Source organism: Moschus berezovskii, chromosome 14, assembly GCF_049115385.1.
Source record: "Moschus berezovskii isolate FMDL1 chromosome 14, NW_MosBer_1.0, whole genome shotgun sequence".
In the NCBI taxonomy this organism is placed as follows: Eukaryota; Metazoa; Chordata; class Mammalia; order Artiodactyla; family Moschidae; genus Moschus; species Moschus berezovskii.
The window spans coordinates 57,307,474-57,451,652 of NC_142473.1; the positions used below are offsets into that span (position 1 = coordinate 57,307,474).

The 144,179-nt window shown below is 40.9% G+C and overlaps 3 protein-coding genes, 1 non-coding gene and 1 pseudogene across 8 annotated transcripts; all 5 read right to left on the bottom strand.

Moving 5' to 3' along the window:
• Nucleotides 1-637: 637 nt before the first annotated feature.
• On the bottom strand, nucleotides 638-61,559 carry PGM2L1 (phosphoglucomutase 2 like 1). Of its 2 annotated transcripts, none has more exons than XM_055423663.2 (14): nucleotides 60,817-61,559; nucleotides 30,706-30,873; nucleotides 28,007-28,113; nucleotides 27,195-27,279; nucleotides 24,042-24,125; nucleotides 18,345-18,538; nucleotides 17,069-17,258; nucleotides 16,413-16,510; nucleotides 15,522-15,702; nucleotides 13,509-13,602; nucleotides 13,059-13,188; nucleotides 12,646-12,835; nucleotides 7,954-8,087; nucleotides 638-6,104 (listed from the first exon to the last, which is right to left on the bottom strand). In XM_055423663.2, exons 1-14 carry the CDS (start codon nucleotides 60,925-60,927, stop codon nucleotides 6,002-6,004), a joined length of 1,869 nt encoding a protein of 622 aa, XP_055279638.1. In that variant the 5' UTR covers nucleotides 60,928-61,559; the 3' UTR covers nucleotides 638-6,001. The 2 variants fall into 2 exon arrangements, with proteins under 2 accessions (XP_055279638.1, XP_088699312.1); XM_088843186.1 differs by lacking the exon at nucleotides 60,817-61,559 and adding an exon at nucleotides 43,725-44,167.
• A 10,380-nt stretch (nucleotides 61,560-71,939) lies between these two features.
• LOC129554952 (U6 spliceosomal RNA) lies at nucleotides 71,940-72,046 on the bottom strand. Its single transcript, XR_008685676.2, has one exon. It is a non-coding gene; the product is annotated as a U6 spliceosomal RNA (small nuclear RNA).
• Nucleotides 72,047-108,897: 36,851 nt separating this feature from the next.
• Nucleotides 108,898-121,856, bottom strand: KCNE3 (potassium voltage-gated channel subfamily E regulatory subunit 3). 3 transcript variants are annotated; one of them, XM_055423666.2, is made up of 3 exons: nucleotides 121,773-121,856; nucleotides 120,059-120,150; nucleotides 108,898-111,540 (listed from the first exon to the last, which is right to left on the bottom strand). In XM_055423666.2, the coding sequence occupies exon 3, from the start codon at nucleotides 111,491-111,493 to the stop codon at nucleotides 111,194-111,196; it is 300 nt and encodes a 99-aa protein (XP_055279641.1). In that variant the 5' UTR covers nucleotides 111,494-111,540; nucleotides 120,059-120,150; nucleotides 121,773-121,856; the 3' UTR covers nucleotides 108,898-111,193. The 3 variants fall into 3 exon arrangements, with proteins under 3 accessions (XP_055279641.1, XP_055279640.1, XP_055279642.1); XM_055423665.2 differs by having other exon boundaries at nucleotides 120,059-120,153; XM_055423667.2 differs by lacking the exon at nucleotides 120,059-120,150 and having other exon boundaries at nucleotides 121,773-121,850.
• A 263-nt stretch (nucleotides 121,857-122,119) lies between these two features.
• Nucleotides 122,120-125,727, bottom strand: LOC129553657 (RWD domain-containing protein 4 pseudogene; annotated as a pseudogene).
• Nucleotides 125,728-132,830: 7,103 nt separating this feature from the next.
• Nucleotides 132,831-140,421, bottom strand: LIPT2 (lipoyl(octanoyl) transferase 2). Of its 2 annotated transcripts, none has more exons than XM_055423668.2 (2): nucleotides 139,964-140,421; nucleotides 132,831-139,432 (listed from the first exon to the last, which is right to left on the bottom strand). In XM_055423668.2, the coding sequence occupies exons 1-2, from the start codon at nucleotides 140,409-140,411 to the stop codon at nucleotides 139,203-139,205; spliced, it is 678 nt and encodes a 225-aa protein (XP_055279643.1). In that variant the 5' UTR covers nucleotides 140,412-140,421; the 3' UTR covers nucleotides 132,831-139,202. The 2 variants fall into 2 exon arrangements, with proteins under 2 accessions (XP_055279643.1, XP_088699313.1); XM_088843187.1 differs by having other exon boundaries at nucleotides 139,247-139,432; nucleotides 139,977-140,421.
• Between the last annotated feature and the right edge of the window lie 3,758 nt (nucleotides 140,422-144,179).

Genomic DNA, 144,179 nt, shown 5'->3' on the forward strand with positions numbered 1-144,179 from the left:
TGCACTGTTCCAGGCAATAGTAATGTAGTGAAAAGGCTATGCTTGTGGAGACTACAGAGACAGGTAATAATATTACTTAAATTTGCTGTATTGTTTATGTGCTTAAACAACAATAAAATAGAGGAAAAGGTAAGGCTGGGGTTAGCATGGTTTTCAGAATATACAAAGGTGATAAAATGATCTTGTAGAATGTTACTCTCACTCATCTTACCTTTGAACCTGATCAGAGGAAGCAGGCAGTGGAGACCAGGATCACAGAGTCCTAACAACCCTGGAAACTAACTGCATGACCACCACTCTATCACAGATACACGGTTACTTCTTTGAGGGATTTCCAAACCTTTAACTTTTTATTATGTTAGTTGATGCTAACACGGGCAGACAAATTAGGCCAATTAAACGAGAGAAGGAGAAAAATAAGGTGGAAAAAGATTTAGTATTCTTTCTCTTTCTTCTGGGACTTTTGGCTAACCAGTCAAGAAATATTTACTGAGTAATGAGCTACACTACTTATTTAGGGTCAAAGTAGTTTCTAGAGTATATCATGTATACATTTCAAGAACATGTTCAGTTTGGATAGCAAACTTTATAAACTACATAATATCTAAGATAATAAAAGTTACACAGAAACTTATGCCTATGAAGAGACCTGTTTATTACTGATAACACTTCATTTGGCTAAAACCACACACACAAATACTTAAAGTGCAAATTCTCATAGGGAGTATTTATGATACACCCTGGTAGTCTGTAAGGAAAAATGAGAAGATGGTGATAGAAACTATTAAAACAAGGGTACAATTTTGAACTACTGGTATACAGAAAAATAATTAACTCTTAACTGCACATATTTTATCTGGCATATTCAATGACATATTCAAAGAGTTTGTTTCAGCCTAGAACACAAGGCCTTATCACATACAGATGCAAATCTTGTTTGGGTGGCTTCTTCAGATATATGATGAATCATACACTGGACAAAAATTTATCAAACAGTATCCAATCACTTGGAAGGCAGCATTAGTAGGCTTAAAACAGCACGAATACTAGTGACACTAAGTCTACACAGACACTTTCTTAACCTTCTTGGCCAACATCTTGCTTTGAGTGTAAAATAGTAGGCATTACACACAATTTCAAAATAGGAATATGCTCTGTTCTTTCTAAAGAAACAGAGTATTTAAGAGTGTGTATGCTTAATAAACATTACTTAGTGTACATATCAGTATTGAGAGCTGTTTTAAAAGCTGAACCAGAAAAGTAATGTTTTCGATTGCCTAAACTATTTGTTTCTTTAGAATAAAATTCCGTAACTCCTATTTTTACCAACTAAGTACTCTATAACAGGTGGTGGGTGGTGTGGATATGAAAAATAATAAACCACGATCCCCGCTCTCAGGGAGCTGAGAGTCAGGTGCTCCTTCCTAGTCAAGGGATGCTAAAAATTAATGAGAACAAACTGGTAAATGTCTTGGATTATATTATAAGGTTCAGTGGTACTAAAACTATTTCAGGTCACTTCAACTTGGCATTAATACCTTCAAAGGTCACCTTCTAAAGGGAATATCTTATGTATGTTCTATGTATATTTGTCACACTAGAGTCAGTGTGTGTCCCCTCAGGGGTATACAGCAATTGAGGCAGGGGATGGGGGAGAAAACTGAGAGCCCACATGATAAACACGGTGCCTCTTTCTGGTGGCATTATTTTCCACGAAGACTGAAGGCATCATTTTTCACTAAAACAGTTTTATTACAGAGAATGCGAAAATCACATTTTCAAGACAGAACACGAAATTTCGAGTGCAGGCTGCTTCTGATTTTGCTCTCAGGCCCCTTCCCCCAAAACATTCATGCTCCTCTGCTTTAGGATTATGCTGGTGGAAAAACTGGAGAAGCAAACTTTAAAGATATGCCACTTTGCCCTTATCTTGGTCACTTTAGTCATGCTTCTATGTTCTCTTTTTTAAGTATGCGGTCTTGAATTAACAAAGAGAAGATGTGTCTTAATGAGTATAATGGTATGGTGAATATTTTAAAGTCACCAACAGAAAACACTAACTTTGTTTCCAACCAGGAGTAAACTTAGGCTGTGTAGAGTCCAAATGAGATATTCCCTCCTTTCCACTTAGACTCCCCATGGTTTATGGTAAGATGGTTCGAGGGATAAATGTAAAATAAAATTATTCCCTCAGATCTTGTGCTTTGGATGCCCTAAGTACAAGGAAACCTGAAATAAAGTGCCAGATCAATTGACCATTCATTTTGGTTAGTATGAGTCTGTCTTCATCAGTTTCTAGAGCAATCTCAGAAAACAAGTGAATTGTAAAAGGCCATAATAAATTAATATACAGTAGTATCCAAGCAGACCAAAAAAGATTATGCAATAGATTTAAAATTACTTCTTACAATGTCTTAAATATTCTCACAGTAATAACAAAATAACCAAAAGTCCATAAACAAAAACAGCTGAGGAATAAGTTTAAAGCAATCTGAATGAATACAGTTAAGATTTCTTATAAGTGAGGTAACAGGGCACAGTTTTCACAGTAACAGCATGTGGAAGGGCATCTGGGAAGGAGGGAGGTGGAGAGAAAAAGGCATAAAACAAATCTTTCCAAGCAGAATTTGGAATTCTCAAGCATCACAAACATCAACGGAAAACATCTGAGAGAAACACCAATAGCAGCAGTTTGTAGGACAACTTCTCCATTAAACTTCAGCCAGTATCTTTGTTGCATCAATTCCAGAAGCAACTTGCTTAAGAAATAGGAGGTCTATTCCTTATATAGATATTCCAAAACATCCACTCTCTTAGAACCTGTCTGCTGAAGTTACAACATCCAAGTAATAATAATTTGTATTTAAAACAAACTCCTCAAATATCCTATACATTCTTCAAGATGAACGGAATTATGTTCAAATCACACTTAATTTACAGGTTTAATTAAGCAGGTCTTTATACAGTGAATAAAGACTCCACTCATGCATCTACTACTCAACATATACAAAAACTATATTGCGAGCTAAATTCTTCCATATATGGAGTGAAATTCAAATGTTACTTTCAATGCTCTTTATGATATCATCTTTGTTCCAACCTGAGATTTCAATGAAGGAACTTTAAAAAATTGCTAAACAGCTTTTTAGCATATGCCATAATACTAAAATGTTTAATTGTATTAAAAAAATCCTTATTCCCTCTTATACTGTCCCTGCTGGAGATGGAGAACAATCTGTCATATTACTTGTTATTTTGAGTTCTTCAATAAAAGATTTAAATAATAACTCAAGAGTTACTAAACTATCTCAACAACTTCCTCCCCTCCGGAGTTAAATAATCTTAATCTTTTGTGCTTTTTCTTATAGGTCTTATTTTTCAATCTATATTTCATTCCTTTTTATTTCTGCTATATTCTCCCCTCTCCAGTTCTCATATGATCTGAAAACACAACATCCTAACAGGAACTGAATCCTCTGAGGGGTACTTTTTCTCACCTCCTCAAAGGCCTCACTGGCTGCTTCTTAGCAGTCACTAATAAAAGGAGACAAAAGCATCACTATCTGCTCATCATAACAACAAGTAAACAACTTGCCCTCAGCCAGTTCATTTCCCACTTTTCAGGTGGTAAGTTTGCTCTTCACATGAAGCATTTTCTTTGCCACTTTACTGACTTTTCTATTGTTTATTTCCAGTGCTTTAAGCCTGCCTGATTAATTCTTTTCCTTTCCCCAAAGCAGTAGAAAATATCACTTTTGATCTACACACACTTAATGAGAAGGCATTCATTTCCATGATACTGTTCATAAAGAAAAAGATAATGTAGATCCTAAGCTGAGCTCTACTGGCCAGTACTTCTATTTTTCTTGGTTGTTTTGGGCTACTGGATTTATTTTATTAGACAAGTGTACACCCACTATGTCAAGCTCTTGTTAAATATCATGCTCAAGAGCTTGGCTGGAATCAAATAATTTCCTTAATCTATACTCTTTGAGAACATTTGTAAAATTTTACTTTTAACTTTTGATATTTAAATTTTTGACATAAGAATCCAAGCCTTAATGACTTTTCACCTTGATGAAAATGACTCCTGTTGCATTATATTGTTGCATTCAAAACTGTTCTCTTTATAACACAATGACAAGCATGGCTTTAGTGATTATGAATGAGCTGTTATATCATTTTAGCTCCACTTTGTTCTTCAGTCACTGAAACACAGATACTAAAACAGAATATACATTATTTTTCATATATATATATAGCATTGTTCATACCACTTTGTAGAATATAGGTCATTTCCTAAATGACAATCTACATTCCTAAAAGCAAATAAAGCCAAACATTCTACACATTTCTTCTTTAGTGCAAAGCCTTTGGGAACAAACTCATTCAGGAATAGTACTATTATCTACAGTCACACAGATTCAGCTATAAGAAAGAAAGGAAGGAACAAATGAACAATAGTGGCAATACAATAATTTGAAAATCACATTTGGATTATGTGGAGTCAGCCAAATGTTAGCTGATAACTGCAATAAATCAAACCATGATTTAATAAATATTCTAGTCTGTTTAATTTTATATTATTATTTTTCAAGGAAATAAATTCTCTCATACCAGTTATCTCCCACAGGCAATTTGTTTAGTATAATTATGTACATCCAAGGCTTCATGATTGTTAACTCTCATACCACGTGTGCTAAGTACTCTGTGAGCAATACAGGACAGAATACATTTTAAGAAGATTAAACAACACTTCTCTATTAACTCTTTTTCAGAGATGCAGAATCAACCAAAAGTGACATTCCCCTCCCAAAAAATTTTCCCCCACTAAAAGAGATAAATAGTACTCATGATAAAAATCTCTACAGAAGTCAGCAAGATATTAGGATAAACTGGACTTTAATTTTAAAACATGTAGCTTGTTTTGTAAGATCTAAAATCTGGATGTTTTATTTCTTAGTAAAATGAGCACTACTTCATGTGATAAAGAAACAAATATTCTTGTAAAAATGTAACTTAAATGTCAGACATTTAAATTAAAAATTCACAGCTCCTTTCTTAGTTACAGTATTTTTCTTTACTTAGAGGCTGTGCTAACCGACACAATTCTAACATGAAGATCCTTAGCTAGTTATACTAAGCCTGTTTTTATTAAGATTTTTACTTACATTCATAAGATTTTTAAATCAAAAATCTATTTTAAATAGAGGAGAAGTTCCTATATAGTTTGGAAGACTTTCTTTAACTGTCTGAAAATTAACTGATTAAATTATACTCAACGGAAGAACACTATTTCAATTCAAACCATGCCTCGAAAAGGCACTGAGAAAGAACCAAGCTGCTAGGAGTGTTGCCACTATTGTTTTATGTTCGATACATGTTAGAATTTTAAATAAATACAATAAATTTACACTGCACCAAGAGCACCTGAAACAGAGGTGCTGAAACCACAAATTGTAACACCTGTTCTAACCTAGAAATGCTAAATATCCTATTTCAAATACTCTAATTTGTAAGCTAATACCTGCGATGTAACAATGACACTTTTCCACAGTATTCTGGGAGGAGTGCCACTTTCTTGCCTATCTGATGGATTCATTTCCTTAACTAACTCTACAATTATACATTTATCTTCCTTTAAGAAAAACTGTGCTATACACAATCACAAGAATATATAACTAAGCTTAATCACACTTTAATAAGAAAACACACATTTGTATTTTGTTTCTGTTGAAGGAAGAATGACGTGTTACCATAATCCTTTTAATGTAATGACTTTTGTTCAGGATTATGAAAAAATCTGAACTATTTCTTTCCAGTCATTTCATTTCATATTTATACAGTTTGTTTAGCTAGCCAACCAAAAAGAAAGAAAAAAAAGGAAAAAGATACTTGGCCAGATGACACACAGAGAGAATGCTAACATGAGTTCAATGCATGGAGTTCTTGGTTGCTCTGTTCCATGGACCGGGGCAAAGCAACGATGTTCTGGTAAAAGCTAAACAGAACGCCAGGTCAGTCCATTTTTACTGGGCTCAAGAAAATTCTCAATCAAAGCATCAATCAATTTCTTCAATTCCTCTTCTAGTAAGGCAGTGTCACTGAGGAAAAAGGTTAACAGTTTTGAAATTCTTTATTTCCATAGCCTTAAAATGTGGTTAAATTTTTGTAACTTATTAAGAGTGCATATACTTTATGGGATGATTAAATAACTGTAAACAAGACAGAAATTCACTCGGGTAAAACAAGACAAGACTAAAAGTGGGAAGAGGGGAATCACACTCGCAGAAAACACCATTCTCACAAACTGAAATTGAACTGCATTAAAAGGAGGTCCTTGGTACATGAAACATGGATGAGTTAGAGTATATCTAAAGACTGCTCCTAAAGCAGGCAATTTAAATGGCTCAGAACACCAATACCAGGTATTAAGATAAACTGGCTTCCTGAAAAACTTCGAGGCATGCCTCTTATAGATTATTATGGGATGATACAGCATATCTTTTAGGAAGTAAAGAAAGAAGTGTGACTAAAAATATAAGATGTTTAAAAAAATACCAAGTATTCCCTTCAAAGTCATCACCTGAAGAGCTGCCATTACCCCTCAAAATCTCTCTTTTCGGAAGCCTCTCTAAAACTGCCTTCACAGTCATTTTACAAACTATGCAACACATTTAATTGTTATTATGTTAATAATTGCCCTTCATTTTAAACCGAAGATAGCAGTGTTTAATTTGCTTTAAACTCTGCTCTGAATGACTTCAGGAGGTTATTTTCTCCCCCCAAAGGAAATAAAATCTACTCTTAAACACAAAGGTTTAGAGAAATACTAAATAATTAATGTACATTGTTCTGAAGGCAATTCCAAAAAAAAAAATCTCCTTCCCAAACAGGTATTGACCAATGACAACATTATAGGAGATACTACTCATAAAAATTTAAATACCCTCTGCTGCTGCTGCTAAGTCACTTCAGTCGTGTCCAACTCTGTGTGACCCCATAGACGGAAGCCCACCAGGCTCCCCCGTCCCTGGTAAGTTAATCACAATTTATACTCTTAAAAGGATATTAATTCAGCATATTAAGTCAAATCATATTAAATGTAGAAAATGAATATTTGGCAATGAACAAATTATTTGTCGATCATTTCTTTATGCTTTGCCTAAATAGTTCAAGCTTTAAAGAGTCTTCCCAGGAATATAAATTCACTAAAAAATTAAGATTCAGTTCCCAAATAATGCAGTTCCTCAAAAAGTTAACCATATGACCCAGCAGTTCTCCTTATACCCAAGTTAAAGGAAAACATATGTCCACATAGAAACTTGAACACAAACATTCAGACCACCATTATTCATAACAGCCAAAATATAGAAATAACCTAAATGTCCCTCCTCTGGTAAATAGATTAAAAATATGGTGTATCTATACAGTGGAATATCACTGGGCCATGAAAACAAAATTTCAAAAAAAGGAATAAGGTACTGATTCATGCTAACATGGATGAACCTTGAAAACATGCTAAATAAAAGATGCCAGTCACAAAGGACCACATATTGTATGATTCCATTTATATGAAATGTCCAGAATAAGAAAATCTATAATGACAAGTAGTAGACTGGTGGTTGCCTAGGGCTGGGGAGGAGGAGAATAGGGAGTGACGGCTAATTGGGAGGGGCTTTCTTTCTGAGGTGATGAAAATGTTCTAAAATCGATTACAGTGATGTTTCCACAACTCTGAATATACTAAAAACCACTGCATTGTGCACTTTAAATGGGTGAGCTATAGGGTATGTGAATTACATCTCTTAATAAAGCATTTTTTAGTTAATGTTTACTGGAGTACATTGCTATACAATGTTGTGTTAGCTTCTGTGGTACAGCAAAGTGAAATCAGTTCTGAAATCAATAAAGCTTTTATATATACATAATATTTTAAAAGTTGATTCCTACCTCTGGTCAGGTGATGCGCACATCTCTGCATAATACTTTATCTTTGGTTCTGTTCCACTAGTCCGAAGAGTAGCAACACAGCCATTTTGAAAAGTAAATGTAATCATTTGGCTGCTTTTACTTACAGGCAGCACCTAGGCACAATTGCAACAACGGCTCAGTTACACTTGGTACCTTTCTCATTTTCAAAAGTTGTAAAATACATTTCACATATAAGGTGTGTAAAGCAGTAAAACTCATAGAAAGAGAAAGTAGCAAGGCAGTTGCCAAGGGCTAGGGGGAGGGGGAAATGAAGACTTATTTAATGGGTACAGAGTTTGAGTTTAGCAAGATGAAGAAGTTCTGGAGATCTGTTACACAACAATATGATTATTAACATTACTGAGCTCTTGAAAATGGTTAACATGATAAATTTTATGGGTTTTTTTTTTTGCGTGCTCATTCAGTAGTGTCCAGCTCTTGGCGACCCTATGGACTGTAGCCTGCTAGGCTCCTCTGTCCATGACATTATCCAGGCAAGAACACTGGCATGGGTTGCCATTTCCTCCTCCAGGGGATCTTCCTGACTCAGGGATCCAATCTGTGTCTCCTGTGGCTCCTTCACTGGCAGCAGATTCTTTACTACTGAGCTACCTGGGAAGCCCCTGCATTTTTTTTTTTTTTACTGCAATTAAAATATTTTAAATATTTTAAAGAACTTTAAAATACAAAAGATTACATTCATAATAATTCATAACTGTACGATTTACTGACTATTTATAATTTTAGAAGCATTGGATTATATACCTTATACACATGATCTCCAGGCCTCAACAATAATCCTGCAAAGTAAATATTACTGACAATTTACAGACAAGGTTCAAAGAGGGTAAACGACCTATTCAAGGTAATCAGTTAAGTGCCGGAGCAAGAAGCTGGAACCTGGCCTATCTGTCCCAAAGTCCAAACTACCTCTACTTTTGCAAAGTGCTTTACAATTTCAAGACACTTTCACAGATAGTTTTTCAACAATCTCCAAAGCAGAGTGCACACATCCTAGAGGGCAGGCAAAATAATCCACTGGGGTGCAAATATATATAATTATCTAAAAATTAAACAAGAATGAAGTTTACTGACAAAAACATTTAGATTAACACAGGTACTCTTCCTGCACCTGTGAAGGTATCTTATCTGGAGGGAACCATGGGGGTTGTACTAGGGCGGAGGGGTTGACAGGGGAGCCTTTCCTCAGGTCTCCTGAGCCTGGTCCTCTCAGTGAGTGGTACTCCTAGTTGCTCAAGACAGAGACCTTCCTTCCCTCTGTTCCACTCACAGACCATCAACTAGCAAGTCCTGGTTATTCTATCCTTTACTTAACTCAACTTTGTCAGGCTCTCTCCTTCACTACTGCTACCGTATTACCTTCAGCCTCCTGTCGTCTCTCATCTCTGTTACCGAAACGGCGTACTAATTGATCTTCCTCTCACCCCTCTCTAACCCACTCCCCATACATGCCATCCTTCCTCGCACTCCATACTACTGCTGCAGAGAACTACTTGGGGTTCCATGAAAGAAAACATGACTTCTCACCTCCAGACATAGTGCTTACTGTTCCCTTTGCCTCAAACATACTCTGTTCCTCCCATATCTGGATAACTCCTGCCCAAACTCTAGAACTCAGCTCACAAAAGTCCTCTGCAAAGCCCTGCATGAGCCCCTCATACCTGAGTAAAGGCCTTTCCTACGCTCTTTCATGGCGCTCTTGCTGCTGCTGCTAAGTCACTTCAGTCATGTCCGACTCTGTGTGACCCCATAGACGGAAGCCCACCAGGCTCCCCCTTCCCTGGGATTCTCCAGGCAAGAACACTGGAGTGGGTTGCCATTTCCTTCTCCAATGTGTGAAAGTGAAAAGTGAAAGTGAAGTCGCTCAGCCGTGTCCGACCCTTAGCGACCCCACGGACTGAAGCCCACCAGGCTCCTCCATCCATGGGATTTTCTAGGCAAGAGTACTGGAGTGGCTTGCCATTGACTTCTATATGCACCCCCTAATCATTTTGTAATCAGTTTACTTGACTGTTTCCCTACTAGACTCCTACAGTGTCTTTGTCATTACTATCTTCTCAGTGCAGCACAGAAGGGTTTGGATAAATGCCTGTTGAACACACAGATGAATGTCAATCTGAAGCTGGAGAAGAAAGAACTCAGGAAGTCTTTGACAGTCACTATGTGACCCCAGGGGATTAACAAATATCCATACTACAAGACTTACAAAATTTGTTGTAAGCATCAGTGGAGAATAGATAGGAAAGCACTTGGAATAACAAATATCATAAACTTTAAAGGGAGTCAAGGGGGGAAAAGCATCATACCCAGAACTATTTTAACCATAGCAACACTAGAGAAATAAAAAGAAGCAAAACAGTGTGGAGATTCCTCAGAAAACTGGAAATAGAACTGCCATATGATCCAGCTATCGCACTCCTGGGCATACACACCGAGGAAACCAGAATTGAAAGAGACACATGTACTCCAATGTTCATTGCAGCACTGTTTATAATAGCCAGGACATGGAAGCAACCTAGATGTCCATCTGCAGATGAATGGATAAGAAAGCTTTGGTACATATTCACAATGGAGTATTTCTCAGCCATCAAAAAGAATGCATTTGAATCAGTTTTAATGAGGTGGATGAAATTGGAGCCAATTATACAGAGTGAAGTAAGCCAGAAAGAAGAACATCAATACCGTATATTAACGCATATATATGGAATTTAGAAAAATGGTAACCTGAACCCTGTATAAGAGACTGCAAAAGAGACATAGGCATTTAGAACAGTCTTTGGGACTCTGTGGGAGAGGGTGAAGGTGGAATGATTGGAGAGAATGGAATTGTAGCATGTATATTATCATAAGTGGCCAGTCCAGGTTCGACGCATAAATTTTCCTCTGTTCATTTCTTTGCATTTGTGCTTTTTTAATAAAATTCTTTTTAAAAAAAAAATAAATAAATCCAGAAAAAAAAAAAAAACAAATTACAGAGCAAAAAAAAAAAAAAAAAATTTGGTTCTTCTTTTCAAGAAGTTTATAAACACAGAAAAACATACATGCATACAGACAGAATAACAACGAAGAACCAATTTTGGTTGACTGGATGAAAATACACAAAGGGAATATGGGTAGTATTCTACATAAGAGGCTCCAGATTTTCCAAAATATACTGTGCTCCTAGACTCTTGAGACAATATCAGACCATTATACATGGAAATTTATGTTAATAATAATAAAATAAATATAATCAGCAATCTATGGCATTTAAATGTTAGTTGAGCACCTATTGTTGTAGGCAAGAGCTTTGAGAGGCATAAAGGTATATTAGAAATGAATCTGCCACGCACAAGACAATGGTAACATGACATACAAAGTGATAAGTGAGCAGAGCACAATATATAAAGAAACCTCAGGAGGAAGATATCTGATTATGAGACCTGGAGGGTGTATGGAGGAGGTGACATCTGCATGAAGTCTTAAACAGTGAAGTCTAAAGTGGGATCTGCAGCAGTAGGAAGAAAAGGTGGACTAAGGAAAAAGCTTGAGCAAAAATAGAAAAATAATTTTTTAATGTATATATGTAAGAAGTATATGTAAGTTATTCCATTTGGCTGGAGATATAGGAAATAAGGTTGAAAAGGGATACTACTGAGCCACCTAGGAAGCCACGCATTCATAGGGAATAAGGTTGAAAGGGAAGTTAAAACTGGAAAGACACATAGCTTTGAAATTATAGGCATTTATTTATTTATTTATTTATTTTTTAGGTGCTAAGATTATTAGTAAAACATTCATCTTTTATAAATTTATATTCTATTTATAAATTTTTAATTGAAATATAGTTGATTTATAATGTGTTAGTTTCAGGTATACAGCAATATATATATATATTCTTTTTTAGATTCTTTTCCATTATAGGTTATTAAAAGATATTGAGTATAGTTCATACTGTGAAGTAGGTGCATGTTGGTTATTTATTTAACGTGTGTATATTTTAACTCCAAAGAAAGTTAGTGATTTAGTCATGTCTGACTCTTTGTAATCCCATGGACTGTAGCCCACCAGGCTCTTCTGTCCATGGAATTCTCCAGGAAAGAATACTGGAGTGGGTAGCCATTTCCTCTCCAGGGGATCTTCCTGACCCAGGGATCGAATCCAGGCCTCCCGCATTGTAGGTGGACTCTTAACTGACTGAGCCACCTTTAACTCCAAACTCCTGCTTAATCCCCCGTTCCTTTTCTCCTTTTGTAAGCAAAAGTTTTGTTTTCTATGTCTATGAGTCTGTTTCCGTTTTGTAAATAAGTTCATTTGTATCATTTTTTAGATTCCACATAAAAGCAATATCATATGATGAAATTATAGGCTTTTAGACTTAAAACATTTTCAACATTATTTAGCATTATCACACTTTTTCCCTCCCTCCCACCCTCCCTTCCTTATTCTGTCTCTCATCCTCCTTCCCATTCCCCACCCTCAGGGCGTACTATACCCTTGGGGAGTGACGAGGACAGGATGGGGGAGAGTCAAAGCCAGTTAGTGAACTTACAACTGCTCTGGAGAAAACAAAGGATCCTAAGTTTTAAGAAACTCATAGGCTTGACCTTCCATTTTACTGTAGTATGAATTATGATAAATTGTTAAAAACTTAAAAATATAGGTACTTACTGATTTCTTATTAGGCTGGCTGCTGTCATATCCAGTGGTAATATCTCGTACATGCAATATAGCAAATGTCCCACAAAACTTTGGGTATTCTTTTGGAGAATCAAAATTGCGAAGCCTTTCAAATATACTTTTGATAGTAGTTGGATCATAACATAAGAAATATGAAGTTTTTGAAATATGATAACCATATCTGTACAAAGATTTAAAGTGTTAAAATCAGATTTCAAGTCACTCTTTAGAAAAGTACAAATTAAAGATAAGCCTATTATTGTGTTAAGCAGATAGTGGCAGTTCTTAATGCAGACAATATTAGTACTTTTTAAAAAAGAATGACTATTCCTCAAAACAAGTTTATAAAGTTAAAAGTAGCACCAAAAAAATTAGAACACGAAATTCCAAATAGTAGAACTTACTTTTCATAAACGTTAATCAGTTGCTGTTTCAATGTTATATTCATGGTTTCCAGATAAGATGCCATCTCAGCAACAACAACGGCTGCACTCACACCATCTTTATCCAAAACTGAAGTTCCACACAGAAAACCTAAGAATTAAAAAACACCTTTAAAAAGGATGAACCCATAAGCCTACATATAATTTCAGTAGTTTCATATGTCTTCAGAAGGATCAACGCATTTCAGAGCCTGGAAATAAAGGAAACCCACTGATATGGAACATATGTAGGGGACCTGTAAGGGTATTTTTTTTTCTGATGAAGGACGTATCTACACATTTCTGAGTTCTTGATAGTTTTTATAACTCAAAATGTAAAGCCAGATGACAAAAATTCCTCTCTACAGAATTACTATATTTGAAAAAAGTGCTCTCATTCATATTTCAAATATTTTAATATTTACTACATACCTATAGACTCTTCAAATGAAAAAAGGACTTCTTTCCCATTTTCCAGGAGGTCTTTTATCCTACTTCCAATCCATTTAAAACCTGGTAATGTTTCCTGAAATGCAGAAGAGGCCACTCTAGTTAAGGGACTCTCTCAAAAAAATATATATTAGAGAAAAGCCCATCACTAAATGCACATAACACTTTGATAATGATCTTCTGTTATGGTCTTCAGTCCACAAAGATTTATATAGTGGTAAACATATAGTCATAAAGTGCATGGATACATACACTGCCATGACTGATGACCTGCTATTTATCGAGCATAGTAATAGTAATATAATTCACCAAATATAATCCAGTAAGTGGTGATGTATATAGTCACAAAGTACCATAAATCCACACATATATTATGATCATACACTATCTATCAAGCACTATAATAGTTGCTTTACATCACTATCTTTTTCAATGCTCACAAAAACTCTGTTACTGAAACAGAAACTCATAGGTTCAGTAAATTTGCCCAAGAGTACCCTGCATATGAGACAGCCAGGATTCAGTATCACTTCTCAGAACCCGCTCTTTAAGTTGCATTATAAGCACTAATGTAAAAGTGCCTATGAAGGTTGTAATTTGTCCCTCTGAGTAACCAAAGGCCATAAAGCTTTTTAACAATGCACTTTCAACGTTATCACAACATATACTTGAACCAAGTATACTTTTACCATAACACCATGACCCAAATAAAACTATCAAGAAAGTTACTGGGTTCTTCTTTGGTAATTAGATTTGAGGACTTTTCATCTGATGAGCTTAAAGACATGAACTGCTTTAGAGTCAGAAAGAGCATGTGATACACAGTGACTCTAGAGCTCTCTTACTAATTTAAGATTTCTCATTCACCTCTCCACCTCCTCACTGGGGGGGGGAAAAAAGCCCAAAATCTCTGCAGCACCATCTCCTGGAATAAAAACAAGAAAGCACATACATAATACTGGTCTTTAGAATGTTTTTTCTCTTTTGTCCTCATTATGCATTTTCTTGCTACAAGGAAAAGACCCTGATGCTGGGAAAGATTGACAAAAGGAGAAAAATGGGGCAACAGAGGATGAGACGGTTGGATAGCATCACTGACTCAATGAACAAGAGTTTGAGCAAACTCGGGAGATAGTAAAGGACAGAGAAGCCTGGCATGCTGCAAGTACATGGAGTCCCAAAGAGCTGGATACGACTGACTGACTGAACAACAATGGTAAATCAGAATTTTAGGTTTGAATGAATTTTCACTTTCCTCTATTTTGCTATTTGTAGTTTAGAAAGCCAGAGACTGAAAGTTCTATTTCATTAAGAAAGGTACCATTTTCTTTTAGTTAGCCTATTAGTGTTAAGACCTATAGCTTGACTGTGGCTCAAGAAAAACGCCCAGAGGTGACTTTTTCACTGATACTTGGCAAAGTGGACAGAGGAAAAGCAACTTAATTGGCATTAGTCCCAGTAGCTATAAAAGGGGTCAGTTTAACTGCCCAAGGTTCACAAAGGTTAATGATCTGTGCTTGGAGAGAATCATTATGTTTTTTGAATGTAGATCACTGGGTCTTAATTTGTAATTTAGGAGACTACTTAAAGTTTCTTTTCTTTTTTATTTAAAAGTTTCTTAAGATTGAACCTGAAGAGGCGAAACAAGCGGTCATGACACCTACAGTTTTTTGGAGTGGAGTTTATGTTATTTATGAGGTCCTGGGAGCCAGATTTTCTTGGTAAGAAAGCCAGATACTGTTGTATGGAAAAATAAGCATTAATGCAATTTGAAAGAATGTTTATCTTAGTTTCAGAAACTCACATGTAGGATGAATTTGGCTCAAGGTTTCCAAACTATCAAAAAGACTTAATCTTTTAGTTAAGTGTTAATAGAATTTGAAAAAAAGAGGGAATCAGAAATGAAATCTATAAAAGGCAACTTTGGTGGGGAGATGGCTTTAGCTTACAGAAATAAGTTTAGAAAAGGAGCACATAGATATTACCTATTCTTACCTCAAAGTGAAATCCTTCTTTTAGTGCAATTGCCTTCAAAATTTTGGAAGAGACTGTGGTGGCTAACATATAAATGTTCTTCACATCAGCATTTCTTGATTTACTTTTCTTCCAGCAATCAAACATCCACCACCCAAACAAGGCTGCCAACTCATTCCCTGTGAAAACTTTCCAAACACCACTGTAGACAGAATGAAAATTCAAGTCAAGATCTTTGTAACTTCTCATTAAAACTTCTTGACCCCAGGGCCTACAAATTACCATCCTTCACAAAGGAAAATCTAAAAACTACTGTATGGGATTTTTGAGAAAACATTTACTATTACTTTTCTAACTGATCAGGGTGAGCGTAGGGTAGGAATGGCAGCAATGTACTTTGAAAAGCTATGACACTGTTACTTGTATTTTCTTACTTAAAGAGAAAAAGGTTATAATATGGTGTCTGTTTTATGTAAGGACATTCGTCATGACATTATAATGCCCAAATACACAACAACCCAAAGAACCATGATTAGGAAATGATTACATTCATAAAGCAATCTGTTGAGATACTACACTAGTTTAAAAATTAATATTTTAAACAATATTTAAAGATAGAGAAAAATGCTCATAGTACAATATTATGTGGAAAATAATCAAGACACAAAAGTATTTATATATATATATATAGGATGATCACAATGTTATAAAAAACAAATATATCTTGAACATTTGAATGAAGAAAACATAGGAAGGAAATGTCAAAATATCAACCTAGGTGGTTATCTCTGGATAGTGGGCTTACAAGAGATTTCTTTTCTTTTTAATTATTTCCAATGAGCCTATAAGATTTAAAATAAAAAACTGTTTTTCAAAGTTTAAGATTTTAATCAAATAACAGTTTCTACTAACTTCTCCTGTAGTTCTGCCACTGCCAGTCGGTCTGCATCAGGATCTGTAGCCAGCACTATCCGGGCATTTTCTTTCTCTGCCAGTCTCAAAGAAAGTTCCTGAAAGAGTGACCCAAAAAGCTGAACTACATTGAAAATGTTAAATTCAATGTTCATATTCCTAAATGTAGGCACTATGTTAGTGATAATGAATTTTAGAAGGAATATAGTTTAGCTAATTTTTTTAACTTTATTTCATAGAAATATAGTTGATTTACAAGGTTGTGTTGATATCTGCTGTACAACAAAGTGGTTCAGGTACACATATAAATATATATATATATTCATTCTTTGTCATATTCTTTTCCACTATGGTTTATCATAGGATATTGAATATAGTTCCCTGTGCTATATAGTAGGACCTTGTTGTTTATCCATTCCATACATAATAGTTTGCATCTGCTAATCTAGTTTGGCTAAATTTAAAATAAGAGTATGAAGTAGGGAAATCCACCATAGGGATATCAAACAAAACAGAATATATGACTCTAATATAATTTAAAAGATGTAAGCTAAAGTAGTTTTTGCTTCTGTAAGTAATCTTTGAATTGTCAGAGTCCTATCCACATGATAAACTTTAATATACTAAATCATAATTTAAATACAGAAAAAATATACCAGCACAGATTCCCCTTCTTCAGGATTTGGGCATTTAACAGTAGAAAAGTCTGGATCAGGATCTTTTTGTTCTGGTACTGGAATTGGAGGCTTAAAACCAAATACTTGAAAAGCCAATTGTACATAGTCATGTCCGACTCCATGAAAAGACGTATGTACAAATTTCAAGGTGGTCTTTGAGTTTAATTCCCTGTAAAGGAAAATATTCAATCACTGTCATAAAACTCATTACTTGTGGTATAATTAAAATAATCTCAAGAAAAGGCTAAAATCTATTTTGTCAGGATAGGAAAACTACACTCAACAAACCACAATGTTTTCTGAAAACAGTGTTAGCTATTTATGGAATAGTTATAGAAACATGGAAATTGGTAAGGAAAACTCAAATTTTAGAGGAAATTTCCTTATCTTATATACAGTGAATACATACATTGAGTTATAATTTTTAACAACTTTATTAAGAGGTAATTAGTAGTAGTTAAAAAGTAGTTTAAAAGTGTAAGTGGCTAAGTCGTGTCTGACTCTTTGTGACCCCCTTTGTGGACTGTAGGCTATCAGGCTCCCCTGTCCACAGAATTCTCCAGGCAAGAATACAAGAGTGGGTAGCCATTCCCTTCTCCAGGGAATCTTCCTGATGCAGAGATTGATCCCAGGTCTCTTGCATTACAGGTGAATTCTTTACCAACTGAGCTACCAGGGAAACCCATCAATATACTATAAATTCATCCTTCTAAAGTATACAATTCAATGGTTTTCACTATATTCACAGAGTTGTTCAACCATTACCATAAACAATTTTAGAAAATTCTAATTACCCCCCAAAAAACTCCATACCCCATAGCCACCACACCCTAACCCTCGCATTTTTCCCAGTCAGAGGCAACCACTAATATACTTTCTGTTTCTATCTCTATAGATTTGTCTACACTAGACATTTCATATCAATATAACCATGCAATATGTGGTCCTTTGTGACTGGCTTCCTTCACTTAGCCTATTTTTAAAATTTATCCATGCTGTAGTATGCAACAGTACTTCTTTTTTACTGCTGAATAATATTTCAGTGTGTGGATATACTATGAATATATTTCTAGCCATTCATCTATTGATGAATATTTGAATATTTGGGTTATTTCTACTTTTTGACTACTATGAACTGTATTATTTACCTATAATTTTAATATAATGAATAGCCAACACATTTTTATCCTTATATTTTCTGTTATTTGTTACTCTTATGTTAAGGTAATATTATCCGACATTCCCCCTTGGATACCTGTAAAAACAGATCTTTTTCAGATCATCCATGTATCTCCTACAAATGTCCTGCAAAGGATCTCTCTTTAGTGGGCTGGTATCCACTAAATTATCATTCCAAGAACCATTCCAGGGTTCCACACATTCTTCTATACATTTCAGAATTTCTTTATCATGAGGAGATGTGATCTGAGCACCATTTTCCCAATAAACCTAAAAGATAGGTAAACACAGCTATAAGCACTTGAAATGTTGACCATATGTTTTCTAAGCTACAGTAGGGATATTTGACTTTACAAAGAAGCATACCAAATTAGTCAAGTAGACAATGTCAACGCTGGACTAACTTAATAAATACCTAAGGATATTGATGGTAATGATTCCAAAGGGACTTTTCAACAAAATGATTCTGTATTATTTTCTCATTTAGAAGTACATTTTAATAACAATACAAGTAAAATATAATCAGGGCACCATTATGACTGTTAAAATATGCATATATCATAGCATCCAATCATAATCTTAGATCTATAACTATATACTAAAGAAGATCTAAGAAACCATGGAAAAAACTTGATACTATGAAATTTTAGCATTATAAAGTGGTTCTGTTATATTATAAAGAAGAATATATTTTTTGGCTATAAATTAAACTAGAATTTATGTCACACCAAATAAAGTCTATTCCAGGGAAGACAATAAACATATTAATTATTCCATACACATTTCGGTATATGTATTTTCAGTATTTAATGATACAGTATTTAATTTCATTAGACTGTCAGTTTATCAAGTAGTCAAATCAACAAGACATTAGGAACAGTTAACAAAAAAAGCAGAAAATGTATTTCTATAATTCACAGGATCTCAAAGTTAGAAGGAACTCATTTATACCAACTTCTCCCATGTATTTGACATGAATCCCTTCTACCACATCCTGAATGAAGAAAAGAAGAATACTTTTGAATATACACTATGTACTAAACTCTGTGCCAAGCAATATGGTAGACTAGATGACTCAAAAGGCTAAAGTAGAAGAAGTATTGTCTAAAACGCATAGCTTAGTTCACAAAAAGGAAAGAGAAAACTCCAGGCAGTGGGAAAAAATGAAAGAATGACAAACTTGAATGATAAAGCTGTGCACTGATGCTGTGGCCAACTGGCCTTTGAGAAGGCCAACTGGCCATTTATCTGGCTCTTGACTGTAATGCCCAGGTGGAAAGCAGGAAAATGGAACTGAGATGCCCTACTTAGTGGAAATATCAAATAGAAAAAGTTCTGCCCACTATTACTGAAAGATGATAAGGTAGCATGTCTCTCTTCTTAAGTTCTGGGTGATTAAAAAATTTCAAATCTGAGGTCTACATTAACATAAAAATTGCTCCCAGTTGGTGAAACTCCTGAGGTTCCTGCAGAAATTTAAAAAACAAAACCAAAAATCCAGTTGAAGGGATGCGCCCACATTCCAAGCAACCAACAAGATCCTGTTCATGAGTCCTGAAAGCTCTCCATGAAAATTTATTTAACATGAGAAAAATAACCGTGGCCTTTCTCCCTGCCTTTCTCCCTGCCTTGTATGTGATTGTGATGCCTAGAGGTACAGCACCCCTTATACAATGAACACTTGAAGAAAAGGCCAAAACAAAACTGCAGGGATGCAAGGTCTAACAACATTGAGCTATAGAACCATACCAGCTGCCACATACTTCTGGATTTTTTGTTATGTGAGAAAAATTAACTCCTATCAACTTTAGCCACTTTTGTGGGTTTTCTGAACCTGTAGCAGAAAGCATCCCTCCCTGATACAGTAACACAGAAATCTGTGCAAAAAAATGTACCTAGGAATAAACTTAAAAAGAAACGTGAAAGATTAAAAAATCTTTAAAATGTTACTAAAGGGTCTAAAAGAAGTCTTATAAGAATAGAAAGACACATTCTGTTCTTGAATAAAGAGACTCAAAAATTACAAAAATACTGAAGCTCTCTAAAGTAATGTACAAGTGAAATATGATACCAATAAAAATGCCAAAATAATTTTTCCAGATGGAGAAAAATACCATAATAACATGCATGGAAAAATAGTCAAAAGGTAAACAATAATATGGGGAGAAATACCTGAAAGACAGATGACAAAGAGCTACTTTGGAGTTTTCACAGATCTACAAGGAAAAGAGCAACGAGCAACTACTGAAGACAAAAATGAGTAAAGCCTTTAATAGACTTTTCAGGAAAGGGAACACAAATATCTTATAAATGTATGAAAAGACGCTCAACCTCATTCACAAGACAAGTACAGATTCAAGATAACATTTCCACGTATCTGATGGGCAAAGATGAAAAGATTTGACAAACAATAATGGACGGTGTGGGATAAACTCTCCTATGTTGCTGGTGAGAGTAGCAGTTGGAACAACCACTTTGAATAGAGAATGACAAACTTTATTTCACAGTTCCTTTGACTCTGAAGTTTCACGTCTAGAAACATATTCTATAGCTCAGCAGGACCACAGAAATATAATGTGAGCCACAATGCAAGCCACATATTTCACATGCCTTTTTTGCATTGAGTCTTCGAAATCTGGTGTGTATTTTACATTTACAGCACATCTCAGACTAGTCATATTTTAAGTGTTAGGTAGTCACAGGTGGCTGTTGGCTATCAGATTGGACAGTGCAGCTACAGAGAATAAGAATAAAAACAACAGGTAACATTTATTGAGTATTTATCAGAGCCAGATACTATACAAAGCATTTTTCATGCACTGTCTCCCTTAATCCTAACTCTCTACCTAAAATACTGGTTCTATTATTACTCTCAGTTTACAGATGGGGAAACCAAAGCATAGAGAAAGTAAGTAATTTATCTTAGGTTACAAAGCTTCTGAGTGGTGGAGGTAAGTTTCAAATCCAGTCCATAACACTCTTAACCACTATTCTATAACGACTCTATAAATCTACTTGTGTATATGAACAAAGATGTGTATAGAATATTCACTGTAACACTGTTGGTAAGCAGTAGCTGATTAGAAACAAAATAAAATGTTTATCAACAGGGATTGGTTAAATAAATTAGGATTCATCCATATAGGTTTTTAAAGATGAATGAGGCAAACCTATTTATAGATCAACTGATGTAGAGAATGATCTCTAAGACTGTTTCGCACTGTTGTGTGAAAAAAAAAAGGTGCAGAACACTATATATAATACCCTGACATTTATGAAGGGAAAAGAGGGACTGAACAATACTACTCATATGATTACACAGGCAGAGATTACCTCTGGAAGGAAACTAAAACCAGCAACAGTATTTGCTTCTGAAAAGGGATGCTCGGGGAAAATACTCTTTATTGTTTAACATTGTTTAACATTTATACTTTTTACCTTGTGCTTATACTTTAAGAAAAAAAAATCTTTGAGGGTCAACTCTATGACAAGTATGTTCAATAACAATAAATACCGAAACAAAGTCCCACCACCCATGAGCTTTGGGGAATTGGGGGGGAGGAGGAGGATCGAACAAACAAGTCAATAAACAAACATGATAATTCATTATAAAAAAAGCAGGTAATTATAGACAGTGATAAGTTCTGTGAAGAAAATAAATGAAGAGAAGATCATTGAGGGAAGCCACTTCAGATAAGGCGGCCAAGGAAGGTCTCTTCAAGGAAGCAACCTCTGGGCAGGAAACTTAAGGATGAAAATAAGCAAGTCTGCAAGATTTGTGGAAGAGCAGTCCAGGCAGAGGAACAAACAAAAGGCTTAGTGTGGGAAAGGGTTTGGTACACTGGAGGAACTGGGAGAATGGAAAGAAGCTGCAGAGTGACCAGGACACAGTGAGCACAGAAGAGGACTGAATGGAATGCGGTGGAAGAGGCAGGCAGGAGACAGAGTCCTGTAAGCCCCAAGGTAAGGAGATTGGATTTAGCAGGAAAGCTAACGTGACCAGTTTCTATTTTAAAAGACCCTCTGGCTACTTGGTGGAGAATGGACTGCAGGGAAGAACAATGGAAGCAGGGAAGAGACCAGCTAGGATGATGTTTGTTGTTCAGGCAAAGACAATGGTTTAGAACCGTGGAGGTAGAAGACATGGGCAGAAGTAAACATATTCTACATAGATTTTGGATGCAGAATTTGTAGAACCTGTTAGTAAATTAAATGTCTGGAGTGAAGGAAAGGGAGTAAAGAATGAATTTTGGTTTTTGCTTGGGTGGGTGGTAGTTTGAATTTATAGAGATGGGTAAGACTTGGGGAGAAACACACTTGAGTGTATACATGGCAGGTTGTGGAAGAATCAAGGCCTCTGTTCTAGAGATACTAATTTTGAGACATGTTAGGCATCCCAATGGATATCAGGTTGGCAGCTGGATGTAGGAGTCTGATGATCAGAGAACAGATCTGGGTTCTTTACTCTCTTTGACAGTTGACCTCTCCCTCCTTGCCTCTTAACCCTTTGGTTTTTGTAACATCAGTCTCTTTCTGTCTTTGTCCTGTTTCCAGATCCTCTTCTTTCTCCCTTCATTTGAAGTTGATATTCCCTAGGGATCCATTCTTGACCTCTTTTTCTAACCTACACTGTCTCTGGGCTGCCCATTCAAATAAAGAACTTCCAAATATTTTTAAACGCTCTAACATAATATATACAGTGATCCCAAATTTCTCCCCTGAACAACAGATCTGCATATTCAACTGCCTACAGGTTGCTGCTGCTTGATTGACCCACAAATCCCTCAAACTTAATTATGTCCCAAACTAATGAATTAGGCTTCTTCACTGCTTCTGTAAATGGTAATACTTCCCACTTAGCTGGCAAGGGTCAAAATCTTAGATTAGTATAAAATATTCTTTTCCCCAGTAAACCAGAGCTCAGTGTGCCTGGAGTCCCCCCCTACACAAGAAGAAAAAGAAATATTAGATTATAGACTCATGAGCCAGGAGCCCCAAATGCTGGTTCAACACTGCTGTATCTTGTCTGCCCCTTCTGAGCACTCTTCACCGTTCCCCACCCCGCTTTCTGCCATGAAGCCTGACATATCAAACAGATCCTGTGGCCAATAGGGAGTCCCAGCAGAAGACTGGAGGGAAAGGAGGAGAATGAGGTCAAAGTATCATTCCTCCAGCTCTCTTCCTTCAAACTCCTACTCATTCTTCAAGTTCTTGGTACAAAATGATTTTGTCTCTGAAATGGTAGATAGGATGATTTGGGACGGGCTGGGGAAATCCAGGGCAGTAAGATATCAGAAGTAAAAAGACCACTGAAAAGACTTTTGTAATAGTACATAAGTATATAAAGTAGAATAATACATATTGAGATGTAATAAGGGCCAGTAAGGATACACATTCTTTGAGTGGTGGTGGTACTCAGTAGCTTCAATTGTGTCCGATTCTTTGTGACCCTATGGACTGTGGCCCACCACGTTTCTCTGTCCATGGGATTTTCCAGGGAAGAATACTGGAGTGGGTTGCCCTGCCCTTCTCCAGGTGATCTTCCTGACCCAGGAATCGAATCCACATCTCCTGTGTTTCCTGCATTGCAGGCAGATTCTTTACCCACTGAGCCACCTGGGAAGCCATTCTCTGAGGGGCAGCCTCAGTGTCTTTATATTATCTGTTTCCAAAGTCTAACCCTGCTTCCCACTGCAGAAAATATACTCAGCACGTATTATTTAAATAAAATAAGAACTATGAAATAATCAAAGATGAAGAGTCCAAGTTTTACCTTGTATCCATTGTCTTCTTTGCGGTTGTGAGATGCCGTAATCATCACTCCTGCAACTGCTTTGAGTTCCTGGACTGCATATGGCTAAAAAAGCAATAACACTGTAATTCTGTTTCCTGGAAACTCATGCATTTGACACAAGAATAAATAAACAAATATTTGATTAAATAACTGGAAAAGACATTAAGATATAAATAGCCTAAGACCTTAATAATCAACTCCAGGTTCACTAGGTGGGATATAACTAAAGCCATCTAACTATTAGGTCATCAGTAACCACCTGGTGGCTCAGAGGTTAAAACGTCTGCCTCCAATGCGGGAGACCCGGGTTCAATCCCTGGGTCGGGAAGATCCCCTGGAGAAGGAAACGGTAACCCACTCCAGTATTCTTGCCTGGAGAATCCCATGGACGGAGAAGCCTGGTAGGCTACAGTCCACGGGGTCGCATAGAGTCGGACACGACTGAGTGACAGAACGGAACAGAACGGAACGGAACCACCTGTTAGACTGAATGCTTTTTCCCCCTAGTCTCATTTAATTTAGTCTTATAATGATTTTGTTCCTTTAACAAATATTTAACAAACACCTACTATATGCCAGATATTCCACCAGACTCTGGAGATATGAGAGGGGAATCTAATCATAAAATATTAGACCTGGAATTAAATTTAGAAATCATCTAATCTATCATATTTTACACACTGTATACTGTTTATTCAATATTATGTAATCATAAGAGAGAATTATACAAGTGTGGAACATAGGTCTCTTGCCTTTTGATTTGAAGATTTTTACATACACTCTGTGGCCTCTATAGCATATAAAAATCAATTTACCATTTCTCCCAAAGTTAATTCCCAGGTTGAATTTCCCTTTTTCATCACAGTTATTATTTATTTTCCTAAGATGCTCCGCCATTCTACCATCACATCCAACTTCTCTCCTCCTGGCCATGGGGGAATGGGCACATGACACTGATCTGACTACAGTAACCTATTCCTTTGATGATTTATCTCAGAGACTGGCTCATAAGACCCAATTCTTCTCCAAGATATTTTTGCTATAAGTAGATTTCCTCTGACTCAAAGACATGGTGATAAAGAGTGCCAAAAACAACTTCCCTAGCAAATAGAGCAGATCCACTTGCAATAAGAGAGGAAGGCCAACACATAGTTACAGATGGTAATGGTAACCCAGAGGCAAGACTCCTACAAAAAAGTTCAACATTTCTGGGCCTTCCTTGGTTTCTGTCATTCATTAGAGCTAATTGTTTAAAAATTCCTTCAATTTTTTGATCCACTCTGTATATGTCCAATAAATCACTAGTAACAGATAATGGAGACATCATCTAATCATATAACAATTGGTAAAACTTGCCAACAAAATCATGTAGACCTGACATTTTTATTTTGAGAAGATTAATAAAAATCAGTTCATTTTCTTGAGTGACTACAGGTCTGTTCAGGCTTTCTATTTCTTACCAGTTTTGATGTATTAATTATTCAAGAAAATTGGCCAGTTCTCCTAAGTTTCACATTTATTTGCATCACGTTCAGAATATTGTGGTTTTCTTAATCTGTTCTTAGTCACTCAGTCATGTCCAACTCTTTGCGACCCCATGGACTGTAGCCCACTAGGCTCCTCTGTCCATGGGGATTCTCCAGGCAAGAATATTCAAGTGGGTTGCCATGCCTTCCTCCAGGGGATCTTCCCAACTCAGGGATCGAACCCAGGTCTCCTGCATTGCAGGAGGATTCTTTACCATCTGAACCACCAGGGATAGTCTTTTCTCTTTTTTTCTTCAGTACCCTTGCCAAAAGGTCTATTTTACTATTTGTCTCTTCAGAAAGCCAACTCCTGCTTTTGGTGATACCCTCCTTTTATTTTCCATTTAGCTGATTTTTCCTTTATCATTATTATTTTTAAAATTTTATTTGGATTTATTCTGTTTTTATCCTAACATACTAAAGTCTTAGTTCATTACTTAAAAATTTTTTCCTAATATATTCATCAAGACTATAAATTTCTCTTTAAGTAGAGCTTTAGTTAAATCTCATAGTTTTTTTGCTACTTAGTGTTTTCATTGCTGCTCATTTTAAAATCCAGACAGTCCTTGCTTTGCAAAGTTCCAATACACATGAATTTCCAATACCATGTTTAAGTAAATAATACCAGTCTTCCAAAAACATGCTCAAATTTCAGTTGCCTATGCTGTAACTATATCAAGTAAAAACTCAGCTCCTAGCTCTTCAGTCTGAAACAACTATGTATATATGAGATCCATCATGATTAGTAACTGGTCACTGTTGGTCACTGTGCATCTGTGAGCTATTGCACAGACAGCAAAACATGTAGCTGTGTTGTCGCTTTACCTCCCAGAGATAACTCATGTGACAGTTTTGCAAAGCTGTATGACTGACATTAGGAAAGGGCCAACAAAGATGAAAGTGCAGCAAAGAAGCAAAAAGTGATAATGGTGGAGGTGACATTTGAATCAATCATAAATGAAGTTATAGAAAAATAACTGGGAACATTGACACTGCTGTCATCCTAGAGACTCCAGATAGGCAATCAGACCAGCTTAGTGAAAGTGAATGTATGGATATAAGTTAAGGATGTGGTTGTGATGAAAACGATGAGGTTATCCTAGAGTAAATGATACTGTAAAAAAGGAATTCTCAAAAACAATTTATGACATTGAATGTGCAAAAGATAAAATGTGGAAAGTTAACCCAGACTTAGAAGGGAATTTGATAATTCACCAAGGCATAGAAAAGATGCACACTCATTCCTAAGTTATATGACAAGAAGCAAGCACTGTTCACACTCTTGAATTTTTAAAGAAGAAATAAAACACTCAAGTGAGTGTTTTATAGTAATTTTAGCCTGCTTGATAAATCAGTTTCTGAAAGAAGAATATTAAAATATCCCGCCATGACTGTAGACGTATCAACTTGTTATAGATCAAATTCTTAGGTGTTTCAACACATGTGTGTTGAATGAAAATAAGTCAGAGCAATATTTGTTTCCTTTAGGTCCTTCATATCATTTAATATAGAAATTTATGCATGACAAAGATTTGAACCCTGTTTGATTTAAGAAATACGTTTTCAAGAGCAGCAATCTGTATGATCAATGATATAACACACTTACTACAAAAGGTGTAGGAACATATCTTGAAAAAAGATACACAGGAACATCTTTGGCCAGTAAGACTGCAGCAGTGAGCTTAGCAAGCCTGAAAAAGGGACAGAGATTTCACTTGGTCCTTAGCTTACCACACTAAAAAAACCAACCTCCCACAAAATCAATGCATTACAATTGTTCTGAATATACAGCAGTCTAATCCAACCAATTCTTATAATCACTAGTTATTTAAGCTTCATGCTCCAACTTCAAAAATGTTAATAAACAAGATTTTTTAAAAGGAACTTTAACAAGGAACAGAATTGACATTTTAATTTCCTCCTTTTTCCTGATTCAGCTTTTGGTGGCTATTTTATTATGAAATAAAATTTTCCTTTTGCAAAAGGCAAAAAACATGGAAGAAAGTGAAACCAGAGACTTTGATAAACACAATATACCTATTTACCCCCTAAAAAAAGTATCACTAGATCATGATTATCTATGTGTGAAAATATGCTAAATCTAATAAAATGGGACTATAGTGAGAGAATACAACTTACATAATATTGCTACCCAGTGCCTTTGCCAAAATAATAAAATCATAAGATAATCTATGATGTCATTCTAAATGCTAACTTTAAATATTTACAAATTTACTCTTTTCTGTAAAAACCAAAGGTTATCTTTGAAATGCTTATGTTTCAGCTCTAAATAAACACCAGAATGTGATCACATTTTTTGGACAGTTTCCTGTTTCAGAACTCCTATTACTGGGCATAACATTTTTTTTCAGATTTTATTCCAATCCAGCTTTATCTCTGAAACAATTCATACTGTACCTCTGGCTGCTGCAGCTGCTAGTTACTTGACCCCGGGTGTCATACCCAACTACAAAGCCTCTTTGCTTGAAGTCTGAGAAACATCTCTCAAGGTATTTGTACATCCCCTGAAGCAGATAAACAGAAAAGATTAATTCCTGAGTAATGCCAGCATTTTCAGTGACATATTTTGGCCAACTCATGCGAAGAGTTGACTCACTGGAAAAGACTCTGATGCTGGGAGGGGTTGGGGGCAGGAGGAGACGGGGACGACAGAGAATGGGATGGCTGGATGGCATCACCGACTCAATGGACATGAGTTTGAGTGAACTCCGGGAGTTGGTGATGGACAGGGAGGCCTGGCGTGCTGTGATTCATGGGGTTGCAAAGAGTCGGACACGACTGAGCAACTGAACTGAACTGAACTGAAAGCCTATGCTTTTTATGTGTGGTGTGCAGCTAATTGGCTCCCAGGGAACTGGCCTCCTCATTTTGCCCGTGTTCACCAACATGTGAGCAACAATCTTCAATCCTCAAATGTGAGATGACAAACACCCGTCTCCTGAAGTTTTGGACACATTTGATACACAGAAATATCAAGTAACTGTTAAATACAATACAATGCATAAAACATTAGGGAACAAATGATGGGACATGAAAGTCAGTATGCTAAAAATGAAAAACTGTTAGAAAAAACAAAAGAAATTGCTGTTTGCATTAAGGCTCTAGAGAATGAAAGTTTGACCATTTTCCGTCCGTTCCGTTCTGTCACTCAGTCGTGTCCGACTCTATGCGACCCCGTGGACTGTAGCCTACCAGGCTTCTCCGTCCATGGGATTCTCCAGGCAAGAATACTGGAGTGGGTTACCGTTTCCTTCTCCAGGGGATCTTCCCGACCCAGGGATTGAACCCGGGTCTCCCGCATTGGAGGCAGACGTTTTAACCTCTGAGCCACCAGGGAAGCCCATTTTAGGTCTTACTAAATCACAAGATTGAAGCTAACCCTAAGAGTTGATCTATTTATGACATAAACATTTTAAATCAGCAATATAAACCTTCATTAGAATATTTCTTAAGATGGCTGATCCCATTCTTTAGTTTTAAAATCACAAAGAAAATCTTATAAACAAGGAAATTTTGCACCAAAGGAGACAAAAAGTGGAATAAAGTATTTAATACCGAAAATACTACAATAAGCCAAAGCCATTTAACTATTTTATGAACGATTTGCTAACTTTACTAAACACTTTCAACTATACAAAACTAACACTTTTAAAACTACTTTCTCGAATGTTGCCACATTTAATCCTCACAATAACCCCGAAAAGAAAGAAATGCAGATACCAGTTTTATTTTTGTCTCTGTTGTTCAACATCTCTTCCAAAAAAGAGGAGACGCGGTTGATGCTCCATTTAATGACTTGCCCAAGGCCATTCATTCACAATGTTATACTAATTTAATGAAGACCTACGATATGGCAGGCACCGCCGAGTAACTATGGTGCCAGTACCAAATGAGGTCCCAGTGACTTCTGGACCCTTCTTTCACAGTTCTTTCAAGTATAATTATTCTTCCCAACCTACTCCTTATGAGTGAGTGTGTCTGTGTGTGTACGTGCACTCACACATGCAATATAGCCCAAACTGACCAACTTATTTATTTCTAGTGATGATGCTATCCTAAATCCTCACAGAATCTCCTACTTTGGTGTAAAAATCCATCTTATCTTATCCCACTATACCTAGGTTCTGAAAAAAAAGCTAGAGTTTAAGAATCAGATTCAATCTGGCTTTTCTACTTCACATATTGGAATCTCAGCTCCTGTAAAAATTTGCACTTCTATAGAAATTGATTTTCAAATACCTCCTCCACTCCTTTTTTGTAAAGTCGAGGAATCTTCAGTCAAAATGAAATCTTATGAGGAAGCCCAACATATAAAAAATATCTAACTGAAGTATTTCTGAACCAGGAAAAGAAAGGGGATGGGGACAGCAGCTAGCCAGTATCCTACTATTCAGTCATCTTGTCATTGTTTGTTTCCAAACCCCTGCATTAGCCATTGAATTCAAAGAATTTCCTCAGAATAAGATTTATTGTTTGCCAGTATTGATTAGAATTATATCTACTGAGCAATTCTGTAGTTTAGGACTATTTTTAGTATATGTTGAATTTATTTTGGTCTCCAAAGTGGAGTTCCCTGAAACAGTTAAAGATGATTCACTGGAAAGAGAATTGTTTCTAGAATAAATTGCATTAAAATGGGGAGAAATAAAATTGAATCATATCAACACTGTCTTAACTCTAAAGTTATATGAAAAGCCATGTTAAAGGGAAATATTTTCAACTAAAATTTCCAAATACTCTGGTTAACCTTTATCAGTGGCCACATGCCAAAATAGATCACGTTCTATCTAAGTTTGCTTCTTTGTATTAAATGAAAATGTCAATAACCATTTCCTGGTTTACAATGCGAAGTAATATTGTCAGGAAGTTGACGATGGCAACCAAAATAACCAGAACGTCAATCTGTGACCCTAAAGATACATACATAACCTCTAAAATGAGTCTTGTGTAAGACCAAAGGTCAGAATTTATATTACATTTTTCATTTGTAAGAAAATATCTTGCTGGATATAAAACTTTTTTACTATTTTTTTAAAAAACCTAATTTATAAAGCAAAAAACAGTGATAAAAATACACATATAATAATAATACTTACCTGTGTTGATTGTATTACTGTAAGATCATTAATATAGCAAAATCCTGCCCCCATAGCAGAACGAAGTCCTGCAGTTCCAAAAGTCATTCGGCAACAAAGCCTATCTCGCAGCTCCTTGTTCATCCCATTCCTTAACAGATTTTCAATTTGTTCTTTTGTTTTTGGGTTCTATTAAAAAAAAGATGCATTAAAACTTAATCAGAATCACAAGTAGAGTCCTAATAGGAAGCCCTTCTGAGGAGCTAATAAGTTTTATTCCTATATTACAAGGTTCTATATTCACTATAAATTCCACAATGCTGCTTAATAATATTAGTATATAGGGAAGCCTGGTATGTTGCAGTCCATGGGGTCGCAAAGAGTTGGACATGACTGAGCAACTGAACAACAACAGTAATAAAAAAAACACCTGCTATTTACTGAGTCCCCAAAGTGGCCAGACCCTATTAAGGGTGGTTTATATATCTCTAATCATATTTTTCAGTTCAGTTCAGTTCAGTCACTCAGTTGTGTCCGACTCTCCGCGACCCCATGAATCACAGCACGCCAGGCCTCCCTGTCCATCACCAACTCCCGGAGTTCACTCAAACTCATGTCCACAAGAGTCGGTGATGCCATCCAGCCATCTCATTCTCTGTCGTCCCCTTCTCCTCCCGCCCCCAACCTTTCCTAGCATCAGAGTCTTTTCCAGTGAGTCAACTCGTCGCATGAGGTGGCCAAAGCATTGCAGTTTCAGTTTTAGCATCAGTCTTTCCAGTGAGCACCCAGGATTGATCTCCTTTAGAATGGACTGGTTGGATCTCCTTGCAGTATAAGGGACTCTCAAGAGTCTTCTCCAGCACCACAGTTCAAAAGCATCAATTCTTTGGCGATCAGCTTTCTTCACAGTCCAACTCTCACATCCATACATGACCACGGGAAAAACCATAGCCTTGACTAGACGGACCTTTGTTGGCAAAGTAATGTCTCTGCTTTTTAATATACTATCAAGGTTGGCCATAACTTTGCTTCCAAGGAGTAAGCGTCTTTTAATTTCATGGCTGCAATCAGCATCTGCAGTGATTTTGGAGCCCCCCAAAATAAAGTCTGACACTGTTTCCACTGTTTTCCCATCTATTTCCCATGACGTGATGGGACCAGATGCCATGATCTTTGTTTTCTGAATGTTGAGCTTCAAGCCAACCTTTTCACTCTCCTCTTTCACTTTCATCAAGAGGCTTTTGAGTTCCTCTTCACTTTCTGCCATAAGGGTGATGTCATCTGCATATCTGAGGTTATTGATATTTCTCCCGGCAATCTTGATTCCAGCTTGTGCTTCTTCCAGCCCAGCGTTCCTCATGATGTACTCTGTATATAAGTTAAATAAGCAAGGTGACAATATACAGCCTTGACGTACTCCTTTTCCTATTTGGAACCAGTCTGTTGTTCCATGTACAGTTCTGACTGTTGCTTCCTGACCTGCATACAGGTTTCTCAAGAGGCAGGTCAGGTGGTCTGGGATTCCCATCTCTTTTAGAATGTTCCACAGTTTATTGTGATCCACACAGTCAAAGGCTTTGGCATAGTCAATGAAGCAGAAATAGATGTTTTCCTGAAACTATCTTGCTTTCTCCATGATCCAGCAGATGTTGGCAATTTGATCTCTGGTGCCTCTGCCTTTTCTAAAACCTGCTTGAACATCTGGGAGTTCACGGTTCACATATTGCTGAAGCCTGGCTTGGAGAATTTTGAGCATGACTTTACTAGCGTGTGAGATGAGTGCAATGGTGCGGTAGTTTGAGCATTCTTTGGCATTGCCTTTCTTTGGGATTGGAACGAAGACTGACCTCTTCCAGTCCTGTGGCCACTGCTGAGTTTTCCAAATCTGCTGGCATATTGAGTGCAGCACTTTCAAAGCATCATCTTTCAAGACTTGAAATAGCTCAACTGGAATTCTATCACCTCCACTAGCTTTGTTCATAGTGATGCTTTCTTTTTTTTTTATTTTAAATGAGGCTTTTAATTAATGTTTGACAGAGCTGATTCAGGTTGAATAGACTAAATTTCTTTAAACAAACTTACTTATACTCCAGAGTCCTTTAAAAACTTAATAGCATTTATACATTGAAGGTATTTGATTTTCTTGTAACTAGCACTTCAAATGCAACAAGCATTTGAAGCAACAAGCATTTGACCCAACAAGTAAAACTTTCTACAGTTCATAACTTTTATAAATGAAATAAATTAAATGTACAGTGAATAAGTTCTCTGAAATATTTCAATATTTCTGCAGGTTCAGTAACATCATAAAATACATATCAACTAAAATTCACAAATCTAAAAACCTGTTAGGCATTTTTAGGCGTTTTAAGTTGGAAATGAAGACCAATGTTACATCGTAATATGCCAATTACAAATAGTACTTCAAATAGCAAATACTACAGTTTGTCCCAAACTTTAAAAACTATTCATGAACTCAACACTGAACTATTGATGGCTATGAGAATTGTTTCTTAGCCTTTTTGAAAATTTCAACCCATTTAAGTTTAAGGTAATTATTGATAAGTATGATCCCATAGCCATTTTCTTTATTGCTTTGGGTTCAAGTTTATACACTCTTTCTGTGTTTCCTGTCTATAGAAGATCCTTTAGCATTTGTTGGAGAGCTGGTTTGGTGATGCTGAATTCCCTCCGCTTTTGCTTGTCTGGAAAGCTTTTGATTTCTCCTTCATATTTGAATGAGATCCTTGCTGGGTATAGTAATCTGGGCTGTAGGGTATTTTCTTTCATCACTTTAAGTATGTCTTGCCACTCCCTTCTGGCCTGAAGAGTTTCTGTTGAAAGATCAGCTGTTATCCTTATGGGAATCCCCTTATGTGTTATTTGCTGCTTTTTCCTTGCTGCTTTTAATATTTGTTCTTTGTGTTTGATCTTTGTTAATTTGATTAATATGTGTCTTGGAGTATTTCTCCTTGAGTTTATCCTGTTGGGGACTCTCTGGGTTTCTTGGACTTGGGTGATTATTTCTTTCCCTATTTTAGGGAAGTTTTCAACTATTATCTCTTCAAGTATTCTCTCATGGTCTTTCTTTTTGTCTTCTTCTTCTGGGACTCCTATGATTTGAATGTTGGAGCGTTTAACATTGTCCCAGAGGGCTCTAATATTGTCCTCATTTCTTTTAATTCGTTTTTCTTTTTTCCTCTCTTTCATTTATTTCTACAATTCTATCTTCTAGTTCGCTAATCCTGTCTTCTGCCTCTGTTATTCTATTGTTTGTTCCCTCCAGAGTGTTTCTGATCTCATCTATTGCATTATTCATTGTATACTGACTCTTTTTTATTTCTTCTAAGTCCTTATTAAATCTTTCTTCCATCTTCTCAATCCTTTTCTCCAGCTTATTTATCTGTAACTCCATTTTGCTTTCAAGATTTTGAATCATTTTCACCATCAAAATTTGAAATTCTTTATCAGGTAAATTCCCTATATCTTCTTTTGTTTGTGTTGGTGGGCAATTATCTTGTTCCTTTACTTGCTGGGTATTTCTCTGCCTCTTCATCTTGCTTATATTGCTTTGCTTGGGGTGGCCTTTCCCTCTTCTTGCAGTTTGTGGAGTTCTCTTTATTATGTAGTTTCTTCGCTGTGTGTGGGGTTGGACGGGTGACTTGTCCGGGTTCCCTGGTTAGGGAAGCATGTGTCGGTGTTCTGGTGGGTGGAGCTGGATTTCTTCTCTCTCCTTTAGAAGACAATGGGCCGCTTTTCTGGGAGCCTGATGACCTCTGCCAGTATTCAGAAGTTGTTTTGTGGCCTTTACTCCGCGTTCAAATGTTCTTTTGATGAATCTGTGAGGGAGAAAGTGGTCTCGCCGTCTTATCCCTCCGCCATCTTGTTCCTTCCTCCCCAGAACACTGGATTCTTAATATTCCACTTGGTCATGGAGTATCTCTTCCCAGCTGCTCCAGCAAGGTGCAGCCGCTGTACCTTACCTTGGACGAGGGGTATCTCCTCAAGGCTGTCCCTCCTGCTTTGAATGTGGATCAGCTCCTCTCGGCCCACCGGTGCCCAAGCAGCCACCGCCTCCTGGACATGGTACAGCTCCTCTCGGCCACCGCCCTAACCCTGGGCGCGGGGCAGCTCCTCTCAGCCACGATTCTGCACGTGGTCGGTTGCGCCGGAGCCGGGCGTCTCTCGCGTCTGTGTCTGCGCCGCCGGAGCCGGGCGTCTCTCGCGTCTCAAGATAATACCTATCCATAGTGATGCTTTCTAAGGCCCACTTGACTTCACATTCCAAGATGTCTGGCTCTAGGTCAGTGACCACGTTATCGTAACTATCTTGGTCGTGAAGATCTTTTTTGTACAGTTCTTCTGTGTATTCTTGCCACCTCTTAATATCTTCTGCTTCTGTTAGGTCCATACCATTTCTGTCCTTTATCGAGCCCATCTTTGCATGAAATCTTCCCTTGGAATCTCTAACTTTCTTGAAGAGGTCTCTTGTTTTTCCTATTCTGTTGTTTTCCTCTATTTCTTTGCTATTTGAGAAATTTTTAATAAACTGACAACCTTAAGAGCTATGAAAAATGACATCAATTATTACCATGTTCAGTTTTAAAAGAAATGTGGGAGCTATTAAATAAATGTTATCACAACAAGCCTATTAAATACTTCCTGAAACTCCAATACTTTGGCCACCTCATGCGATGAGTTGACTCACTGGAAAAGACTCTGATGCTAGGAAGGATTGGGGCTGGGAGGAGACGGGGACGACAGAGAATGAGATGGCTGGATGGCAACACCAACTCAATGGACATGAGTTTGAGTGAACTCCAGGAGTTGGTGATGGACAGGGGGAGGCCTGGCGTGCTGTGATTCATGGGGTCGCGGAGAGTCGGACACAACTGAGCGACTGAACTGAACTGAAACATCTATAACTCAAAATGATCAGATAAGCCTTTTGTGTGTGCGTGTGTGTGTACTCCGTCATGTCCAACTCTTTGACACCCCATAGACTATACCCTGCCAGGCTCCTCTGTCCATGGGGTTTTCCAGGCAAGAATACTGGAGTGGGTTGCCATTTATTCCTCCAGGGGATCTTCTCCACCCAGAGACTGAACCTGTGTCTCTTGCATTTCCTGCATTGGCAAGTGGATTCTTTATCACTGCACCAACTGGCAAGTTGCAGATAAGCCTTACTGCTCTTTAAAATCACAGAAAACTGTTCAATTTATCTATAGCAAAAACTGACCATAAAAAGGTCTTAAGTTTAAATGTGGACTTGATTAAGAATGAGAATGAAAATTCAGTTCAAACTTGGCTTGTGAAGCAAGACATGCCAACATCTTCATTTTAGGATTCCTATTTCATTAGCACATACTTCAAGTTATCTTCAAAAAAGCTCAGGAAGCCTATAACTGAAAATAGTGCTTCACAAGTGAGTAGCAAGTTTTGAATTGAAATGTAATTATAAATAAGAATAAAACTTAAATGGAATTTTCCAGTATTTTATTTTTAGGAGAAAGAGTCAAAAATAAGAAAATAAGGTAAACCATAATTTCTCTCTTCCATTACCATACATAATATGGATTGAATCCTTACTAACTTCTTAGACTGTCTATATCTACAGTCTATACAATGATAATGAATATTCAGAATGATAAGCCAAGACATATGGAAGATACTAAATATTAGAGTATGTTTGCACTTACAGAAAAATATAATCATGTTAATATATAATTTAAACAAAAAAGTATTCTAGAAATAGTGAAAATTAAAGTTATTGAGATACATGCCAAAAACTAATGAGAAGATATGGAAATTTTGATTAACTGAAATTGTAATCTGCTTAAACTAGATGGATGATAAAAATGTATGTATATATACATATACATATATATATAGAGAGAGTGTGAGCACACCTTGACTTAAGGAGTCTCTATTTCATAAATGGCACAAACTAACAAATACAGAGTCACTATTAAAATATGAATAGCTACGAAGAGAAAAATCTAAACAATAAAATTATCTGGGCTACTATATATTATTCCAATGTCTGTATTATACCACCGAATTTGATACAGAGATCAAAGAGATTTGAAGAGGATTAACACCAGTCCATTCTAAAGGAGATCAATCCTGGATGTTCATTGGAGGGACTGATGCTGAAGCTGAAACTGCAATACTTTGGCCACCTCATGCGACGAGTTGACTCACTGGAAAAGACTCTGATGCTGGGAAAGGTTGGGGGCGGGAGGAGAAGGGGACGACGGAGAATGAGATGGCTGGATGGCATCACCGACTCTGTGGACATGAGTTTGAGTGAACTCCGGGAGTTGGTGATGGACAGGGAGGCCTGGCGTGCTGTGGTTCATGGGGTCGCGGAGAGTCGGACACAACTGAGTGACTGAACTGAACTGAACATTTTAAAATAGGCATAAGAAAAACAAAAATGAAAAGACTGAAAAACTCCAGTACTATATACAGGGTACAAGGCAGTATCATACAGTTAGTTACACTGAAATTAGGATAAGTCTTTTTAGAAAGAATTTTGCAGCAATTATCAATATCAAACTGCATATGCCTTTTGGCCCGTAGATTTCTCTGTCCACAGTAATATGTTCAAATGAACAAGATTCATTCATATAAGAATATTCATTGCAGTATCTTACTGCTAGTAGTATTACTACCATCATATTGATGAAGAGATTAAGATTTAGAGAGGGAATCTGGTAACACTGAGCTAATTTTTCCAGTCTAGACAGGATCTGAATCCAGGCTGATCCGGCTCTAAAGCCTGTTCAGTTCAGTTGAGTTGCTAAGTCGTGTCTGACTTTGTGACCCCTGAAGGATGCATGGCCGCCCTGTTCATCACCAACTCCTGGAGCCTACTCAAACTCATATCCATTGAATCAATGATGTCATCCAACCATCTCATCCTCTGTCATCCCCTTTTCCTCCCGCCTTCAATCTTTCCCAGAATCAAGGTCTTTTCTGAGTTGGTTCTTCCCATTAGGTGGCTGAAGTATTGGAGTTTCAGCTTCAGCATCAGTCCTTCCAATGAATATTCAGGACTGATTTCCTTTAGGATGGACTGGTTGGATCTCCTTGCAGTCCAAGGGACTCTCCAGAGTCTTCTCCAACACCACAGTTCAAAAGCATCAATTCTTTGGTGCTCAGCTTTCTTTATAGTCCAACTCTCACATCCATACATGACTACTGGAAAAACCATAGCTTTGAGTAGACAGACCTTTGTCAGTAATGTCTCTGCTTTTTCATATGCTGTCTAGGTTGGTCATAGCTTTTCTTCCAAGGAATGAGTGTCTTTTTATTTCATGGCTGCAGTCACCATCTGCAGTGATTTTGGAGCCCCCAAAATAAAGTCTGTCACTGTTTCCATTGTTTCCCCATCTATTTGCCATGAAGTGATGGGACTGGATGCCATGATCTTAGTTTTCTGAATGTTGAATTTTAAGCCAACTTTTTCACTCTTTCACTTTCATCAAGAGGCTCTTTAGTTCTTCGCTTTCTGCCACTAGGGTGGTGTCATCTGCATATCTGAGGTTATTGATATTTCTCCCGGCAATCTTGATTCCAGCTTGTGTTTCATCCAGCCCAGCATTTCTCATGATGTACTCTGCATCCGGTCCCATCACTTCATGGCAAACAGACGGGGAAACAGTGCAAACAGCGGCTTATTTTTCTGGGCTCCAAAATCACTGCGGATGGTGATTGCAGCCATGATATTAAAAGACGCTTGCTCCTTGGAAGGAAAGTTATGACCAACCTAGACAGCATATTAAAAAGCAGAGACATTACTTTGCCAACAAAAGTCTGTCTAGTCAAGGCTATGGTTTTTCCAGTAGTCATGTACAGTTGTGAGAGTTGGACTATAAAGAAAGCTGAGTGCCAAAGAATTGATGCTTTTGAACTGTGGTATTGGAGAAGACTCTTGAGAGTCCCTTGGACTGCAAGGAGATCCAACCAGTCCATCCTAAAGGAGATCAGTCCTGGGTGTTCATTGGAGGGACTGATGTTGAAGCTGAAACTCCAATACTTTGGCCACCTGATGCAGAGAGCTGACTCATCTGAAAAGACTCTGATGCTGGGAAAGATTGAGGGCAGGAGAAGAAGGGGATGACAGAGGATGAGATGGTTAGATGGCATCACCGACACAATGGACATAGGTTTGGGTGGACTCTGGGATTTGGTGATGGACAGGGAGGCCTGGTGTACTGCGGTCCATGGGGTCGCAAAGAGTTGGACACGACTGAGTGACTGAACTGAACTGAGCTCTGCACAGAAGTTAAATAAGCAGGGTGACAATATACAGCCTTGATGTACTCCTTTTCCTATGTGGAACCAGTCTGTTGTTCCATGTCCCGTTCTAACTGTTGCTTCCTGACTTACATACAGATATCTCAAGAGGCAGGTCAGGTGGTATGGTATTGCCATCTCTTAAGAATTTTCCAGTTTGTTGTGATCCCCACAGTCAAAGGCTTTGGCATAGTCAATAAAGCAGATGTTTTTCTGGAACTCTTGCTTTTTTGATGATCCAGCAGATGTTGGCCGTTTGATCTCTGGTTCCTCTGCCTTTTCTAAATCCAGCTTGAACATCTGGAAGTTCACAGTTCACATATTGCTGAAGCCTGGCTTGGAGAATTTTGAGCATTACTTTGCTACCGTGTGAGATGAGTGCAACTGTGCGGTAGTTTGAGTATTCTTTGACATTGCCTTTCTTTGGGATGAGGTGACCTTTTCCAGTCCTGTGGCCACTGCTGAGTTTTCCAAATTTGCTGGCACATTGAGTGCAACAGTCTCACAACATCATCTTTTAGGATTTGAAATAACTCAACTGGAATTCCATCACCTCTACTATCTTTGTTCATAGTGAAGTTTCCTAAAGCCCACTTGATTTCACATTCCAGGATGTCTGACTCTAGGTGAGTGATCACACCATTGTGGTTATCTAGGTCATGAAGATCTTTTTTATATAGTTCTTCTGTGTATTCTTGCCGCCTGTTCTTAGTATCTTCTGCTTCTGTTAGGTCCATACCATTTCTGTCCTTTATTGAGCCCATCTTTGCATGAAATGTTCCCTTGGTATCTCTAATTTTCTTGAAGAGATTGCTAGTCTTTCCCATTCTATTGTTTTCCTCTATTTCTAAAGCCTGTACCATCTCACTATAAACAAAATAATTATGTAGGGCAGGTTAATAATACTTCTAACAATAATTAACTCCAGCTACAAAGCAAACAATATTCCTTTCTTTATAGCTATATAAATATAAAAATGATCACCAGACATTAATGCTATTAGGTTACTGAGTACACTTCCTAATATTTAATTGTACAACTACTAGAATAAAGCCTAAAAGCATTTTCTGTTATACATCACAACCAGTTCTAACCTAATTCTTGGTTCTTAGGAAGCCTGTAATTTGAAGAAACAATAGATATATTAACAATTCCAAATCTTAATATTGTTAAGCATCTAAACAGGAGACAATATATAAAATTGATTTTTTAGTAACTCAAATATATCTAAAATTACAAAACTGTAAATAACACTTTTAAATGTTTCTGATAGAGATGAGAGTCTAAACAGTAAACATCAGTTTTATATTAACTACAGAGAAAAAAATTTATTTTTTTTCTAGTTTATTTCTAGACAAGTTAAAATAGGAAACTGCAATCTGAAAATCTGAAGGGTGAATGCAACTGACATTTACTTCTGAGGGTCAGCCAGCTTGGAGATCCAAGTGTAGAGTCCTGAAGCAGAACATGTTTTCCAAACCAGATGCTTCCTGACTGAGTCCAAAATATACTGTTAAAGCAATAATTTTTTTTTCTTTTAGTCTTGGTGTAATTCTAAACTTAATTTCTCCATCTTTAAAAATAATGGAAATAAAAGGAAACTAAATTGGTTTAGGGAAAAAACTTGAATGACTACACTTGTCATAAAAAATATTTACTTAATCAGCCATTAAAAAGAATACATATAAATCAGTTCTAATGAGGTGGATAAAACTGGAGCCTATTATCCAAAGCGAAGTAAGCCATAAAGAAAAACACCAACACAGTATAGTAATGCATATATATGGAATTTAGAAAGAAGGTAACAATAACCCTGTATGCGAGCCAGCAAAAGAGACACAGATGTATTGAACAGTCTTTTGGACTCTGTGGGAGAGGGCAAGGGCAGCATGATATGGGAGAATGGCATTGAAATGTGTAAAATATCACATGTGAAACAAATCACCAGTCCAGGTTAGATGCATGATACAGGGTGTTTGGGGCTGGTGCACTGGGATGACCCAGAGGGATGGGATGGGAAGGGAGATGGGAGAGGGGTTCAGGATGGGGAACACATGTACACTCATGGCGGATTCAAGTCAATGTACGGCAAAACCAATACAATATTGTAAAGTAAAATAAATAATTAATTTAAAAAAAGATATTTACTTAATAACAACTGGCTTAATAAAATCTGAATAATAATCACTAAATGAACATAAAAATCATATCCAGGAAATAAAGATGCTAATTACTCCAGAAGTAGAAAATAAATTTAAAAAATACATTGTTACCATTTAAGTATAACATTGATTATGCCAAGATTAGTGTGAAATATAAAAACAATCAGTTTATTTCAAAATTTAAGACTACATAAACAGTCTTATTTTTAACTCTTGGGTTTTTTTTTAATTACAAAGCACATATGCTGAGGTGAAGTTGACCATTCAATGACACAATAATATATATCTCTATGAAGGTTTAAATAAAAATATTTCTCATATAAGGTAATCAAAATAAAACATTTCAAATAGTCGCTTTTTTATTTATTATGATACATCTCACCTTTTTTGACAAATGAAGAACCCAACTGTTGGTCAACTAGTTCAGGAGGTTACTGCAGGGTAATGAAGAGACCACAGACTCTTCATGAAGAGTGACTCTGATCTTGAGTCTGCAACTGGTTAGCTAGACAATCTGGAACAAATCACTTGACCTCCTCCTAGACCTTATATTCTCAGTAGAGTGTGATAACTTTTTAGATTATCTTTTCTACAGTAAGAGATCATGTGAGGGACTATATTAAATCTCTAGTCAGTAGCATCTATTACTAGTACTTTGAACAGATAATTTTACTCTAGTATCCTCCCTTGTAAGAAATAGAAATGATGTTCTGTTCTTCTTCTGGGCACACAGCCAGAATATATTTTTCAGCCTCCCTTAGAGTTACATGAGATCATGTGACAGAGTTTTGGTCAACAGATCTGAGTAAAAGAGATGTGTGTCAATCCAGGCCATTAAACACTCCCTTACCACCAGTCACCTCCGCCCCCTCCCCATCCTCTCTTTCCTCAACCCACAAAAGAGAGAGGGCTCCAAGGACTTACAGGAGTATGTAGCATTAAGGTGGAATAAATGATTCACAGAGCAAAATTCCCCTCTACCTCCTACCTCACAAATATGCCAACAAATTTTGGAGTATTTGCTACTACAGTTAACCTGCTCTAGTTTAATATTCACAGAGAAATATCACATACTACTCAAAACTTTTTTTGGTGGTAGACTGAAAGAAATTACTTCACTCTGTATCTTCAGGGCTTATGCAGTATCCTGGCTGAGATTATTCTTTCCATATTGCTGTCAGTTTCTTTAACAGACTAAAACTTAGAAGCCTTGAGTTCTTTACTCAGTCTCTCTTATCGAATAAACTATGAGCCTTTGGACAGGTCACTTCTCTCTGAAGCTCATCAGTACAATTTAGGGGTTGAAATTTAATCTTAAAAGGGGTTGGAATTTAATCTGAAAAGACCTCATTCTGGTATATAGCTTCTATATATGCATTTTTTTAAAAAAAAGAAGAAAGAAAAGAGCCCTTCAAACTCTAACATTTTGATTGTTAGATTCACTTTGGAAACTAGTCAATAGTTTAACTTCTTCATTGCTCTCTATTTAATTATTTCTCCAATGAAGTTCATACTTGGAAATATTTTTGTCCAACAAAATACATCAGTTTATTTAAAAAATTTAAATCAAGGATAATTGCCAATTGCTAAAAATTAAACGTATCTTAAGTACTACCATGTGCTTAGTTGCTCAGTCGTGTCTGACTCTTTGCGACCACATGGACTATAGCCCGCCAGCCTCTTCTCTCCATGGGGATTCTCCAGGCAAGAATACTGGAGTGGGATGCCATGCCCTCCTCAAGTACTACCATATATACTCCTAATTTCAATCAAAAAGAACTTGGTATTTCAAATGGATGATAAACAGACACATATATAAATTTCCCAAGGTGTTTTAAAAGGTTGACAGTCAGGAATCTGAGGATCACAGATTGGTAATAGCACCCAATTGCTAGATGCCTCCCAATATTTCTCTCTTCTTTAATCATACAGTTGGGTACTTACATGGCAGCCTGGCTAAGGGCTATCCTTCAGTCTACCTTACAGATAAGTGTGACCATGTGACTAAACTCTGGCCAATGACATGAAAGTGGGAATGATATGTTCCATTTTCAGGTCTTTCCCTGAAAAGGATTAAGTGTACACTCTCCTAAATCTTATTCTTCTTCCCATAGGTTGAAGCCATTTTGGATCAGTGTGGCAGTCACATTTTGAGGATGGCACAGGTCCCCTCCACCAGCCCTGGTCAGCCACTGACCTCTGAAGGTTATGAGAGAAATTATCTTCTCTCTGCTTTGAGCCATTACATTTCATAGTCTTTGCTACACAGCTTTGACTGTAGGTGATGGTTGTGTCCTGATGTGAAATAAGGTTGAGGCTTCTTGACTCCCAATAAAATAGTTTTTCAATACACTGAATTCCATCCCCTATCATTTCTCCTTCTCCTACCTATCTAAGCATTCTTCTTGCCATTAATATATTAACTCAACATTCATCAAAGTCTTTATTTTGCAAACATTATGGGGGAAATAACTATGCTTATATTTTTGCTACAATCCCAAGTGCAATGTCACTCAAAGTATTAAAAGTTAACAGATGATAGTAGAAATTTCCTTAAAAAGAGTAATCACTTACATAATGGTGGAGTGTGCTCAGTTGCTAAGCCGTGTCCGACTTTTTGCCAACCCATGGACTGTAGCCTGCCAGACTCCTCTGTCCATGGGATTTCCCAGGCAGGAATACTGGAGTGGGTTGCCATTTCTTTCTCCAGGGGAGTCTCCCCAACACAGAGATGAACACAGGTCTCCTGCATTGGCAGGTGGATTCTTAACCACCAGGGGAGCCCAGCTACATAATGGTGGTACCTTCATAGTTGATAGCAGTGACCATATTTTCAACAACCTTGTATCTCCCACAGTAGCTAACTTGTACCTTGTACAAAGAAGATGTGTTGACTCAGAATCATAAATAGTGACAAAATAGCTATGTTCTTTCAGGGAACATAACTATGAGAGAAAGAGAATATTAGAACAGGTTTAAGTAACCATGCAATCAAACAGAATTCCCAATTGAAATGAATTTTCTAATTAAGTGGATATAGTTTTTAAGATAAAGCCCTTTGGAAAACTAATTTCATGTTATCTTTGAGGATAAATTAAATCACAAATATATACTACTTGTGATCAATCAAAATATTACTTTAATTATTAATGTATTTTCACTATCAAGAACAGAACCTGGTACCCAGTAGACACTCAAATGTTTGTTGAATTAATATCTCCTTTTTAAGCACACACTATATGCTAGACACAGCAAATGCTATAGGGAACAAGAAGATAGTGTCTCTGCTCCTGTAAAGCTCAAGATCTACTGAAGCATAACAATAAGTAAAAGGGCAATTACCACATCAAATATAAAAAGTATTAAAATAGGAGTTAGTAACAGGGTTTTATAGGAGCACATAAGATAAGCCTCTAACCCAGAATGGGCTGAAAGATAGACAGCAGAGCCAGGGAAAGCTAACTGGAAGAAGTAATATCTGAACTGAAATATGAGTAGAAACTGGAGGGAAAAGGGTGAGGATCAAGTTGAGGGTAGAGAGAGAATGACTTCAGCACCAGACTATTTATTAAGTTTGAAATGATATCTATAGCTGGCATGCCAACTATTACTTCCCTACCCAATAGCTTCTTACCTACCCAATAGCTTCTTCCCAGTAATCAAGGAAATAAAAATTGAAGTAAGATATCATTTTTCACTTAGAAATTATATTAAGAGTTTTCAAAATTGTAAGCCCAGTGCTGGGAAGGGAGGGTATATTAATTACAACGGCAGGGGTAACAAACCACTCCAAACTTAGTGGCTTAATCAACAGTCATTTATTTCTCACAGTTTCCATGGCTCATGAATTCAGAAAGGGCAGAGCCAGGATGGGGCTACTGGGGCTGTCAACTGCATATTTAGAGTGGTCACTATATGTGACATTTCTTTGCAATGATCACTGAGGAAGGCGTTCTTATATCTCCTTGCTGTTCTTTGGAACTCTGCATTCAAATGGGTATATCTTTCCTTTTCTCCTTTGCTTTTTGCTTCTCTGCTTTTCACAGCTATTTGTAAGGCCTCCTCAGACAGCCATTTTGCTTTTTTGCATTTCTTTTCCATGGGGATGGTCTTGGTCCCTGTCTCCTGTACACTGTCACGAACCTCCATCCATAGTTCATCAGGCACTCTGTCTATCAGATCTAGTCCCTTAAATCCATTTCTCACCTCCACTGTATAATCATAAGGGATATGATTTAGGTCATATCTGAATGGTCTAGCGGTTTTCCCTACTTTCTTCAATTTCAGTCTGAATTTGGCAATAAGGAGTTCATGATCTGAGCCATAGTCAGCTCTGGTCATGTTTTTGCTGACTGTACAGAGCTTCTCCATCTTTGGCTGCAAAGAATATAATCAATCTGATTTCAATGTTGACCATCTGGTGATGTTCATGTGTAGAGTCTTCTCTTGTGTTGTTGAAAGAGGGTGTTTGCTATGACCAGTGCGTTCTCTTGGCAAAACTCTATGAGACTTTGCCCCGCTACATTCTGTACTCCAAGGACAAATTTGCCTGTTTTTCCAGGTGTTTCTTGACTTGCTACTTTTGCATTCCAGTCCCCTATAATGAAAAGGACATCTTTTTTGGGTGTACATTCTAAAAGGTCTTGTAGGTTTTCATAGAACCGTTCAACTTCAGCTTCTTCAGCGTTACTGGTTGGGGCATAGGCTTGGATTACCGTGATATTGAAAGGTTTGCCTTGGACACGAACAGATATCATTCTGTCGTTTTTGAGATTGCATCCAGAATGGGAAAGACTAGAGATCTCTTCAAGAAAATTAGAGATAATAAGGGAACATTTCATGCAAAGATGGGTTCAATAAAGGACAGAAATGGTAGGGACCTAACAGAAGCAGAAGATAGTAAGAAGAGGTGGCAAGAATACACAGAAAATCTATACAAAAACGATCTTCACGACCCAGATAATCACGATGGTGTGACCACTCACCTAAAGTCAGACATCCTGGAATGTGAAGTCAAGTGGGCCTTAGACAGCATCACTATGAACAAAGCTGGTAGAGGTGATGGAATTCCAGTTGAGCTATTTCAAATCCTAAAAGATGATGTGAAAATGCTGCACTCAATATGCCAGCAAATTTGGAAAACTCAGCAGTGGCCACAGGGCTGGAAAAGGTCAGTTTTCATTCCAAACCCAAAGAAAGGCAATGCCAAAGAATGCTCAAAGTACTGCACAATTGTACTCATCTCACATACTAGTAAAGTAATGCGCAAAATTCTCTAAGCCAGGCTTCAGCAATATGTGAACTGTGAACTTCCAGATGTTCAAGCAGGTTTTAGAAAAGGGAGAGGAACCAGAGATCAAATTGCCAGCATCCACTGGATCATCAAAAAAGCAAGAGTTCCAGAAAAACCTCTATTTCTGCTTTATTGACTATGCCAAAGCCTTTAACTGTGTGGATCACAATAAACTGTGGAAAATTCTGAAAGAGATGGGGATACCAGACTACCTGATCTGCCTCTTGAGAAACCTGTATGCAGGTCAGGAAGCAACAGTTAGAACTGGACATGGAACAACAGAGTGGTACCAAATAGGAAAAGGTGTACGTCAAGGCTGTATATTGTCACCCTGCTTATTTAACTTATATGCAGAGTACATCATGAGAAATGCTGGGCTGGAAGAAGCACAAGCTGGAATCAAGATTGCTGGGAGAAATATAAATAACGCAGATATGCAGATGATACCACCCTTATGGCAGAAAGTGAAGAGAAACTCAAAAGCCTCTTGATGAAAGTGAAAGAGGAGAGTGAAAAGGTTGGCTTGAAGCTCAACATTCAGAAAACTAAGATCATGTCATCTGATCCCATCACTTCATGGGAAATAGATGGGGAAACAATGGAAACAGTGTCAGACTTTATTTTTCTGGGCTCTAAAATCATTGCAGATGGTGACTGCAACCATGAAATGAAAAGACGCTTACTCCTTGGAAGGAAAGTTATGACCAACCTAGATAGCATACTGAAAAGCAGAGATATTACTTTGCCAACAAAGGTCCATCTAGTCAAGGCTATGGTTTTTTCCAGTGGTCATGTATGGATGTGCAAGTTGGACTGTGAAGAAAGCTGAGCGCTGAAGAATTGATGCTTTTGAACTGTGGTGTTGGAGAAGACTCTTGAGAGTACCCTGGACTGCAAGGAAATCCAGCCAGTCCATCCTAAAGGAGATCAGTCCTGGGTCTTCATTGGAAGGACTGATGCTGAAGCTGAAACTCCAAAACTTTGGCCACCTCATGCAAAGGGCTGACTCATTGGAAAAGATCCTGATGCTGGGAGGGACTGGGGGCAGGAGAAGGGGATGACAGAGGATGAGATGGCTGGATGGCATCATCAACTCGATGGACATGAGTTTGGGTAAACTCCGGGAGTTGGTGATGGATAGGGAGGCCTGGCATGCTGCGATTCATGGGGTCACAAAGAGTCGGACATGATTCAGCGACTGAACTGAACTGATATATGACATGGCTCCAAGGGCAAGTATCTCAAAAACAAGCAAGCCAGGGGGAAGTTACATTACCTTTTATGATCTAGCCTTGGAAGTCAGGAAGCTTCAAGGACTTCCCTGGTGCTCCAGTGGCCAAGACTCCACACTTCCAATGCAGGGGCCCTGGGTTCAATCCCTGGTTGGGGAACTAGATCCCACAAGCTGCAACTAAGAGTTCTCATGATGTAACCAAAGATCCCTCATGCTACAGCTAAAAATCAGGTGAAGCCAAATAAATAAATGTGCTGTGCTCAGTCACTCAGTCATGTCTGACTCTTTGCGACCCCATGGACTCTAACCCACCAGGCGCCTCTGTCCATGGGATTTTCCAGGCAAGAATACTGGAGTGGGTTGGCACTTCCTTCTCCAGGGGATCTTCCTGACCCAGGGATTGAACCCTTGTCTCTTGTGTCAGCAGGTGAGTTTTTTACCACTGGTGCCACCTGGGAAGGCCAAATAAATAAACAAATAATAAATATTAAAAAAAACAGCAACAAAAAAAGAAAGTCAGGAAGCTTCACCTCCACTGTTCTGAATTTCTGAGACAGTTACAAAAGTCTCCCCATGTGTCAGGGGAGGAACTAAAGATCCTACCTTTCAAATAAGGTGCACTGAAGGTATAGCATGTTAGATGGGATATGTATGTATGATACAAAAAATAGAAATGCATAGGATACCAAAAAATGATACAAAGCAACATAACATTTCATATACATGGATGGAAAATACATATAGGAAAAATACAATCTTTCATACAGGGAATATACTTAGTGCAGTTGCTCAGTCTTATCTGACTCTTTGCAACTCCCATGGACTGCAGGATGCCACACTTCCCTGTCCATACCAACTCCCGGAGCCTACTCAAACTCATGTCCATTGAGTCAGTGATGCCATCCAACCATCTCATTCTCTGTCATCCCCTTCTCCTCCCGCCTTCAATCTTTCCCAGCATCAGGGTATTTTCCAGTGAGTCGGTTCTTCCCATCAAGTGGCCAAAGTATTGGAGTTTCAGCTTCAGCATCAGTCCTTCCAACAATTATTCAGGACTCATTTCCTTTAGGATGGGCTAGTTGGATCTCCTTGCAGTCCAAGGGACTCTCAAGAGTCTTCTCCAACACCACAGTTCAAAAGCATCAATTCTTCGGCACTCAGCTTTCTTTATAGTCCAACTCTCACATCCAAACATGACTACTGGAAAAACTATAGCTTTGACTAGATGGACCTTTGTTGGTAAAGTAATGTCTCTGCTTTTTAATATGCTGTCTAGGTTGGTCATAGCTTTTCTACCAAAGAGCAAGCATCTTTTAATTTCATGGCTGAAATCACCATTTGCAGTGATTTTAGAGCCCCCCCAAATAAAGTCTGTTACTGTTTCCATTGTTTTCCCATCTATTTGCCATGAAGTGATGGGACCGGATGCCATGATCTTAGTTTTCTGAATGCTGAGTTTTAAGGCAACTTTTTCACTCTCCTCTTTCACCTTCATCAAAAGGCTCTTTAGTTCTTCGCTTTCTGCCATAAGGGTGGCGTCATCTGCATATCTGAGGTTATTGATATTTCTCCCAGCAATCTTGATTCCAGCTTGCACTTCATCCAGCCCAGCATTTCTCATGATGTACTCCGCATATAAGTTAAATAAGCAGGGTGACAACATACAGCCTTGATGTGCTCCTTTCCCGATGTGGAACCAGTCTGTTGTTCCATGTCCAGTTCTAAATGTTGCTTACATTTAGAACTACATACAGGTTTCTGTATGTAGTCAGGTGGTCAGGTCAGGTGGTCTGGTATTGCCACCTTTTAAGAATTTTCCACAGTTTGTTGTTATCCACACAGTCGAAGGCTTTGGTGTTGTCAATAAAGCAGAAGTAGATGTTTTTCTGGAACTCTCACTTTTTCGACGATCCAACGGATGTTGGCAATTTCATATCTGGTTCCTCTGCCTTCTCTAGATCCAGCTTGAACATCTGGAAGTTCATGGTTCATGTACTGTTGAAGCCTGGCTTGGAGAATTTTGAGCTTTACTTTACTACTGTGTGAGATGAGTGCAACTGTGCGGTAGTTTGAACATTCTTTGGCATTGCCTTTCTTTGGGATTGGAATGAAAACTGACCTTTTCCAGTCCTGTGGCCACTGCCGAGTTTCCAGATTTGCTGGCATATTGAGTGCGGCACTTTCACAACACCATCTTTTAGGATCTGAAATAGCTCAACTGGAATTCCATCACTTCCAGTAGCTTTGTTCGTAGTGATGCTTCCTAAGGCCCACTTGACTTCGCATTCCAGTACGTCTGGCTCTAGGTGAGTGATCATACCATTGTGATTATCTGGGTCGTGAAGATCTTTTTTGTACAGTTTTTCTCTGTATTCTTACTATCTTCTGCTTCTGTTAGGTCCCTACCATTTCTGTCCTTTATTGTGCTCCTCTTTGCATGAAATGTTCCCTTGGTATCTCTAATTTTCTTGAAGAGATCTCGTCTTTCTCATTCTATTCCTATAAGTTGATATAATATCTCAGATGACAATTTACCAATGTTATAAATAACATATATTAAATAGCCTTTGATCCAGTAATTCTATTTTTAGAAATTTATCCCAAGGGGGGAAAAATCATAGATGCACGTTAAAATTTAGTCATGAAGATATAAAACTTGTTATTATGTCAATAATAAAAATAATTATAAGCAAACTATATATCCAATAGAAAACTGGTTAAATAAAAAGTATGATGTAAAAATTAGAATAGTACACTAAAATTCCCTTTAGAATTCTAGGATATGGGGAAAAATTTATGATATATTAAGGGGGAAAGTATATACACCATATGTGCAATATGATTCCAGATTTATAAAATAGATACATACAAATACACAGAAAAATAAAACTATGAAGAAACAGACTATTCTTTTTTAGTGGCGATTAACCTTTATATTTCTTTATTTCCTTTTACAGAAGGATCATATAATCAGAGGGAAAAGTTTAGACAACACAAATTAACCCCAATCTCTTTTATCTGTGGATTTGTGTCATTCACTAGTTTAGGGAACTTCACAGTTATTATCTTTTCAAATATCGATTCTAGTTCATTTTCTTTCCTCTTCTTAAGAGATTTCAATTTTATGTATGTTAGAACTTTTTCACACAAGGTTTTGTTTGAGCCCTCTGAACATCTCTCTGGAGGGTATGCGGTTTGATTCTAAATGTCTAGTTAAAGCTACAGTTTTTCCAGTAGTCATGTATAGATGTGAGAGTTGGTCTATAAAGAAAGCTGAGCCCCGAAGAATTGATGCTTTTGAACTGTGGTGCTGGATAATATTCTTGACAGTCCCTTGGATGGCAAGGAGATCCAACCAGTCCATCCTAAAGGAAATCAGTCCTGGGTGTTCATTGGAAGGACTGATGTTGAAGCTGAAACTCCAATACATTGGCCACCTGACACAAAGAACTGCTTCATTGGAGAAGGCCCTGATGCTGGGAAAGATTGAAGACAGGGGAGAAGGGGACAACAGAAGATGAGATGGTTGGATGGCTTCACCGACTTGATGGACATAAGTTTAGTAGGCTCCAGCAGTTGGTGATAGACATGGAGGCCTGGCATACTGCGATTCCTGGGGTCACAAAGAGTCAGACACGACTGAGCGACTGAACTGAACTGATGCTGTACACGTGACATATATTGTATATATATATATGTATATATATACATATATATATACATTGTATATCAACTATACCTCAATTTTAAAAATCTATTCATTGTTATTGCATGTCCCCTGTTCAGTTTAATTTCCTTGATAGGTTTTCAACTGCTGCAGTGTTCTAGATTATATATCTTTTGTGGGCATTTAGGTTTTTAATAGTTTTTACCTGCAATAAATAATGAAATATTTCAGAGGGAAAATTACATGAGAAAATTCTGAAGCAGAAACCACAAAACTACCACTTACACTGAAAAGATTTTCTAACAGTCTGGTGAACTGAAAGCTAAGATGACTTTGCATCTAAGAAGCACAGTATTTTTCATTTACATTATAATTTTCATACTCTTTTGAGCATTCAATAAGACTATTTTCATAGTTTTGTTTGGTAAGATATAGTGCTCATTAAATTACTTGGTGTAAGAGATCCTATGCAAGACTGGATACACTATCTGTATCCTTTCCACCAGCATTAATCATTTTCTTCATTAACTCCCAACACCAGAGGGCAGCAGCTTCAGTACTAATTATCAATAATGCAGAGAGTAACTAATGGAAAAAAATACTCCTTCAGCAAAATCTACACTAAATTACTACCCAACCTTTTATTTGGGGGGAAAAGTATTTCTAAAATGTAGAACAGACATATGAAATAAATAAAAACAACTAAATAAGCGAAACACACTGTCTTCCCACAAGGATTGATAAATCAAATTTAGATTGTCCAGGGAGAGACGATGAAAATCGAGTTATGGAATTTAATAGTATTTACATTCTTTGGTTAATTTAATGTATCTTATAAGCATAGGCTTCTCTTATTGTGGTAGTCCCAGGCATGGCTCAAACACTAAACAATTTGCCTGCAATGTGGGAGAGCTGGGTTCAATCCCTCACTCAGGAAGATTTCCTAGAGAAGGGAATGGTTACCCACTCCAGTATTCTTGCCTGGAGAAGTCCAAGGACAGAGGAGCCTGGTGGGCTACAGTCCGTCCATGGGGTCACAGAGTCAAACATGACTAAGAGACTACTACTTTCCCATGACTTCCCTAGTGGCTCAGAGAGCAAAGAATCTGCCTGAAATGTGGGAGATCTGGGTTCAATCCCTGGGGCAGGAAGATCCTCTGGAGGAGGAAATGGCAACCCACTCCAGTATTCTTACCTGGGAAACCCCACGGACAGAGGAGTCTGGTGGGCTGTAGTCCATGGGGTCGTAAAGAGTCAGACACTACAGAGCAACTAACACTTTCACTTTCACTTTTGTAAGTATAATTTGGAAGAGCCAAATAAAGACAAATTCCCTTTCGTTAGCTTCTCTTGGCTCTCTGATTTTTCTTTTTTTTTTTTTAATTTATTTATTTTAAATGGAGGCTAATTACTTTACATTATTGTATCGGTTTTGCCATACATTGACATGAATCTGCCCCGGGTATACATGTGTTCCCCATCTTGAACCCCCTCCCACCTCCCTCCCCATCCCATCCCTCTGGTTCATCCCAGTGCACCAGCCCTGAGCATCCTATTCAAATAGGAGGAAAGGAAGAGATGGGCAAAAATAATTCTAGATTAAAGATATAACCAAATAGACTTCTAATGGCCTTGTAGAAAACTTAAAGGAACTAAACAAAACTCCTTTTTGAAAGAAAAAAACAGGGCAAAGAAGACCCTAAATAAAAGGAAGAAGTAGTCGGTCTACCTATTTTGATATTTTCAGATGGGAAAGAAGAGGGTGCTTTCAAATAAGAATGCTTTCCCTTTCAAGTATTTTTTTTTAATCAAAGACTTGAATTTTTAGAAAAATTTTGGGTTTAAAGAAAACTGAACAGGTAGTACAGGGAGTTTCCTTAAACTCTCCTACCCAACCTGTTTCCCCTGTCGTTAACACTGTGTTTTGGAGCTAGAGGGAATGGAGGTAAGGGGACTTCTTTAATGAGTATAGAATTTCAGATTCACAAGACAAAAACGTTCTGGAGATCTGTTTCATAAAAATGAGAATCTGATTAATGCTATTATTGAAAAAGTGAAGTCGCTCAGTCGTGTCTGACTCTTTGCAACCCCATGGACTGTACTCTACCAGGCTCCTCCGTCCATGGGATTTTCCAGGTAAGAATACTGGAGTGGGTTGTCATTTCCTTCTCCAGGAGATCTTCCCGACCCAGGGATTGAACCCGGGTCTCCCACACTGCAGGCAGACGCTTTACCGTCTGAGCCACCAGGGAAGTCCCACACTTAACAACAGTGAAGATGGTAAATTTTATGTGTTTTTAACCACAATAAAAATTTAAATTTTCTGTTTTGTCTTCAGGTTAATCCTCAAAACTGAAAATACTGCAAGTATTAGGTTGTGAAGTGAAATTGCTCAGTGGTGTCCGACTCTTTGCAATCCCATGGGCTGTAGCCTACCAGGCTCCTCAGTCCATGGAATTTTCCAGGTAAGAGTACTGGAGTGGGTTGCCATTTCCTTCTCCAGGGGATCTTCCCAACCCAGGGATCAAACCCAGGTCTCCCGCATTGCAGGCAGACACTTTACCGTCTGAGCCATCAGGGAAGTCTATTAAGTTAAGATTATCTAAATATTGTTCACTAAAGACCCCGGGTTTGGAAAAATTTCATCTTTCCAGGCTCACCTTGAGTCGCCTGAAGGTGCTGAGATCAAGTGGATTTTTTCCCCTTCAGTTCAGTCACTCAGTCGTGTCTGACTCTTTGCGACCCCATGAATCATCAATTAATTCTTCAAAAATCACACCCTATTTTAGTTTGCTTCACTTTTGAACCATAACTTGCTTATTCAAGTCTGTCTTCCTTCCTTCCTCCCTGCCCTCCCTCCTCCCCTTCCTCCCTTTCTTCCATCTGTGGTTAACTGCTTTTCTTTTTTTGATGTTGCTGTTGCCAGAAATAACATGCCATCTTCATCATTATCATTAACATCTTCCAGCTCTCTTTTATGGCACAGACATTACATTCTTTTTTAAGATACATTTCTTTAAAGCCTAGTGTCGAACTAGTACACAGTTGTCATCTGTGATTTCTTTACAATGAACTCCTGGGGTGGTTCCTTCATGTCAGCTTCTCTCATATTTTCTATTTCCTTTTGCTATAGGTTTCTTCAACTTAAACTTTTATATTTTCTATTGCATTTGGCAGGGGGTGAAGGGATAGTTTTTTGCCCCCCTAACTTCCAAGAGCTCATTCTTCTTTCTTGTTCCTTTCACATAGCATCTTTCTTTATTTGATAGAATAATTGCTGCTGCTAAGTCACTTCAGTCGTGTCCGACTCTGTGTGACCCCATAGACGGAAGCCCACCAGGCTCCCCCGTCCCTGGGATTCTCCCGGCAAGAACACTGGAGTGGGTTGCCATTTCCTTCTCCAATGTGTGAAAGTGGAAAGTGAAAAGTGAAAGTGAAGTCGCTCAGTCGTGTCCGACCCTTAGCGACCCCATGGACTGCAGCCTACCAGGCTCCTCCATCCATGGGATTTTCTAGGCAATAGTACTGGAGTGGCTTGTCACTGCCTTCTCCAGATAGAATAATTACCTTTTAAAATTGATTTTAAGTTGTTATGTTCCTTTACCTTGGTTCTTTTCTGGGTCCACTGCTTTGTGTTTACTCTTCATACTACTTGCTTTCTTTACATAACTTGATTCTTGGTAAGTCACTAATATCCACCAATTTTTCTGGGAAGCTGGTATGGGTTTTCTCTGGTTTTTAATACATGGGCATGTTTTCTTCTAATCTCTTCTCAAACAGAATGGCTAATTGGGAGCTCTGTGTTTGTGAATTGGGCTTATGGTCCTAGAGACTTTGTTAGCACTAATTAAATTATTTAAGTTTTTCAAAAGAATAACTAAAACTAATGGCATAATGTAATTTAGTCAGGACAGAGAACAGGGTAAGTGAGCTCTCATTTTTCACAGCATGGATCTGACAGATAATATGTAAAATAAATCAAGGAATAGTGGTACCAGCTTTTATGGTCATGACAATAACTAAGAAGTCAAAAATGGGTTCTAAGGAGCAAACTGAGGATGCGAAGAGGTAAGTAGGAACACTGCTTTCCATTATAATCTTTTTATTATTTAAAAAAAAAATAAGCATGTATTTCTTTGAAATAAATAAAAATAAATTTAAAAATAAAATTGCAGAAACTAAAGAGCAAATGTAAAAAATTTGGAAATACACAAAAGGAAAAAAAATGTGTGTATGTATGTGTGTGTGTGTATATATACACACACACACATACATACATACACATATATTACATATATATATATATATGTGTATATATATATCTCCAAACCCTTATTTCTACATACTAAATGTCTTGGACAGAGGGAGAATGTTGTTGCCAAGGAAACCAAAGCAACTGTTAAGCAGCAAATTCAGCTCTTAAAAAAAAATTCCATGGCAATTTATTCTGTAGAATATTATAGTCTACTTCAGCTTTTACAAAAACCAATAAAATGGTTTTAATGAGGTCCCTGAAACTTGGTTTATGATGTCACTAACATCTATTAAACATTCCAGTTACAGAGTCTAGTACAGTGATAAGAAAGCTAGAGTAAAGATCAGATATCCTAGGTTTAGTTCCAAGTCTACCACTTAAAAGCCGTATGTCCTTGAGCAGGTCATTTCCCTTGTCTGAAACTAAGTTTCTTTAGTATTAAAAGTGGGGATAACTACACCTAACCTGCCTACCATACAGGGTTGTTGTGAATATCAAGTTATTTAGATCATCAAGGTTTGAAACACTACACAAATAAATTCAAGTAATAACCACTAATATTTTTCAAAATTAACAAGGTGATAAGTATTCTTCATTGATCAAATGCCAAATTATGTAAAGTATTAGAAAAAGGTTAACAAAAAATGTAATATAGACTAGTATAATTTTTTTTTTTAAAAAATGGAGATTCTCGGAAATAGCAACCCACTCCAGTATTCTTGCCTAGAGAATCCCATGGACAAAGGTACCTGGCAGGCTACAGTCCATGGGGGTCACAAGAGTCAGACACCACTTAGAGACTAAACCATTACAAAAATTGTATTGAACTACGTGGCAGACTCAAGTTCTGATTCAGGTTCTATCCACCACCATTGATAATTTCCACTTCTTTGGATCTCTGCACTATGAAACTGGACTAGACAACCTCTGTAGAGGTGCTTCATGGGTGTGTTTTCCATCACATGATGATGATTTAAAAAGAAATCAATTCACCACTTTTAAAAAAATGTGGGCTGTATTTTGCTTGAAAACATTCATTGCTAGATGTTTGAAAATCACTGACTTTAGGATGAAGTCTTTTATTTCTATTTTCAGGCATTTCATAACCGTAACCTAATTAATCTATCTTTACATTCTACTCTTTCTCAATGTAAACCTACCTTCAGAGACCACAGCACCATACTTGTTATTTCTCAAAATGCCATGGCCAATTCCTGCCTCCACACTGTTGTCAACATGTATATAGTTGTTGCCACTACAGCTGGCTGAGCAGCTCTGCCCTGGGTCCCATCCCACCCCCTACCCACATTTATACACCCGAACTTGGACAGGGTTTAATGTCTTTGATAAGACTGTTTTCAAAAATGGTAAAATTTACAGTATATCAAAAACAGGATAGAGTTGTCATGTTTATAGAGAACCTAGCTTCTAGCCAGCAAGACTTGTCTGCAATTTGATAGACTGTATGAAAGCATTAGGAAGGAAGTGGGGGCCTTAGCTCTAAGAGAGAGAAGGGGAGAGCACTGTAGCAGTGTCATCTGTGCATTGGCTGGAGGAGGAACACTTTGATCCACAGACTTGTTGGATTCCAGTGGTAGGACAGTCCCATCAGAGAGATGGCTGCATTTACTTATTACAAGCTAATGCTGTTAAACATTTATGCCATATATCTGACTCCTTGTGATTTGATTTCATAATCACTACAAAGCTTCAGATTCTTTCACTTCCCTAATGGTGCATCTAGAAAATGCCTGACTGAGACAAATTCATCTATATCACACCTGTACCATAAATTAATAAAACAGCTTTCTGAATTCTGACATCAGTTACTGTGACCTTGAGCAGCATGAGTCCATCCTGAGACAAGACAGACTACTAACAAATTAGTCTGAAGGCATAAGAACCGAGGGTCAGCTCCTGGACTATAATAAACAGAACAAAAGAATGTCACTCCATAGCAACAGCAAGGGATACCTGGGACCCCAATAAACACCCTGTCTTATTGCACTGTTTTTGTTTTAACACTTTCATATACCTTTATTCAAGGCCACCAACCACATACTAACGCCTTTCTATGATCTGGTCTACATGCCTTTCCAATAGTTTCTATGTACCCTAAGCTACTGCAGAAACAAATTTTCTAAGTACACACATTAATGTTTTTATCTCTACTTGGAATATTCTTCCTCTCAATGTTGACAAGTCTAAATTTTCACTAATTCTGAAGGGTTTAGCACAGATAGCACCTGCTGTATGAAGAAATTTCAAAGACCACCACCCACCATGACTAAAACTAGCAATATTGGTGACCTGGGCAAGTAAAAAATTGCTTTTAGATCAACTTATGACTTGGTACTATGTATCTTACCAGAGTCATCAAAGATCAGGGCATTTGGTAGGTTCTTTTTTTCACTATAAAAAATAAATATGTATTAATCAGGTATTACCTCACTTTCTCTATGCTGAAAGACCACACATGTTATCACCAACATGTAAAGCAATAAATACTGTAAATCCAAACGACTGTTTCACATTTCTGGACTCCACATTTCAGTGCCCTGGGACACCAAAGCCTAGCTTACCTACACTATCAATCTACAATAGATGTATCTTTCTTTACTAATTAAAAGCATTTTTCCCATTGAGAGAGGGATTGGTTAAGTAAATATTATTTTTATTAAATAATTATTAAACTTATTTAAATCTGTTAAAAGCACTGGTTACTTGCTACATGTATTGTATTTGTAAGCTTTGGTCTTACATTCCCTTCTATGTTCTTTGATGATACAATCCATACCTAATTAACCCTCGTGTCTCCCACAGGTTTTCAGTCAGTACCTTCTATATAGAAGGCCCTTTAAATATAAATTAATTTCTCTTCCACTTTCAGTGAGGGCTCTCCCCATTCTTTTTATATGTATCCCATCTTCTTATTGTCTTCCTTGACTATCCCAGTCCACAGGTCACTTACTTTTAAACTCCTATAAAAACCAACTGCCTATAAACTATTAAATTGCCACCAATACCATCCCAGCATTATCTTTTTACATGTATATGTATTTCATAGTCTTGTCACATTTCAGTATACCCAACAATATCTAGGTACAGCATGAACAATTAATATTAATTCACTCAGCCAATATTTTTAAAAATAATCAAATCAAAAGACCCATTAGGAAAACTATAGTCAAAACTGGCACCTAAATAGAACAAAAGATTTCAACCACGGCAATGAAACAAACTCCTATTGTTGAAGGGCCAAAGGCTTTGACACACATAATAGTTACTAGTAAATTAAATTGTGTTGGAATTCTACAAGTGTCTTCGAATATCATACATCTTCGTTTCACTTCACAGAGACACAAGCACAATCACATTTCTTTACTGACAGCAGATGGCTTTAAACAACAGCAATTAACTATATTAAACCTATAAAGATAACATTCATTTGTAATTTAGATTTCTCTGCTGAAGAGATATATATGGTCAGTTTACAGTATACATCATTTACAGTATGCTAAGCCTTAGCTCTTTTTTCCTACTAGGCTTCCTCCTCCCTAATGAACCAAAAGCAGAAGAGTAATCTGTAAATCTTCACTTCTTTTGTATCCTTCCACAACAAGGAACTATATTCACAGCAGGCAATAATAAAAACAGGCACATGGATTTAAAGTTATTCGCATTTTTCACATCTTTGTAATCAATGGGATACCACAGATTTTGCACATGACTGAAAAAAGTGTGTGTACATATGTATTTTTTGTATAAATGGTCAAATCCTACAAAAAGGGTGTTAGCTCTCTAGTAGCTCATTCAGAACATTCTGGAGCCTTGCTACTCAAAGTGTGGTCCACAGACCAGCAGCACTGGTATCACTTGGGAGTTCATTATGAAGCAGAATCTCACACCCCACCCCAGGCCTCCTAAATCACAATCTGCATTTAAAGATCTCCAGGTGATCTGCATGCACTTCAAGAGTTTGAAACGCACTGGTTTAGACTCCAGAGGAAGAATTAGAAGGTCCAGGATACATACGACCACATAATACTAAACAAGTAATTGCTTATTTGTTGGTTTTCCTTATTTGCTGACTGAAGGCTTTTTGAGGGTAGGAACCCTTTCTAGCCTCCTCACCACTAGCATACCACAGACCCAACAGGCCCTGAAACATTACCCAATGCTCAATGGATATTTTTTGCTGAACGCATGAAGGACTGAACAAAGTGAAAATAAAACTTTTTCAGAAGGTTACTAATCCTTTAGGAAGCTGAATAGCATGATTTCCCATATGACCACATTAATTCTTTAATTCAGTATTATTAATTCCATTTTAAATATGTTGCCGTCTCTACTTCAACAAATGCATTTAATATACTCGACAAAGCAAAAGCTTAGATCATCTTCCTCCGTTGGAGCTAAGGGCCTCTTTTACAAATGAAATGGCAGCATTTTAATTCTAGCTCTCATATATCCATCCCATATGCCTCCACAAGATGAAAACACCACAACAATTTGGAGAGAGGAACAGAGGAGGAATGGATACAAGTTTGTATCCCGAGCATCGCATGAAACTTGGAAAACATGATTTGTGGAAGAGGATACTTTCAGAAGATAACTTCTGGCCAGCGGAAAAAAGAGAACCCTTATCTTTCTCAAGAGGAAAAGGCGGTATTAGAGAATACACGGGAGCGATAAAAGACCAGCGACTACCTAGCGACGCAAGGTGGAAACACATCAGACCAGCGCTAAAGCAGATAGTGGTTAGATATCGTCCCAGAAGGTGGAAAAAAAAAAAAAACAACAAAAAACACCCACTTTCAGATTTGCAGAGAAGGAAGTCAAGGGAGAAGAAAGGGGAAAGGAAATATCTCTATTAAGGGTATAACTTACGATGATGATTAATTATTATTATGTTTTTGGAGAAAAGGAACATGACATACACTTGAAGGGGGGCGGGAAGTGGGGAGGAGGAAGGAAGGTAGCAATTTCTCGCCCTGCAAAAGGAAGCGACTACAGGAGTCCTCTCCCAGCTCAGACGGCCCCAGGAAGGCAGCACAGGCATAGGTGGGTGGCAACGCCCAGCTCCGCTAGCTCCCGCCGCATGGCCTGAGCCATCTCCCCCATAGACTGCCGAGCACCGGGGACGGGCAAGGGCGTACACAGGGTGGGAGGGCGTGCAGGAGGAGGGGGAGGATGCCCTGCTGACCAGGTACCCACCTTATCCCAACGGAGCCACTGCCCGATGGCTGTGTCTAGCTGAGGGTCCCCAGTGAGATAGGGGGCGTGGAGCAGGTTGGAGTTCAGGTCCCCCTCTGCGTTTTCAGTCATGGCAGCCAGTCTGGGGAGCGTGACTGGGGAGCCAGCGAAGACACCGAGCTGGAGGAGCTTGACGTGCGCTCACCGGGATCTCGACACCCCCTCCTCACTGAAAGGCATCGGAGACCAACCGCAGGACGTTTGTGCCAGGTCCTGTCGCAGCTTTGGGGAAACAGGAGAGAGGGGGGACGCGGCCGCCTCCTTCCCACTAGACGAGATCCTGGTCTCTCTGGGCGAACGGACCGAGGCGGTCCCACCTCCAGAGAACAACAACAGTCCCAGATGTCTGGGTCGAGGCTGCTGCCGCTACCGCCGCCCTCGCAGCTTTAGGCCCCGCCCTCGCGCCTCTGGCCCCGCCCCTTCCCAGCCGATTTAAGCTCCGGGGACTAGAGGCGCGAGCCGGGAAGCGCGCTCCCGACGCGCCCCTAGCGGCGCGAGGTAGGACCCTGCTGCAGCGTGAGGAATAGGGGCAAGGCCATTTTATTTCTTAACTTGCCTTTTCCCAAGTGTCTTATTCTTGTTACAATCCCCACCCACCCCAACGCGTCTCCTTTTCTGCATCAGACGCCATGTCCGCCACGACGCGCCCGCCTCAGAGCTCGCTTTTGTGAATCCCCACGCCGCGCGAAGGCCCCCACTTGTCTCGTCTTGGGGAGCGCGCCTGGCGGGAGAGTGCGAGTGCTGCCCCCGCATGGCCTCACGGGAGTTGTAGTTCTTTTTTTTTTCTCTCCCCCCCTCGAGGCGTGTAAAGACCACCGCAGACTACAACTCCCAGCGCTCCTTGCCCTTCGTTTTCTCAAAGGAAAAAAGCCACACCTCTAGGCTGTTCCCTATAGAAACGCCCGGTCCGCGTTAGGTCCACTGCAGTTGTGTCCCTGGGCTTCAATTAGATTAAACAAGGGCAGGTGCAGGAAGGGTACAGCTGTTTTCTATTCAGTGCTTTACAGTTTACGAATCGCCTTCTATCGTCTTAACCATCATGTGAGAGTAAAAAGGACGTGATCCATTCTCATTTTACACACAAAGAGGAAGCTGCCTCTGAGTGAACTGACTTTTTCAAAGAGGCGGAATTCAAAAGTAGTCAAACGAGCAATCCAACCTCATTTTAGATCTCAGATAGCAGCTCATTTTGCTCAGCTGCTACAGTGGACTAGGAGGTAGGGAGAACAAGATAACTGGGGAAAAACAACCAAGTTGTGAAAGAGGGAAGATGTGTCAGCATTTAACCATAACACAAAAATGAATAAGCGTTAGCGTGCAAAAAGCACTGGAAATAGGAATATGGAGCAAGAAGAAAGGTTGAAAAGAAATAGTCTTAAATTTCTCCTTATTTTGGTCTCCTCTCTTCTACAGAATGTTCGCGTTTGAAGTCACAGAACAGGTGTGGGAGATGATGACAAGTGCTTACCTGTCAGACACAGCTGCTCTTGAGTCTCTTGGTGTAGCTTCTTAAACAGTAGCCCTACGATTTTGACCCAGTGACTCTTTCTCTCGTCAGTTTTTTGCAAGGAGAGTGTAATAGTATTTACACCTTGGCTGCAGTAACTTAAATGGCTTTAAAGTACTTGGAGGTTCACAGATAAAACATATAATAAATTCAAAGTGTTCAGTTCAGTTGCTTAGTTGTGTCCGACTCTTTGCGACTCCATGAACTGCAGCACACCAGGCCTCCCCCTGTCCATCACCAACTCCCGGAGTTCACCCAAACTCATGTCCATCGAGTTGGTGATGCCATCCAGCCATCTCATCCTCTGTCGTCCCCTTCTCCTCCTGCCCCCAATCACTCCCAGCATCAGAGTCTTTTCCAGTGAGTCAACTCTTCCCATGAGGTGGCCAAAGTATTGGAGTTTCAGCTTTAGCATCAGTCCTTCCAATGAACACCCAGGACTGATCTCCTTTAGAATGGACTGGTTGGATCTCCTTGCAGTCCAAGGGACTCTCAAGAGTCTTTTCCAACACCACAGTTCAAAAGCATCAATTCTTCAGTGCTCAGCTTTCTTCACAGTCCAACTCTCACATCCATACATGACCACTGGAAAAACCATAGCCTTGATGGACCTTTGTTGGCAAAGTAATGTCTCTGCTTTTTAATATGCTATCTAGGTTGGTCATAACTTTCCTTCCAAGGAGTAAGCGTCTTTTAATTTCATGGCTACAATCACCATCTGCAGTGATCTTGGAGCCAAAAAAAGTCTGACACTGTTTCCACTGTTTCCCATCTATTTCCCATGAAGTGATGGGACCAGATGCCATGATCTTCGTTTTCTGAATGTTGAGCTTTAAGCCAACTTTTTCACTCTCCTCTTTCACTTTCTCCTTTAGAATGGACTGGTTGGATCTCCTTGCAGTACAAGGGACTCTCAAGAGTCTTCTCCAGCACCACAGTTCAAAAGCATCAATTCTTCGGCGATCAGCTTTCTTCACAGTCCAACTCTCACATCCATACATGACCACGGGAAAAACCATAGCCTTGACTAGACGGACTTTGGTTGGCAAAGTAATGTCTCTGCTTTTTAATATACTATCTAGGTTGGTCATAACTAAAGGAGATCAATCCTGGGTGTTCATTGGAAGGACTGATGCTAAAGCTGAAACTCCAATACTTTGGCCACCTCATGCAACTAGTTGACTCACTGGAAAAGACTCTGATGCTGGGAAAGGTTGGGGGTGGGAGGAGAAGGGGACGACAGAGAATGAGATGGCTGGATGGCATCACCGACTCTATGGACATGAGTTTGAGTGAACTCCGGGAGTTGGTGATGGACAGGGAGGCCTGGTGTGCTGTGATTCATGGGGCCGCAGAGAGTCGGACACGACTGAGCGACTGAACTGAACTTTCACTTTCATCAAGAGGCTTTTAGTTCCTCTTCACTTTCTGCTGTAAGAGTGGTGTCATCTGCATATCTGAGGTTATTGATGTTTCTCCTGGCAATCTTAATTCCAGCTTGTGCTTCCTCTAGCCCAGCGTTTCTCATGATGTACTCTGCATATAAGTTAAATAAACAGGGTGACAATATACAGCCTTGACGTACTCCTTTTCCTATTTGGAACCAGTCTGTTGTTCCATGTCCACTTCTGTTGCTTCCTGACCTGCATAGAGGTTTCTCAAGAGGCAGGTCAGATGGTCTGGTATTCCCATCTCTTTCAGAATTTTCCATAGTTTATTGTGATCCACACAGTCAAAGGCTTTGGCATAGTCAATAAAGCAGAAATAGATGTTTTTCTGGAACTCTCTTGCTTTTTCCATGACCCATATTTGTTAAATATGAAAGTTCCTAGGCCCTATCGCAATGTACTGATTCAGAATCTCTGGGGTACTGTCCCAGAAGACAAACTCCTAGGGAGACCCTGCCTGGAGAATTCCATGGATAAGGTTGCAGAGAGTCAGACACGACTAAGCAACTAACACTTTCACTTTCACCTTTTCAGTTAATTTTTATATATAATATTGCTGCTGCTAAGTCACTTCAGTCGTGTCCGACTCTGTGTGACCCCATAGATGGAAGCCCCCCAGGCTCCCCCGTCCCTGGGATTCTCCAGGCAAGGACACTGGAGTGGGTTGCCATTTCCTTCTCCAATGTGTGAAAGTGAAAAGTGAAAGTGAAGTCGCTGAGTCGTGTCTGACCTTTAGCCACCCCACGGACTGCAGCCTACCAGGCTCCTCCATCCATGGGATTTTCTAGGCAAGAATACTGGAGTGGCTATAATATTAGGAAGGGATATAACTTCATTCTTCTGAAGATGGCTATTCATTTGTCCCAGGACCATTTGTTGAAAAGACTATTCTTTCCTCATTGGATGATTTTGGCATTCTTGTTAAAAGTTGGTTGACTGTAGACATATGTGTTTATTTCTGGACTCTCAGTTCTGGTCCATTCATCTTTATGTCTGTCCTTGTGCTAGTACCACAATGTCTAAATTACTGCTACTTTATTGTAAGATTTGAAATCAGGAAGGATAAATTAGGAGGTTGGGATTAACATATATACACAACTATGTATAAACTAGATAATCAACAAGGACCTACTGTATAATACAGTGAACTCAACTCAATATTCTATAATAGTTTACATAGGAAAAGAATCTGAAAAAGAATAGGTATATGTATAGCTGAATCATTTTGCTGTACACCTGAAACTAATACAACATTGTAAATCAACTACACTGCAATATAAAATAAAAATTTTTTAAATTAAAATCAGGAAGTATGACTCCCACTTTGTTCTTCAAGAGTATTTGACTATTCTAGGTCCCTTACAAGCCCATTCAAATTTTACAAGGAGCTTGCCAATTTTTACAAAGAAGCCAGATGTGACTGAGCTTGCATTGAATCTATAGATCAGATCAGGGAATATTATTGTCTAAACAAGGTTCAGTCTTCCGATCTATGAACATGTGATATTTTTCCAATTATAAATCTTCTCTAATATCTTTCAACAATGTTTTGTAGCTTTCAGAATACTTTGGCCACCTCATGCGACGAGTTGACTCACTGGAAAAGACTCTGATGCTAGGAAGGATTGGGGGTGAAAGGAGACGGGGACGACAGAGAATGAGATGGCTGGATGGCATCACTGACTCTGTGGACATGACTTTGAGTGAACTCTGGGAGTTGGTGATGGACAGGGAGGCCTGGCGTGCTGTGATTCATGGGGTCGCAAAGAGTTGGACACGACTGAGTGACTGAACTGAACTGAACTGAATATCTTTCAACAATGTTTTGTAGCTTTCAGTGTATAATTTTTGTACTTCTTTCATTAAATTTATCCGTAAATACTTTATTCTTCTGGATGCAATTGTAAATGGAGTTGTTTATTTAATGTCATTTTTTCTCTTTTTAAATTAATTAATTTGGCTGCACCAAGTGTTAGTTGCGGCCCATTGTGTTATGGGGAATATTTTGTTGCAGCCCACAAACTCTCTAGTTGTGGTATGCAGACACAGTAGTTGGGGTGCACGTGCTTAGTAGCTCAAAGGCATGTGGGGTCTTAGTTCCCCAACTAGGGATCAAGCCCACATCCCTTGCATTGCAAAGTGGATTCTTAACCAGGGAAGTCCCTTAATTTCATTTCTTGATAATTCATTGCAAGTGCATCCTACTTGGTGGTGGTATATCATTGTTTTTATATGTTGCTGCATTTGGTTTGTTAGTATTTTGTTGAGGATTAATTAATTTATGAATGAGGACCACATTCATAATAGATACTGGGCATTCCTGGTGGCTCAATGGGAAAGCATCCACCTGCAATGCAAGAGATGAGGATTTGATCTCTGGGTTGGGAAGATCTCCTGGACAAGGAGATGCCAACCCACTCCAGTATTCTTGCCTGGGAAATTCCATGGACAGAGGAGCCTGGTGGGCTACAGTCCATGAGGTTGCAAAGTGTTGGACACGACTTAGTGACTAAACAACAACAATAATAGATATTGGTCCATAGTTGTCTTGTGATGTGTTTTTCTGGCTTTGGTATCAGGGTAATACTGACCTGGTAAAATGAGTTGAGAACTGTTCTGTCCTCTTCTAATTTTTAGAGGAGTTTGTGAAGAATTGGCACTTATTCTTATTTAAACTTTTAGTGGAATTTAGTGGTGCAGCCATCTGGGTCTGGGCTTTGTGGGTAGTTTTCTAATGACTCAATCTCTCCACTTTTTATAGATCTGTTCATTTATCTATTTCTTCTTGACTCTATCTCAGTAGTTTGGGTCTTTGTAGGAATTTGTCCATTTTATCAAGGTTGTCTAATTTGTAGGCATAAAATTGTTTATAGTGTTCCTTTATAATCCCCATTTTTGTCTGTAAGTTCAGTGATAATGTCCCTTCTTTCATTTCCGATTTTAGTACTTGGAGTCTTTTTGTTTGTTTTTTGTGTTTTCTTTTGTTTTCCCCTTGGTTAGTCTCACTAAATTTGTCCAGTTTGTTGCTGTCTTCAAAGAACTGAGTTTTTGCTTTGTTGATTTTCTCTATTGCTTTTCTATTCCTTATTTCATTACTTCCACTCTGATCTTTATTATTTTTCTTTTTCTAATTTGCAAATTCTCTTTTCATCAGCATGCACTCTGCTAAACTGGGTGAGTTTGAGGTTTTGTGTATGTGCATTCTAATAAAACTTTATTTACAAAAACAAGTGGCAAACCAGATTTGGACTTTGAGCCACCATTTACCCATTCCTGATCCAGAGTAATGGATCCCAAACTTGAGGGCATAGCATTTTAAGGAACTGACTCCTGGGCCTTACCCCTTAAGATTCTAATTCAAGTAATCTGCGTTGGAGCATGGTAACAAGTGGATTTTTGCTTGCTTGTTTTTTGTTTTAAACTCTGCCAGGTGTTTCCAATGTGTAGCCAAGGCTGCAAGCAATAAGTTTAGAGCAGGGATTTGACTTTTGGGGCTGTGTGTATTTGTTTTTGTCTTGAAACAACCGAAATTTATTGTTTCAGAATTTGAAAGCCTGAAGTCCAAGTTGTGTCATTAAGAGGATGCTCTCTCTGAAGGCCATAGGGAAGAATCCTTCCTTGCCACTTTCAGCTTCTGGTGGCTCTAAGTGTTCCTTAGCTTATGGCTGCATTACTCCAACCTCTGCCCCTGCCTTCACATGACCTTCTCCTCCTCCAGGAAGAGCCAAATAGAAGAAATACACAGGCCAAAGTTTGGGGCGATGGGGTGGCGGGCGCTTTTAGTACCTGAAAATGTTCACCCACACCTTTGGGGTTTTAATTTCAGTTACTGTATTTTTTATTTCTAGAATTCTTTTAGATTCTTTTACAAACTTATTGTAGCCCTTTTTGTGATTTCTTATTCTCTACAGAGATCTCCAAAGTTGTGTTTTCCTTTATCTGTAGTCAACGTTGTTGTTCAGTATCTGAAATCTTTGTGAATTTGTTTCCTTTGCCTAGTTCTTGATTATAGAGTCTGGTTTCTTTGTGAGTTTTGTGTTTGTGTTGGACATTATATTTGACCAACTATTTGTATGAATAAGTTTAGACTTGCAAGGAAAGTACTTTTGTCTAGAAAGGATTTGTATTTGTTTCTGCTAAGTTCCTGAGTTCAGCTACGTTAAGGCTTGTAATTCTCTGGTGCTCTTACTACCCTACTTAGGATGTCATTCTGTGTAAGGTATTTTTCTCCTAGTTTATCTTTACTCTGGGTGTGAAGTCCCAACATATTGTGAGAAGTTTCTCCTGAGACTCTCAGTCTTTTGTAGGCTCTAAGGTTTATTTTCTTTCTTGCCCAAAAGGCTTTTTAATTTCAGGTTCAAAATATTAAGGATTGACAAATGCTTTCAGGAAAAAAAGCCACATTTCAACTGTTACCTCTCTTTTTCCTTTACTTTTGGCCTGGTAATTTCTTGTTGGCTTGTTACCTTTCTCCCATGATTTAAAATATGGTGAAAAATATTAATTGAGCTTTGTTATCTAGTTATAGCAGGAAGATTAATTTAAAAAACCCATTTTAAGAGCTATTATATTATTTTGATAATCATCTTTTGGCTGTAAAATATTACATCAAGTTGATCTGCCATATTATTTTTTAAAAATGAATCTCATTTTGTGTGACTCTTAGCTTGTCTCCATTTTTTCTATAATAAATAACAATAGCAATGAACATTTTGTTCATAAAGTTGTTTTTGCCTTTTACAGCTAGCTTCTTGGGAGTACAATTACTGAGCAATATATTGTACGTGCTTAAGACATTTAATTTCCAAAGGGTTGATTTAATTTTTTGAGTTGAATTGCATGATCTTAATCTATTTATTTCTGTCATGGTAATATAGTGCTTGTATGCCTGTTAAGTTTCTTCAGTCATGTCTGACTCTTTGTGACCCTATGGACCATAGCCTGCCAGGCTTCTCTGTCCATGGGATTCTCCAGGAAGGAATATTGGAGTGGGTTCCCATGACCTCCTCCAGGAGATCTTCTCGACCTAGCTCACGTCTCTTAGGTTCTTTACCACTAGCGCCACCTGGGAAGCCCCATGGTAATATTACTGTCTTTTAAAATTAAACCAGATAAACTAATCCTGGCCAGTTGGATAAATAGCTCTCAAGCAAAAGATGATCTTTATGAATTTTCTTTTAAAATATTAACTTTTTAATAAAAATTATTTAAGTACAACTTAATGCAGTAAATACTTGCATGTCTGTAGTGTGCAGGCACCCTTCTGCAAGTGGTGCAGATTTAGTGATAAGCCAGATAGATTCTGGTCTATGCCCTTATGAAACCTAAGGTGGGGAACATAAGCAAATAATACATCATTGACATGCACTGTGCTAAGTGCTTTAATGATGGTAGTCCAGAATACTACAGAAGAACAGAAGAGAAACAACCCAGACCGGAAGGGCCATGGAAGGTAGCCTAAGAGAAGTAATAGCTATGCATTGTAAAATTTGAAAACAGGTAGCCTGAGTCCTCAAACTTTGTCCTGATTTTTCAATGTTCTTTGAGTTTTCTAGGTCCTTTGCATTTCCATGTAATTTTTAGAGTAAACTCGTAAATTTCTACCCCCAAAAAGCATACTGAGAGTATGACTGGGATTGTGTTAAATCTCTACATCAATTTGGGGATAGTTATTTTAACAATATTGAGTTTTCCAATCCATGAAAATGATGTATCTCTTTATTTTTAAAAGGTTTCTTTAATTTCTCCCAGCAAGGTTATATAGTTTTCAGTGTAGAGATCTTAGAAGTCTTAAGCATATTCCAAAATATTTTCTCTTTTAAACAGATATAAATGGTTTCACTTTATAGCATAGCTTGGAACTAAAGAATAAATAGAAGTTAGGCAATGGGGATATGGCATTTTAGGCAAAATTAATAAAATAAGACAAGTCTCATATTTTTTTTAAAAAAACTTTTTAGTTTGTATTGGGGTAGAGTCAATTAACATTGTTGTGACAGTTTCAGGTGAACAGCAAAAGGACTCAACCATATATATACATGTATCCATTGTCCTCCAAACTCCCCTCCCATCCAGTCTGCTGCATAACATTGAGCAGAATTCCATATGTTATGCAGAAAGTCCTTGTTGATTATCCATTTTAAACATATTTAGTGTGTACATATCCATTCCAAACTCCCTAACTATCCCTTCCCTCCATCCTTCTCCACAGCAACCATAAGAACAATATTTGGATGTTGAAAGATCAAAATGACAAGTATCAAGCCTCTTTTATCATATTGCCATCGAAAAAATACCACTGAAGTAACAAGCACGCTAAAAGGACATTCTTTTTGAATTCCAGCACCTGCAGCTATAAACCTTGTAATAATATCTAATAATGTCTATTGGGTGGATATTATTATCTCACAATAGAAAAGTAATATCTAATAAGTTGAGGACTTAGTTTAAGCTTTCTGGAGAAGGAGACGCTGGTTTGATCCCTGGGTTGGAAAGAGCCCCTGGAGAAGGAAATGGCTACCCACTCCAGATTTGTTGCCTGGAAAATCCCCTGAACAGAGGAGCCTGGCAAGCTTCAGTCCACAGGGTCGCAAAAGAGTCAAACACAACTGAGCAACTAAACAACAACAACCTAGTCTTAGAACTACAGAACACTTCCTTTCCCTCTACACATTGCCATGACAGATGACCTTGGTTTGGTGATGGCTTTCTAGATATAACACCAAAGGCACAGTCCCTGAAGGAAAGAATTAGTAAGCTGGACTTCATTAAAATTAAAAATTTCTGCACTGTGAAAGACACTGTTAAGAGAATGAAAAGAAAACATACAGACTGGGAGAAAATAATTGTAAAAGACATACTGATAAAGGACTGTTATTCAAAATATACAATGAATTCTTTTTTTTAATTAATTTATTTTAATTGGAGGCTAATTACTTTACAATATTGTATTGGCTTTTGCCATACATTGACATGAATCCACCATGGGTGTACGTGTGTTCCCCATCTTGAACCCCCTTCCCACCTCCCTCCCCATATCATCCCTCTGGGTCATCCCAGTGCACCAGCCCTGAGAATCCTGTATCATGGATCGAACCTGGACTGGCAATTCATTTCACATATGATAATATACATGTTTCAATGCCATTCTCCCAAATCATCCCACCCTTGTCCTCTCCCACAGAGTCCAAAAGACTGTTCTATATATCTATGTCTCTTTTGCTATCTCACACATATGATTATCGTTACCATTTTTCTAAATTCCATATATATGTGTTATTATACTGTATTGGTGTTTTTCTTTCTGGCTTACTTCGCTCTGTATAATAGGCTCCAGTTTCATCCACCTCATTAGAACTGATTCAAATGTATTCTTTTTAATGGCTGAGTAATACTCCATTGTGTATATGTACCACAGCTTTCTTATCCATTCGTCTGCAGATGGACATCTAGGTTGCTTCCATGTCCTCGCTATTATAAACAGTGCTGTGATGAACATTGGGGTACACGTGTCTCTTTCAATTCTGGTTTCCTTCGTGTTTATTCCCAGAAGTGGGATTGCTGGGTTGTATCGCGGTTCTATTTCCAGTTTTTTGAGGAATCTCCACACTGTTCTCCATACTAGCTGTACTAGTTTGCATTCCCACCAACAGTGTAAGAGGGTTCCCTTTTCTCCACACCCTCCCCAGCATTTATTGCTTGTAGACTTTTGGATAGCAGCCATTCTGACTGGCATGAAATGGTACCTCATTGTGGTTTTGATTTGCATTTCTCTGATAATGAGTGATGTTGAGCATCTTTTCATGTGTTTGTTAGCCATCTGTATGTCTTCTTTGGAGAAATGTCTGTTTAGTTCTTTGGCCCATTTTTTGATTGGGTCATTTATTTTTCTGGAATTGAGCTGCAGGAGTTGCTTGTATATTTTTGAGATTAATTCTTTGTCAGTTACTTCATTTGCTATTATTTTCTCCCATTCTGAAGGCTGTCTTTTCACCTTGCTTATAGTTTCCTTTGTTGTGCAGACGCTTTTAACTTTAATTGGGTCCCATTCGCTTATTTTTGCTTTTATTTCCAATATTCTGGGAGGTCGGTCATGGAGGATCCTGCTGTGACTTGTGTCGGAGAGTGTTAAAAATATGGAACGCTTCACGAATTTGCGTGACATCCTTGCACAGGTGCCATGCTAATCTTCTCTGTATCGTTCCAATTTTAGTATATGTGCTGCCGAAGTGAGCACTACAAGGAATTCTTAAAACTCAACAACAGGAAAATGACAACCCAATTTAAAAAATGGACCCCCCAAAAAATATTGACCAAAGCCCCCCAAAAATATTGACCAAAGAGTTTAACAGACATTTCACCAAAGAAGATACACAGATAGCAAGTAATGAAACGATGTTCCACATAATTTGTCATCGTGGGAATTCAAATTAAAACAACAGTGAGATACCACCACACACATATTAGAATGGCCAAAATTCAGAACACTGACAATACCAAATGCTGACAAGGATGTGGAGCAACAGGAATTCTCATTCAGTGCAGTTAGGAATGGAAAATAGTACAGCTGCTTTGGAAGACAGTTTTGGCGGTATCTCATGAAACTAAACATATGCTTACCAATAAATCCAGCAATTATACTCCCTGGTATTTACCCAAAGGAGGTGAAAACTAATACATACACAAAAGCCTGCACATGGATGTTTGTAGTAGCTTTATTCATAATTGCCAAACCTTAGAAGCAACCAAGATGTCCTTTAGTAGGTGAATGGATAAAAACACTTGTATTATCTGGACCACATAGTATATTTGTCCCACAATATTCGCAGGGGATTGGTTCCAGGACTAACCACAGTTACCAAAATCCACAGATGCTTGAACCCCATAGTTGGCCCGCTATATTTGTGTTTCCACCTCCCAGATTTCACACTGTTCACTTTGCCAACAAAGGTCCTTCTAATCAAAGCTATATATGTATATACAGTATAAAATTATATGTACAATATAAATGTACCCTGACAATTCAAATCTGTGTTGTCCAAGAGTCGACTCTCTTCTTTCCTGCTGAGAAATGAACTATCAACACATGAAAAGACATGGAGGAAACTTAAGCCAAAAGAAGCCAATCTGAAAAGGCTAATATTGTATGATTCCAAAATGAAAAACTATGGAGATAGTAAAAAGACTATTGTTTGTTAGGAGTTAGTTAGGAGAGAGGAATGAAAGAACAAAGGATTTGTAGGGCAGTGAAACTATTCCATATGATACTGTAGCAGTGGATATAGGTCACAATACATTTGTCCAAACTCATAGAATATGTAACCCCAAGAGTAAAAGATAATGTAAACTATAGACTTTAGGTGAGTAAGATGTGCCAATGTAAGTTCATCAGTTGTAACAAATTACTACTCTGGGGGATGTGGATAGTTGGAGAGGCTGACTATGTGTGTATAGAGGCAGGGGTATTGGGGAAATCTGTGTATCTTCGTGTCCAACTCTTACATTTAATTTTACTGTGAACCTAGAAATGCTCTTAAAAAAGAGACTATTTTAAAAAGATTACTAAACCACCTTATCATTGTATCTGAATTCTAGATAAGCAGAGGAGTGAAAGGTAAAGGACTTAAAGTGTATGTCAGTCAAGTTAGCCCACCCATCTTCTTTTAATACAGGAAAAGCAGTTGTTTTCCCACGACCCCTATCCAGTAGACTTTCCCCTTACATCTCATTGGTTAGAAGTATGTCACCTGGCCACTCCTGGGAAATCAAATTTCTAATGATAAGGAAAAAGAATGGGTATTCAGCAGGTATTTAGCAGAAGTGGCAAATAGAGGTTCAAGACCTTGATAATCTACAAGCTATATAATGTATAATTAGGGGTTTATCATCTTAACCTCTTAGAAACTATAGCATGTTTTCTGGAAAGTTGATGAGCATATCAGCATGATTTAGACAACATCTAGATCAATGCCTAGCATGGTTCTGTGGCAAACACAGCAGCAGATTACAGAGTCTGGTAGTGGGAACCCTGATCAGTTACCTTCCCTATGGTTGGAAGTATGGAGGTACATTCTCTAGGCTGCCATAGCATTCAAAACATCACATTCTCCTACTTTTTTCCTCTACAATTTATGACATTCTTTGCTGTCTTCATTGCTTGCTTTTCTTCCATCAGTCTATTATTTAAATCCATGTTCTCTTTGAAAAATTTTCATATTTATCCTGGGTGATTTTTTTTTATGTTCCTGTGGCTTCAATCATTAATTAATTGATCATGTTTGTCAACCAAGGACACAAGCCTTTGTCTCTCTTCTGGCTTCCCAATCCTATCAAGTATTTTCACTTGGATATCTCATAGACAAATATTAAGTGTTCTGATTTGATTATTTTTTTTTTTACTATTTTAACACCACTATTTCAACCATGAAGACATTTTGAGAGTAAAGAATCTCATCAGAATTAGGTTAATATGATGAATTTTCATTAAGAAAATATTTTGTGAAGTAAATTCTATCAAATTAATTTATTGGTGTGATAAATTTTATATTTTATGCTATTTCTTCCTAGTTTTCTCTCTTATTTTTACCTTGTCTAAAATTGTTTTAAAATAAATTATTTTCTCTTTACATTTTACAACAAAGATTTGATTCATTGATAAGTTTTCATGCATATCAAATGTTTCCATAACCTCTGCCTTTGTGCATTTTCTTTTGTGGTCATTTTTTCCACAAAATCTAATTTTTCTGGTATTGATATTTTAAATGTTATTTTTTTGAGAAGCAAATAAATTACAAGGAAAAAACAGGAAGAGGGAAGACTGTAGATTAAAACAAACTTAAGAAACATGTCATTCAAATCCAATCTGTGTAACTTGTTTGATCCTGATTTAAATAAATTTGCCATCAAAATTGGAGAAGGAAATGGCAACCCACTCCAGTATTCTTGCCTAGAGAATCCTGTGGACAGGGGAGTCTGGTGGGCTGCTGTCCATAGAGTCGAATAGAGAGGGACACGACTGAAGCGACTTAGCATGCATGCATGCATTGGAGAAGGAAATGGCAACCCACTCCAGTATTCTTGCCTGGAGAATCCCAGGGACAGAGGAGCCTGGTGGGCTGCTGTCTATGGGGTCGCACAGAGTCGGACAGGACTGAAGCAACTTCGCAGCAGTGCAGAAGTAGCCATCAAAATTATGAAACAACTTAAAGGAGTCAAGGCACTCAGCTGTAAAGGAAATCAACAAAATTAAAATTATACATGAAATGTTGGAAATTATACCACTATATATGTATGTATATATATGTATATGTATATGTTATTTAGGGACTTTGCTGGTAGAGCAGTGGTTAAGAATCTGCCTTTCAATGCAGGGGATACGGGTTTGATCCCTGGTTAGGGAACTAAGATCCTATAAGCCGTGTGGCATAGCCAAAAATTAAAATAAAATGACTGGTGGAAATGAGTCATTCATTTTTAGGTATGATAATACTCTTTCTGTTATCTATTTATAAGTCCGTGTATATTGAACAAAATTGTTAATCTTAGAGGTATTTCTTAATGAAACAATATGAGGTCTCCAGATTTGCTTCAAAATAACTGCAAGGAGTTATCTCCCTCCTCCAGGGGATCTTCCTGACCCAGGGATGGAACCCATGTCTCTTTTGTCTCCTGCATTGGCAGGCAGGTTCTTTACCACTAGCTGCTGCTGCTGCTGCTGCTGCTGCTGCTGCTGCTAAGTCACTTCAGTCGTGTCCGACTCTGTGTGACCCCATAGACAGAAGCCCACCAGGCTCCCCCGTCCCTGGGATTCTCCAGGCAAGAACACTGGAGTGGGTTGCCATAGCACCACCTGATTTAAAGAACTGACTCATTGGAAAAGACCCTGATGCTGGGAAAGATTTAAGGCAGGAGGAGAAGGGGACAACGGAGGATGAGATGGTTGGATGGCATCACCGATTCGATGAACATGTGTTTGGGTAAACTCTGGGAGTTGGTGATGGACAGGGAAGCCTGGCATGCTGCTGTCCATGGGATTGCAAAGAGTTGGACATGACTGAGCAACTGAACTGAACTGAATAGTTATTACAAACTGAATAGAATTTGATAGTGTGTGTTCATTTCTTAGCTATCCATGGGAAATGTGTAAGAAATTTTGTTAGAGTATTTCAGCTGTGAATAACAACAAACCTTAACTGGGTGTGACCTTAGAGGAATATACTATTTCCCATAACTAGAAGTTCTGTACTGGGACCACTACAGGGTTGATTCATTCAGTGCTCAGAACTCTGCCATCCTCAGTGTGCCACTCCTATCCTCATAGTTTTAAGGTACGAATTTATTTCTAGTCGTCACATCTGCATCCAATAATGTCTAAGAGCAAGAAAGGACTGTGTATATCTTTTTATTAGCCTCAGAAACCTTTTCCAGAGGTCCTTGACAGCTTTCTACTCATATCTAATTGCCCAAATTAGATACATGCCTAATCAGTCCCTGGCAAGGAGAATGAGACCACGTGAATGCTTTGGATCACCATCCTTCACTCCTGGCATAGGCGGAAACTGGAGAGCCTGGGGCAGGAAGATGGAATCTACTCAAAAGTGGAGGTCTAGTGGCATGAGAAAAGGAAGAAGTGGCATATGGAAAAGCTTCAACAGTATCTGCTAAAGGCAGGAAAAGTAACAAGGAGAGAGAGACAGAGACATAAAAGAGGGAGCAAGAGGCAGAGCCTATACAATCCTAAGCTCTGAATGCACAGTAACATCAACATTTCCTGGGGGAGGAAGGCATTAAAACATCATATATTTTCCACAGGGTCCTCAAGAGAGAGACAAGTTAATATAGTGATTAGCAGGTGTTCAATTCTTTTTTTTTTTTTTGGTGTATGGATTTTTACATTAGAGGAAATAATAATTGACCTCATGAAATATTTTTTTTCAAATATTTGGCATAAGGTCTGTCCCAAGAGCAGTCCTTTCTCCCTATGATATGGAGTTATGGAATACTTGGAGAAATTGTTTCTATGTTTGATCTTAAAGCAAAGTAAGCTAGGATGGAGTGCTGTAGACTACTCGCTTTTACTTAAAGCATTCTTTACCATCAAGAGTTGGAATATTATTTGTCTGGAGTGGAATTCATTAATTTCACTGGTGAGTCCATTTGAAGTTTTTTTTTCATGAGATCTTTAAAACCTGAAGTAGTTAAAGAAAGCTACCTTAAAGGTTGGCAACAAGCCTCTTTAAAATAGATTGAGAGGGACCTCCCTGGTGGTTCAGTGGTTAAGAATCCACCTTGCAATGCAGGGGATGTGGAAGATCCCACAGGACACAATGATCTCTGCTGCAACTACACTGGAGGCAGCCAAATAAATTAAGGGAAAAAAAGCTTCTAAAAAAATAGGTTGAGCTAGTCCTCACCCCACCTCCTTTCTTTAGCTAGTCAAGTGTAACAGTTAAAACTAACCACACAGACTATAGTTTATTAATTACATGCATTCAAGATAAAAAGAAATGAAGTGGTCTTAACCAGTCACCTGGGAATAGCTCAAATTTTGTATCTACGCTTGCTACCTGATTCTTTCTTTGCACTTGTCTTGGTTACCATGACAACTGGAGAGTTCATCAGGGAGAAAGATTGTTTTGACTGCTGGGCTGAGTAGGAGGAAGAGTTGGGACAGGTGTAGAAACATGGATTTAGATCATGGAGCATAAGAGCTGGGGGCTATGTGGATGTGTCTCTGCTGAGCAATGCAGGAGACCTGGATTCAATTCCTGGATTGGGAAGATCCCCTGGAGAAGGGAATGGCAACCCACTCCAGTATTCTTGCCTGGAAAATTCCATGGACAGAGGAACCTGGTGGGCTACAGTCCATGGGATCACAAAGAGCTGGACATGACTGAGCGACAAACACACCAAGAGCTGGGAGCTATGTGAATGTGACTGCTGAGCATTTTTATGTCATTTTATAGGGAAGACAGGCATGATGCTGAGTAAAATTACAATGCAGAGTGCTTGAGTAAGACATGGAAAACCTAGAGGCAGTGGAGCAGAAAATTCTTGTGTAGCCACATCGTCCCTTGCTCTCTCCCACCACAGATTCTGTGTCTTAATCCACCCCACGGTATGAGTGCCTGATCTACCCAGTTCATCAGCCAGGCACTAACACAATGAGAATAAATCTATTTAATAGCTAAATAAAAATCCCTCCCCCCACCAGCCCCATTCCCCATTCTCAAGACATCTTGAGCAGAAGAATACAACTTGACAAGAATACAGCTTGATGCTGTCTTGCTGAGGTGCCTGTGGGGAAGGGACTTGGTGGCAGAGTAGTAGCAGCTGGCCTTGACAAATGCTTTCCAAAGTGCTGCTGCTGCTGCTGCCAAGTCGCTACAGTCGTGTCCGACTCTGTGCGACCCCATAGACAGCAGCCCACCAGGCTCTGCCATCCTTGGGATTCTCCAGGCAAGAACACTGGAGTGGATTGCCATTTCCTTCTCCAATGTGTGAAAGTGAAAAGTGGAAGTGAAGTCGCTCAGTCTTGTCTGACTAGTAGCGACCCCATGGACTGTAGCCCAACCAGGCTCCTCTGTCCATGGGATTTTCTAGACAACAGTACTGGAGTGGCTTGCCATAACTCATGGATCAGCCAAGGTGTGTGGGGGAACATCATCCACTTCAGGGACACTGGGGATCGGTACTGGCAACTGGTAAGCTGAGACTAACTTAGAAGGGGGCTGCTGATCCCAAGTTGGACATGGACTAATTTGGACTTGGCCTGATTCGGTACACATTGGTAAAGGCTGGAGCTCACGCAGGATGCCATTCTTGGCAATTCATTCCGTCCACTTCTGCCATGGGCACAGCCACCTCTTGGGCTTCAGCTGCCACAGGGACCGTTTCAGAACTGATTCTGATTTCTGTCCATCACAGATGCAGAGCCCCTCCCTTGTTTTTCATTTTAAAACTTTTTATATTTAAATTTTTTTTTTTACTCATGCCTTTTTGTTTGTTGCAATACTGATTCCAAGTAGGGATAGAGTAAGTGCTTATTCCCCAAAATAGGAATTGGAAATTTTTACTGCTTAAAATTGATAAGTCATTTGACCCTCAGGAACTCTTCCATAATGAATCACTGATTTGAATTATGTCACATCTTTATTGTAAATCTGCCTTTTGTGTTACTTCCTCTATCTCCCTGGCCTCCTGTTAGTGAAGAGGGAGTTTGGTGGTATGTAATCTTTGAAAAGTGCATTCATTAAGGCTCCCAGTACCACATCATTTGAGCAGTATGATCGCGGCTTTTTATTATGCTTCTTTTCCACTTGTTCTCAGTTTTTACTCCTGAATGTTCTTCAGTCTCTCTTTCCTGCCTGTTTGAATTACAAGTATACACAAAAGAAGTGGCTTTTATGACATGCTAAGGCAAGGATGTTGTGTTCCAGCTTTATAATAATAGCACTAGGGAATATATTCTATTTCAAAAAGGCTGAATAGGCTCTACTTCTAAAGAGCTGTAGCTAGTTAAAAAAGTACATTCTTTGACCTGATAGTTTTTATTTAGCTATTAATTACGTGTATTTTCATTGTATTTATAGCCTTAGCTATTAATGCTGTGCTAAGTCGCTTCAGTCGTATCTGACTCTTTGCGACCCTATGGATCATAACCTGCCAGGCTCTTCTGTCCACGGGATTCTCCAGGCAAGAATACAGGAGTGGGTTGCCATGCTCTCTTCCAGGGGATCTTCCCGACCCAGAGATCGAACACATGTCTCCTGCAGCTCCTGCATTGTAGGCAGGTTCTTTACCACTGAGCCACCAGGTTAGCTATTAATATTTGTTTTCAAATAGACAAACAAAAATGCATAAGCTGAAAAGATCAACATTACTAATTATCAGAGAAATGCAAATTGAAACTGCAATGAAGTATCACCTCACACAGGTCAGAATGGCCATTATCAAAAAGTCTACAAGTAACTGCTGAAGACGGTGTGGGGAAAAGGGAACCCTCCTACACTGTTGGTGGGAATGTAAATTGCTACAGCCACTGTAGAGAACAGTATGGAGGTTTCTTTAAAAACTAAAAATAGAGTTACCACATGATCCAGTAATCCCATTCCTGGGCATATATCTGGAAAAGACGAAAACTCTAATTTGAAAAGATACATGTACCTTAATGTTCATAGCAGCACTATTTAAAATAGCCAAGCAACTTAAATGTCCATTGACAGATGAATGGATAAAGATGATGTTTTTTGTGTGTATAAATACACACAGCCATCAATATTACTCAGTCCTCAAAAAGAATCAAACAGTGACATTTATAGCAACATGGATGGACCTAGAGATTAGCGCACTAAGTGAAGTAAATTAGATAAAGACAATATCATATGTTATCACTTATATGTGGAATTTTAAAAAAATGATACAAACTACACTTCAATTTAAAAAAGGAAAAAATTTAAAAAGAAGAAATAATACAAAACAGAAATAAACTCACACACACAAAAACAAATTTATGGTTACCAAAGGGAAAAGGTGGGGAAGGATAAATTAGGAGTTTGGGATTAACAGATACAAACTACTATATACAAGACAGATAAACAACAGCAACCTACTGTCTAGCACAGGAAGCTATATTTCAATATCTTGTATTAACATATAGTGGAAAAGAATCTGAAAGAGTAGATAGATATATGCATAACTGAATCAATTTGCTGTATACATGAAACTAATACATTGTAAATCAACTATAATTTGAAAAAAAAGAAAAAATACATATGCATGTTAGACTGCATTTACCGTATTTAATTATGTCTTTTAGGTACACTATGACCTACTAAAAATGATGTCATATTTGCTGATACAGTACTGATGATTCACATTTATTACACAGTTAATATGAGGTATACTTTGCGTTTTGAAGCAGCAGCCTGGTCATCTGTTCTTCTGCCCGTTCTCTGCAAGCCATCTGCTCTCTCTTGTGACAGCTCTACTGCTTGCATATCCTACATGCTGCCTTTGACAAAAATTCATTTATTCATTTACCTGACATCTGATATGTCCACAGCACAATTGTACACATTGCAGGAAATGTTAAAATAACACTATGCTGTATACTCTTATAATTTTTAAAAATACACTTTACAATGTGGGGTGTATGGGAAGCAGGAAGGCAGTAAGATTCATTAGAGATGAACCCTGATATAGATAGGTAGGCTATTGCCAGACAGTTGAGAGAGAAGAGATTCATATATAGAGGGGTAAAATAGTTCAAGTTTATTCCTGTCTCTCACATCTTGCTCCTCTCTTCCTGCAAAGCTTGAGCCCAGCATGCCTCTCCATTCCTTCCCAGAATGAATGTGAGCTTCACGGGGGCAGGATTTTTTTTAATATATTTTATTCACTGCTGCACATTCAGTATAAAAAATACCTGGCACATGTAGATGCTACGTATTGTGAGTTGTTGAATGAATAAACATATGAGTGAAATGATAGTTACTTGTAAGGTTTAAGGTTTCTGGACTTCTAAGGTATCAATTAGTTCATTTTTTCTCCCCTTAAACCTTGGCCAATACACTTAAAGAGTCTGATGCTAGGAGGGATTGGGGGTGGGAGGAGATGGGGACGACAGAGAATGAGGTGGCTGGATGGCATCACCGACTCGATGGACATGAGTTTGAGTGAACTCTGGGAGTTGGTGATGGACAGGGAGGCCTGGCGTGCTATGATTCATGGGGTCGCAAAGAGTTGGACACGACTGAGCGACTGAACTGAACTGAATTGAATACAATTAATATCAACTTTTAAAAGAATCTTTTATTTTAATTTATATCTTCAAAATTATGAATGAGATTACACCTCATATATATTTTGCAGCCATTTTTTAGCTTGTTATTAACTTCTGTTTGTGTTTTTCCATTTTTTTATTGGTTGTCTCTTATTGTAAGAACTCTTTCTATATATCAAGATCAATTTTCTTTGTCACGTCTTGCAAGCATTTTCTCCATCTTGTCATTTATCTTTTGACTTTATTGTATTATTTAAATTTTGATGTGGTCATCTATGTAAGTATTTTACTTTATGCTTTCAGAGTTTCTCCTTGACTATTTTAAGAAAAATTATTTCATGCTTTCTCCTAGCACTTTCATTCTTTTTCTTTTTTTTTTTTACTTATATATATTTTTGACCTATTTAGGGCAGATAATTTTTATTAAATAATCCATCTTTTTGTCATTGATTGAAATATCAGATAATTAATCTCTCTGTTCTGGGGTCTGTAACTGATCTGTTTTCCATTCCATTGATCTTTTTTGTCCATTCATGTGTCTTTACCAACATGCATGCAGGAATACTGGAGTGGGTTGCCATGTCATCCTCCAGGGGATCTTCCCAACCCAGGGATTGAACCCAGGTCTCCCCCATTTTAGGTGGATTCTTTACCACCTGAGCCACCAGGGAAGCCCAAGAATACTGGAGTGGGTAGCCAATCCCTTCTTCAGGGGATCTTCCTGACCCAGGAATCGAACTAGGGTTTCCTGCATTGCAGTCAATTCTTTACCAGCTGAGCTACCAAGGAAGCCCACATGCATAGAATACTGTATCTTTAAAAATACCGTGTGTGTGTGTGTGTGTGTGTGTGTGTGTAGCTCTGTGCAATTTTATCCCATATGTATATTTGTGAAACCATCACCACATTCAATATGTAAAACTATTTTGTAATTACAAAGGAACTCCCTGGCACTACCCATTAATATGCTTACCCCACCTTGTCAAGCTTCTGGCAACCACTTTGTTTGCCATGTCCATAGCTTTGTCATTTTGAGAATGTTATTAAATGGAGTCATGCAGTAAATAGCCTTTTTAAATTAGCTTTTATCATTAAGCATGATGCCTTTGATATCCATCCAGGTTATTATGTTTATCACTGTTCCCCACCCCTCCCTCTGCTTTTTTTTTTTTTTTTTTGCTGAGTAGTATTCCGCTGTATGGAGGTACCAGGTTTCCTTTAACCCTTCACTACTTTAGTTGGTGTTGTTTGGGTTGGATGTTTGGTTTATTTTCAGGTTCTTTATTGCAAATAAAGCTGCTATGAACACTATTCTTGGTAAAAAGAGTATTGGATTAAATACGATCCTTGGTTTATGATACAATGTCATCACTGGTCCAATGCAGAGACCTATTATTCACGTATTTCTTTTCATTTTTTTAACCTGTACTAATAAATAAACATCCATGAATCTACCATCCAAGCTAACAACAAATAACTTACATCTTTCTGTGTTCTTCACTCCTACCCCAACCCCTAGCTTCCCCCTTAGAAGAAGCTAGATTCCCCTAGATTCCCACCTTCCTGATTTTATCATTACTTTAGGGGAGGGGGTGTATTTTTATCACATACTGCTTGTTTTACTTATTTTTTATTCTTATAAAAATATTTTAATAATCTATGTTATCTTTTAGGATTTTCTGTGTTACTAAAGTTTTCTTGTCACTTTATTTTCATTCCTGATTAATGTTCCATTGTAAGCATATAACAAGAAAGTTTAGGTTGTTTTCAGTTTTGCTGTTATGAGCAAAGGTCCAACTTCTAACCATTAGGCTATAATTTAATAATAATACATTGTTTTAACAGTAGTAAAAATAACGCTCTAATCCAATGGTACTACTACTAAGAAATGACATGATTGCCATCATAAAACTGCTACATTGATCTGAGATGTTCATAATAGCCTAGCCTTGTATTTTATGTCATAAATTTTAAAAGTCAGTGGAAAATCAAGTAAGATCTAAATATTCTGCCCACTCATGGTGATATTTATGTTTTATAATAAACTTCTCCCTGATATACTCTTCCAAGGTCAACTCTATAGAGTATTTGTTGAGAGTAAGGAATTATTTACATGTTGACATTCAGATGATGTGGGAAAGAAATGCTCTTCTTCTGCAGAGGCTGCTAACCTTAGTGCACTGGATTCTTCCATGAAAGTGAAAGTGTTAGTTGCTCAGTTGTGTCCAGCTCTTTGTGACCCGGTGGACTGTACTGTCCATGGACTTCTCCAGGCAAGAATACTGGAGTGGGTTGCTATTTCCTTCTCCAGGGGATCTTCCTGACCCAGGGATGAAACCTGGGTCTCCCACATTGCAGACAAATTCTTTACTGTCTGAGCCGCCCAAATGCCCCTCTAAATCCACCCTCCATCCTTCCACAGCTCACTTTGCCTCATGGGGTTGACCTGTATGGAGCTCATCCACAGGGTTCCTTCTCCTCTGCTTCCAGTCTGTTTGGGCAAGGGAGAACACCAGCAGCTAACTAGAGGAAGGAGGAGATTTAGGTTGGTACTCAATCTGATTTATCCCTTGGCACAGCTCCTGTCAGGTGACCCTCTTCATGCAGCTTTTTGGTCTCTGATTCCAGTAACTGTTACCTCCCCTATCCTGTCAGGTTTTGGAGAGGCAACATCTCCCCACCAGGCTGTTTCTAGCCTGGGGTACTACATTATCCTTTGTGGTATTTCTACCCATATTTTTGTATGCAGTCTCTTTGTACTCTCCTCATGACTCAAACCGAAAGGCCTCTCTTTCCTGTCAGCACTCTTTCTGATACCCTGAGGTGGCAGGTGATCATTTACTTGCCATATAGTGGAACAGGCATGTCTCAAGTAGAAGAGAATGAGAGAGAATGAAAGTACAAGATGAAGAGGGAAAGTCCTGATGCCACCAAGATTTGAATTTCAGTCCCTGGAGCACTGGTTTCTACAGCTCTTCCTTCCATTTCTTCAGTTACCTTAGTAGACTCCATGGCAAACAGGCAAGTAACAAGAAGCCAGTGGGTGTCTATGCCAATTTGAGTTGAGTTTTCTATTACTTGCCATAAAGTATACCAAGATAGCTCATGGCTTATGAAACTGCGAAGTCCAGAGATATATTGGGCTTCCAAAATAGTTGATCTAGTAGTTTAGTAATGTTGCTAAAGACCCTGTTTGCCATCCACATTGACATCTTTGTTCTAAGACTGGTTTTCTACATAGTAAAAAGCAAGTTGTGTCCATTCTCCTCACATCTGATGGAAGACATTTCTTTCCATCTATTTCCTTATTAAATTCCCTAAAACTCTTAGCAAACCTCTCCTTGCTTCTCATTAGTCCGTATATTGTCTGTCACATGCTCATCTTTGAACTGATAGATGTGGCCAGGAGGTGGGATTATGCTGATCAGTTTAATCTTGAGCATAAGCTCCTCCCTGAGTCAGGCAGGGGTGAGTCAGTTTTCCCAAAGCACTGTGGGCTTCACAGTAGGGATGGGTGGGGCGGGGGAACAGAGAATGAACAACAAACAGGGAAGATACCAAGAGAAAAGGGAATAGATATTGGGGAGATAATCACAAAGCTTTTATACCCTACTAGCTTTTTCACCGGAGAAGGCAATGGCAAGCCACTCCAGTACTCTTGCCTAGAAAATCCCATGGATGGAGGAGCCTGGTAGGCTGCAGTCCGTGGGGTCGCTAAGGGTCGGACACGACTGAGCGACTTCACTTTCACTTTTCACTTTCACACATTGGAGAAGGAAATGGCAACCCACTCCAGTGTTCTTGCCTGGAGAATCCCAGGGATGGGGGAGCCTGGTGGGCTTCCGTCTATGGGGTCACACAGAGTCGGACACGACTGAAGTGACTTAGCAGCAGCAGCAGCAGCAGCTTTTTCACTTTCCACTTTCACACATGGGAGAAGGAAATGGCAACCCACTCCAGTGTTCTTGCCTGGAGAATCCCAGGGACGGGGGAGCCTGGTGGGCTTTCGTCTATGGGGTCACACAGAGTCGGACATGACTGAAGTGACTTAGCAGCAGCAACAGCAGCTATCTAAACTATTTCCTGTTTAAACTATGGTATGTTAAATTTCTTTCTCATCTTGAAAAAGCCCTAATTAATTCAATGAGGAAAACCTTGGAATAGTCTTAGCTCTGCTGCATTTCCTATTGGTGTGACTTTGGGTATGTTGCATAAGCCATCTAAGATTTAGTTTCTGCTTCTATAAAATTAAGATGAATAACATCTACCTAACAAGGTTGTTGGAGAAGGCAATGGCAAGCCACTCCAGTACTCTTGCCTGGAAAATCCCATGGATGGAGGAGCCTGGTAGGCTGCAGTCCGTGGGGTCGCTAAGGGTCGGACACGACTGAGTGACTTCACTTTCACTTTTCCCTTTCACACATTGGAGAAGGAAATGGCAACCCACTCCAGTGTTCTTGCCTGGAGAATCCCAGGGGGAGAGGGACGGGGGAGCCTGGTGGGCTTCCGTCTATGGGGTCACACAGAGTCGGACACGACTGAAGTGACTAAGCAGCAGCAGCAGCAGAAACAAGGTTGTTGGAGAAGGCAATGGCAAGCCACTCCAGTACTCTTGCCTAGAAAATCCCATGGATGGAGGAGCCTGGTAGGCTGCAGTCCGTGGAGTCGCTAAGGGTCGGACACGACTGAGCGACTTCACTTTCACACATTGGAGAAGGAAATGGCAACCCACTCCAGTGTTCTTGCCTGGAGAATCCCAGGGACGGGGGAGCCTGGTGGGCTTCCGTCTATGGGGTCACACAGAGTCGGACACGACTGACGTGACTTAGCAGCAGCAGAAACAAGGTTGTTGGGGGCTCAAGTGAGATGAGCACTATGAAAGCACTTTGTAACCTAATATAAAAGGCTAAACAAACATGAAGTCTTCTTATTAGCGGTAGCTTTGTTCTTGCCATACCCTGGAGATCATGTTGCTCTCTTTAGTAGGAAAATTAAACATTCCCACCTGACTCAGTAACGCTAAATTGCTTACAACTTCCCTAAGGTTTCATCTTCTTCCTTTATCATTAGAGACTTTTCTCTGAGCTACTAAGATACTAAGTGGTATTAAATTAGAGGGTTCCTCCGACTGTCTTGGAAAAGAACCAAGATGTACAGGTCATTCTAGTCAATCCAAAAATGTTTATTAAGCATGTTCTGGTATCTCCTACTGTGCTAGATACAAATATAACCAAAACAAATTGTTGGGGCTTCCCTGGTGGCTCAGACGGTAAAGAATCTGCCTGCAATGCGGGAGACCCAGGTTCAATCCCTGGGTAGGAAAGATTCCCTGGAGGAGGAAATGGTAACTGACTCCTGTATTCTTGCCTAGAAAATTCCATGGACAGAGGAGCCTAGCAGGCTACAGTCTATGGGGTTGCAAATAGTAGGACACAACTGAGCGACACCACCACCACCATAACAAATTGTTAACATGAATTATTACAGACAGAGTAGTCCCTCTACATAACTGGAGAAGCAGCAAACATTTACTGTGCTATCTTCTAGGCATTATGCAAACTCTTATCAATATAAGGGCTTTAAGGAGTTGGCCATGACAAGAGGGAAAGCATTGAAGGTAATGCTTATATATGGTTAGAATTTGGCCAAGTGGGTTCTGTAATTAGACTGTAGAGAGCTTGGGACACTTATGAATCTCTGTGTTGCCCTCTTCAGTCTCCTGGAGTTGGTAACTTTTCTTTGAAAAAACAGTTATTGCTTTCAATTGAATAAAAATAGCTCTTAATAATCAGAATAGTCATGATACAAGGAGGTTTGTGACATTGTACAGGAGACAGGGATCAAGACCATCCCCAAGAAAAAGAAATGCAAAAAAGCAAAATAGCTGTCTGAAGAGGCCTTACAAATAGCTGTAAAAAGAAGAGAAGCAAAAAGCAAAGGAGAAAAGGAAAGATATACACATTTGAAAGCAGAGTTCCAAAGAATAGCAAGGAGAGAGAAGAAAGCCTTCCTCAGCGATCAGTGCAAAGAAATAGAGGAAAACAATACAATGGAAAAGACTAGAGATCTCTTCCAGAAAATCAGAGATACTAATTTCTCTTCAACAAAATTAGATACATCAAGGGAACATTTCATGCAAAGATGGGCACAATAAAGGACAGAAATGATATGGACCTAACAGAAGCAGAAGATATTAAGAAGAGGTGGCAAGAATACACAGAAGAACTGTACAAAAAAGATCTTCATGACCCAGATAATCACGATGGTGTGATTACCAACCTAGAGCCAGATATTCTGGAATGTGGAGTCAAGTGGGCCTTAGGAAGCATCACTACGAACAAAGCTAGAGGAGGTGATGGAATTCCAGCTGAGCTATTTCAAATCCTAAAAGATGATGCTGTGAAAGTGCTGCACTCAATATGCCAGCAAATTTGGAAAACTCAGCAGTGACCACAGGACTGGAAAAGGTCAGGTTTCATTCCAATCCCTAAGAAAGGCAATGCCAAAGAATGTTCAAACTACCATACAATTGCAATCATCTCACACACTGGTAAAGTAAAGCTCAAAATTCTTCAAGCCAGGCTTCAACAATATGTGAACCATGAACTTCCAGATGTTCAAGCTGGCTTTAGAAAAGGCAGAGGAACCAGAGATCAAATTGCCAACACCTGCTGGATCATCGAAAAAGCAAGAGAGTTCCAGAAAACCATCTATTTCTGCTTTATTGACTTTGCCAAAGCCTTTGACTGTGTGGATCAATAACAAACTGTGAAAAATTCTTCAAGAGATGGCAGTACCAGACCATCTGACCTTCCCCTTGAGAAATCGATATGCAGGTCAGGAAGCAACAGTTAGAACTGGACATGGAACAACAGACTGGTTATAAATAGGAAAAGGAGGACGTCAAGGCTGTATATTGTCACCTTGCTTATTTAACTTATATGCAGAGTGCATCATGAGAAATGCTGGGCTGGAAGAAGCACAAGCTGGAATCAAGATTGCTGGGAGAAATATCAATAACCTCAGATATGCAGATGACACCACCCTTATACAGAAAGTGAAGAAGACCTAAAGAACTTCTTGATGAAGGTGAAAGAGGAGAGTGAAAAAGTTGGCTTAAAACTCAACATTCAGAAAACGAAGATCATGGCATCTGGTCCAATCACTTCATGGCAAATAGATGGGGAAACAACGGAAACAGTGGCTGACTTTAATTTTTTGGGCTCCAAAATCACTGCCGCTGGTGACTGTAGCCATGAAATTAAAAGACACTTTCTCCTTGGAAGGAAAGTTATGACCAACCTAGACAGCATATTAAAAAGCAGAGACATTACTTTGCTGACAAAGGTCCGTCTAGTCAAGGCTATGGTTTTTCCAGTAGTCGTGTATGGATGTGAGAGTTGGATTATAAAGGAAGTTAAGCACCGAATAATTGATGCTTTTGAACTGTGGTGTTGGAGAAGACTCTTGAGAGTCCCTTGGACTGCAAGGAGATCCAACCAGTCCATTCTAAAGGAGATCAGTCCTGGAAGGACTGATATTGAAGCTGAAACTCCAATACTTCGGCCACCTGATGTGAAGAGCTGCCTCATTTGCAACGACCCTGATGCTGGGAAAGATTGAAGGTGGTAGGAGAAGGGGACGACAGAGGATGAGATGGTTGGATGGCATCACTGACTCAATGATCATGAGTTTGGGTGAACTCCGGGAGTTGGTGATGGACACGGAGGCCTGGCGTGCTGCAGTGCATGGGGTCTCAGAGAATCAGACATGACTGAGTGACTGAACTGAACTGAACTGATGGAGAAAGATGCTTTCTCCCTGCCATTGCACAAAGCTGTTGGAGCTAACTGCACTGATTAATCTGAGTCTAATACTATAGTGGTTCTCAGCAGGAGACCATTTCCCAAATATATCTTTCTCTGTTGCCTTCCCATCCAAGAGTACATCAATGAGCAAGAGAAGGGAAGGATCAAGCCTGTGTATTTTCATTAAAAAAAGGCCTCCCCTCCTATTTTTGAGAATTATTGGCCTAAGACAGTGAGTTTTGAATGCCCAAGGACCCCCATTCTATTCATCAATTCTTCTTGTATTGTAACATGGAAGTTTAAGGAATAAATAGGTACTTCTTGGTTCAGAATCCAGCACAGAAGCCTGGAACCTGTGCTTCTAAATCCAATTTTCTTTCTCACTGTCCAGCGGCTTCATGCTCATTCTCAACACAAATCTCAACAGGAAGGGTTTGAGATATATGTATTGCCTTTCTAGCATGTTCAGTTCACTTTGATAGAACCACAACATAAATTAAATACATATATATATGAACATATTTATATAGATATATGTATATGTATCAGGGTCTTTGCTTTTATTAGTGTTTTTAACCTAGTTAGAAGATAGGACATATCTTTAAAAAGATTTAAAAATAAAGGGGCATATGCTTAGTGCCAAATGAGTGATTTAGTAAGTTGTTACTAATAACGGAGCAAATTTTGCAAGCAATTTACCTTTATTAAATAAATTAGAATAATAAAGACATTTCTATCCACATTTCAGTATACTTTCTTCAATTGGGGGAAAGGGGGTAGAATTATATCCAACTAGCCAGAAGTTACAAATTGTGCACAACAATAAATTCTTTCACATGTAATTTATCTATTTTTTTCTGTAGGGATGAGGAAAGGCTGGGAACATTTAGTTTATAAATAGAACTTTGGAATTTCCTAATATGGACAATTACTGAAGCGTACTGACTTTGGAAATTTTTGTGAAGATGAGACCAGAACTGGGATTTGATTGAAGTATAGGATTCAAGCAGGCTGCAGAGATGATGGGGAGTGGGAGGAAGCATTCACTCCAGACCCTAGGAATGTTGAATAACTATAAGACTTAGAGCAAGTGAAAATAACAGTGCATAAATAGTTGTTTAATGGCAGGGAGTTTCCTAGGTACTTGACATATATCATCTTATATATTTATAAGAACCCGAGACAATTGGGATTACTTTCACAATTTCCCAGATAAGGAAGCTGATCTCAGGAGAAATAAATTGCCTAAGGCCAAAGAGCTAGGAATTGAGGTAGATCAAGTATGGCCACAAATTCTTTTCAGCTCCTCTCACCAACATTACCATTTATGGAAACTGGTCTAGCCTTCTGGAAGATGAATAGCCATGTGGCAGGCACCCCAACAAAGCCAGACATGAGGCCATGATTAACATTCCATCCCACTAATTGCCAATCCATGAATGAGTTCAAGTGAAACCCTCAGAGGAACTGCCCAGCTGATTCACACAATTGTGAGAAATAATAAATTGCTGTTTTTCCTAAATGCTAAGTTATGGAGTGGTTTGTTACACAATCATAGGTAACAAAAGCAGTCAAGTTTTGACTTTAGTTCTTCCTTGTTCCAAAGCTATTGTTTCCATGATATACACTACTCTTTGTCAGAGAGAGTGTAGCATAGCATAGTGTTAGCTGCACAGTCATGTCCGACTCTTTAAGACCCAGGGACTGTAGCCCGCCAGTCTTCTCTGTCCATGGGATTCTCCAGGCAAGAATACTGGAATGGGTTGCCATTTCCTTCTCCAAGGGATCTTCCTGACTCCCGCATTGCAGGCAGATTCTTTATTGTCTGAACCACAGGATTATTCAATAAAATAGTCTACCAGGCTTCTTCAAATTCTTAATAGAATTATATTCTAGATGCATGGAGTTGGAAAAGAAACTGAAAAGAATTTGTGGCTATACTTAATCTACCTCAATTCCTAGCTGGTTGGCCTTAGGTATGTTTAGATAACAGGAGGAGTCCATTCTAAGAAAGACGGAAGATTATTGTTCATGAACTATTAGAAAGAAGGATCTTACAGCAATTAAGAGCAAGAGCTGAGTTTGAATACTCCAGGTGATAGATCTGTGTCTTTGCATATGTCGTATAACCTCCCTGTGTCTTGGTATTCCCATCATTAAAAGGAAATAAAAATAGAACTTTCTTCTTAGGGCTGTTGTAAGAATAAAATGAGATAAAGCATGTGAAAATTTAGGAACTGACTCACAGTGAACACTCAGTACAGGAATACCAAGTAGATTGAGAAAGAGACCAGAGGCAGGGAGTCCAGCCTGCCCTTGAGGTCAGGATAATGTCAAAAAGGTAGCATTTGACTCTGGTGATGGTGTTTACCTATGGCAGTAGCAGGGCCCTTTTAAACATTTAAGAGTCTTAGAAATTTTGTGGATGAAATGTTGATTTTTTTTTTTTTTTTTGCATCTCCGTATCAGACGCAAAGAAGGTTTTTATTATAGTGATAGCCAGCTTAATGAGTTCTTTTGACATAATAAGTCCTTTACATAATGTGTTCAACTGTAAAGTATTAATATTCACATCTTTTTGTCATTTGATCACTACTGTGAAAATAATTAGAAACCATTGAGTCAGAGTTCTGGTCATCCATTCAATAAATATTTATGCAGCATTTGTCATGTGCTGTGCTCTTTGCTTAGGTCTTGGGGGAAACAATGGTACTGGGAAACAGGAATGAATAGTCTCTGGGCTCACAGAAGTTACAGTAGAGAACAGAGATAAAATAAGCCGGCAATTACTGTCCAGGGTGATATTATAAATGTTTTGTTGGAAGAAGTATAGGGCACTATTGGTGCTTGTAGGAGGTACTCCTGACTCAGCCAGGGGAGACAGACCAAATAAAAAATATTTCACTTCCAAAGTAAAGTAATCTAAATGGATATCTGAGAGATAAACATGAGTGAACAAGTTAATGCCTGAAATTCTGCCACGAGTCAAGACTGGTTTGCTTAAATAGTGGATTTATGTTGAAGAGTAGTGAAGAGAATATTGTGTATTTGATGGGGAAATCTCTCATTTATGACAGCTGAGAATAAGGCAATAGCCAGTTGACTGGGACTTAGAGGTGACTAAACAGTAATACAGTAAAACTGACCTAGAGAAAGTAGCCCAGTAGGTGATCCAGAGAGACAAAAGAATGAGAAAAGGGTGAGATGAATGGGTAGCTCATTTTTTGGGACATAAGCGTGCAGAAAAACAAAGGGTGGCCCCGTGGGAAAACAAGTGTCAGATGACATGGCATCTGATCTTGATGTGGCCATTAACTCCCTTTTAATATGTGAGGTTGGATAAGAAATATTCCTGCTCGGAGACTGGTTTCTCCATCTGTGAGGTGTGTGGTTTGGACTATTTACAGTGAGAAAGAGGGTGGTCTTGTCTCTGTTCTGCTGTAGGACAGAAAGTGAAAGTGGTCAGACTGGATGAATAGTATTCTGTTTCAGTAAAATCATCTCTCGATCCACAACCTGACCAAAGCACAGAGGATTTTAGGGTCTGATGCTGAGCAGGTGAGGTCAGTAGATACCATTTCTAAAAAGGACACAAACCTTTCTAGATTTGTGGTCAGTCTTTCATTATTCACTGAAGGTTTGCAGAAGAAATCACACTCTGATTTTACTTTGTTGCCCATCCTTCTGCTCGCCTCCTTCTGTTATAGGGAACTCATATGATAAAATGAGTCTAGAGGAGCAGAACCCAAACCAAAGCTAATTGATTGCAAATAGTAGCATTTCGTGTCTCAGTATGGGAATTCTTTTAGAAAATGGAGATGGGCCACATTTATTATTTTGTCTGCCTGGCACCCACTCATTCTTCTTGGAACAGTAACCTCCCTTCTGTTGGCACATTGATTGCCCCACTCTAGTCACGTGGTTCCAATGGGGGCCAGAGATCGTGTCCCTCAATGTTGGTATAGAGTTTGATACGTCACTCAAGCCAGGGCAAAGGGAGATTCTGCAAACTGGAATTAAGAGAAGGGGTTCGGTCCCTCTCAGAGAGACTTCCCTCAGTTGGTCTTCCTGGTGGCTTAGTGGTAAAGAGTCCACCCGCCAAGTAGGAGATATGGGTTCAATCGCTGGGCTGGGAAGTTCCCCTGGAGAAGGAAATGGCAACCCACTCCAGTATTCTTGACTGGGAAATCCCACAGACAGAGGAGCCTGGCAGGCTACAGTCACAAAAAATTGGGGTCACAAAAAATTGGATTTGACAGCAACAACCCTCTCAGATGGCAAAACTGTGAGACGGAGCCAGAAACTACAGGTAGCCATGTCCCTTGCTATGTTGAGTGAGCCCATCTGTAGTAGGTAGGCGGAAATGAGAGGGAGACAGATGTGGGGGGTGGGGGTGGGGGCAGTGAGGGAAAGGATAAAGGGGAGAACAAGAAGGATGTCAACCTTGTGGCATCCTTTTATCTATTTCCATTGTCCTGGAGGCCCAGCTACAACTTTCCCCTTATTATATGAAGTAATACATTTGCTTTTTAACATTTTTGGATTTCTGTTCCTAGCAACTGAAAAAGTACTGTCTGACCCAGAAATCCTGAGTTTTCTCTTGGAGGCCACTCGTCCAGATACAAGGCTGCTCTTGGTCCTGGACTTCTCAAAAGTCTGGCTTCCCTGGAACAGCTGTTTACTTTGATTGTTGTTTTGTCTATTTTTATAGTTTGCCAAGTGGAAGTTTAAATTGTCCTTCACAATGACACTTTGAGGTGGACAGGGCAAGGCAGGGTTATCCCTATTCTGCATCAAGGACACTGGGGTAAGGTCACAGCATGACTTGCCCAAAATCACATAGTTTGGGAGAGGAAGAGCAAGGTCTTGAACCCAAGATATGGCTAGGACTCTTTCTACTATGCTAGACTCTCTGTCCACTTGGGCAAGAGCGTTGGGCTGGCTCAGAATATGTTGCTCATTCATTCACCAAATACCATGGAGCCTGCACTAGGCCATGCACCCTTCTCAGCGCAGGGTAAATTGTTGGATAAGACACAGACTCTGTCTGCACAAAGCTGATGATCCAGAATGGATAAGACCACTAAACAGGCATTTAGAATAAAATGTGGTCGATGTGATGGTAGGGGAAGTACAGGGTCCTTCTGCAGCTGATGAGAGGGGCATTGAACCTGAGCTGAGTTAGGAGAGGCTTCTCAGCAGGATCACTGCCAGCCCATGTGGCACCATTTTATGAATCAGCAAAGCAAGATGCCTTTCCTCAAAACACCTCCAAAAAACTACTGGAAAATTGTCACAAAAATATGTAAATCTGTAATATCTATACCGTGACACATCGTAGGTATGTGCAGAGTTCAACCTGCACAACCTGTGAGGCACCCTGCTTCCCGAGGAAATACGATTCAAGCTGAGACCCAAAGGCTAAGAGTGTGAGTTAGCAGACTCCCTACCTGGAGGCCCAGGCATAAATTGGGTCTGCTGCCAAACACACCATTATTTATTTAGGTAACTCAGTCCTCCCATGGCTGCTCTTGCGTCCCCATGGACACATTTTCCCTTCACCACAGCCTGGTCTCCTGGGGAGCCCAGAGCACTCTATCCCTGCGGGTCATACAATCTTCCCAGACCTGTTTGTCTACCGGAGACTAGGTTTAGGGTTTATGTTTCTGGACTGCAGGCCTGTCAGTCGTGCTTAATTCAAAAGGGAAGAAACCCCAAGAGAAAACCTGATCCTGTCTGGGAGGGGCTAGCCTGGAAGGTACGGTGTCTGAGGGCCTGGAGCCTTCTTCTGATTGGCTGCTAATTATGCCATTCCTTGGACTGCAGGTTTTTTGGTTTTGTTTTTAACTGTGGTGTTTTCTTAGCTCAATAAGAGAGATAGATGAGAAGGGAGCATGGAATCCTGTTCTTAGAATCCTAAAATGTTAGGCCTGGGGGGAAACCTCACAGTATGCTCTCCTGTCCCAGCATTCTTATCTGTATGAAAACAAACAGAAAACATAGGCTGAAAGGGGAGTAGAAATGATTCGTTTTTATAAGAGAAAACTGGAGAAGTGTTCAGCAAAGGACAGGGACAGTGCTTTCTCTTTGTTTTAATAGTAGTGAAGGTTCATGTATTGATGGAATGTTTATGAATCTCAGATCTTTAAGAACCAGCTGACAGGGGGAAATGTTTTCCTCCCTGGATCAACTGTACCTGTATATAAAGGTAGAGTCATACGTGGATGTCCTGAATGTCTTGATCATGAAATGAACTCAACTTTAGAGATTTTTACTGGCCCCTATTCCTACATTCTGCTACCCATCACAATGCTTGCTATGTTATGTTTCATTATGTTATATTATGTTGTATTATTCCTGAGTTCACTGGAAATTCTTTCCATCCTACACCCTCCACTTTTTCGTGCCTCTCTGCAGGCTCTTCCAGGATTGTTTTCTGGAAGCTGTTATAATATTAAGCTGTTCATCTTTTCATATGTTTATTAGCCATCTGTATGTCTTCTCTGGAGAAATATCTGTTTAGGTGGGAGAGAGGTGGGAGGGGAGTTAAAGAGGGAGCGGACATATGTATACCTATGGCAGATTCATGTTAATGTATGGCAGAAACCATCACAATATTTTAAAGTAATTATCCTCTAATTAAAATTTTTTTAAGTATCAAAAAACTGTGAGATTAAAATGAAAAATAGTATTTGGTTCATTTTGTTGGTAGATACAGTAAAAATCCATTTTAGGGGGGAGAAAAGAATGTTAGGGTGTTCAAATGGGAAGAACTTTAAGGAGTATCTGGCCTAGCTCTGCAGATTATAGCCAAGGAGCACAGGCCCACAGGGGCATTGAGTGACAAAGGTCAGCCAGGGAGTTAGAGGCAGAGCTTGGGTGTCATGCTCAGTATTCTTTCTGCCACAGACACTGTCTCTTTTGCCAAGTGGTGAGGTTGAGATGAATTCTGGCATGCTTCTGAAAAACCTGCTGTTTTATCTCTTCCCACTATAAATCCCTCTTTCCCAGTTCCTTCCTGTTTTCTCCCCTTTCCCTCCCCAATTTGACTGTGATCCAGGAGCTACAACAGGTGTTGGGCCTGCCTCTCAGCAAATCCTGACTCTTGGCTGGCATGATCCTGGGGGTGGAGCAAGCCCTTTTGCCACCCGGTTGGCTGCCAGATCAGTTTCAAGGTCTCTCTGGTAAATTCCACGGTCAATTCTACTAAAGGGTTCCTTCCTCCTTGGTACATCTGGTGATTGGCATGAAAGAAATCTTCAAAAATCTCCTATGAGCTCCCTAAGGGGGAGGGATATTATACTGGAACCTTATCTTGAGCTTCGTAAGGATTTTTCTTTGTTGTATTAAGCTTGACCCAGTGTTAGTACACAATGCGTGCTGTCACTTCAGTTGTGTCTGACTCTTTAAGACACTATAGACTGTAGCCCACCAGGCTCCTCTGTCCATGGGATTCTCCAGGCAAGAATATTGGAGTGGGTTGCCCTTTCCTCCTTCAGAGGATCTTCATGACCCAGGGATCAAACCCATGTCTCTCATGTCTCTTGCATTAGCAGGCGGGTTCTTTACCACTAGCATCACTTACAGTGGAAGCTAGTAAAACATGCCTTGTTGTTCAGTTGCTAATTCATGTCCAGTTCTTTGCAACCCCGTGGACTGCAACACGCCAGGTTTCTCTATCCTTCACTGTCTCCCTGAGTTGATTAAACTCATGTCCATTCAGTTCATGATGCCATCCAACCATCTCATCCTCCGTCATCCCTTTCTCCTCCTGCCTTCAATCTTTCCCAGCATCAGGGTGTTTTCCAATGAGTTGTCTCTTCACATCAGGTGGCCAAAGTATTGGAGCTTAAGCTTCAGCTTCAGCATGAGTTCTTCCAATGAGTATTCAGGATTGATTTCCTTTAAGATTGACTGGTTTGATCTCCTTGCTGTCCAAGGGACTGTCAGTCTTCTCCAGCACCACAGTTCAAAAGCATAAATTCTTCGGCACTCAGCCTTCCTTGTGGTCCAGCTCTCAAATCCATACATGACTACTTGAAAAAGCATGGCTTTGACTATACAGACCTTTGTTGGCAATGTGATGTCTCTGCTTTTTAATACATTATCTAGGTTTGTCACAGCTTTTCTTTCAAGGAGCAAGTATCTTTTAATTTCATGGCTGCAGTCACCATCTACAGTGATTTTGGAGCCCAGGAAAATAAAACATGCCTTGTGTTGACAACAATGGTAATAAAAAACTTACCAGGATATCTGAAACCTTCTCAGACTTAGTCATTCCGCTGGAGAGGGTAGGGCTGCTATAAAGCCTGGTGTAATAGGCTCAATAAATATTTGTAATAAATACGTCAAATGTGCCTAAGCTTGAGCTTAAATTGTATTCACTTTTTGAATTCACACAGGTGTGTACATGCCTAGTGTGGCAGGAATGGGGAGTACCCTGCTCAGATCTCCCACACAGAGAGCCTGCTGGGAAGAGTGTTGTTAACTGACAGCCTCTGGCTGTAACACCTTCACAGTGTATTGCTGTGTTTACACCACAGTCGTGCGCTCCTTCTCCTTTTCTCTGTCAATGAGCACTGCAGACATGCTAGAACCAAGCCATCGCTGCCTAACATGGGATCCTCCAGTGGTCAGTCTTGTTCTGTGGCATTTGATTGGCCTGGCTCAGACTATCTCAGAGCTGCATCAGTCTGAGGCTTTTCCTGCCCCAGCCTCCTTCTTTCTCCCTTTCCTTTCAAAGGCATCACTCTTGCATTGCAGTTTATGGCTCTCCCACCTACTCATCCTTCTCCTCTGTATCCTTCCTAGATATTTTCTCCTAGTAAGTCTCTCGCATTTCTTGCTTCATCTTGACGTCTGCTTCCCAGAGGACCCAAACAGGCACTTCCACCTTAGTGGTCCCAACTCACAAAGTCTATTATTCATGAAGACCTTAGGTCTCTTTGGGCAGGAACTTATCCTAAAAAAAGCAAGGAGTTAGGCAATTGGGTCCAGCAACAGAATCGTCAGAGTCAAACAGAAGTGAGTCAAAGTTAAATCAATGCTAGGTTTATCACTCACATTTGCTTCCTGGCCTCACTGCAGCCCTGTCCCTACCCCACCATTGGTTCATGCTTAGTAATTTATGGAGGGGGATGCGGGTGAGGAGTAATTAGCAAAATATAGAAGAGCTGCTTCGCTAAAAACTCTGCAAGTCAAAAAGGCATGCATGTTTTTTTTGTTTATTTTAGTTGCTTTTTTAGTTGCTGAGTCATGTCTGACTTTTTGTGACCCATGGATTGTAACCCACCAGGCTCCTCTGTGTGTGGGATTTCCCAGGCAACCCATTCCCTTCTCCAGGGGATCTTCCCAACCCAGGGATCAAACCTGGGTCTCCTGTATTGCAAGCAGACTCTTTACCAGCTGAGCCACCAGGGAAGCCTCTGCAAAAGGCAGAAAGAGTACCTACTGAGAGCTCACGTAGCACAATGGTGGGAGAAAAGTGTTCTTCTCTCCTTTGCAAAATTCATATAATGGATTCTGTAGACTGGGGACTCAGGAAGGGTTAGCATCACCTGGCATCTCACAACCCAGCGAGTGAGAATCACTCTTTGGGCCTCTAGGAAATTAAGAGATGCATTTCTCAAGGAGCTAGGGTCCTTTATTAACAGGTAGAGGCAATAGCTTTCAAAACTACATACAAACTTGAATTACAGATTATCAGAACTGAAAGGGACTGTGGATATAATTTAGTCTGCTGGTTCTCCAACTTTGCCCCAAAGACACACTCAAGGGCTCAGGGGGAGGAGTTCTACAGACAAAATATAAGTATATGGTAGCCCCTTAGAGGTTAATTTGATGCAAGAGGGTTTTCAATAAGAATAAGAGGATTGTTGTTGTTGTTCAGTAGCCAAGTCGTGTCCGACTCTGTGACCCCACGAACTACAGCATGCCAGGCTTCCCTGTCCTTCACTCTGCAGATGAATGAGTTAGTCCTGCTAATAGAGGAAGAGCTAACATGAGAATCATGCATTCCTGGCCTCCTGTGTGCTTTCATAAGGGACTATAACTGATACTTTTGTGATGTGGAAGCTGTGAGCAAATTACCCAGAACGGAAAGGATTCAGGGGTCATGGTGTATGTTTTTTCTCTATATTCCTACTCCTGTGAGAGAGGCAGAATGGATCTGCCTTTTGGATGCAATTCAGTTCAGTTCAGTTCAGTTCGGTTGCTCAGTCGTGTCCGACTCTCCGCGACCCCATGAATCACAGCACGCCAGGCCTCCCTGTCCATCACCAACTCCCGGAGTTCACTCAAACTCATGTCCACAGAGTCGGTGATGCCATCCAGCCATCTCATTCTTAGGTGACTCTAAATAAATATGTTCTTTCTAGAGTCTGGTTTTCATTATTTTTATATCCTCAGGCTCACAAGTCAGCTGAGGCAGAGATGTGGACAGAAAGGCCTAATGGAAGGAATATGTTTGCTTCTAGTTTAGAATAAGAACAACCACATCCCCAAGATCAAAATCCATGGAAACTTCCAGTGCCCTGCAGCAATGTATAAGAAAGCATTCTAAGAGATATTTAACTTGCTCCTGAGAAAGGATTCCATACTCATACAGTGGGGATGGGCAGTGGGGGGATGTTCCATTTTATATCTTTGTCATGGAAACTCATGTCGCTCATAGAAAAGTCTTGAAGAGCTCTGAAAAAGATGTCTTCTTACCCAGTGTTTTGCAAACTTGCTTATTGATGGAAACTTTTATTCATGGAGTATCTATTATTACTGTACAGAGAACACTCGGGAAATGCCGAGGTGAAGACCACTGACTGAGAAGAGAGGAGGTCTGGATTGCGGTCCTGGCTTTGCTGTTAACTTGCATTTTTCATCTTCTGGACTTTAGTTTCCTCAGCTGCAAAAGGAGAGGGCTGCAATCAATAATCTAGAGAGTAAAAAGGACTACCATTTATTGCACATGTACTCTGTGCCAGGCACTGACATGCCATCGGGGTCCTTAGAGGGGCCCCATGCTTGGTATAATCTGCTATCATCATCTTGAAATTCTTTCTTCATTCATTCATCCATTTGTTTGGCTACATCAGGTCTTAGTGGCATGTGGGATCTTCATTAAATCATGTGAGAGCTTTTGCTGTGGTGCAGGCTTGTGCCACATGGGCTCAGCAGTTGCAGTGCACAAGCCCCAGAGCACACGGGTTTCAGGAGTTGCAGCATATAGGTTCAGATGCTTCTTGGCATGTGGGATCCCAGTTCCCCGACCAGGGATCAAACCTGCATCCCCTGCATTGCAAGGCAGACTCTTAACCACTGGACTAACAGGAAGTCCTTTGAAATTGTTAATAATTTTTAAACAAGGAGTTTTACATTTTCATTTTGCACTGGATCTCATAAAATAATGTAGCAAATTTTGTAGTTCTGTGTGCATGTATATATGTGTATAAGACAGATTATATCTCTCATCTTCACATCAGTCTAATATATGTGTATTAATACAGGCAATGGCAAGCCACTCCAGTACTCTTGCCTGCAAAATCCCATGGATGGAGGAGCCTGGTGGGCGGCAGTCCATGGGATCGCTAGGGGTCGGACACGACTGAGCGACTTCACTTTCACTTTTCACTTTCACACATTGGAGAAGGAAATGGCAACCCACTCCAGTGTTCTTGCCTGGAGAATCCCAGGGATGGGGGAGCCTGGTTGGCTTCCGTCTATGGGGTCACACAGAGTCGGACATGACTGAAGTGACTTAGCAGCAGCAGTAGCAGCAGCAGTATTTGTAATATACAGATATGGAAACTGAGAATGAACGAGGTGAAATAAATTGCTCAAGATCACATAGGGAGTGAACAGCAGCCCTAGGATTCCAAGCGAGTCCACTGGGCTCTAAAGATTTTTCTCTTCTCACTAGACCAGCTATCAGGGCAAACATTCTATAATTCTAAGATTCTTTTGTTCTTCAAGCTACTACTAGATCTATCTTACTGTTCAAATAACAGAATAACTATATTGATACCACTCACTGTCTAAGTGAATATCTGGCTAAATGAGTTAGTGAGCAATGGACTAGATGTCTGAATGCTTGGCTGGATGACAGGGAATGTGTGACTATAGACGCTAGACAGAAGTGGAGTCCAGCAAACCTGATTCCACCATGGTTAGTAAAACCATGTGACCTGGGGTTGACCCCGTTAAGTTTTCTTGGTCTCAGCCTACCTCATCGGTAGAATGTGAGGGTTAAATGTAATATCAAGGGTCCTCAACCTCCAGGATCTAATGCCTGATAAGCTGAGGTGGAGGTGATATGATAATAGTAGAAATAAAGTGCATAATAAATGTAATGCAGTTGAATCATCCTGAAACCATCCCTGACACCTTGGTCTGTTAAAAAATTGTCTTCCACGAAACCAGTCCCTGATGCCAAAAAGGTTGGGGACTGCTGTGCAATAGTGCATTGCCTAACACATGATAGTCTCTCAAAACATTATTCCTATTCTTTTACTAACCTACCCAGGCTAGATTTACTATTGTGATATCAGAGCTCCATGATATGTGGGAGACCAGGGTTCCATCCCTGGGTTGGGAAGATCCCCTGGAGAAGGAAATGGCAACCCACTCCAGTATTCTTGCCTGGAGGATCCCATGGACAGAGGAGCCTGGTGGGCTATAGTCCATGGGGTCACAAAGAGCTGGACATGACTGTGCGACGAACATACATCAGAGCTCCAACACTTGTTCAATAGCAAGTGCAAAGACATTAGATGTAGTTACTTTTTTTCTGAATCAAATTAAATTTTATTTTTTCTAATTCAAATCAAATTTAACTTCGACCTCACCTATCAGGTTGGTGGGACATTCAGTATCAGAACTTTTATGAGGATTAAAAAAAAATAAAACACCCTCAGGGCTTACCCAATCTAGAAAACCTGGGGAACTATCTTCAGTCCACTGAAGTTTTAGCTCATATTTCCAAGTCAAATGTATCTCGCCCAGTTGCTCAAAGCATCTGATTGTTCTGTTCTAAACCAAGTCACCAAGAACTCTCGTATGCTCCCAAAGCCATGGCTTCGTGTTCATTCCTCGGGTGTACTTGTAGTCACCTCTGCCAGAGACACTGGAAGAGAGCCAAGTTCAGCTCCTCCCCTCCCCTCCATCCTCCTGCCTGTGTAGACTCCAAGTCTGCTCCTCTTTAATCTTCAGAGCTTTCCTCCACCCAAACAACCCAGCTCTGTCCTTTTAAGAATGTATATGTCGGAAACTAGTGAATAAAGCAAAAAGGAAGCAGACTCACAGATTTAGAGAACAAACTAGTGGCTACCAGTGGGGAGAAGGAAGGCGGAAGGGTGATATAGGAGTAGGGGGGAAAGTTTTTATGGAATTACATGAAATTATGTGTGTGGAACTTTTGGAAATCGTAAAAAACACTACAGACTTTAAAGAATTTTTATTCAATTAAAAAGAGAATATATAAAAAGAAAAGGATGTATATGTTGGAAACAGAGACCTCTAAATGGTCCAGACCCTCCCTCCCCATTCCTCAAAGAAAGCCTCCCAGCCTACGAAGGACTGACTGTCCTTCCATAAAGGATATAGAGAAAAATTTTCTATAAATCTTTTCACTAAGTCCACACAGGAAAACAAAATCATTGATTTAATTAAGTAATCATTAATTCATACACAATGTTCTCAGACTTTCTCATGTTCTGTGTAGACTCCCATGACACCTTTCTCCCTTGGCCACTGTAATTCACATGTAATCCTGTGTGTCTTTATGGTAAACTGGGGAAGCAGGGTGGGGAAGGAGGTGTGACAGGACTAGACAGGTTATGTTGCTGATTCTCTCCATTTCTGGGTAAGAATTGCAACAGTCAACTGTTTGGAATTCCACATTTTTGATCTTTGGAACCCCGTGGGAACAATGAGAGCAGTGGGTGGGAAAAACACAGGTTTTGGAAGCTTTGATTGATGGGAACATATTTATATGCAATGGTATAGATGGTGACAGGGTGTTGGAACAGGCTAGGACACTGATGTGCATGGCATAGATAAAATAGAAGGAAGCCTTGGACCAGCAGTTTCCCCCCAGTGTAGACAGTTAAGCAGTGTCTGCCAAGTCAAGGGCAAAATTAGAATTTTGCTCTATGGTAGCAGCAGAGCTATAGAAGTGTAGTGCTGGGCCCTCTAGTGGCCAGTTCTTATTCAGTGACCATAACTTGCCTTTTCCTACACTGCCAGTCTCTTACCAACTGCCTTGTCTTCAATTTGGATTTGCTAGAACCACTAACTGTCTCCATCTATATTCTATCATCCCAGTTCTCTGTTATTACTGACAACTACTTTGGAACAGGCTCAGTGTCAGGGAAGAGTTCTTGAGGGAGAGATCAAATAGACTAAGGTGGAGAGTAGCTTGCAGGTCTTTTGGAGAGCGCTCTTGGGAGACACATCAATAAGGAAGTGAGGAAGCCAGGGTGGGCAGAGGGAGAAGTTAACCCACATCGTGGTTGCAACTGAAACCTCAGCTGACCCTCCTGGGAGTTCTGAAGCTGAGATGGCGCCTCAGAGTTGTCCCAAATCGATGTGATGGAACCGGATCTTTGTACCCTTGCATCAGTCTGTCACTGGTCATGAGTTGCTCCCCAGGACGGGTCACAGCCTTGGATGAAAGGCTATGACCCTGTGCCCAGGAAAATGCACAGTGAGGGCTGCAGCTGTGAGCTGTCAGTAGTGCATGTTCTCAGCAGCTGGATGATGGGTGCATTGGCCCCAAAGATCTGGGCAGAGCACCACTATCTCCACTCCTGGGAGTTTGCAATTTAGGCGGTTCCTGAGTACTATGTCCTTTCTTTTGTCAATGACCTCTGATGCAGGGAGAAGTTCAGAAACAGATGTCATGAGACACAGATTCTAGCACAGACTCCTGCTGCATGACCTTAAGTATGCTACCTAAAGTATCCTGGCCTCAGGGCTAGTCATATTCAATATGGTTCATAACAATCCTTACCATTCATATTTTACAAAGTGTTCTCACATCCACGGAATCCACCAGACCAAACTCTCTAAACCGAATGAAAGAATGGAGATGGAAATGTCTTGAAAGGTTGGATGCATCATACACATACACATGTGCGAGATTATGTAACACAACACTCATAATCATACTGATTCTTTTCACCAATATTTATGGAGCATACACTTTGTGCCAAGCCTTAGCCTAGTTGATGAGGGCAGAGAGATGCATTAGACATGGTCCCTGCTTGCACCTTTGCAGTGTTTCTAGGTGGGGAAAAGACATGCCTGGAGAGTATAAAGTGGTAAAAATTATCAAAGAATTGTAAGCAGGGCCATAACATGAATGAAAGAAGCCTTGACCTGTGCAGAGGAAGGGAGTTCAAAGTAGAGCTTCATAGAAACAGAAGAGTTTTATAGGTAGAAAACCTGAAGTGGGTAAGCTAAGCCTTGCCCACAAAGAGTGTGTGCCTTTCACGTTTACTGTATTCTTTTGCCAAAGACATTGCCTAACATGTTGGTACTTAATATATTTCTTGAATGAATGAATGATAAACCAAGAGCAGAAGTAAGCCTGTAGCTGTCCAACAGAGCTCTTTTGAAATGTATTTAAATAATCTTATCCTCTCTGTAACTGAGGGAGAGTCACCAATGATTCACGTTAGACCTTTTCTTGAGATTTAACGTTTCTAATCTCCAAGCAGATTCTGTGGCTGGTCTCTTCTCTTGTCCCCAGTGTTGAGTTAGCGCAGTAGGGACTTAAGGACTCTCACCCAAAAGCTGTCCCAGTTGGCATATTATTCCCCATAAACACTATGACAATGCCCTCTTTGTTCTTTGAATCATCTTGCTTGGGTGTAGAAGGAGTTCGGTGAGGACAAGATCCTGGCTGCTCTCTACTAGAGCCAGGGAGGGGAGCAGAGAGGCCAGCCACAGAATCTGCTGGGAGATTAGGAATGTTTATTCTAAAAATCCTATGGGCAGAGGAGCCTGGAAGGCTACAGTCTACGGGTTCGCAAGAGTCAGACACGACTAAGCAGCTAAATCACCACCACGAGTCTCAAGAAAAGATCTAATGTGACTTTCAAAGGGACCAGCTACAGTGGGGAAAACATGGGCTTTGAATTTATACAGGTCTGTATTAAAATCTGAGCTTCCCTGGTGGCTCAGATGGTAAAGCATCTGCCTGCAATATGGGAGACCCAGGTTCGATCCCTGGGTTGGGAAGATATCCTGGAGAAGGAAATGGGAACCCACTCCACTATTCCTGCCTGGAGAACCCCAGGGATGGAGGAGCCTTGTAGGCTACAGTCCATGGAGTTGTAAAGAGACAGCACTACACAATAATTAAGTGAATGTTAAGATATTTCACCTCTGAGCTTCTGTTACTTTGTCTATAAAATGAGGTTAAAAAAATAATCACCTCAAGAGTTTCCCAGCACAGTGCCTGGCAGAGATAGGCTGCTCATCAAATATTAGTTTTTCTTCCCATTTTCTTTCCTGTTCACTAAATTTCTTTCTCTCCTGCTCCCAGACCTGATTCTCTGTCACAGTTTAATCGCAGATAGGTTCTCTGATTTCATCCAAGCAGATCATGTTCTTGGTTTTCTTAGTGGCACCTGAAAGAGGATTCTTTATCCTACACAAAGCTGGCTGAAAGCCTTACTTTGTCTATTTCCCCTTTGCCTAAACAAATATCTTGGGTACTACTACTCCAATGCCAGTAGAGACCAGACTTACCAGTGCAAAAGTCACACTCCCAGGCCATGCTTAGTTAGACATACAAGGCTCCCACCTGCGCACCTCAGGAAACACGATAGAATCAGAGTAAACAACACTGCTTCCTTCTTGGCAGGACTGAACATTTTCTTTCTTTTCTTTCTTTTTTCCTTCTACATGGTATGTAGAACTTCCTGGGCCCGGGATTGAACCCATGCCCCCTGCAGTGGAAGCATAGTCTTAACTATCAGGGAAGTCCAGGACTCTACTGGTTTTGATCATGATCCATCCTGGGGAAAGTGAGAAGGATGGAGTGCAGAACTCTAGCTGTCCACAAAATCCATGCTTTCTTCCATAGTACTTGAGCTTTGACTGGGACGTGCCTGCCCAGACAGGAGCATCATCTGCCAGCTCCCTGTGCAGCCAGTTGTGCCTATGTTACTGAACCCTTGTCAAGAGATGTGAGCAGATGGGATACACGCAGCTTTTGCCTTGCTGGCTTAAGAGTAAATCTCTGGCCCTTGAATTCTGTTCTTTCTCTCTCCCCACTAACTGTAAGTGCTTCTACAGAGTAAACTTAGAAGCTACATGCTGAGAATGGCAGTCATCACCCCAAGTCCCTAAATGACCGCATAGAGGACAGCCATCCACCTACTTGGAATGCTGCCTTGGACCATACACACTAGAGCTTCTAATCAAATCCTGTCTCCAGGAAACTTCACGAATATGTCTCTCTCCCTCTTCTTGATCATCACATTTAATATCATTTCCCTACATTTTCTGATACTTAACTGTATTGTTTCCCACTTGGTTCTTTTGGTGTTATCTTGTTTTGTTCTTTATTCAGTGCGTGCTTCTTGGCTGTTAAGCTAGAAGATCCCAAGATGTGACACTTTGCTTCTGCTCCCATTCCCCACCAACACAGCTGCTGTGGATGCTGATGGAGCCCCCATGCAGCCCCCTTCTCCAGCTGCCATGAGTGTTGGCTGATATCAGCTCAGAGCTGCCCCTTCTCCAGAGTATTGGTCTCAGACAGATGTAAGCATCTGTGGGAGGTTATGTGCCCCCTCTAGCATCCAGCAGTCAATAATGAGTGACATGCAGTAGAAACAGTCACAAAAGATGAGACTGATCCTGTGATGAAAATTAAGCTTTGAACCTTCCTGAGGAACTAGGCTGTTGCAGATCTCCAACCAAGCCAAGTGCTCTAGGCTGCGATTGCTCACAGGTGCCACTCTTCTCCAGAGACCTGCTCTCAGCTGATGGAACCTCCTTATAACCCTCCTCTCATCCCCCTCCCCACCAGGGCGGCCCACAACCAATGACTGACTGATATGAGGCATAAAACCCTGCTCCCTCTTGCCTCAAGTGGGTGTAATTCTGCCATGTGGTTTGTGCTCCAGTTCCCTGTGGGTCAGGCCTGGGCTAGATGTGACCTGACACATAACTTGCTTGTCTTGTTCCCTTTCTTTTCTACTTCACTCTTTCCATTACCTGTTTTCCCCCGAAAGTGCTCCCTCAGTAAATGCCTGTCTCAGACTCTGCTTCTAGGGAACCCAACTACTGGGTTCCCTACTGGGTTCAGTCTACTGGTGTCAATACTCTGCCGCCATCTTCCCAAATCATTTTCCCTTTCATCTCTTGGGACTGTTCAGACCCATGCTCTGGGCTGGGTATGCTATGGTGCTGAAAGTGGGCTGAGGGGCTGACTGAACAAATGGGCTTTATTGAAGTAGCCATAATACCTACTACATAGGGATGTTGTGCATGCTCAGTCGCTAAGTCGTGACCAAATCTTTGCGATCCCATAGACTGTAGCCCACCAGGCTCCTCTAAACATGAGATTCTCCTGGCAAGAATACTGGAATGGGTTGCCATTTCCCCTCCTCCAGGGGATCTTCCTGACGCAGGGATCAAAACCACGTTTTTTTCACCACTGTGTCACCTGGGAAGCCCCACAAAGGGTTATTATGAAGGTTTTAACTGCTAAATGAGTTAACGTCCTTAAAATGTTTAGGCCACAGTCAGTATCCTAAGTATTAAGTTCTCTTAAGTATTCAGTTCAATTCAGTCGCTCAGTTGTGTCCAACTCTTTGCGACCCCATGAATTACAGCACGCCAGGCCTCCCTGTCCATCACCAACTCCCGGAGTTCACTCAAACTCATGTCCATCGAGTTGGTGATGCCATCCAGCCATCTCATTCTCTGCCGTCCCCGTCTCCTCCCGCCCCCAATCCCTCCCAGCATCAGAGTCTTTTCCAGTGAGTCAATGCGTCAGGGCAGGGGTTTCTTTGATCTTCGTTTCCTTATGTATTTCAAGTGTGCCTCAATGAGTTGAAGGCACATAGCAGCCACTATGTGATTATCAAAGTTTTGCTTTGCAGGCTCGAGGTGATGTGCTGGGATCCGGCCAGCAGGGGGCAGAACCAGTGCAGCCAAAATGAGCGCGTGGGCTGAAGGAGGTAGCCGGATAGCTAGTGAGCGAGAGCTGAGGGGAGGGCCGGGGTGTACCTACATCATAAAATATTAGAATGTCTAAACTATACCTCAAAACCCTAGACTTCTATTTAGTCCAACCGTGTGTGTGCACAGTGAAGTTGATTGAGCCCTGACTTTGTAAATCCATACAATGAAGTAGTTCCAGGCCCCAAGATCCCTGAAATTGCCCTAATGTCTATAACTCCACTTTTGAACTGGTGACTACCTCATATTCCACTCAGTAAATCCTCTATTGTGTATATGCTAATGCACATTGGATTTCTGTAACTCGCATTCAAAAGCATTTGTATTACTTTATTATTAAGCCCTGTGAGTTACAAGGACTGTGTGAAGGGGCACGTTTGTGTGCGCAGTTGTGTTCAACTCTTTGTGACATGATGGACTCAGTCTGCCAAGCTCCTCTGTCCACAGAACTTTCCAGGCAAGAGTACCAGAGTGGGTTGCCATTTCCTTCTCCAAGGGTGTGAAGGGGAGTCTCCCCCATCAATGGGGACACTGAACTCCCAATGCAGCCACTCTGGGCTGCTTCCTGCTCCATCCAACATCCATCTGACCTTGCTCTCTTCAGGGGGTGGTCTCGCCACATTTCTGCCTTCAAGCTTCCTTGTTTCATTCCCTTCATTCACTCTGTCCACTGAGATCTGTCCTGTTGCAAAGCCCAGTTCAAAGCCTATCTTTCTGTGGCTCCTGTACATCTAATCAATCTCATCTTCCAAAATCCTGATAGCATCCATCACTTGACATTCATTCTCATACTTCATGGAATTCTGTATGTTATCTGGGGCGTTTGGACTGGGTGGTCACCAAAGTCCCATCCAGTTGTAGACTTCCAAGTCTGTTGTACACTGTTACGTCACATCTTCTTAATCAGGTCTCTACCTTCTCCCTCGAGAAGATATGAGGAAAGGCTTGAGCACGTGAGTTTGCACGCAATCAGCATAGCTAACTGCTCAAGGGAGCAAAGGTGCTCTGTGGCCCTCCATTCAAGAACACACAGGCATTTATTTTTTCAAAGCAGAAGTAGCTCCCTCCCCCACCCCTGACCTTAGCATATAAGAAACACACTTACGGTCAAATAAATCAAATATTACATAAAATTTTAAAGTAGAAAGGGAAAATCACCTATAATCCTCCTCTTCAGTGATAAGTGCTATCAAAATATTCTTTCAAAGTGTTTGCTGTACACAAATATGTATGTTTTGACAGGGCTTTCTGGAGACCCCATGGAGATCCCTTAAAAACAGAAATGAAACAGTGGAAGGTTCCAGTCTGGGATTTGTAGCTTGCCACATTTGATGTATTCAGCTGAACCACGTGAAACTACTGATATTCAGCTGTCATTTTTTATCTACAAGCACAGCAGTTTTATACGGTTCAAATCAATGTACATGAAACCTAGAATGTCAGATCTGATTGAGCACTTAGAGACTTTCAACTATTTCAATTTTCCTTCTATTTCACGGTTCTGAAGAAGGACAGGAGTCAGAAAAGTGTCTAGCCAGATCACACACCACATTGGTGGTAGAATCAAGGCTGGTTCTCTTTCCACTGAATCAGGTACCTGCTTCTTTTAATATGATGTATTCTAGGTGTAATAATAATTATCTGGAAGCAAGATTTCAATTTGGTATCAGAAAATTTTTCACAGAATTCAATCAAAATGTTAGAAGCTGCCTTAGAGGTAGTGAAGTCCCCAGGACTGGCGATGGGACTGGGAAGGACAGGGGGACAAGGCTGGAAGGGTACAGGAACCATGGAGCTAATGAGGCTTGACACTTAGGATTCTGTACTCGCATGGCTTCTTCTTAAGGTCTTAGGAGGGTACCTAACAATATATTAACATGCTAATATGTTTTTGGAATATTTGCAAAAATAAGATATTTGAAAATTATTCTTCTTAAGGAGGACTCCCTAGAATTATGTAAATTTCAGGCCTAGATCCACTGTTAGGTAGCACAGAGTTTTGCAAAGCACTAGGCAAAGAGACCAGAGATCCTGGGTTTCAGTCATGGCACCACTTTGGCCCAAATGGGCAGAAGAACATTTGCTCTGCTTCCTTCACAGGGGGGTAACATCACAAATGTTGAATGGGCTGAAAAACATAAAATGTGAACAACTATGAAAAAGCAACATAACTTAGATTTCCTATCTGTGATATGGGATAATCATCACCGCTTCTCATGGCTGTTGAAGATAACACATCAAAAAACTGTGTCCTCAGCATATTTTCCTATCTCATTTCCCTTGCTATGACTTCCTCTTCTCCTTCCTCGAACCCCTAGCCCCCAACACTCTGGCCACTTTTTATTATATGTTGCTGTGTCTGTGTATTTGTTCATAGGGCTCCCACTGGCTAGAAAGTCTATCTTTGCTGGAAAAAATCCTTATGCACAAGGCTCAGGTCTGCCAGATCTTCTCCCACCCTGACAATGACCTCCCTTAGCACTGTTTCTTGTTAATCTTAGGGATAAGGACACAGAGGCTGGATATGGCCCATAGCTGAGTTCTGGAGGCCCCAGAAGATAATCCTCAGGTATCTTGATCTTCTGCCATCCTCGGCCTCTTAGCATCAGAGCATAGACACACGGTTCTTGATGTACACGTGATAGGGGTCACTGCGCTTGTCCACTTTGCGGGAACGGGTGTATCCGAGGATGAGACTGCCCACAGTGACAGCAAAGAGGAACATGACGAAGAGGATGTACATGTAGGAGTTATCATTGCGGCCAGGCAGGCTGGCCCGCTTCTCCTCGGTCAGGTTGTCTGGCCCTGGCCGGCAGAGCAAGCTGCTGTGAAGAGTGGCATTCAAAGCCTTCAGCACAGCGTGCAGGCTCTCATACCAGGTCTCAGTCCCATTGGTGGTCTCCATAGCAACAGGCAAGGTGGGGGAAGAATTGGAGGATATCGGAGGATGTTCTGGCAGTGACAGAAAAGAGAGAAGATGGTTTCTGTTACTGAAAGCTTGAACGACCTACCATTTCTTCAGAGCCCAGCTAAAATCCCAGCCCCAGTTTATTCTAACTACTTATTTACCTATCTTCTCCACTAGACTGCCAGCCCGAGGAGTTAGGGAGTATGTCTATTTTAGTTTTTTTGTTGTTGTTTTAAAAAATATTATTTATTTGATTCTGGTGGGCCTTCATTGTGGCACATGGGATCTTTAGTTGTGGCATGTGAACTCATAGCTGCAGCTTGTGGGATCTAGTTCCCTAGATTGAACCCACACCCCTTGCATTGGGAGAATGGACTCTGAGCCACTGGACCACTGGGGAAGTCTGGCTATGTCTGTTTTATTCACTGCTATATATGAGCACTCATGACAATACTCAGTAGGTGCTCAATAAATGCCTGTGGAAGGAAGTCTTCCTTGAGCATTATAACCATGCTGATCTATCCTTTTCTGGAGACTCTGTAAGTCACTGAGTTTTAAGCTAGAAGGACCTTAGGAATTATTTAACTCTATAATTCTTTCCATTTTACACACAGGGAATCTGAAGCCCAGAGAGACCAGGTGGCTTGTCCATGATTACAGGGAATATTGGAGATAGAGCCGAGACAGAGCCCTGCTCTTTGATGACTGGCTCAGAGCTCCTCCAGCCTCCACACCAGCTCTGGGCAGGACCATGTAGCACAGTGAGAAGACATGCCTCAGAACTCTACCACAGCTCAGCTCTTTTTCGTGCTTCACAGACACCATGTAGAAGATGTTTGGGGATGGCTTAGATTTCCCCCTGCCTCGAGAAGCAGACACTGGGTCTTTTGACTGCTAAAGCACCCACTCTAGGTAGTCATAGCTATTGAGGGGAAATTCTGTCAGAAAAGAGGTGGCTGGGGAAGCAGGAGGGGCCGAAACCACTGCAGGCACTGGGCCTGAGGGGGATGGAGTGAAAGGAGCACTCAGTCTGGTTGGGGGTTTTCCTACCTCAGAGAAAAAAGACGCTGGCCACCTCCACCACTCTGCCTTCCAAAACACCACCACCGTGTGTGTACGAGGCACGTAATAGGTGATAACAGATGTTCCTTTTCCTTACTCTCAGAGATCCTTAGTCTACAGCTTAGAAAACCTGCCAAAGACAGCCTTGCATCCTAGTCTCTGAAAAAACACATGTCATTCCTTTTAAACAAGGCTCCACACTCACTTCCTTCAGGAAGCCTTTGTGTGCTCCCACCATAATCCACAAGCTTTATCATCACAGCCTTCCCTTTGCCGCAGCCCTTACATATGAGGCAATGTGAGGCTGTCCTCTTGTTACTGATAAGGGTTATCAGCAGCCACACGCTCCTGGTCAGCAAGGCTATGCTCTCTCCCACGTTGAGAGGACTACCTTAGCTCTCGTTCCCTTGGTGGTCTCCAGTAAAAATGACCACTTTGGATTTTTCATGGGCCAAGCACTCAGTGTTCACTGAACTGGTTCCAACTCTTTTATCTAAGGTAGTGCTGTCAACCAATCAAAGTTAACACACTTGACTATTAACCATAAGGTCTTTTCCCCAGAAAAGTTGACAGTTAGTTATGTTCATAATAAATATTCATGAACAATGCTATGAATGTAGACGTTGGGGGAAGAATCTAAGTAATATAGCAATAACCCAGGACTGGCTCACATTTTGTGCAAGGCGTTTGGGGCCCTCTCCTATCTAGAATTTGGACAACCTTGTCTGGATGGAGGAGGGGAAGAGTTAAGATCCAGGAGGCATAGGTTCTCATGTACTATCCCACTTATCTGGCAAGAAATGTGTGCCTTCCTCTTTCCTCGTATGGGCTAATGGAAAGCAGGAGCAGCACAATGAAATCAATGGCTCAATGAATCATCTGACCAGTCATCACTAATGGGGGCTCACTCTTGGGAGCCTCATCCTGGGAGCTCCAGGAGGCCAGGCCCTACAGTCAGGGCACATCGCCAGCTCTTCATGTGGGAGACAACATAGGAGCTACTGAGGCTTAAAGGAAGAGGGGGTGAATTCTGATTGGTCCTTGGAGAGTGTTCACAGCAATGGAAGAATTTGAGCTGGACCTTGAAGAATATTTTGGAAGTAGAGGAGGCAAGGGGAGGAAACAGATGGACAGAGGCATGATAACAAGAAAGCATATTTTGAAGAATGGAAAGTAGCAAAAAAAAACAGTGTAATATATGCCTGGAAGGATAAGATGTGGGATGGAGATGCTGGTCCAAACCAGATCAGGGAGGGTCTTGAGTACCAGATTGCAGAGTTGGAACTATATCGTGGAGGTGGAGAAGAACCACGGAATGACATTTTAAAGGTGGGGTCAAATGATCAGATCTGTACTTGGAAAGGACTCTCTGGCTGCCATGTGGAGTACGGAGTGAAAGGGGCAAGAGTGGAGGCAGGGAGCCACGTGACCAGTGAAATAGTCTAGGTTCAGGATGCTGAGACCTGAGCTGACTGAAGGGGATGAAAGGTGGGTGCAGGGACAGATGGAGGATGTGAGGGGCACCTGAGGGAAGGGATGGCTAGTGTAACGGTTACAAGAAGAAGGGGCCTCAGATAGTTTTACAGGCAGACAACAGGCAGATGGCATAAATGCTAGAAGAATTCACTTTGAGTAAAATAAGTTTCTTGCCCTGTTTGCGCTTCAGTTTCCTCATCTATCAAAAAAGATTATCACCAGGAATTGTGGTTCAATGGGTAGAGTCTCAGTTTTGCAAGATGAAAAAGATCTAGAGATCTGTTGCTCAACAATGAATGCTACTGAGATGTGCCATTAAAATGGTTGAGATGATAACATTTATGTTGCTTTTTTTAAACCACATTAAAAATTTCATTAATTAGAAAGAAAATTATTATCTCTGCTCTGTCCCCTCTTCAGGCTTGCTTGAGCATATACATTTATTGTGGTGAAGAGGGTTTTTAAAACATATTTTATTTTTTTTAAAAAAAACATAGCTTTCATTAAAATGAAAATCTACTTGTTTTTGTGAAGTAAATACATATACACAATGAAAAATGGAAGCAGTATGCACAATGAAAATGCAGTCTCTCTGTTCCCAGTAGCCCAGGTTTCCTTCCCAGGGCAGATACTGTCACCCCTTCTCTTAGATATCCTGGTGAGGGGGTTTGAACTGACAGGGCAGGTCGAGGGCCACCTCCACTGGGAAGGCTCATGGAACAGCAGGCAAATTCCCTGGCTCCTTGTCAGCTCCAGGAATCTCTCTGTGAGTGCCCCAAGGTGCCTTAGCCAATCAACCTCTTCAGGATGTCCCTGGACACATCTGAGGTCTCAGCATGTGTTAGGGGAAGCACACTGACCGGAACTGCCCACCCTGGCCAGGCACCATAGTAATCATTTGCACAAGTTGTTTTAGTACAGGAGATCCTGGTAACAAACACAGAACTAATAAGCCTCCACCAACAGGAAGAGTTCGGGAAAGGTCAAAAGGAGACACCACATGTCCGACCACCTCCCAGAATCCTTCTCTCTGGCATCCATCTTGGCTGAACAAGGCGTGCACCACCAGGAAGGACTCTGAGTCAGAATGATTGGCTAAAGACAACCCAGAAACTAATCCCATCACCATAAAACCTGAGACTGCAAGCCATGTGACAGAGCTGTTCTCCTGGGTTCCCTTACCCTACTGCTCTCCACCCGGGTGCCCTTTCCCAATAAAATCTCTTGCTCTGTCAGCACATGTGTTTCCTCGGACAATTCATTTCCGAGTGTTAGACAACATCCCAGTTTCAGGCCCTGGAAGGGGTCCCCTTTCCTGCAACACACGGACTTTGGAAGCTGGGAAGGCCCAGACCTGGGGGGCTGGGGGACAGAAAAGGCAGGAACTAGACACACAGAAAAAAACCCCTCAGAACCAGGGTGGATTGCCTAAGGCCAAGCCCGAAGAATTGTGCAATAACTTTACTGTGGGTGATCACTCCCTCCCACTTCTCCTCCCCTTCCTGCAGCAGCAGGATCAGGCCAACCTAGGGTTGTAGTTAAGGGAATTGTGCCATGGCCAAGGGACCCCGATTGCTGTCCCCCAACACCAGGTTCATAATGTCTCAACTGGGTGACTTCATGAGAAACCTCAGTTCAACACATGAGCTGCTGCTCAGGGATCAGCTAACAGTGCAGTCTAACACATCCCCTTTTGGGACTTCCCTGGTCCAGTGTTTAAGAATCTACCCTGCAATGCAGGGGATGTGGGTTCGATCCCTGGTTGGGGAACTGAGATCCCACATGCCTAAGAGCAACTAAGCCCACTTGATGCTACAACTGAGCCTGTGTGCCACAACTAGAGAGTCCACGTGCTGCAATGAAAGAGGTTCCATGACACAAGAGATCCCTAGTGCCACAACGAAGACCCGATGCAGTCTAATAAATAAATAAAATTAAAACATTCCCTTTCCAACAGAGTACTGACATCTCATCAGGAGCCTCTAAAAGGCTGAAAGGACCAGAGACCCAAGGAAATGATGTGAGTGGCAGAATGGCAGCCGGAATTGGGTTGCTGTTTTACATAGGAAAAAACGATGTTACCAATCCACCTATTTGGATAGACCGGGTATAAACACAGGCATGACATCAACACTGTAGCACAGCTTTGTTGTGAAAATTAAAGGAGAAAATGAGGGAGTTCATGGCACTAGACACTCCACAGATGTGGCCGTGGTTTTATTTGTGCAGCGCAGAGGCTGGCAGGGCCTTCAGAGTCCATCTAGTCTAACCTCCCTCATTTTACAGTGAAAGAAATGAAAACCAAAGAGCTGTCTTGGTTCAACTGCTACCTGTGTGACTTTGGGTATGTGACTTCCCTTTTCTGGGCCCCAGCTTCTATGTGTATCTGTAAAATGAAGGGATTTTACTGTGTGATCCCGTAAAGTCCCGATCAGCTCTAACATCCCATGAAGATACCGTAAAACCACACTGTGAGATTTGGGGGACTGGGTAGGCTGGTGGGAGAGGACTTGGGGGACTCTCTAGAGTCCCACAGATGACAAGACAGAGAAGACTGCAGACTTTTTCCTCCAAGGTTAAGATTCTTCAGAGTCCCAGGACTGTTACATTTAATATTCCAGCCCAGATAAACTGAAGGCCAAATCTGTTGACTTGTTCATTTTTCCTCTTTATAGCTCACCTGCCAGTGAGATCTAGCCTGGGAGAGACAGACTCTGTGTTAGAAAGTGGGGTTGAGGGGAAGCATGGAGGACAGGGTGGGCTCTGAGGCAGGGTTCCATGAGGAAAGTAAAGGTTCACAAAACCATTCATTGCTCAGACTTTCTTCCGGCTCCTCTCTGGACAAACTGGTTGGATATTTGTGGTTCTGATGGAGGGCGTAAAAGAGCCATAGTTGCATGTCTTTAGAAGCTGGGTTGAGGTGGGAGGGAGGGCCTGTGTGCAAGGGCATCCTGTGGCTTCAGGAGAAGCAGAGAGCTCTTAAAGGGACAGCTTGGTTCTCTATGACCTGCCTCCAGGTCCCAAGGCAGGGATTGGCAATTGGCAACATGGGGAATTCTGTTCCCCTTTCTGAGCTCCTTGGCTTCCCTCTTCAAAATAATCACTGATTATGAAGCTGTTTGGACTGGGGAGACAGAGCTCCTGCCCTGAAAGTCCTTGACTTGAGACAGGAGATAATCAGGAAGGAAGATGAACAGTGACTGAAAAGAGATTTTAAAGACCATTTAGAATCTAGATTCTCAGTCAGTGCTTCCATTCTGTAGCTGAGAAAATTAAAGGTCAGACAGGGGAAGTGACTTGTCCAAAATGACATGGTTGGTAAATGGCAGAGCTCAGACGAGAACCCACATCTTTGGGGTGCTGTTTGGGTGTTCTTTCCATTACAATTGGCAATGTCTTCTGGCATCTGAGCTGTTATTTCCCTCCAAACACAGGCTTTTCGTGTCCTGGGGCATCATCTCCTGTAAGTCCACCACTACTGCTTTTTCCTGCACTACAGTCTCTCACAAATCTTTTCTTTGTGGCCATACCACCTGGCATGTGGGATCTTAGTGACCCTACCAGGGATAGAACCTGCACCCCCTGCAGGAGGTCATGGAGTCTTAACCACTGGACCACAAGAGAAGTCCCTCTCACCAGTCATAACTGAGGATCCAATAAAGGCAGAAGTTGGTGACTTTGGGAGGAGTTAACCTTCCCTGGTGGCTCAGATGGTAAAGAATCTGTCTGCAATGGAAGAGACCAAGGTTTGATCCCTGGGTCAGAAAGATCCCCTGGAGAAGGGAATAACTGCCCACTCCAGTATTCTTGCCTGGAGAATTCCATGGACAGAGGAGCCTGGCGGGCTACAGTCCATGGGGTCACAAAGAGTCAGACATGACTGAGTGACTAACACTTAACCTTCCTTTACAGTCTTGTCTCCCATGGTCCTTTCTGCTCCCCCATACAAACCAAGTGCAGCCTCTCCCTCCACTTCCTGGTGGTACTCTTTGCTGCACATTAACAGGTTCACCCAAAGTGTTCTTGACTTCAGTTTGCTTGACCTCTTTCTTGGGAGTGGAGACATAAAGCTGTGACCTGAAGGATAAACTGGGTATCTCAGTGAGGTTTTCTTTCAGGTTTCTCTGAGGAAAAGTAAAACTCCACTACTGGTTCTTTTGGTTTCCCTACTGCTCTGTTTCAGCTATTCTTCAAGAAAGAGTGTCTGAAGTGCTTGGAAGTGTGGTAGAAAGGCAAGGGAAAGGGGTCACATAAAGCAGGTAGGGAATCCAAAGGTAACTCCTAGGACTGCAAATTTTGCCTCTGGCCTCTGGTCTTATCACCACCATGGGCTGGTGTGAAAGGAAGCTTAACATATAGTTAGAAGGAGACAAAGAAATAGAATCTGAGCTGGAAGGGATTTTAACAATCATGTCATTGGTGTAACCCCCTCAGTCAACCAGTGGGAAAAACCATATACTTCCCCCCCCCACCATCCCCACCGGAGGGAGTCACTTGTTCAAGGTCTCACAGCCTAGGAACTGGGACCAAAAACAGTTATCTCCATATCTTTTCACTATAAGTTCTCTGTTACCTATAAGATAGTCTAACCTGATTATCATTCAAGCTCCTTTAGATATGACCCTGCCTCCAGCCTCATCTCACCACAGCTCTCCCCATTGCCCATGCCCCATGATACTGAGCTACAGGTCATTCTCCAAACATTCCTTGCATTTTGCCCCCTCTTGCTTTTGCTCACACTGTTTGATGAGGCAGAAATGCCCATCTTCTTTTTATCTGCCTGGCAAACTCCCACACATCCTTCAAGACACAGCTCCAACGTCACCTTGGTAGACCCTCTCCTGAGACATCGTCTTCTCCACTCCCTAGCCAGTTAAGTCTTTTCCTCTTGTCTGTTCCTGAAGGGCTTTGCATAAAATCCTATTAGAGCACTATACTATACTGGTATTGGGTGTGTATATCTATAAAAATATAAATAGATATAGATATATATGCTAAACTCTGAGCTGGGAGGGGTGAGGGGAGGGACCTGTGCCTCATATGTTTCTTTATAGTAGGCACTCAAGAACAGATGAATAAATACCTCTTCTTATTAGACTAGTCCCTCCTGCACACACAAACATGCATTCATGAAAGCCCTTACAAAGCAACTTCAAGGGCAGGCCGAAATAGATTCCTTTTGGTCATGTGAAGGGGAAGCTCAAAGGAAAGACACCATCTTGGTCAGGTGGGGAAGTGAGGTCGGGGAGGAGGCATTCTAAGCCGCCTTTGGAAGCACAGATTTCCCTGCACCTGAACCCCATTCAATCCAAAGGGCAAACATTCTTCGCCTGGAACACCAGCAGCAGCTTTGCAACCCTCTTCCCTGTGTACCTACCCAGGGTGTGGCTACACACACCCACCTGCTGCACACACACAGTCCAAATCCCAGGCTCCCAGCCTCTAATCTTGCCTTTCAAGTGCGCCTTTCATGGTTCCAATCTTGGCTGTCTGCTTGGCTTTGTGACCTTGAGCACTGCATTTATTTCCTCTGAATCTCGTCTATGAGATGGGGATAATTACCCACCCCTCAACTTGCCTCATGGCAATTTGGAGAGAGACCATGGGGGGAAAGTGTTTTAGAAATTGCAGGGGCTTCCCTGGTGGTCCAGTGGCTAAGACCAAACACTTTCAACGCAGATGGCCCCAGATGGATACCTGATGGGGGAACTAGATCCCACATGTCGAAACTAAGAGTTCCCACTTGCGGCAACTAAGACCTGGTACAGTCAAATAAATAAATATTTAGAAAACAAACAAAAAAAAGAAATTGCAACATATCATATAAACATTAGAGAGAATTACTGGGCAGCCGGTCACTTTGTTTCCTTTTCTGTTTCCCTATCTACCTCCCCCACCCGGCCCCCCAGTATTACCAAGAACAGCCAACTCTATGTCTCCTCTCCCCTCCCTTCCTTCTCTTACCCTCAGAGGAAGCCAGGAGGTTGAGGTTCTTTATTATTCTTGATTCTCAGATACACTTACCTCTTTCAGAAATAAAGAGTATCTTTCTTGTTTCTCATCCTTTCTGATCAGCCCTGTAATCTCTTTCCATTTAGGGGTTCTATTCTGTAGTCCTACTGGTGACAGAGAACAAAATGGAATTGGAGTCAAGAGGCCTGTCCAGTTTTGTAGGTGTGTCTAGCCATATGTCTTGGTTAAGTCATTTCTTCACTCAGGACCTCATTCTCCCTATCCTTAAGATGGGCTTTCTTGTCTTGCCACCTGCTGAGTAGGAATTTGGAGCATTCACCTATTCAGTTTATAGGAGGGTGGAGTGAGAAAGGAATGAAGAAGGTTGTTTGCTATCATCTCAAGGAATCAAGAAAACCTGAAAGCAGCTTCCTTGCCTCCAGTATAGCTCTCCCCAACTTAGAGCCAACAACTGGTTGGATACAGAAGATAAGGAGGAGCTAACACATCTACTTGTCGGAAGGGTTGGGGGCAGGAGGAGAAGGGGACGACCGAGAATTAGATGGCTGGATGGCATCACCGACTCTGTGGACATGAGTTTGAGTGAACTCCGGGAGTTGGTGATGGACAGGGAGGCCTGGCGTGCTGTGATTCATGGGGTTGCGGAGAGTCGGACACGACTGAGCGACTGAACTGAACTGAACACATCTACAGTGCACGCTTGGAACTGAAGGGGCTTCCCTGGTGACTCAGTGTAAAGAGTCTGCCTGGCACTGCAGGAGACACAGGTTCAATCCCTGGTTAGGGAAGATTCCCGTGGAGAAGGATATGGGGTATTCTTCACTGCAGTATTCTTGCCTGGAAAATCCCACAGACAGAGGGGCCTGGCAGGCTCCAGTCCATGAGGTTGCAAAAGAGATTTACAGGACTTAGTGACTGAACAACAACAACTTGAAGTGGAGTCAGCCCTGAGCTAGGAGTGAGGAGAACGGAGATCTACTTCTGTCTGTGACCCTGGGCAAGCCATCTCCTCTCTGGACCTCAGTTTCCCCATAGGCAAACTGTTGATAAATGGGAAGAGGGGATAGGAGATACTGCTCCACGAGCCCTCACAGAAGGGTCTGAACTCCTGTACTTTCTACACCAGAGACTCCGGGGTCCAGTCCCCCTTCCCCACAGGCCATGTGGAGTACATGGGCAACAGGACCGGGAGGCTCACCTTACAGGTGGTGACCCAAGACGAGAAGGCACAAAGCATAGAGCAGGTAGGTGGGCGGTTGGCACAGCTTTACACAACCTGTAAACTAGAAGCAAGTCTCCTGACTCCCAGCCTAGATCTATGTTACTAGCGCTAGAATATGGCTAAGAGGGCCCCAGGGCTTTTCTCGGGACTGGGGCGCCTAGGACGAGAGACACAATGAAGTGGCTAACTGGCAAGTCCACTCGCAGAGCAAGCGGCTCCCGCCCGGCGAGAAGACGCGCGTGTGCGCTCCCGGCGGTGCCACAGGTGTTCCCTCGCACATCTGTGGATGCAGAAGGAGCTTTGGTGCCGCCCTCCCGGGGCCTGTGAGTGCCGATCCCAAACCCCAGATTTCCAGGCAAAGCGTGCCAGGGGCCCAGCCTCACCACGTGCGCCCCGGGATCCCTGTGGCTGGGTCCTGGAGAGGAGGGGTCTGTACCCGAGCCGCCCCCAAGGTCGGTCGCCGGCTTCAAGGGAGGCGGTCGGATCGCTCATTTCTATCCCCGGCTCCGGCTCGGCCTTCCCGACCCGGCGAGTGCGTCTTACCTGCCCATCTGTAAGGCCCCCAGGAGCGCAGTCGGTTTGTTGGACTCTTCGCCCTGGGCTCGCGGGTGCCCCTCACTGCGCTCCGCCAGCCCCTCTGCTCGCAGCCCGCGCTCAACACTGCCTGCGCCCCCTGTGCGTCCGGACTCCGAAGGCGCTCTGCTGCCTTTTCCCTTCCCCCGGGCGTCCCACCCCCGGCCCCGCCCGGCCCCTAACCCACCCACTTCTCCTCCCAGAGCTGGCTTTGGGCACCTCCGCCCAGCTGCTTGGCCTCACAGCTCTATGGGTTCCGACCCTTCCGTCCCCTGCAGCGCCTGCTTCCTGGACCAGAGACCAACTGTTTTCTTGCTTCACGTCAGCTTGCCGGGTCTGAGGAGGCAGAGAGCCGGGTGCTGGTGGAATCCGACTGTACTCCTCGGTGATTGTGTGGTGGTGGGCAAGTCACTGCTCCTCACTGGGCCGCGGCTTCCTCGCAGTAAAATGGGTACAGTTCCTGCATGCATTCTTCACAGGGCGATGGTTAGGATCAGAGATCTTAGAATCCAAAATACTAAACCCAGATGGTCACTGGAGAATCATCTGATTCTAACACAAACCCTCTTTTCCAGACAGGATACAGTTTTGGTAAGGGCCCCGTTTGGGAAAGGGGACTGCCCCAGGCTCACCAAGGAAGTCGCTGGCAGAGCTCAGACTCAAAATCCGCTAGGCTACTCTCCTTACCCAGTGTCTCCTCCAAGTCTCAGCAACCCCTCACATACGCAGACAACTGGTGTCCAGACACATCTCACTGCTCCCTATCCCACACACCATGTGCTTTCTGGCCATCAGGCCCTCACTCAAGCTATTGCTTCCTTACTGCAGACACTGCAGGTTCCAGAGAAAAGAAGCAGCCAGGGACAATTGGGAAATGAGGGCCAGGAGGCCACAGCAATGGGGTGGACGGTGACAGGGAGTAGACTCTCAGGGACTCTATAGGGAGTCCGCATCAGAGACCTATTTGCCAGCCTACGGCCTTGGGATAGTTATTAACAAACTGAGGTCAGCTCTGACTCCTGTGCAAAGAAAACTCTGTCCTAGGACATCTGAGGCATATACCCCCAATCACAGAACCTCAGATTCTATCTAAGAAGTGCTATCACTCAAAAAAAGCCTATCCCATGGAGGGAATGTTGTACAAAACTGTATAAAATCTTCATCAAAACACCATACTTCTGTGTGACTTCTGTAATTTCTTATTTTGACCCAGCTACTTCTTTTTCTCAGTCTGTGTATCATCTCTCAGAGAAATCCCTTAGCAGGCAGTCTCAGATTTCAGTCTACTTAAGAATCACCTCGGCCCTTATTTTGAGTGAAGTAGACTTTTGGGTTCCACTTCAGAGTTTCTGATTCAGGAGATCTGGAATAGAGCCCAGAAATTAGTTTTTTTTTTTTTTAAAGAAAGCTTCCGGAAAGATTGTGATGCAAGTGGTTCTTGAGACCAGCCTTGAGGAAACAAACCCTGCCTCAGTAAGCCTTCCTTCCCACATCCTGCCAAGGCCTTGCATCTAATCTATAGGACTATTTATTACAGTTATCAAAAATAACTATTTGTCTACCTCTTCTGCTCGGTTGTGAGTTCTTTGAAAATAGGGACTATTTCTTGTCCTGATAAAATTTTGGAATCATAGCCTTAGAATCATCCTATGGGTTTTTTTAATCTGGGGAGCACAAGTAGAATCCCTGTGAATATCACATATATATTAAAAACTTCCTGGTAAAACTACACCAATAGTTTCCCCTATGAATGATTTTAAAAGTATGTATATGCTACAGTTCAGCATCTGAGACACTTCTGTATCTATTATTACAAAGGTACTAAGAAATACATTTTTTTTTCTTTTGGTTCTTTAAAACTTAACGTATTTGTTTATTTATTTTGGCTGCACTGGGTCTTGTTGATGTGCACAGGCTTTCTCTAGTTGCAATGTGAGGGCTTCTCCTTGTATGGTGCTTGGGCTTTGTTGCTCTGAGGTATGTGGGAATCTTCCCAGACCAGGGATCAGACCCACCTCCCCTGCACTGGCAGGTAGATTCTTAAACACTGGACCACCAGGGAAGTCCCTGAGAAATACATTTGGATACTTGAAAAGAATGTTAAAAAATTTAGAAGACCTCAGTTACCAAACAACTAAAAATACACAACAACAGATAAATAGGTCTTAACATCATGGTCTCTAACAATACAAAAATTATATATTAAGGCATCTTTTACTCCCATCTATCTGCAGCAAAGAGAAATATTTTAAATAGGAATGAGCACTTCTTTTCAAATACTTTCTGATGCATTTGGCAGATTTGTTTTTATAGTCTCCTGTTCAACATTCCATTGAAAGATCTCATAATTGAACATTGTGACCCAAACTAAGAGAAAAGTATCAATATAAACATACTTATTTATTATAAAGAAGCAGCTTGCCCTTGAAAAGAAAAAGGAACTACAAAGAATATTCTGTATAAAGTACAAATACTAATATTTAAATTTCTCCGAAGCAATTTATGCTTCAGTAAAGAAGTGATGAAAGAAGTGATGAAGACTTTATTAAGATGAGGAGCCTATTAATATGCATCATGCTGTGGGCTAATTGTTCACTTATTATTCTGTTCTACTGGGATGAGAGTTTGAAAAGAGTTTTGTATTTCTCTAGAAAAAATTACATCCACTAGACCAAGATCACATAAGTTAACACTGATTCAGTTCAGTTCAGTTCAGTCGCTCAGTCATGTCCGACTCTGCGACCCCATGAACTACAGCACGCCAGGCCTCCCTGTCCATCACCAACTCCTGGAGTTCACCCAAACACATGTCCATTGTGTCGGTGATGCCATCCAACCATCTCATCCTCTGTTGTCCTCTTCTCTTCCTGCCCTCAATCTTTCCCAGCATCAGGGTCTTTTTAAGTGAGTCAGCTCTTTGCATCACGTGGCCAAAGGACTGGAGTTTCAGCTTCAACATCAGGCCCTCTAATGAACACCCAGGACTAATTTCCTTTTAAATGGACTGGTTGGATCTCCTTGCAGTCCAAGGGACTCTCAAGAGTCTTCTCCAACACCACAGTTCAAAAGCATCAATTCTTCAGCACTCAGCTTTCTTTATAGTCCAACCCTCACATCCATACATGACTATTGGGAAAACCATAGCTTTGACCAGACAGACCTTGTTGGCAAAGGAATGTCTCTGCTTTTTAATATGCTGTCTAGATTGGTCATAACTTTTCTTCCTATATCAATCCAATTCCATCCTTGAGGAAGTTCTCCTTTATGGTTTGTTTTATCTGCTAACTTGTGTTTCTGGACTTCTGTTTTTTATCCGTTATTTTTTTTTTAATTGAGGTATACTTGATTTACAATATTGTGCTGATTTCAGTTGTATAGCAAAGTAAATCAGTTATGCTCATATGTACATTCTTTTTTATATTCTTTTCCATTATAGTTTATCCCAAGAGATTGGATGTAGTTCCCTCTGGGCTTTTGAAATTTGTTCTCTTCTTTATCTTTTTTTCTCACTTGATGGGCTGTGTTAGGATTTTCAACTAAGATGTTATTGCTTTTGGATGTGGTAGGATTAATGGGGAAGGTGATTCTCCATAAACTGCTCTTTATTATCCTTGGTGTGTTCAAACAACAGGTAGTTCATGGTGGTCCTGAGATTAACATTCACTGCTTCCTGTAACTTGGCTGATAAATTCTGCTTTATACCTGATGATATGGTGTTAAAAGATGCATTCATAGACATGATTGGAGGTGTTTGAGGATTTGTTTTGTCCAGGAAACCTCTATGAGAAAGGCTTTGGGATCACCATTTTCTACTATCCTATACTAAAATGAAACTGGACTTAATTCCTGGAAACTTTTCATCTCCTTCATAAATAGCACATGGTGCCTCCAATTCCATCTCCTGGTCTTTCCTGGCACTCAACATGCTGATTGCAGGGTACCTCCCTTGGACTACATTCAAGACAACAAGAGAAAATGCGGGCAGTGGCTCCGAGGCTCTTAGCTGCAGGAGGCACACCCTTCACAGGGCAGAGGAGAACCACGCACATGCTCCCAGTCCTTGGGGAGTATGAAACTGGCGGCTGGGGAATGGGCTAGGCTTAAATTTTGACAACAGATTGATCAGCTTCTCTTGTACACCTCTAGTGACTAGGAGCTCATTGCCTCCAAGGGATGTGAGGCCCTGATGGTTAGGATATCCGTACATTTTAACAAATACTGCCTTCTAAGAACCCTTCAGTCCTTGTGCCCAGTGAAGACATCAAGTACATGCTTTGTTCCTTTTTTCAGTTCTTCAAAAACTTTAGGTCTATCTTCCACTTCCTTTGGAGTGAGGATGGGGCAGGAACCCTGTCAGGGAAAGCAGCTGGCCAAAGGGCCAATGGAAAGTGGGCTAGAATGCCTCATTTCCCCATCTGTGACTTTCAGTCTTACTATGAGGCTAAGATGACCCAAGGTGTAACATGCCAAGAGTATGATGCCCATGCTTAATAAATGGCAGCTTCCATTATTATTAGATGAGAAAAGGAAGAATGAAACAGAGCTCCTATTCTGGACAAACCTGAGGACTTTCAGGGAACTCTCTAATCCAGAGAGGTTGGGGACAAGGCCTGAACCTTGTAACAAGGAGGGTTGGGGGACTGGAGTGGGCCAACTGAAGACTCATCTAGAGATACACCTCCTTCAAGTCTTTGTTTAAATGCCACCTTCTTAGTGAGGCCTTCCCTGACCATCTATTTATAAATTCTAATCCCTCCCTTTTTTGCCCTCCCCAAAGCCCTTTCCTGCCTTGCTTTCCAATAACACCTAACATCATCTAATCTATCATCTAATCTATCAACACTTAATGTTAAAAAATAGGGATTTTCATGGTGGTCCAGTGGTTAAGATTCCATGCTTCCACTGCAGGGGGCACAAGTTTGATCCTTGATTGGGTAACAGATCCTACATGTGGCCAAAAAATAAAAATTTTAAAAATAAAATAAAAAATATATATATACATACATACATACACATATGTATATACACATACACACACACACAACCACACACATATATTTATATATATGTTGTTGTTGTTCAGTCACTAAGTCATGTCCAATGCTTTGCGACCCCATGGGTTGCAGCACAGCAGGCTTCCCTGTCCTTCACCATCTTCTGGAATCTGCTAAAACTCATGTCCATAGACTCGGTGATGCCATCCGACCATCTCATCCTCTGTTGTCCCCCTCTCCTTCTGCCCTCAATCTTTCCCAGCATCAGGGGAAGATATGAAGAGTCAATCTTTCCCAGGATCAGGGAAAGATACAAAGAGTCGGCTCTTTGTATCAGGTGGCCAAAATATCAGACCTTCGGCTTTAGCATCAGTCCTTCCAATGAGTATTCAGGGTTTATTTCCCTTAGGATTGACTGGTTTGATCTCCTGACAGTTCAAGAGACTCTCAAGAGTCTTCTCCAACACCACAATTTGAAAGCATCAATTCGTTGGCGCTCAGCCTTCATGGTCCAGCTCTCACATCCATACATGACTGCTGGAAAAACTATAGCTTTGACTATACGGACCTCAGTCGGCAAAGTGATATCTCTGCTTTTTAACACGCTGTCTAGGTCTGTCATAGCTTTTCTTTCAAGGGGCAAGCATCTTTTGATTTCGTGGCTGCAGTCACTGTCTGCAGTGACTTTGGAGCCCCGGAAAATGAAGTCTGTCACTGTTTCCGCTTCTCCCCTATTTGTCATCAAGTGATGGGATATATATGGCTACCGTTGTTCTTGCTGCATCCCTCGAGTGAAGGTCACAGCTCCTGTCAGTCAGTCCTATCTCAGTACTCTTTTCTTCTCTGAATTCCTGTTATCACCTCCTTTCTGCTCCCCTTCAGGCCTTGAGTGGTAATGATGTCCAAATATTTCAAGATCCAGGGTACTTCACAACACTTTACGGTTTCCCTACTCCCTGCCCACCTATTTGAATAAGACCTCCTCAAATTACTGATGCAAGAAAGCCATCTGCTTCCTGCCGGACCTGGCTGATGCAGAAGGCCATTCTCCTACAGTCCCCTGCGCTTCCCTTGAACACAGCACTTATAATTGCCTACTTTATTTGTTGACTCCACACCTAGAGTATAAGCTCCTTAAGGGCACTAAGGTAACACGGAGTCTGCACAGGGTAGACCGTACTGAGAACTTGTTGAATAAATAAAAGTAATGAAGAGAAAGATCACTCAGGATTATGTTATCAGGGAAAGCTTCCAGGAGGGGATGGAACCTGAGAGAAGCTGATGCTCTTTCAACCTCTTGGCCAGACCTCTCTCCTCTGAACGCTAGACTCTTATATGTAACTACCTACTTAAAGTCTCTGTTTGGATAACATTTTGGGACTGGAACTCATGACTTCTTCCCTGGCTTCCTTGAGTCTTCTATCTCTTGGTCAATGCAACCATCATCCATGCGGTCCCCTGTTTGTTTTCTTCACAGGACTCAACCCAGTTTTCTATTTATCTATGTACTGATTTGATTTCCCTGGTGGCTCAGACAGTAAATAATCTACCTGCAGTGCTGGAGGCCTGGGTTCAATCCCTGGGTCGAGAAGATCCCCTGGAGAAGGAAATGGCAACCCACTCTAGTATTCTTGCCTGAGAATCCCATGGACAGAGGAGCCTGGGGGACTACACTCCATGGGGTCACAAAGAGTTGAACGCAACTGAGTGACTTCACTTTTTTCACTTTTGTGTACTGATTTGGGGTCTGCCTGTCCTGCTGGACTGTAAGCACTATAAGAACACAGACCAGGGATGTGTTTTTCACCATGGAATACCCGGGATATAACTCAGGGTCTATCTAGGAGGTGGGGGACAAGCGTTGGGAGGGAGGATGAGCATGGACGATATCCATCGTCAACAGTCTCAGAAGCCTCGGTTACCAAGGAAAATACAGCATGAATCACAGAGGAAGTTTAACCGTCACCTCAAGTTATTTTGTTCCATTACTCATCAGGAGCCTCTCTGTGCTTCCGCAATCTTGTCTCATTTTGTCCTGTCACTTTAACCTGTGGAACACTTGTCTTCTCATTCTTTTCTTTTTTTCAATAAATATATATATATATATATTTAGCTGCACCAGGTCTTAGATTCAGCAAGCAGGATCTTCAGTTGCAGTGTGTTGGATCTAGTTCCCTGACCAGGGATCAAACCTGGGCCCCCTGCTTTGGGACTGTGGAGTCTTAGCCACTAGACCACTAGGGAAGTCCCTGTCTTCTCCTTCTGATCTTAACCATTCTCCTGCTTCTGCAGGCAGCAAAAATCAGTGAAAAGAGCTCTGAAGGAGGTGGAACAAGGTGCAGTGTCAGGAGACTGAACATCTCAGTGGCCTCTTCTCTCCACTTAACCCTCACACAAGCTGGGTCCTGGCCGGCAAAGTAGAACAGTGGTGAAGAACACAGCTTCTGGGGTCCAGTGGAGCTGGGTTTGAATCCTAGCCCTGCCAATTATTAATATCAGCTATGAGCTTAACCCCTCTGAGTCTTAGTTTCCCTATCTGTAGAATGGGTATAAAAACAACTGCATCTTATAGTTGTATGGATTACAGTAAGATATTTAAAGTGCTTCACCTGGTACCTGGCACATAGCAAGTGTTTCATAAAGAATAACTATTGGGGATGAGATGGCCAAAGTATTGGAGTTTCAGCTTTAGCATCAGTCCTTCCAATGAACACCCAGGATCAATATCCTTTAGAATGGACAGGTTGGATCTCCTTGCAGTCGAAGGGACTCTCAAGAGTCTTCTCCAGCACCGCAGTTCAAAAGCATCAATTCTTCGGCGATCAATAGAGGAAGTAGGTGTATCAATTAGGAATCTTAGCCGTAAGAGACAGAAAATCCAGTGCAAACTGACTTAAGTAGGAAAGGGAATTTATCAGTTCATAAGTGGTAAGAATTTGCCTGCCAATGCAGGAGATACAATGGACATTGATTTAATCCCTGGGTCAGGAAGTTTCACTGGTGGAGGAAATAGAAACCCACTCCAGCATTCTTGCCTGAAAAATCCCACATACAGAGGAGACTGGCAGGCTGCAGTCCATGGGACCTCAAAGAGTTGGACATGACTGAGCACGTGGCACAAAATTTTTAATATCCTGACATATGTAGCTTCAGACATATGTAGCTGGATCCAGAAGCTCAGATGATGTTTTCAGGAATCGGTCTTTTCAAATCTTTGGGCTCTGCTTTCTTCACTAATGTTCCATGTTCAGGCAAGATCCCATTTTGTGGTAACAAGATGGTCTGCCTGCTGTTCCATGTATACACTATATTCTGTGAATAAACAGTAGAAAGAGATTCTTTCCCCTACAATAGGAGTGCTGTTTATTGTACAGTCTTTGGAGTCCAGACCTTAAGTTCAAATCAGGGACCTGCCTCTAGCTAACTGTATGAACTTGGGCAAATCTTCATCTGAGCCGATTTCTTCTTCTCAGAACACAGTCAGCAATACAACCTCGTGGGTTTGTAATTTGCTGTTATGATTAAGTAATGGCTGTAAAGTTATGCTTAGTATAGCCCTGTGCCCATGTGGGTTGAGCTAGAGGGGTGAAATTGGGCTGAATAACAGGAACTCCTCGCCAGCACCCAACATCTCACAGGGCATAGCATGCTCCCAGTCCAGCCTCTGACTGCAAATCAGGCCTGTTTATAAGCCAGCATTCTGGCAGGAGTCAGATGGCACCCTGCAACTAGATACTCTGAAGAGAGCATGAAGGTGGATTTAGCAAATTGAAAGGGAATGGAAGCAGGTCTGGTAGCAACAGTGAGGAGGGAAAGCATCACTAGGTTTGGAGGGCCAGGTGGGGTGGGTTTACTGGAACCCAAGGAGGGTAGCCAGGCTGGGACCGTGACGTCATGTAGAAACACCCCTCCTTTCCCTCCATTCTGTCTCTTCCCACCCTATGGTGCCTCTTTATGCACCAACCCAGATGGAAACTCAAGAGCAAGGAGGCGAGGCCCTTGATAGGTGAAGAAGTGTGTGAGCACTTGGCGGGGCAAGTGGGAGGAGCAAGCAGAGGCAGTGGCAACAGTCAGATGTGTGGGGTCCTCCCATTCCTTTTCAGTCTCCTCTGGGCAATGGGTGAAAGAGAAGGTGGAGAAAGTGAAGAAAGGGGTGAAGAAAGCCTGACTGGCTCCCTCCTCTGTCCATGGGATTTCCCAGGCAAGAATACTGGAGTGGGTTGCCATTTCCTACTCCAGGGATGAATCTGTGCTAATGTCTATCCCCAGACTCTCTAGTTACCAGATCTAAGATATGTTTTTCATTGAGTTAGAACTAGATTTTTCTCTTACAACCTAGGAGTCTCTTGAGCCTTTTCTTCCCCTGTTCCCTGTTAATTACTCACTTCTGTCTTCCACAGTACCCACGCAAACTTCTCTCATGGTCCTTATAACTGCTTGCTGTGAACATTCTTTACTGGTGTGTCTCCTCCACAAAACTGTGAGCTCCTTGAAGACAGGAGCCAAGTCTGATGTGTCTCCAAGTCCCCAGTCCCCAGTGACACTGCTTGAAGACAGGAACCAAGTCTGATATATCTCCATGTCCCCAGTAACACACCACACACTGGCCAGACTACACCAGGGGTGTTATCTTCAAGCAACACGGGTTAAGGGCATGTTAGCCAAGTGGACCCTGTTGAGATGAGGGCAGTGGGGTAGAGTCTGGAGGCCATATTTTATGAAAAGCAGAAAAATCAGAAAAGTGTAATGAGAAGATGAGATTGCTCTTAGAGGATAGAGCTCATCTGCTGACTCAACAGGCATTACTGGGCATCTGCATGTGAGGCCTTGGGCTGGTCCTGAGGGGGCCATGGGTGATACAACTATAGTCCCTGCCTGGGGAGCTCACAGTCTGGACAGGCTCAGACTTGGAAACAAGTGACGGGGTGCAGGGTGCAGCCAGGGAAGGGCTCTCAGAAGAGGACTTGCAGGAGGGCAGAATTATGACGCTTGGGGGCAGGTTTCAGTTTGGGATGAGAAAACTTTCTAACAATCAGAACTATAAAGAATGCTCTACACCCGGGGCTGTGTGAGTGGGGCTGGGATGACCCCTTCATAGAATAGACACTGACGTTTGTCAACAGAAAGACTGAAGGGGAGTCTACAGGGAATTCCTCATAACTACAAGTCATTGAACCACTGTTTCCTTTCACAAGGTAGGATACAAAGACCAAACAAAACAAAGAAAGAGTCTCTGGCTTAAAAAAGCTCACAGTTTAGATAAATTGAAAAAATGTAACACTGTAGTCTTATGCCAGTGTCTCTTGAATGATGTATGAACCCCCTTTTTTAAAGGAAGTACTCAGTGCTAATAATCTAAATATGTTTCAAATTTAAACGCAGTTTAAACTTCAAGGCAGCTGTAAAAGCTACTCTTTTATACAGTGTTTAAGTACACATTTTAATGAAAATGGACAAAACAATAAGCTAATAAAATGCTAATATTGATAACACTAATGCTACAGGTCATACTGAGTTCTTTTGAAGCTGCCGGTTCTATAGACGTATTCCTACTCGTAAATGAAGAAGGAATGATAGACTCAGGGGTTGGGAAGATCTCCTGGAGGAGGGAAAGGCTACCCACTTCAGTATTCTGGCCTGGAGAATTCCATGGACTGTATAGTCCATGGTGTCTCAAAGTGTCAGACACAACTGAGCAACTTTCACTTTCAATAAAATAATAGATCTAGGGTCTAGCCATCACAAGAAAGAGGAAAAAAAAATTAAACCCCAAAACAGATACTGTATGCCACTTGATGTAAAAACACACCATCACCTATGAAGCAGGCTTGCTTAAAAAGAAAAAAAAAAAATCATACCTGAATCAGACCAAATATCAGGATCTACTTTTTAATCTTCAGGAAATACAGGAGGAAAAGATTTTCAAAAGAGGGAGGAGGAACCTACAGGTGAAAAAAGACTTAAGAGACATTTATGAGCTTTATGAACCAAATTCAGTGTGTAGACTTTGTTTCAATTCTGGTTTGAACAAATCACCTATCGGAAGAGGGAGGGGCGAAGAGAGAGAGATCTGAGTATTAATTGAATATTTGTTAATATTGAAGATGTATTTTTTATATGTGTTAATATATTGTGGTTATATTTTGAGTCCTTGTATTTTGAGAATACATACTGAAACATTTATTCATGAAATAATATGGTATCTGTGACTTGCTTCACAATAATCAGGGAGGAGGCAGGAAATGGGCCCAGGTTTAGATAAGCTAATACTGGTCATGAGTTGATTGTTTTACCTGAATGATGGGTACATGGGATTCACTGCTGTACATTAGAAAGGTTTTATAATAAAAAGCTTTAATGATGAAAAACTCTAAGATGCTAAAACAGTTAAAATTCAAATACAACAGGCATTGTACATTGCTGATGGGAATATAAATTAGCAAGTTTTATGGAAGGCAATGTGACAATATCTAATAAAAATGCACATATCCTTTGACTCAGAAAATCACTTCTAGAAAAGCACACTCTGTGCTCACCACGTGCGTTACAAAATGCAGACATGCAGACACACATACACTTATTTTTATTTGGCTGCACCAGGTCTTGGTTGTGGCCCATGGCGTCTCTGATCTTCACTGTGGCATGGGAGAGCTTTTCTGTGGCATGTGGGAGCTAGCTTCCTAACTAGGGACCAAACCCAGGCCCCCTGCAACTGGAGCTCAGAGTCTTAGCCACTGGACCACCAAGGAAGTCCTAGATTCTCACTGTAGCTTTAGTTGTAAAAGAAAGAATTAGTAATAATCTAAATATCATTAATGGGGGATTAGATAAAGAAGTCGTGATAAACCCACTGAATGGAATACTCCATAGTCATTTTTAAAATGAGGATGTTCTTTATATACTGACCTGATGCAATTTCCAAAGTACAGGGATGTGTGTATGGTATATTCATTTAAGCCTCTAGGAAAGGGCCTGGGTTTACAGGGAAAAGGGATAGGAGTAAGATTTACAATTAAGTAGTAGCATTTTGTACCTTTTATTTATCTGGCTGCCCATGCAGCATGTGGGAATCTCAGTTCCCTGACCAGGGATCAAATCTGTGCCCCCTGCATTGAGCGTTTGGAGCCTTAACCACTGAACCACCAGGAAAGCCTGCTTGTACCTTTTAAACTTTATTCCATGTGCATGTATTACTGATATATTTTTTAGAAGATTTGTTTTAAAAGAAATAAAAATAAGACTAAGACATTAAAAATATAAAGACTATCTGGCAATGTGGGAAAATGTTTGTAATATTATGTTTGGTTTAAAAGAGTATACAAAATTTTTTCCACATAATACTTTATAATAAAAGAATTATAAGACAGAATAATGGACTAGAATAATAAAAGATGTTGGGTTATGATCAAGTACTGGAAGCACACACAAATGGAAAGGATATTTTTTAGGTGGGAGTGAAATTTTCCTTGTTTTTTAAAACTGTATAGCTATTATTATAATATGGTGTGATAATATATAAATTAAAATTTAGTGAAAAAAATCACATATTGATTGCAAATATCTGATTTCCATAAAGGTTTTCAGAAAGAGGCTTTTTTCATGAAGCGAGGTGCACCTGGTCACACTGCCAAAGCAGGTCCTGTTTGGTTTCCTGCCAGCCTTGCTGAGGAACAAGATGCTGGAAAAGTCACTGCAGTTGGTCACGTCCTCGCACTTGGTACTCATTTACCAGACCCTGGAAGATTTGTTTATTTATGAGGAAAAGACTCTGCATAAACAAGAAGAGAATTTTTGGAGGTGGGAAAGCCAGGGTGTTAACTACCCTCCTTCGTATGCCTAGCTTCCTTCCTTGAGGAAGGGCCCCGGTGGGAAACCGGAGGTGGGCTCTGACCAGGAAGGAAGGGGAGTCAGGAACCCGCAGCAGTGGCCTGACCCAGTTCCACAGGCCCAGAGACCTCCTTGGCTCTCCCTGCTCACCCTTCAGAGACAGCTGTGCAAGAGCGGAAAGACCCAGCTTAGGGGCCAGGGACTGACTCTGCCCCTAAGTGCATGACCTCATAGAAGTCACTCAGCCTCCCAAGCCAGTTTTTTCATCCGTAAAATAAACCTCTCTATCTTGCTATGCAGCCAGAAGAGTGAACGAGATCGGCGTATTGTCTCATTCTGGGTCCCGTGCTACATCTCTGCCTAGACTTCTCGGTCTCCTTGGCCTGCACCTCACACTTATCAGCCCTCTGCCCTCCCCTTCTCTCTTTGGACTTCCAGACATAAACTGTCACTCATGACAGCTGTGCTCCGGATCCACAGACCCAACTGCGCCTCTCCACATGAATCTTCCACAAGTACCTCAACCATGATTCATCAAAAACTAAACTCATTATCATCCTCTCCAAACTTGGTCATCATCCAGTATTCTCTGTTCCAGCAATACCTCTAGCATTCAGAAACCTGGGGATTTTCCTTGACTCTACTCCAACATACATGGGTAACAGCAGCAGAAGCCATCTTCTACCACGTGGCCTGGGAACCAGAGAAAGCTGGACTGGAATAAGACAGAATGAGGTAAACACACCAGGAAGCACGGCAGAGAACAGAAGAGATCATGTGGGTTCCTAAGGACTACAAGTTCTGGTTTTGTTCAGGAGCCAGCTGCAGCTCCACTGTTGGATTTTTTAAATTTACCATCCTAACTATTTACTCATTTATTTATGATTGCTCTGGGTCTTCACTGCTGTGCGAGGGCTTCCTCTAGTTGCAGCGAGCAGGATTATCATGGTGGTGGCTTCTCTTGTGTAGTACGGGCTCTAAAGGGTGAAGGCTTCACTAGTTGTGGCACAAATGAACACTTTGGTGGCTTACCTCCAGTAAACGTCAATCAACAGCAGGGAGCTCTGTTCCCTGCAGTCCCTCAGGAAGCAACCGCCATCTTGAATGTTGTTGGTTACTGTTTTACAGAGCCAGGACTGGAACTGAGGTTGCCAGACTTCTTATTCAAGGCTCCTTCTACCCTAACTGCCTGTGGTAGCCAGTCTCCAAGATGACCCTTAATGATCTACACTTCCTATCACCCTTGTGTAGTCCTTTCCTACTGAATAAATAGGGCTCAAATATTAGGAGACTGCAGAAATGACCATGTGATTTCCAACGCTGGGTCATGAAAGACATTGTGGCTTCTACCTTGTCTCTTTCTGGCATCACTTGCTCTGGGGAAAGCCAGCTGCCAGGCAATGAGAATATTCAAGCAGCCCTATAAAGTGAAACCACTCCCATGAAAAAGAAATGCAAAAAGGCAAAATGGTTGTCTGAGGGGGGCTTAGAAATAGCTGAGAAAAGAAGAAAAGAGAAAGGCAAAGGAGAAAAGGAAACACATACCCATCTAAATGCAGAGTTTCAAAGATTATCAAGGAGAGATAAGAAAGCCTTCCTCAGTGACCAATACAAAGAAATAGAGGAAAACAACAGAATGGGAAAGACTAGAGATCTCTTCAATAAAATTAGATACCAAGGGAACATTTCATGCAAAGATGGGCACAAATAAAGGACAGAAATGGTATGGACCTAACAGAACCAGAAAATATTAAGAAGAGGTGGCAAGAATACACAGAAAAACTATACAAAAGAGATCTTAATGACCTAGTTAATGACGATAGTGTGATCACTCACCTAGAGCCAGACATCTTGGAGTGCAAAGTCAAGTGGGCCTTAGGAAGCATCACTATGAACAAAGATAGTGGAGGTGATGAAATTCCAGCTGATCTGTTTCAAATCCAAAAAGATGATACTGTTAAAGTGTTGCACTCAATATGCCAGCAAATTTGGAAAACTCAGCAGTGGCCATAGGACTGGAAAAGGTCAGTTTTCATTCCAATCCCAAAGAAAGCCAGTGCCAAAGAATGTTCAAACTACCGCACAATTGCACTCATCTCACACACTAACAAAGTAATGCTCAAAATTCTCCAATCCAGGCTTCAACAGTATATGAACTGTGTACTTCCAGATATTCAAGCTGGATTTAGAAAAGGCAGAGGAACCAGAGATCAAATTGCCAACATCCGCTGGATCACAGAAAAACCAAGAGAATTCCAGAAAAACATCTACATCTGTTTCATTGACTATGCTAAAGCCTTTGACTGTGTGGATCACCACAAACTGTGGGAAATTCTTAAAGAGACTGGAATACCAGATCACCTTACCTGCCTCCTAAGAAACCTGTATGTAGGTTAAGAAGCAACAGTTAGAACCAAACATGGAACAACAGACTGGTTCCAAATTGGGAAAGGAGTACATCAAAGCTGTATATAGTCACCCTGCTTATTTAACTTCTATGCAGAAGACATTATGCGAAATGCCGGGCTGGATGAAGCACAAAATGGAATCAAGATAGCCAGGAGAAATATCAAAAACCTCAGATATGCATATGACACCCCCCCCCGCTTATGGCAGAAAGTGAAGAGGAACTAAAGAGTCGTAAAGCTCAACATTCAAAAAATGAAGATTATGGCATCCAGTTTCATCACTTCAAGGCAAATAGATGGGGAAACAATGGAAACAGTGACAGACTTTATTTTTGGGGGGCTCCAAAATCACTGCAGATGGTGACTGCAGCCATGAAATTAAAAAAAGCTTGCTCCTTGGAAGAAAAGCTATGACCAACCTAGACAGCTTATTAAAAAGCAGAGACATTGCCAACAAAGGTCCGTCTGGTCAAAGCTATGGTTTTCCCAGTAGCATGTATGAATGTGAGAGCTGGACCATGAAGAAAGCTGAGTGCCAAAGAACTGATGCTTTTGAACTGTGGTATTGGAGGAGAATCTTGAGAGTCCCTTGGATTGCAAAGAGATGAAACCAATCAATCCTAAAGGAAATCAATCCTAAATATTTATTGGAAGGACTGATGCTGAAACTAAAGCTCCAATACTTTGGCCATCTGATGCAAAGAGCTGACTCCTTGGAAGAGATCCTGATGCTGGGAAAGACTGAAGGCAGGAGAAGGGGACAATAGAGGACAAGATGGTTGGATGGCATCATCGACTCAATGGATGTGAGTTTGAGCAAGTTCTGGGAGTTGGTGATGGACAGGGAAGCCTGGTGTGCTGCCGTCCATGGGGGGTTGCAAAGAGTCAGATACTACTGAGCGACTGAACAATAACATAGAGTGAAGAGGAATTAAGGCCTCCTGGTGATAACCAGTACCAACCAAGCATGTGAGTCAGTCATCTTGGAAGCTGATTCCACAGCCTTAGTCAAGTCTTCAGATGAGAGCTGCCCCAGTTAACATCTTTCTTTTTTTTAATCTTTTGGCTGCACCATGCAGCATGTGGAATCTTAGGTCCCCAGCCAGGTGTCGAACCTGTGGTCCCTGCATTGGCAGCACAGAGTCTTAACCACTGGAGAACCAGGGACATCCCCTGACAGCTGACATCTTGATTGCATCTCAGAAGAGACTGACCCAGAACCACTCAGCTAATTCCATTCCATTCCATTCAGTCGCTCAGTCGTGTCCGACTCTTTGCGACCCAGTGGACTGTAGCCTACCAGGCTTCTCCGTCCATGGGATTCTCCAGGCAAGAATACTGGAGTGGGTTACCGTTTCCTTCTCCAGGGGATCTTCCCGACCCAGGGATTGAACCCGGGTCTCCCACATTGGAGGCAGACGCTTTAACCTCTGAGCCACCAGGGAAGCCCAGTATATGAGATAATAAATGTTTATTCTTTTAAGTCATTAAGCTTTGGGGTGACTTGTTATAGATAATTAACATACAACCTTTATAGAGATCTCATATTAAAAAATAAACAAACAATTTTTGGCATTTGTACAGGGTCAGAAATTATTATTCTCTTTCCCCTAGCCTTTGGCCTAGCTCAGGTTACATAACTAAAAAAGCCATCAGGCTTGAGAAATCCAACCCAGGAAGACAGAATCCCATATTACTATTTAAATAAGCCTTTCCCTTTCCCTGTTATTGCAGAAAGCTCCCACGTCTCCTAAGAATGAAAAACAAATCCACATCACATCACCTTCACCTGGATGATCCTGAAAAATGATTCTTACAAAAATCAAAGGAACTGGAGCCCATACTTCCCAATTAAATACAGTATGAGGAAATACTTGAGAAATGACACCCTATGATACCTGAGCTTTTCTGAGCTGAGAAATGGGTGTCGACAGTAGTGCTAATGCCTTATATTTATGCTTTTCACAATGTTTTCATATCTATATCTGAGGTAGATTGGGAAGATATAAATAAACCGTATACATATGGAACCAAGTGCCCAGAGCTCATGAACTGTCCACAGTCTCATGATGTGGGAATGACAGGGCCAGTTCTAGAATCTGGGTTTCAGTAACTCAAAGTCTGGTGCAGTGCTTTCCAAGACCTCCAGGGTGAGATAATATAAACACCCTTCAGCGGGGGCTGTCCTCTGAGGTCAACGTGCACTTGTAGGTCTCTTTAAAGGCCTCAAGGAAACGTGGTATTACTTCATCCACAGTGACATGCCTCTGGAGCTCCTCACTCAGGGAAGTGACGCCTGTCCCAACCAGCCCACAGGGCACAATGTGCTCAAACCACGCGAGGTCCGTAGAACAGTTCAGCGCCAGGCCGTGGGACGTAACGTGCCTTCCACAGCGGACACCTGCAAGGCAAACCAACGGCTCTTAGAATAGGCACCCTCCCTCCCCAGGCTTCATGATGGCCCTCAGTGAGATGAAGAAACTGGACTAGACCACTGCTTTTCCAATTCTGTTTCTAGAGCACCCAAGGGGTTGTTCACAGATCAGGGGAGGGGGACAAAATGAGAGGAGACGCCTGTGGCTCCACAGTGGCTGCACTTACTATGGACATTACAGAAATGTCCTTTAAAAAAGATTCCGATGCTTAAAAAAAAGTTTGAAAAAAAAAAACTTCACCCTATTGTCCAGATTTTGTGAAGTAACCTGGCAACTCACTTCTCGTGTCTCTCCATTTCTAAAAATGAGTGTGTTGAACCACGTGACTTCTGACGTGCCCTTCTGGTTTTGAAGGTATCACTGAGGAAGAACTTAGAAACTCGTAAAGGCGGTGGGCAGATGATTCAAAGCCCGCGCCGGTGACACCCGCTCCCGCCCGGAGCTCTGCCGTCACCACCATTGGTCCGGCCCGCCAGGCCCCGCCCCGAGGCGCTCACCGATCGCGCAGACCTTGCGCTCGCCCAGCCAAACTCCGGTGTAGGGTGGGGGCCGCGCGCGGGCGCCCGGCAGGCCCTGGAGCTCGCACAGGCGCACGGCGCACGCCTCCAGCGCCGCCACGTGGGCGCGCAGGCGCAGGCCGAGGGGCCGCAAGTCGAGTACCGGGTGGCACAGCAGCTGGCCCGGGCCGTGGAAGGTGGCTAGGCCGCCCCGGCCAAGGGGGCGCACCTCGGCACCCAAGGCCCGCAGTCGCGCCGTCTCCTCGGCTGTCAGACCGCCGCGCAGCCCGGTGGTATACACAGGCCCCGCGGGCTCGCAGAGCAGGAGCGCGCCGGCCTCAGTCCCTGGCTCGGCCTGCAGCCGCCGCAGCCAGCGCTGCTGCAACGCCAGCAGCTCGGCGTAGGGCACCCGACTCAGCCACACCACTCGTACCGCTGGTAGCAACATTCCGCCCGCCGCGGCGTCTGCAGGGCCCCGCCTCCTTTCTGGAGCGAGGGGCGGGGACTCGGAGCCTCCGCCCCTAAATGCTTGTTACTGGCTGTTGAGAAGTGTTTTGATACCTAATGTAAGGTCACTTCACTTCAGTCTCTCAGTCGTGTCGGACTCTTTGCGACCCCATGTACAGCAGGAAGCCAGGCTTCCCTGTCCATCACCAACTCCAGAAGATTACTCAAACTCGTGTCCATCGAGTCCGTGATGCCATCCAACCATCTCATCCTCTGTCGTCCCCTTCTCCTGCCTTCAGTCTTTCCCAGCATCTGGGTCTCTTCAAATGAGTCAGCTCTTAGCATCTGGTGGCCAAAGTATTGGAGTTTCAGTTTCAGCCTCAGTCCTTCCAATGAATATTCAGGACTGATTTAATTTAGGATGGACTGCTTGGATCTCCTTGCAGTCCAAGGAACTCTCAAAGAGTCTTCTCCAACACCACAATTCAAAAGCATCAATTTTTCGGCACTCAGCTTTCATTATAGTCCAACTCTCACATCCGTATATGACTACTGGAAAAACCATAGCTTTGACTAGATGGACATTTGTTGGCAAAGTAATGTCTCTGCTTTTTAATATGCTGTCTAGGTTGGTCATAGCTTTTCTTCCAAGGAGCAAGCTTCTTTTAATTTCATGACTGAAGTCACCATCTGCAGGGATTTTGGAGCCCCCCAAAACAAACCCTCTCACTGTTTCTATTGTTTCCCCATCTATTTGCCATGAAGTGATGGGACCGGATACCTTGATCTTAGTTTTCTGAATGTTGAGGTTTAATCCAACTTTTTCACTCTCCTCTTTCACTTTCATCAAGAGGCTCTTTAGTTCCTCTTCACTTTCTGCCATAAGGGTGGTGTCATCTGCATATCTGAGATGCATATATTGATATATCTCCCGACAATCTTTATTCCAGCTTGTGCTTCATCCAGCCCAGCATTTCGCATTATGTCCTCTGCATAGAAGTTAAATAATCAAGGTGACAATATACAGCCTTGACCACTACTTTCCCAATTTGGAACCAATCTGTTGTTCCATGTCCAGTTCTAACTCTTGCTTCTTGACCTGCATACAGATTTCTCAGGAGGCAGTAAGGTGGTCTGGTATTCCCATCTCTTGAAGAATTTTCCACCTTTGTTGTGATCCACACAGTCAAAGGCTTTAGCATAGTCAGTAAAGCAGAAGTAGATGTTTTTCTGGAATTCTCTTGCTTTTTCAATGATCCAGCAGATGTTGGCAATTTAATCTCTGGTTCCTCTGCCTTTTCTAAATCCAGCTTGAATATCTGGAAGTTCACAGTCCAAGTACTGTTGAAGCCTGGCTTGGAGAATTTTGAGCATGACTTTACTTGCGTGTGAGATGAGTGCAATTGTGTGGTTGTTTGAACATTCTTTGGCATTGCCTTTCTTTGGGATTGGAATGAAAACTGACCTTTCCCCATCCTATGGCCACTGCTGAATTTTCCAAATTTGCTGGCATGTTGAGTGAAGCACTTTAACAGTGTCATCTTTTAGGATTTGAAATAGCTCAGCTGGAATTCCATCACCTCCACTAGTGATGCTTCCTAAGGTCCCTTTGACTTCACATTCCAGGATGTCTGGTTCTAGGTGAGTGATCACACCATTGTGATTATCTGGGTCGTGAAGGTCTTTTTTGTACAGTTCTTCTGTGTATTCTTGCCACCTCTTCTTAATATCTTCTGCTTCTGTTAGGTCCATACCATTTCTGTCCTTTATTGAGCCCATCTTTGCATGAAATGTTCCCTTAGTATCTCTAATCTTATTGAAGAGATCTCTAGTCTTTCCCATTCTATTGTTTTCCTCTATTTCTTTGCATTGATCACTGAAAGAGGCTTTCTTATCTCTCCTTGCTTTTCTTTTGAACTCTGCTTTCAAATGGGTATATGTTTCCTTTTCTTCTTTGACTTTCTCTTCTCTTCTTTTCTCAGCTATTTTTGTAAGGCCTCCTCAGACAACCACTTTGCCTTTTTGCAGTTCTTCTTCTTGGGGATGGTCTTAATCACTGCCTCCTGCACAATGTCACGAACCTCTGTCCATAGTTCTTCAGGCACTCTATCAGGTCTAATCCCTTGAATCTATTTCTCACTTCCACTGTATTATCATAAGGGATTTGATTTAGGTCACACCTGAATGGTGTAGTGCTTTTCCCTACTTTCTTCAATTTAAGTCTGAATTTGGCAATAAGGAATTCATGATCTGAGCCACAGTCAGCTCCCAGTCTTGTTTTTGCTAACTGTATAGAGCTTCTTCATCTTTGGCTGCAAAGAATATAATCAATCTGATTTCGGTATTGACAATCTGGTAATGTCCATGTGTATAGTAGTCTCTTGTGTTGTTGGAAGAATGTGTGCTATGACCAGCGCGTTCTCTTATCAAAACTTTATTAGCCTTTACTCTGCTTCATTTTGTACTCCAAGGACAAGTTTGCCTGTTACTCCAGGTATTTCTTGACTTCCTACTTTTGCATTCCAGTGTCCTATAATGAAAAGGACATCTTTTTTGGGTGTTAGTTGTAGAAGGTCTTGTAGGTCTTCACAGAACCAATCAGCTTCTTCAGTATTACTGATTGGGGCATAGACTTGGATTACTGTGATACTGAATGCAATGCAAGGTGTGTCTCATTTAATTCAGTCCAACAACCAGTGTTTAGGGCCTACTGGTGTTCTGCAGGCCCTGCCCTAGGTGCTTGATATAGTAGTGCACCCTGTATGGAAAAAAAAATCTGCCCTGTAACTATTACATTCTTACAGCCAGCAATAAGCAAATATCAAAGCATTAAATAAATAACGTTATTTCACATATTGATAACTGCTATGAAAAGAAATGTAAAATAGGATAACGTGTATCCTGAGTGGAGTTCCCTGAGGAAGAGTGAGATTAACATTCAGGAGGTTAATTGGGGTGGGCTGGGGAGAAGTTACTGTCAAGGCCAAGCTTGTAAGGGAGTGATGGAAGCAGGATTGGGCAGAAAGAGAGGTTGAGTTGTGAAATTATCTCATCAGAAGCCTCTGCCAATCCCAAAGAATGCTCTGAGCCTGGGAGGACCTTTCAGAATTATTCCAAATTAAGGAAGGGAGTGAGAAATTTATATCCTTGCATTGATCAGTGATTGAGGCTGTATCTGGAGGGGTACTGTGACTTTTGGCAAGACTGTTTCCTTTCGAAGACGGCAATTCCCAGAGAGGAATTAGGAGTTATGAGCAACTACTCCCAGAAACAGGGAGGATGACTGACTAGATCCTGGGGGTGGATCTGGATCACAGTATCCATTATGTTGTATGGAAGTGTGATTTACACAAATCTAAATTCATTCAATAAACGTGTGTGTGTGTGTGTGTGTGTTAAGTTGCTTCAGTCACGTCGAACTCTTTGTGACCCTGTGGACTATAGCTCACCATGCTCCTCTGTCCATGGGATTCTCCAGGCAAGAATACTGGAATGGATTGCCGTGCCCTCCTCTAGGGGATCTTCCTGATCCAGGGATCGAACCTGAGTCTCTTATGTCTCCTGCATTGGCAGTAGGGTTTTTTCCACTCAGGCCACCTGGGAAGCCCCTCAATAAATTTTTACTGAGTACCCAGGTGGCGTAAGTGGTAAAGAGCCTGCTTGCCAAAACAGGAGACTTTAGAGATGCAGGTTTGATCCCTGGGTCAGGAAGATCTCCTGGAGAAGGTAATGGCAACCCACTCCAGTACTCTTGCCTGGAGAATCTGAT

Bases quoted from the DNA above. Each gene is read 5' to 3' on its own strand.
- PGM2L1 (XM_055423663.2), bottom strand. From the start codon at position 60,927: ATGACTGAAAACGCAGAGGGGGACCTGAACTCCAACCTGCTCCACGCC. The intron at 16,511-17,068 runs GTATATTTTTTC...TCACTCTTTCAG, and splicing joins AAGAAGGGGAATCTGTGCTG to GAACTTTCTTTGAGACTGGC. The intron at 8,088-12,645 runs GTAAGTACCTAT...AATTGTGCCTAG, and splicing joins GCCAGCCTAATAAGAAATCA to GTGCTGCCTGTAAGTAAAAG.
- KCNE3 (XM_055423666.2), bottom strand. From the start codon at position 111,493: ATGGAGACCACCAATGGGACTGAGACCTGGTATGAGAGCCTGCACGCT.
- LIPT2 (XM_055423668.2), bottom strand. From the start codon at position 140,411: ATGTTGCTACCAGCGGTACGAGTGGTGTGGCTGAGTCGGGTGCCCTAC. The intron at 139,433-139,963 runs GTGAGCGCCTCG...TTTGCCTTGCAG, and splicing joins GCGCAAGGTCTGCGCGATCG to GTGTCCGCTGTGGAAGGCAC.